This window comes from Rattus norvegicus, chromosome 14, assembly GCF_021556685.1.
Source record: "Rattus norvegicus strain SHRSP/BbbUtx chromosome 14, alternate assembly SHRSP_T2T, whole genome shotgun sequence".
Taxonomy (NCBI): domain Eukaryota; kingdom Metazoa; phylum Chordata; class Mammalia; order Rodentia; family Muridae; genus Rattus; species Rattus norvegicus.
The window spans coordinates 42,955,966-43,100,144 of NC_141547.1; the positions used below are offsets into that span (position 1 = coordinate 42,955,966).

A 144,179-nucleotide genomic window follows, 5' to 3' on the forward strand; every position below is an offset into this window, starting at 1 on the left:
TGAGCTGCTATATGACTTCTGGGAATTGAACCTTGGTCCTCTCTGGAAGAGTAGCCAGTGCTCTCAACCTCTAAGCCATCTGTCCTGCCCTGAGCTGGACTTGTTTTACGGCAGTTGCTTTACAGTACACTGGCTCATTTGGTACTGTTAAAGCTACTGTCTCCTAGAGACACATGCTGTTGATGTGTTTTTAGGGTTTATCAGTATGTTTTGACATATTACAGACATGCTCTTTATCTTCTTTAAAAATAATTGTGTGACGGGTGTTGAAAAAAGAAAAGAACACTACTAACTTGTTAATAGTAATTAAAATTTCTGAGGTTTGTTTTGTTTTTGTCTCAGTTTAAATTCTTATATATTGTTGAGTTCGAATTACTAAATCTATGCTTCCCTTTTAACTCGATATTACTTATTAGGGGAATGGATGGTTTGAGAAAACACTGTGCTTATTAATATACCTCTCACAGTTTCAGAAAAGTGGTGAATATATTTTTTTGCCTGCATGACCTGGTCATATCATTTATTATATATTTTTAGTTCAGCATTTTGATCTGTTTGCTTAGTTTTTGCATCTGTTTTATCCATTTTCTATTCTGGAAGATAGAGGAACAACAGGGTTCAATCTTAACCTTTATTGTTCACATTTTTGAGTTTCATTCTACTTACTGAGTAGGCTAAAAAATGATTCCAAAACCTTTAAGTACTGACTTACATCAATTAGAATGCTTTTATTCTCTCCCACTTTTCAAGACAAACATTTCTCCTCTATTTTTGTTTTTTGTTTTTCTTTTTTTGTTGTTGTTGTTGTTTTTGTTTTGTTTTTTTGAGACATGGTCTTACTCAAAGCCCTGACTGGCCTGGAGCTTTCTGTAGACTAGACTGGCTTCAATCCTACAGACATCAGTCAGTCTCTGTCCCCTGAATATTGGAATTAGATGTATTAACTAACTTGTACCCCTTGTACCCCTCTGTGCTTTTTTTTTTTTTAAGACAGAGTCCTGGGGCTGGAGAGATGGTTCAGTGATTAAAAGCATTGGTTGCTCTTACAGAGAGCCTGAGTTCAGTTTTCAGCACTTACATGGCAGCGCCCGAACTATCTATAACTGTAGTTCTCTGGGGTCCGATGCCTTTTCTCTGGTGTTCAGGTATATATGCAGATAAAACACCCATGTACGCACATAAATAAAGACAGTCTTCTATAGCCCAGGCCAGCTTCCAACTTACTGTCATAGATAAAGATGACCTAGAACTTCTGATTATCCTGTCTGTATTCCCTAGGTGTGCCATGCTGGGAATCAAATGCTAGGCAGGCTCTTCTATTCGAGCCATATTCCCAGGCCCTAAACAATATTTTTGTTGTAGAATTGTATTTATCATTATTGGTGTGTGTGAATGTGTTGAGTGTGCAGGTGAAGTCTGAGGGTTCCATGTAGGTCCTGGGATTGATTTGATGTGGGTTCTTTGGTTTTGGCAGCAAGTTCCTTTACTTGCTGAACCAACTCACCTGTCCCATTATTTGCACGTCTGCAAAGTAAGGAAGCTCACCTAAGATTCACAAAAGGGTTCTCACCAGCCTTGTTTTTCCAGAATTCTAGGTACTGAACTTTGTTATTATTCACAGTATAGTGAAGGGTATATAAATAACTAAGTCTCTGTAGCCTTTTCTATACAGAGCAAATTATATAATTTATAATTTTCATGTATACCTTTTATTCACATCAAAGAATTGAACTGAATGTAATCTGTAGTATGTTTTGTTTAAGGGGAACTAAAAGGTTAGTAGGACATTTAGCAGTACCACACTGGAAAGTGTATAAAGTGATCTGCTGCTGTCTCACCAAAAATAGGTGTGAAATGGTTAGTAAAGCAGTTTGGCAAAGCTGCTTACGGGAAGATACGATGTGCTGCCATCTGTACACACAGTAACACTGCATAGCCTAGTGCGCCATTTGCAGCTTGTAGATTTGAATAGAGTTTTGATGTCTTGCCCCTCTCATAAGTGCTATATTTTCTAGTGGCGAGTAAGAAAAGAAGCCATGATGGGTCTGGCTCAACTCTATAAGAAATACTGTCTTCATGGTGAAGCAGGAAAGGAAGCTGCAGAGAAAGTCAGTTGGATAAAGGACAAACTTCTACACATCTATTATCAGAATAGCATTGATGACAAGTGAGTTTAATATTTTGGTAAAACTGCTTTTCATTTTTAAGTACTTCTATTTAATTTTTACATAATTTATTTCTAAATATAGAAATAATTTCAGCATACATATAGTGGTTACATATGGTTTGTTGCAAGATTGTAAAGGCATAACACTGGTGAAATAAACATGGACTTGGGAGTCGGGCAGGACAGAGACAAGTCATTTTATCTCTTGTCATTTTTATTTATGTGTACTTCTGCTTCATAAAATGAAGAGGAGTAAAAATGGCTCACTCATACTCCCGGGGTCGTCAGGTCACATAGGTATTGAGTGTCTGCCCAGTGTCTGAGTAAAGCGCTGTTTGGTAACCTCTCATCTTTGGGCTTCTTTTGTTTGTCTTGACGACACTGTTGGAGCCAGTACAGAAATTGTTATTTTCTTAATGCTACTTATTATTCTGTTTTTTATTATGCCAATACTTGAGTTTTTTGTACAGTATTTTGCAATGTTTTGTTGAATTAGAGTAATTGACTTATGCATTGCTAAATATGTATTGAATTGGTTAATGGAACGTTCTTTTTTTTTATTCTGGCTTTTGTAAAATACTTTGTTGTTTTTGTTGAATTAGAGTGACTTCCGTATCACTGCATAGAAAGAAGTATTGGCTAATGAAGAGCTCTTGTGTGCTTTTTAGTCTAGTGATCCTGAATAATAGGGATTTAGACTGGGGAGAAGAAAAGTGAGATGTGCAGTTGTCCAGGAAGTAATAGTGGGAGAGCCTCCTGTTTCTCCTACGTGGCAGCATGGGAAAGGAGCTGAATTATAGTCAGAGGAAGTTACTAAGTTTCTTGAGAATTAGCTATTCTTGGTGTTAATAGCTTTCTGAGTAGTGCTACTTACCTTAATCTGTAGTTTCAGCCTGTAGAAGATTAGTGGGGGCAGTCAGTCCCATTTAAGAAACAGGGTGTGTTGGTAACACACATGTAACCTCAGCACTTCAGAGGCTCAAGCAGAGAGAGGTTCAAGGCAAGTCCATTGTATACATTAGCAAGTTTGAGGCCAGCTTTGGGTACATGAGACTTGGTCTGCATTAAAAAAAAAAAAAAAATTACCAATCTCTCCCTCTTCCAAAACTGACAGAATAAACAGGACCAGTGCCCACACCTATAATCCAGGCACTAAGATGGGCTGAGGCACTAGGAGCTCCATGCATTTAAGGCCAGCCTTGCTACAGTGTGAGAATAATATTCAGACATTCTAGAACGTTTGTTTTATAACATATAATGAAATAAACCACACCATTGGTGACATAATTATTGGTGTATAACCACTTTATACAAAATGGTTAAATTCAGTTCACTTCTTAAATAGCATAATTGTTTTTGTGTGTTTGTTCATAGACTGTTGGTAGAGAAAATCTTTGCTCAGTATCTTGTTCCCCATAACCTGGAAACAGAAGAGAGAATGAAATGCTTATATTATTTATATGCTAGCTTGGATCCAAATGCTGTAAAGTAAGTTACTTTTCAACGCTTCATTTATTTACTAGGTGGGCTTGTTTATTAACTTCTTATTAGATCTTTGTGAGTTTTACATCATGTACCCCAATCCCACTTATCTTCTCCACTCCTAGTACCTGTCCTCCACCCTTGCATCCTCCTTCCCAACAAAGAAAAAGAAATCTTGTGGAAGCTCTAATGTGTAACAGTGCGACCCACAGTATATATACCCTTTTGTGCATACTTGTTAATTTGTAGATAGATGTTCATTGCAATAATTTATTGGTCTGGTATGAGTCCTCTCTGGCTTCTGCTACACTATCAATACTCGATCCTCACTGGGACTCCTCTCTGATATCCGGATTTGTCCTGTGCCATGGAAATTCTGTAGTTTTGAATCTGTAGGATTGACCCCTTCATACACTCCACCAATTCCTCAATCGAGTAGATGCTGGGGTGGGCCAATTCAAAGCCCTGGATCTTGATCTGAAAGATACCTGAGTTGGCCAGTCAGATGGCTCTCCTACTCTTGTGTCCATGCCCTCACCAGCAACTCCAGCTACCAAGACCAGCTCTACCCTGCTTGACAGGTGAGGTGATGTCTCCATGTGTTTTCCATCACCTGTTCACACATACTTTTGGTAATGGTGTTAGTAAAAAGTTTTGGATATTCAACCAAACCGCCTTGGCTACCTAGTGAGTCTAATACTAATAGGTTAGCATTTGATAGATCTTGACTGAAAAGTCACATACAAGTGGACTAGGATGTCTGGCTTGATGGCACATTCCTTTAGTCCTAGCACTTGGGAAGCTAGGTGAATTTCTGAGCTCAAGGCTAGCATGAGATAGATAGATGGATGGATGGATGGATGGGTGGGTTGGTGGGTGGGCGGATGGATGGATGGATGGATGGATGGATGGATGGATGGATGGATGGATATTCCAGAAAAGCATAGTTCTGTAGAGAGACCATATTTCAAAAAACTAAACGAGGGCTGGAGAGATGGCTCAGCGGTTAAGAGCACTGTCTGCTCTTCCAGAGGTCCTGAGTTAAAATCCCAGCAACCACATGGTGGCTCACAACCATCTGTAATGAGATCTGGTGCCCTCTACTGATGTGTCTGAAGATAGCTACAGTGTACTTACATATAAATAAATAAATCTTTTTTAAAAAAACTAAACAAAAACAATTTTTTAATTATGATCACATGGTTTCTTTCCTTTTCCTCCCTCCAACCTGTCATGTATCACAGCTTCTTTGTTCCCTCTTGACTTCATGGCCTCTTTATTTAGTTCTTATTGGATGTGATATGTTCACATGCATACATGCGCTTAAGTAGACAAATACATCTGCGTCTCTTCAGTATTATTATATGGTTTTAGGGCTAACCACTTGGGAGTTAGATAATGACTGGGTTGCTCATCTGTAGGGAAGACTACTTCCTTCCCTCTTGGCATTTCCTTAGGTGGATATGGCTTTGTCTAGGTTTTGGACCCCATGAGGCTTTTCCCTTCCATGCTAACATGTCTATTGGTATTGACCTTGTTCAGGTCTTGGTTAGGCATCCATAATATTAAGGTATGGTTTCCCTGTATACCAGGTAAAATTTCCCTCCCCTTTCTAAGAGATAGAGTCTAACCAGATTTTCTGGTTCTTTGCTTCCTAAAATATTTCTGCTCTCTTGTCTGTGAGGTTCCCTAAGTCTTAGTTGCCTTCAGTGTGGATTAGGGGTAATTATGACAGTCACTTGTCTTCTGCATTCTGATTGTTGTTATTTTCATCTGTTGTAAAGAGAAGCTTCTTTTATGAAAAATAATTAGTAATTGTACTGGTTTAATAAATGGTGTTAGGTTCATCTCAAAGATTCATGATCTCCCTAGCCCTGGGTATTGGCTAGGTTTCTAATACTAGGCGTGATCGTCCCTTCTGATGCACGATAATGATAGAGATGTTGGTAACAGCCAAGATAAGAGTGAAATTGTTAGACCCCTGGGGTTATGGGGCCGTGCTAGTTGTGGTTCTAGGCATCACAGCCGGGTAGTGCTACTGCTTCCTTCCTTCACCTGGAAGTGTTGTGTAGCCTTCTGTACTGTGGAAGGTATCCTTTGGGAGGAAGCTTCCTGCCAACTTCATAAGCTCTCTTCATCCTTCCAGCTCTGTTTTTCTGGTATTCAGTAGTGCTTAGTTGTTATGATGTACTCCAATTTACATACTCCTCCACTCACATGCTCTACCAGGCTTTAGGACCTGCATTTTCCTGTGTCTTTGTATACTTGGACATTTTTATCCTCATTAGACCAGGACTTTCTAGCTCCCCCTGTTTAGGATTAAATACTCTTTTAGTCAATTTTTGACCTGGAAAGATCACAGTGATCCTTTGGGAACTTAAACATTCCTTTTCAGCGATAAAATGCCCTCCCAACGGGCTTAAAATTTCAGATTTTATTACTATCATTACAAAAAAAATTTCATTCCTATTATGATAATCCTTACTTAAATAATCTTTAAAATTTTCATGTAAGAAAGTTCATATAGCCAGTGTAGTGGCCTTTAATCCCAACACTTTGGAGGCAGAGGCAGGCTGATCTCTTGAGTTCTCAGCCAGCCTGGTATACAAAGTGAGTTCCAGAACAGCCAGGGCTACATAGAGGAACCCTGTTTCAAACAAACAAAACAAAAAAATTTCAAAAACTTTGTAATGTTCTTAAATAATGCATCTTTTCACATTTAATACCTTGTATGCAGAGCTCTCAATGAAATGTGGAAGTGTCAGAATATGCTTCGGAGTCACGTGCGGGAACTGTTGGACTTGCACAAGCAGCCTACAGTAAGTTTATGATTTGTATTTTAATTCATAGATTGCAAGTCAGTGTTTTTCTGTAGTATAATGTAATAAAAGTTTCTCAAGGTGTTTTGGTTTTCAAATGTCAAGTAAGCTGTTTCCAGAGATAAATTGCCTTGAACAATTTAGTTTCTTAAGCATTTCTTGTTTGCTTGATTGGTTGGGTTTTTTGTTTTTTAGCTCAAGCTGGTATAAGATCATTGTTACCCAGGTTAGACACAAACTCCCCTACAGCCTTCCTTTCTCAGCATTTGCTAGGTGGGATTTTAGTCCTCTGTTAGTTACTTTGCTTAGTATGGTGACAGAAACCTGTGGAAATCACAGGAACTTAAGGAAGGAGGGTGTGCTTTGACACACAATCTTAGGGCACAGTCCACCACAGCAGGAAGGCATGGTAGTAAGAGCTTGGTAGCATGCTGGTCATGTTACCTAGTCTGACTGTGAATACCTAGCCTACCTTAGTAGACGAGATGACAGGCACATGCTACCCCATGTGTTGACACCTCACTGTTAGCTTTTCAGTACTCTCCTGCTACCTTCTCTTCTTTCTTTATCTTAATATTTGTTCTTTGCTAGCCTCTGTCTCTCTCTCTCTCCTTCTTTCTCTCTCTCTCCTTCTTTCTCTCTCTCTCTCTCCTTTCTCTCTCTCTCTCCTTCTTTCTCTCTCTCTCTCTCTCTCTCTCTCTCTCACACACACACACACACACACACACGCAGAGGGGGAGTTTAGCCATTTTCTAGTGAGATTATGCTGAGTTTACTTAAAGCTAAGGGGCATATTGTACAGTGTGAATATTAGCTTCCCTTAGAGAAATTTATTAATACAAATAATGATAAGTTCTTTGCTTATGTTTTAAATTTCAGTCGGAGGCTAACTGTTCTGCCATGTTTGGGAAACTGATGACCATAGCAAGTGAGTATGTTTACCCACCAGCGAGCGTGTAATGAATGTCAGCAGGCCTGTCATAGTCCTCACTTTATGTACGTCAGTGTTTCGCCTGCATGTGCATGTGTTGATGTGCTTGCCTGTCTGGTGTCCTGGAACTAGAGTTACTTACAGACGCATGTCGGCCAACACAAGGTGCTAAGAAGTTAAACCATGGTTCTTTCCAAGAGCAACAAGTGCTCTTGCCTATTGAGCCACCTCTCCAGCATCCCATTCAAGACAGGTTATTAATTTAGCCAATAATTCTGCGTTATCAGAGTAGTAAAAGACAGTTTTAAGTTTGTTTATGTGTGCCATTTGTTGGATTTTCTCTTAATGGTTCATAGATATTTATTTACTTTTCAAATGTACTTTTTAGTTTTACTTTGTGTTTATTTTTAATTATGTGTAAGTATGTATGTCTGCATGTGGGTACATGTATCTGCAGGGCCCAGAGTTGTCTGGTCCCCCTGGAGCTGTTGTTTGTTACAGGCAGTTGTGGACTGCCCGACAGAGGTTCTGAGTCCTTTGCAGGAGCAGGAAGCATTCTTTACTACTCAGCCCTCTCTTAAGCCCCCTGTCAGTTCCCCCCCCCCCCCCCCCCGGGGGCTGGGGACCAAACTCAGGACCTTGCGCTTCCTAGGCAAGCACTCTACCACTGAGCCAAATCCCCAACCCCCTCCCTGTCAGTTTCTTAAAGGCAACTGTAATGTACTTATCTTTTTTGTCTAATATTTATTTTCTTCATTTTATAGAGAATTTGCCTGACCCTGGGAAAGCACAAGATTTTGTAAAGAAATTTAACCAGGTTCTTGGTGATGATGAAAAACTGAGGTCTCAGTTGGAATTATTAATCAGCCCAACCTGTTCATGCAAGCAAGCTGACATTTGTGTGGTTAGTGAATCGTAATTTATATTTTTTAAATAATGTTCAGAAATCCATATAAATATATGTATTATATATATTTTTGTAACTGTATGGTAGATGCTAAATTATTTAGGACCATATCCAAATGGAACTAATTTCTCATCTCCTAACAACTCTCCAGTCAAATCCCGGGGGCAGGGTGGCAGATCTGAGGGAGAGACCATCCCTAGGAAATGACAAGATAAAATACTTGTTATTAAGATGTTCTGTCTGCATGCATTTCCTCCTGTGGTCTGTGAGCATAGGAACAAAGCCTGACAATAATGTGGTTGCAGTTAAGTCGTCACACACACGAGTTTTCATTGGAAAGAAGGCGGTTCCTAGGTAGATTTCCTGTCTTCTTGCACCATTCATTCATTTATTTATTTAGGAAGCCAAGATCATTACAGAAACTCGGGGGAAAGCTCATTTTGCTCCTGTCTCCACCATTTATGTTATTATTACAGTTGTGACACATTATACTAAGACTAGGCTTAAACATGAATAAAAGATAAGCATTTTGGTTATTTACTTTTTACCCTTTTTCTGAAAAGGATTATAGGTGAAAATTTAAATATGCAATAAAGGATCAAAGATCACAATAGATGTTTTTACAAAATGGTCTGGGAACCTAAAACAGTTTTTATTCACTGTGGTGAATAAGTAAATAAATGTAAATCTTAAAGGTAAACCCAGGTGTTTGTAATTAAAATATCCTGCAATGAATCCAGCAGCGAGAAATGTATGCAGTTAATGAATGCTTCTGGCTTTACAAAGTTGGACCTATTTATACTGAAAAAGAGAATGATAGCTGGGCATGGTAGTTCTTGTCTACGGTCTTAGCCATCAGGAGGTAAGGGCAAGAAAATCACCTTGAGTTCTGACCAGTCTTTAATTAATACCTTGGAAGATAAAGGTGCTTCCTGTTGTAGCACCTGCAGAAGAGTTTGATCCTGTACCCACGTGGTGGAAGGAGACAACAGAATCCTTTAACTTACCCTCTGATTTCCACAAACCCTCCATGGCATGTCCTTGTAGACATACACAAAATAAATAGATAGATGTAGTTTTAAGAAGGTGCTATTAGTTCCTGCTTTTCTCACCTTCCTATTAATAAGCACAGTGTAACTTTGTATATTATTTAAATTACCTCTGCCCTTTTATGTAAAATTACAAGACCGTGTAAATTGGGGTGGGGTGGGGTGGTACATTGTGCTTATACAGGTCTGTTAAAAAGAAGAGGCAGCACCACCAAGTCAGGAACGGCTGCTGCATTTCTAGCTCGTGTGAATGAACATCTCTGTGTAAAGTAGAGGAGACCCAGGCTCAGTGCTGTTCTCAGTACGAAGCTCCCAAATGAGTTCAGATCTGAAACCTCCAGTAAGGAGAGGACTGGGTGCTGAAGGTCGTTCTTCCCATACCAGTCATGGAATGCATGACCCACAAAAGCACACACACACACACGCCAGTAGTAATAAATAAAATTTAAATTAACAATAGAAGGTAAGTACAAATCCCTCTTCTGTTCTCCACTGTTTTACGAGTGCTTACATGTATGTTTTCATCAGTGACTAACACAGACATTGTTTTCATTTTTTCTGGGTTCTGAATTTTTCAGTGATTGTTCTTTCTATAGTCATTCTAATTGTGAAAAATACGGAAGGCAAAAACTCAACAGTAAACCCTTTTCTTTCACAGAGGGAAATAGCTCGGAAACTTGCAAATCCTAAGCAGCCAACCAACCCCTTTCTAGAGATGGTCAAGTTTCTGCTGGAAAGAATCGCTCCTGTGCACATTGATTCAGAAGCCATAAGGTAAGACAGAAAGCACATGGACAGTACTTAGATGTCATTCAGAGTGCACGCATGGTTGTGCGCTTAAGTGCCAGAAGACATATGCTTAAAACTCTCTCTAAATGGCAGAAGGTACCTGCCACTCTAATAGAAGGTTGGGCATTGAGGTATTATTTAAGGTTTTTTTTTTTTTTTTTAAATATTTATTATATATAGGTACACTGTCGCTGTCTTCAGATACACCAGAAGAGGGCATCAGATCTCATTACAGATGGTTGTGAGCCACCATGTGGTTGCTGGGAATTGAACTCAGGACCTCTGGAAGAGCAGCCAGTGCTCTTAACCACTGAGCCATCTCTCCAGCAAGTTTTTTTAAGAGTACTTGCATTTAGGTTTATTCTGTATGTGCTAATTTCAAAAATCTGCAATACACATAACACACCAAAAAAAGAGAAAGTTTTAGTTTTGTGTGATTATTTACTAAGAGCTGAGCTTTCTTAAGCATTTAGTAGTCATGTGATAATCTTACCGCTTTTCAGTTGTGTGAGAACAGCATGGCATACTGAAAAAGAGGACTTGTCTTTTAGAAACAACCCTGACATTTTATTTCTAATGATTTGGTATTGTAAGTTTCTGGGGATGGCCTTGTCTTGCAGTGTCTGTGGAGTTGGACTCCTTTGTAGTACTCATTGATGCGGTGCAGATTTGGAGACCTAGTGCAGTACCTAGCACCATAGAAGCACTAGCTGACGGTGTCAGTCACTGTGGTGGTTACAGGAGCAGGCACACTAGGCTAGGGATCAAGTTTACCCTAACCGAATACCATTGGCCGGCAAGTTAGAAAATACAACTTTTTTCTTTTTAGCTTTAGAAACTGAAACTTTCAAGACCAAGATATTAACACCATTTTTTTTTCCTGAAGTCATTCTCCTTGTTTTCTAGACAGTCACCATCTTCAAACTGTCTTCAAATGATTTTTTCTCTGCATGCCCAGGATAAATCTGTGTTCTCCTCCTCTTAAGAAAATAGTGTTCATCCCAGATTAGGCTCATCCATTTATATGATTCCACCTTATGTAATTATTCCTTACTGCCTTATCTCCAGATATAGTCACAGTCTGAGGCATTGCTTTATATGTCAAAGAATCAATGAATTATTGAGCAACAAGTCAGCTTATAACTTGAGTTCCACTACTCTTAAGTTAAGATTTCCTGATCCGGGGTTGGGGATTTAGCTCAGTGGTAGAGCGCTTGCCTAGGAAGCGCAAGGCCCTGGGTTCGGTCCCCAGCTCCGGAAAAACAAAAAACAAAAAACAAAAAAGATTTCCTGATCCAGTTTTCTACTTTGCAAATTAAAACAAAAAGAAAACCAAAAAATTTTGGGTCACAATGTTTGTTTATAATTAGTTTCAAAAAACATAGGAATATTATTTCTTTTCAGTATCCTTTGGTTTGTACTGTTCAGTGTCCACTTCTCCTGCCTTTTGTTCAGCCGTGCATATGTGCAGTCATAAGCACACATGTGTGCTGGGCATTTAGTTCACGACCTTTAGAATGTACGTTCTTTTCAATCAGGTTGGTCCAGCATCTGTAGCATCACGTCGAAGGGGTTAGATTAAAGATGCAATGTAGTAGAAGCAGGAACTTGAGTGTGCATATTAACTCTGAAATGGATGTGCTGTGACATCAAGGAATCTCACAGGGGTCATCATGTCAGCACATTACTATTGCTTGCTTCCCAGTGTTCAGACTCTTCTGAAATCTCATCACGAGTTATTTGATCTCAAAGAAGAACATCTTAGTTAATATTTCTCCCAGGCTACAATTTTGTAAGAATGTGTGTTTATTAATTTTTATGAGAAAAGCATGTTGTATATCTTGGAGTAGTAGCCTTTAATCTTAGCACTTATACAGTAGAGACAAATGGATATTTTAGTTTATATCCAGGCCCACCTGGGATACATGGGGAAATCCTGTTTCACAAAACAGCCATATTCCTTATATTTCTCCAAATCTTCACAAAATGCTATATTATAAATAAAGGTTTATTTTTTTAACTTAATGGCTTTGTGTAAAGCACATTGAATACTTAGTGAAGAATAAGTTACATAATCGAACTCTGTTGTGTTGTTACTGAGCCTTCAAAAATAAGCTATGTATCTGACGAGTGTTAAAAGGAAGTAGAAATTACTGGGATTAGCTAAGTGAGGACTACTGGGTATAAAGTCCAGCTCACTAGCCTTGAGTCTGGGTTACTTAGGTACTCTGAGCTTCAGTTTACCAGTGTCTGAAATTATAGCGATCATAATTATCACATTAAAATTATTGAGATGTTTTATGCATATATATCCATATTAAACAATACATAAAACACAGTGTAATACAATTTAACATGTCATGCACATAATATGCTGATTAGTATTTACACTTGTTTTAGATAAAAATAGCAAACAAAGAAAATGGGACAAAGAAATTAAGAAATATTTAGATAGGCCAGAGCTATAACGGAGTAGTATAGTTTGTGTGTAAAGGGGGGGGTGTGCTTCAAAAATAAGGTCAAGGTTCTTCTTATTTACTAATTTTGTGGTTAAAGGTTAGTCTATAGCACTGCCACACCATGTTTTGAGCATGCATTGTCCTTGCAGGGGACCCATGTTCAGTTCCTAGCACCCATATTAGGCAGCTGATAATCACCTATTAACTCTTCCTCTAAGAAATTTAATGCCATCTTCTGCCCTCTGCAGGCACCATGTATACACACAAAAAATAAAAATCAGTCTTTAAAGAAAGAGAGAAAAGAGACTAAAAGGTGGAGGGCCTACAGATTACCTACAGGTTAGATAAATGCTAACAAGCAGATGGCTTAGAAAAGAAGGGGAAAGTGCCCATGGCAGTGCAGTTTCTCTGGGCTAGCGGAGGTGACTCTAGAGCTCTGCTGTTACAAAGACTCAGGCTTGCTCCCCATGAGCTGCACCATACTGCACAAGACAAATGATAGAATTAGAGCACAGAAGACTGCAGAGCCCTGGTCCCCCTGGTCTCAAACTGAAGTTTGAGAAATGACAGGTATGAATACTTTCATAATTCTGATTGCTATAGGAGATAAGTTGAAATGTGAAACAATAAATACAGGCACCTTTAAGTAAAAAAAAGTGAGGGGTTCTTGAGCAACCTTACATTGATGCTAGGAACCAAACCTTGATTTTCTACAGGTGTGGTAGTACGTGATACCACTCACTGAGCCGTGTCTCCACACCCTTACCTTGTGATTTTATTTTACTTTGTAGTTCAGTTCATGCTGGCTTTTTGAACTTGTATTTTTCTTTCTTCATTTTCCCAAGTGCTAATATTGCAATTATATATCACACAATTCAGGTTCATACTTTGTATTTTAAATCCTTTATGATAACATATGTCTGAGATCCAGCTCTTAGCATGCAGAGTCAAGATTATCCTCTGGTAAACCTTGAATTCAGGGCCAGCCGCGCTATGTAAGGCCCTGTCTCAGCAACAACAAAAGTTTTTGATTTTCACCAGAAGTGTGCGCTAAACTCAGTTCCTCAGATTGCTGATCAGTCGTTAAGGGAGAGGCTAGATAATAATCAAAGACCCTGTCCTCTAAACAAAAACAAAGGGGATCTCTCTCTCTCTCTCTCTCTCTCTCTCTCTCTCTCTCTCTCACACACACACACACACACACACACACACACACACACTTTCTTTTTTGAGACCACATTTTGCTGTATAACCCTAGCAGTCTTGTTCCGATATGTACCCCACACTGGCCTTGAATTCCTGACAGTAGTCCCACTCTAACCTCAGTTATTCCAGAATTACAGGTGTCCAGTTGTGTGGCATAGAGGATCAAACCCAGAGCTTGACAAGCTAGGCAGTGCTCGTACCTACAAACTGCATTCCCGATCTCATATTTGCTTTTGTTTTAAAGCTATCAATGTAGCCAGAGGATTTAATTTGATCCCTGTAAGTGTAGTCCTGTGCAATCCTACCAGTCAAGGACTGAGTCAAGCAGACCAAGCGAAGTCAGCCTGGAATATATCTGAGCCCTTGTCTCAGAAACAAGCAACGTCTGTTCTGTTAGGTAGCTTGATCTTAACGATCATGTACTGTTCTGTGGCAGTAAATATATTGAAAAGACAAGTAATTTCTTAAAGTCCACAGTTTCTAACTGCATGTTTGTAAATAAGCATGTTTTGGATTTATTGGTTCCATTATTAATTTCTTAGGACGGAATCACTGATTCTGTAAAGTAATTTCCTAGTGCAATTAATACTACTTTGTACATGTTCACTGCTAAGTCTTTGGAGTACATTACTGATTATGTGGCACATACTTGGAGGTCAATGTTACGGATCCTTGCCTTCCATCATGTGAGTTCCAGGAGTCAAACACGGTACATCAAGATTGGCAGCAAGCCCTTTACCCACTGAGCCATCTTAACCTGCCCCCTTACTATCTGAATTTTATTCTGAATGGCCATTTGCCCAATTTTCAACTATTTTTACATTGTTTTTATTAAAATATAGTCTTTATATATGAAAATTATTTGTATGTGTAAATATTGGAAGAGCTAATATTAATATGGATTAGATAGGATATTATTTAACTGGCTCATTTTTTCAGTCAAATTGTTACTAAAACACATTAAGTTTTGGGGGGAGGGTAATGTAAAAGTTCACTCATCTGTGGTGCAGTCAATGCTGATCCTCATGGTACAGAGATTTTTTTTGACCATGGTTCTTCTAGATTGTCTATCGTATTTTAGTTGGCATATTTTACTAAATTTAAGTAATCTCACTAACTTGCCTTACATTTCCTCATTTGATAGTGCACTAGTGAAACTGATGAACAAGTCGATAGAAGGGACAGCCGATGATGAAGAGGAGGGTGTCAGTCCAGACTCAGCCATTCGCTCAGGGCTTGAGCTTCTTAAGGTATTTCTTTTTGGTAATTTTGTCTTCATTAACTTCCAAAGAAAAATAAGTACATTCTTTTTAGGGTATGTACGAGGAGTCTTATTTTAAGTTAGGTTATTCAAAAGATTAAATTTTTCGGTAGGAATTACATCTTTTTATTTATTTTTTTTTTTAAAACAAGACTCTCTATAGCCCAGACTGGCATGAAATTCTCATCTATCCTTCTACCTCGTAGCCTGCCACACACTATGATTACTGATGTCTGGTAACATGCTTGGCTAGAAGTCAGATTTTATAAAAATAACTTTTGTATGGAAAAGTAATTATTTTACATCATGCAGTAGCATTTTAAATTTTTTTCATGATTATTTGGGATCCCTGTCATATTTGTGACTGTGTATGCTAAATAATCCAATCTTCTCTTTCAAAGAAACTGTACCTGAGGGGCTGGGGATTTAGCTCAGTGGTAGAGCGCTTACCTAGGAAGCGCAAGGCCCTGGGTTCGGTCCCCAGCTCCGAAAAAAAGAACCAAAAAAAAAAAAAAAAAGAAACTGTACCTGAGGCAGTTGGCTGACATTTTATGTGGTATCATCTTTACCCTAGTTAAATGCTTTCTTTGAAAGGGTTGTCTTGGTCATGGTATCTCCGCACAGCAATAGGATAGGAACTAAAATAGACATATGGCGTCAGTTGTAGGCTAGTGATCAAAAGAGAAGTCAACTATACAACTTTCAACCTATTGAATAATGAGAAATGTTCCAAAAAATAAAACTGATAAATTTAAAGGGAAAATAATAGGCCAGCTGGCATCAAAGTATAAATTAAAGTTATAAATGTAAACATACTTATACAGTAACTATTACTTAATTTAAAACATTTAAAAATAAATGGGGCATTTTAAAGCTATTCATGGTCTTAATAAATGCAAATGAATTCAGATTACCTATAAATATGAGCAAGATGTGACTTAAGACTTTGCCATATTATTGCAGGGAAAGGTTGCTTTCAGGAATAGGGAAAGCGTTCAGTGGTCCCAAGTTACTGAGTGGCCTGGGAGCCATTGTTCAACCGCACAGCTGGATGGGACACTAATTGAATTGAGTAAAACGAAGGAGAAATTGAGGCAAAAGTACATTGAAATCATAGTGAGACAAACTGAAGAAGAGATTAAGTAATGCTAGAGAGAACATTTGCAAGTGACAGGGATCAAACCCAGGGCACCAATCAAAAAAGAGAAGGCTTAGCAGTTCACACTATTCATTGATTGTTTTTCCAGAGGACCCAGGTTCAGTTTCTCCAGCATCTACATGGCAGCTCACCACTGTTTGTAACGCTAGCTCCAGAGGATCCAACACCCTTACACAGACATACATGCAGGCAGCACCAACGCACATAAGAGATTAGGAAGAAGATCGATGTCAACTATTTCAGGAAAGAGCCTGGACACACCACATAGGATTCTCCTTCAATCAAAGCAACTGCAGTGGTGGCTAAAATATGTCATGTATAGTCCAAGTGTTGTAGCTAGCATTTGTACATCAGAATGCTACATTTTATTTATTGGAAGAAATCTCCTTTTTAAATAGATTAGAGCTGTTGTCTGTACTCCTAAAGGTGTATCTGTTCCTCCAGGTTCTGTCTTTCACACATCCTACCTCGTTCCACTCTGCAGAGACGTATGAGTCCTTGTTACAGTGCCTAAGAATGGAGGACGACAAGGTAGCGGAAGCAGCAATACAGATTTTTAGAAACACAGGCCACAAAATAGAGACTGACCTTCCCCAGATACGGTCGTGAGTATTTTTTTTTTAACCTGGTAAACAAAGGTTTCTCTGTTTGGGAGTGATAGAATCATGATTTCTCTTTGATAGAAGAGATTGGCAACAGAAAGAAAACTACTCTCATGCTCTTTCCAGTTTTTCTTTCTTTTTTTTTTTTTTTTAAAGGTTTATTTATTATATGTAAGTACACTGTAGCTGTCTTCAGACACACCAGAAAAAGGCATCGGATCTCATTACAGATGATCGTGAGCCACCATGTGGTTGCTGGGATTTGAACTCAGGACCTCTGGAAGAGCAGTCAGTGCTCTTAACCACTGAGCCATCCCTCCAGCCCCTTTCCTGTTTTTCTTATGTTGTCTGTCTCCTGCCCCATCTTCACAATTAGGACAAACTGCACTGTCTGTATAGAAAGGACTTGGAAGTTTCAGTAATCAAAAGTTATCACAGAATTACATATTTATGTTTATGATTAATATATCTTTCTAATTTGTGTAGTTTTTTCTTTCAAGTTGACTATAAATTAGTGACCACCTTCCTGTCCTAAGCAAAGGAAAAAATGTATCAAATAGTAGTGTTCATCATAAAAATATTGAGTAGTTGCTTTGTAATTGATAATGGTAACAGCAGTCATAAGAATAAGTACACTTCTATATTTTCACTTGACATTTTGTGATGATGCTTGTGGTAAGGTGGGGAACATGAAAGAACACATTGATGTGTCCATTGCATCATATGTTCATTGGTAACATAAACATGAAAAATTCATGGTAAATCTAATAGGAACAATGCTTGTCTCATGATGTTAAAAATAGAACAAATGGGCTCCTGTAGATTTTATTAAATACAATTTACGTGGAACAAAAGGACTATCTAATCAGTCTTTGTCTTCAAAGAGCTCTGTGGTCTAAAATTTTAATTGTTTATATATCTATACATGCAAATCAAAAAGATCATTAGGGCCAGGCTTGGTGGACAGGTCACAAACCAGGCAAGAATGACCTTTAAATTGTTTTGCTGGGACTTGGGGGTGTTAAGTTCAGTTCGGCGGGAAGTACTTGCTTGGCACACGTGAGGCCTCTGTTCAAACCCCTGTGCATACAAAAGGAAAACCGATCATTAGCATGATAGGATGAAGTTTAACATTTTCTTCCAAGCTTGGAATATTTTACATTTTAAGGCAAGAGTCCTATTTTTAAAAGAGTGCTATATCGAATTAAGCATTGGAAAAAATAGGTATATGTGGAATAGTTAATTTTAGAATCAAAGATGGAAACCTATTCTTAAGAATAGTTGAGGGGCTGGGGATTTAGCTCAGTGGTAGAGCGCTTACCTAGGAAGCAGAAGGCCCTGGGTTCGGTCCCCAGCTCCGAAAAAAGAACCAAAAAAAAAAAAAAAAAAAAAAAAAAGAATAGTTGAGGATAAAAGAAAAAGACACAGAAAAGCAAAAACACTAAAGACCTCAACAGTAATCCTGATAATACCACTGAATTATAACACTTTGGAAAAAACAAAACAAAAAAGTTCATTTGTTTTTGTATTGTTTTAGGCTTGCTTAAAAAAATATTACATATACCTACTGCTTGATCTAAATTGTATCTTCTGGGGACAAGGGTGGCTCAGCAGCTAACAGTGCACAGGCTTTGTTCTTACAGAAGCCCCTGGCTTGGTACCTAGCACTCACAGTAACTTTAATCCAACTCCAGGGCAGCTGACGCCTGACCGTCACAGGCACCTGTTCCAGTGTACATGCTCACATACGGGCATAGAAACAGACTTACGAGTTTGTTTACCTCTAAAGTATCATCTAGGCCACTACTTTTCTTTTAAGTTGGTTCTAGTCAGTAGCTACCACTTTCCTGTGGCAACAAAGACAAATAGAACAATTAAATAATGTTCATCATAAAATATTTACTGATTGCTTGGTAATACATAATGACAATGATCTATTAAGTGTATATTTAAGTGTATTTTCTTTAGTTATTCACTGGTATCAATAATGGTGAGCTTATGAATAAAAGACCAAGTGGTGCTCAGGGCTACTGAGGCTGGTTAGACGTGAAAATCCCTGCTCCGCAGTTCAGATCTCCCAGGAGATGGGCTTTAGACATTTACGAAGAAGTTTGAATTAAACTAGTTAGCATATTTCAGGATTTTTTGGGTTTTGGTTGAGGCGTATGTCTTGTGGTCTTGAATATTGCTATTAAGGTCTGTTATTAGACTTTATTTTACTGTAGGCCTTTGCATTTGATGACATCAACTTTTTGGCTTATAAAATAAAGTAGAACCTTTTCTATTTGTATTGAAGGTATAATAAGTAATTGCCGTAGAGTTTCATTGCTGTTCAGATTTTGTCTGATTAGCAAGGCTGGGTATGTGGCTCCATGCTGGTGTTTACAGTGTATGCATAAGAAATTTTGTCCCCTAGCATTTGGAGGTGGAGTATATGTTTGAGCCTAGGAAAATAAAAGAGTTGTTACTATTGTTTTATGAATACTTTTCTTCTTGATATGTATACATATTTTCTGGGTTCATATGAGTGTATGCCCTTCATATACATCTTTTGCTGTATGGTCAGCATTTATTGCTTTGTTCTATTTATTTTCATTGTTCTATATAAGTACTTCTAGTTTATCCTTCATCTTAGTGATTAAATGCATTTTTTTTCTTTTTTCTTTTTTTCTTTTTTTTATTTATTTATTTTATATATATGAGTACACCGTCGATGTCTTCACACACACCAGAAGAGGGCATCAGATCCCATTACAGATGGCTGTGATCAGCCATCATGTGGTTGCTGGGATTTGAACTCAGGACCTCTGGAAGAGCAGTCAGTGCTCTAACCACTGAGCCATCTCTCCAGAACCTTTTTTTTTTAACTTTCAAAGTCCAGCTTTATCCTCTCGTGTTCGTGTAATCTTTGGCACTTTTAGTACATTCTTAGGTTTTTGCTTTCTTATCTTTGCTGTGCTATATATAATATTTATTTTCAAGTGCTAATATTTATTAATTGAATTAATCATGTTTTAAATAGCTAGAGTGGTAGCTGCACATGTCCTAGATGATTACCGAAACCTTTAGTTTGGGTTTACCAAGCGGTGTGGACCTGTCCCCATGCTCCCGTGCTCACGGGCTTCACTCCAGCTGTTTGGGAGCACTGGCCTCTTGCTACTTCCTCCTTGGCTACTTTGAAATAACAGAAGGGAATTCTGAAGGGGAACTGGAACATTAGGAATGTCTTCTTAGATGTAAATGTGAATATATGCCCTAGAGCAAGTCATGCATTACTAATTAAGGGTAGCTAGTTTTTTTTTTTTTTGGAGCTGGGAACCGAACCCAGGGCCTTGCACTTCCTAGGCAAGCGCTCTACCACTGAGCTAAATCCCCAACCCCTTGTTATTTTTTATATTCATGATTTAGTTTTAAAATGAAAATTGTTCACTATTGTATGTCTTGGTTTATGAAACAGAAGGAATTTTAAATCTTTCTGTCAATCAAATAATTTCTAAAACACCTTTGGTTACTAGCACACATCTAATAGGGTAAATGAAGATAAGAAGAACCTTAGAGATCTGTATGCTACAGAAAAACAATTGTATTATTGTTTTTGCAGAACCTTGATCCCCATTTTACATCAGAAAGCCAAGCGGGGCACTCCTCACCAAGCAAAGCAGGCTGTGCACTGCATCCATGCCATCTTCTCAAACAAGGAAGTCCAGTTGGCACAGATTTTTGAGGTAATCATAGCACATAAAGCATGTTTTCATTGTCCAGCTCTGTGCTCTGTAGAGCTGGAGTCTAGGTTTTAAGGCTGTTTATGTCTCCCCACACTGATGTGGACTTCCTGAGCACTTATCTGACCAGCACTGTGTGTTCACTGTTCGTCTTGTATTTCGTATGAGAGGACTCTCCTTAGCCTGCTTAGTAATCTTGCCTCCCTGTATACGAGTCTTCTTGTCAGTTCTCTGTGTATGAGCTTTGAACAGACCCTGCTTCTTGAAAGGCATTCCTACTGTTACAAATTGGATATATGATTCCACAAACTCCTATTTTTAAAATTCAAGGTTGTTTAAGCTGTCTTCCTTCTTAGCATAGGGGAAAAAAATCCACCAAAATTAGAAGAAGAGAGATGTAGAATAATTCACGTGTCCTTATTTCTACTTCTTTTCCTTGGGCTTTATCTATTTTCTATATTTTTTCAATTTTATTGTCCTAGTTACTCTTATTACTGTGATTAGGCATTATGACCAAAGGAACTTACAAAAGAAAGCATTTAATTGGGAGCTTGCTTATAGTGTCAAAGGTTATGGTGGGGAGTCTGGCTTCTGGCATACAGAAGTAGCTGAGAGCTCACATCTGTCCCACAAGTTATGAGCAGAAACCTAGACACTGGGTCTGATGTGGGCTTTTGAAATTTCAAAGGCCATTTCCAGTAACTTACCTTTTCCACTTAGGCCACATCTTCTAATCTTCCTAAACTGTTACTGTAACTTTGAAACATGGGAACCTATGGGGCCTTTCTCATTTGAATCAGAATTACATTTCAGTAGGTGAACTAACAATATTTAAGATGGTTAAAATTAATTAAATACAATGTCAGTATATGACTTGGGCATGGTAAAATTATGAGAACTGTGGAATATCTAAATATTTATAAACCAATGGATAATTTTTTCTTTCATTTTCATAGCCACTCAGTCGGAGTCTGAATGCTGATGTACCAGAGCAACTTATAACTCCATTAGTTTCACTGGGCCACATTTCCATGTTAGCACCAGATCAGTTTGCCTCCCCAATGAAATCTGTAGTGGCAAACTTCATTGTTAAGGATCTTCTAATGAATGACAGGGTAAGTTTCTAACTTAATTAAACCTTGAGTCTTGAGTTCAAAACTGTCTATATCTTTATCATGGAAACATCTCTTTTTCAGTATCTAAGAGGTGTGTGTGTGTGTGTGTGTGTGTGTGTGTGTGTGTGTGTGTGTGTGTGTGTGTGTGAGAGAGAGTGTGTGTGTGTGTGTGTGTGTGTGTGTGTGTGTGTGTGTGTGTGTGTAGAGCGTCACATGTTAGGTATGAAGTGACTGTTGTGCCCAAAAGCATCTAGCTCTTCTTCCCCTTGTATGAGTTTTGAAATACCGCACTACATCCTATTAATATTCAACTGTCACTTTATAGGTTTTTTAACGATTCTTTTTATGTTATGTGTATGAGTGTATTGTTTGCATGTTCTTCTATGCACCATGTGCGATATGCCTGTGGAAGTTTGAAAAAAGTCAGTGGATCACCTGGATATGGAATTATAGACATCTCCATGTGAGTGCCTAGAACATCAATTAGGTTATAGCAATTTTTCTTAAATACCGAATCATCTTTGTAGCCCCTACAGTGTACTTTTTTTTTTTTTTTTTACAGTGTACTTTTAAAAATGACCTAATGACCTGATAATCTAGAATTAGGGAGCGTGTAGACACAAGGCACATTTATGAATGTCTTTACTTTTAGTGTAACATCAAGCGCTCTAGACTCCTAGCTGAAGTTAGGGAAGGCAGGGATTGAGACCAAATCATTCACAGCCATCCACCATGTTAAGCATGGTTTGTGTTCTTGCTCAGGATAGGATCTAAGCTGTCACACCAGCTCACATCTGGCCATTTTTCCATTTTGTTTTTCAAGACAAGGTCTTGTGTAGTCCTGGTTGGCCTGAAACTGGGTATGTAGCCCAGGCTGGCCTTGAACACAGCAGTCATACCTACTTCTGCTCATAGTAAAATAAGTGTGCCACCATATCCTACCTGACTTCCTCTTTTCTTTCTTTCTTTTTTTTCCTTTCCCCTGTAAAGTGGGGTTTTACTATATATGTTTGACTGTTCTAGAACTCACTGTGTTGATTTATTTGGCCTAAAGCTCACAGAGACCTGCCTGCCACTTCCTCCTGATTACTAGATTAAAGATGTGCACTACTATGCGCTATCCTTTAAAAAGTTTTAATTGCATTTACTCATCTAGTGTAGGGGTGCATGACAGTTTGCTTGTGAATGTCAGAAGACATCCTTATAGAGTCAGCGCTCACCTCCCACGTGGATCCTGGTGAAATCAGGGTGGCAGGCTTGATAGGAAATGCTTTTTCTCTTGAGCTCCCTTCACTGGCACCCAAGATAGATACATTCCCAAATGGAAACACCCACTAGCAATGTACTCAAGTTCCTTTAATATATGCCCACAGAAACTCTGCATGGTTACTATGGATTGAGCTAGGTATCTTATTGTCTGATACTTGTTCTTTTACAATATAGCTTTTACTTGGCTTTTTTCCCAGATTCATTTTATTGTATTATTGATCAAAATTTCATTTATTTTCTTCCTTGCTGAGAAACACTCCTTTGTACACTCCATATGTTTGTTTTGTTTTGTTTGTTTTGTTTTGTTTTTTTCTGTTAATTAACAGTTTGGTTTTTGGCAATTGTAGTTAATGTTAATATGTACCAAAAGTAAAATTTCTGAGTCATATGGTTATTGAACATTTTTTAGACCACCAACTGTTTACCATAGTGTCTGTTCTTTTTTTACCCTTTCACCAAACAAGTCTGTAGGTTTCAGTTTCTCCACATCTTTTTGAGAGAATAAATATAAAATGATGTTTTATTATGAATGTGGTATTCTTTTTTCTTTCTTTTTAATTAGAATCATTTTCTAAGGCTTATTTGCCATCTGTGTATCTTTTGGGAGAGTGATTTATTCAGATCCTTTAGTACTTTTGTTTGTTACTGTTGAGATAATAGGTTTTGATGATTTCCAGGTAATGGTCTCATGTAGCCCAGTTTGATTTGAATTCAATGTATAACAAAAGCTGCTCTTTAGGTCCTATATCTCTGCCTCCTTCCTGAATTCTTGGATTAAAGTATTCATTGCTGTGCCAGCAACATTTATTTGTATATTTCGGATATTAAATGTATTTGTTAAGTGCACAGTATTGAAGATTTCCTGCTGTTATCTGTTGAGAGTTTAGTGTTTTCCTCTTTAGGTGATGTTCTGTAGTAGTATTACTATCTAACAACATTCTTAATTTTCGCCAAAACATGGTGTTAGTGTTCTTAACAAAATGAATTGGCTCATAGAATAAAAGGGTAGTTTTTGTTTTGTTTTTTAATAAAAAGGTTTTCCCCTCCTCTTCTATTCCATTGTTGTGCATTTCTGGTCTTGCTTTATAGTCTTGGTTACTATAGGTTTGTGTTGTATGTTTTGAGGTAAAAAAAACATGACTCCTCTAATTTCCTTCTCCGTTTCTAAGTCTTTTTACCTGCATATTTTCACACTTTGTAGTAATCAGTATGGAAAACTAAATTTCTTCTATTATCTATAGTCAACAGGTGAGAAGAATGGAAAATTATGGTCTCCGGATGAGGAAGTATCTCCTGAAGTGCTAGCAAAGGTACATTTGCTTAGGTGTTAGTGACCTGCAGGTGAAAAAGGGAACTGCTTATAGGTATCATGGGCTTTTTAAAGTTATAGCTAGTGAACATTTTCTAGTGGGCTGCTTTGTGTGTGTGTGTGTGTGTGTGTGTGTATGCATGCATGCATGCATGCATGCACATATGAGTGCAGATTCCCTCAGAGACTGGAGGTAGTCAGATCTAAAGCTAGAGTTACAGATGATTTTGAATTACTTTATGTGGGTTGGGACCCATGCGGGTCCTCTGGTTGAGCAACTAGTGCTCAAAACTGCTGGGCCCTGTCTTCAACCTCAATGCGCTTTATTGTAAAATTCATTGTAAATTAATACTGCTCTAAAGACTTGCAGTTGCTACTGTTATCTGTGGAGTTTTGTTCTGTTTTGTTTGGCATGACTTGGTACTGGAGATTTAACCACATCCTCAGTTCTGACACTGAGTACACTTAAATATATGAGCCTATATATTACTTTCTTAGTCATATATTTTCTCTGACTTTTGTCAGATTGTGTGTGTGTGTGTGTGTGTGTGTGTGTGTATGAAATAATACTTAGATGTTTAGCTCTTTGTATATATTGATAATAATCCTTCAGATAATTAAGGCCACAAATAATTATGTAAGTGCCAACGTTTTAGTCAAGATATTTAAGGCGAACCAGAATTGATTTATTCAATAGTTTTCTGATAATAATATATCATCTAAATAATTGTTTTTAATCAGCATTTTGGCTGTTTTTAAGTTTTCGAAGAGTTTTGAAGATACTGTACTTTTTATGGAGTTACATTAAAGTGTATGATGATTAGATTAGGAGAGTTAGCACATAGAATTTTCTTGTATTGAAAATGTCCATAGTTATCTTTACTTGCAACTTTTGAAATGTAATCATTGTTAAAATGCAATTATTTAATTGTTCCAAGAAAGCCAGGGCTTTGTAGAGAGTCATGGTCTTTACACAAACCCAAATAATAAGTAAACAAATGAATACATAAAAATTACTGTACCAGTTCAGCATCCATTCTCCTTCTTCCTACCTACTATCTAGAAATTAATGATTGAAATATATATATTTAAATTATATATTTTTAAGTAAGTACAAAAGTCTTATTGTATCAGAAATCTGTGGGGCAAGGCTTGAATGAGTTATCAATCACGGAATGTCTATCTTTCGCTCTCTCTGTTGGAAATAAGAGCATGGGCAGCTGTGGGGCAAGTGCATGGACAGGCGAACAGAGTGGTGATCTCTTCTGTCATTCTTCTTCCTCATTGCCGTGGGTAATACATTTCCATTGGTAGCATGAGTAGAGTTGCTAATAATCAAGTTAATCTAAATTAGGCTTCTCTAATTAGAATTTTAAGTGCCTTCTATTTTTAGCATGTTGATATTTTGTAGGTACAGGCAATTAAACTTCTGGTAAGGTGGCTGTTGGGTATGAAGAACAATCAGTCCAAATCTGCCAACTCAACTCTGCGGCTGTTATCAGCCATGCTGGTCAGTGAGGGGGACCTGACAGAGCAGAAGAGGATCAGGTGAGGACTCTTCCTTCCAGGCTCCTGGTACCCAAGTTGGCTGAGAGTTCACTAATACTGAGTGCTTTAATTGTGCTTTAAGCTATGGATTTATCTCTCTTAAATATATTGAAGAATAGTTTTCTCATTTCCAAAAACTATCCACATTTTCTGCATAAGCCATTTTTTGTTGAATTTCTATTCTGTATCACTATTAGAAGTGTAGTCAGATCACCCCATAATATGATTGGACAAATGGAATGACTCACAGTGGTTGTTCAAAAAAGGGAAGGGGTGGCAGGAAAAGCCTTCTGGCAGTTTCATGGAAAGTTTATACATGCTGAAAGAAAAAAGATCAATAAATTAATTCCCAGTTTTCAGTGTAGTCTAATCAAGGTCTCCTTTTTGTTCCTTACATGAAGAAATTGCCATTTTCCTTGTATCTTTTAAATGGTTTTCATCCGGAGCACCAGCTGTGGGAAATCATGATGTCTCTTTAAATTTATGTCAGAGCACACAAATTCTATTTTTTTTTCATGCATCAAGTATTTAGTACCCTTAGACACTAGGTGCTGTTGTGTTGTTTAAAGATAACATTAATTTCTTCCTCAAAAAAATCTGCTTTAAGAGATACATAGGGAATATATATATATATATATATATATATATATATATATATATATATATATAGTTCGTTATGCTTAGTGGTTTGATAAATTGAAGTGATAATGCAAAAATAAATAAAACCAAACATTTTTATGATAAGCCAACAGAAGTTTTATATCAACAAAATGATTAGAGTTGGGTTGCCAATAGTGAGACTCCTATTTGGCCTGTCTTAACTATGCTGAAGTGCTTCGCAATGTAAGTCACACAGCTCGGTGACCCTTAGTGCACAACCCACACAATGCAGTTGAAGACTAAATAGTATCATCACTTGACCTCTTTGTTGACCTATTTGTTTAACTATTTGTTCTTTTAAACTGAGTAATGTGTCCTAAACTTAAGTAATATCTTTTCCTTATCAAATTGAAAAAAATTTTGGGGAATTTTTGCTTACTCACTGGGAAATAAAATGAATTCCGCCCTTACTCTGCTTAGGAGTTGATCCCATCTTTGTGGAGTAGTTTATGTCTGCCCCGTTGACGCTGATACTCCACATTCATGAGACATGATGAAGTCACTCATCTCTACGACCTTTCCTCTACCTGCTCTTCCTTTGCAATTTGTTTACCACCATTCATACAATCTGTGCGATTGATGTGGTCTTAATTATTGGTATAAATGTATATGATGTACCATCTAGATTTAACATGATGATTGGCTTCTTTTGCTTTGGTTTGTTTAAATCAATTTTTCACAGTGACTATGTATTGACATAGGGATACAGATTGTGATGAAACTGGCCCTTCTTAGCACTGTCAGTAGTTGGATTGGTAGAGTAAGCAGGGTTCCTTGGTTGGTTTTGAGCACAGTGACTTAAACCTTTTCTGTAGGTTGAATTAATGAACTCAAAGTAACCGCCTTTATCTGCACATTAAGTTACCTCCTACCAATCTCACACTCAAAACGCAATCAGAATTTTATATGTAATAATGGTTATAGGAAATGTTTATTTCTTTTTGTTTATTTATAGTAAATCTGATATGTCTCGCTTGCGATTAGCTGCTGGTAGTGCCATAATGAAGCTTGCTCAGGAACCTTGCTACCATGAAATTATTACCCCAGAACAGTTTCAGCTCTGTGCACTGGTTATTAACGTAAGTGGAAAAGTTACTTCAAATCCCAGTCTTGAGTTTGATTGTATTCACTTTTCTCTGAGTAAATGCGTTTGATATATGAATATACAACAGAAGAGATTGTTTCCATTCCTTCAGTAAATCATCATTTAATTCTTTACCAAAGAAAGTCGGTGTGTGTGTGTGCGTGCGCGCGCGCGTGCGCTTGCCCATTTGTATGTGTAGAAGTATGTTTACCCATCTTGTGTATCCTTGTTTTTTGCTGATACAGGATGAGTGCTACCAAGTAAGGCAGATATTTGCCCAGAAGCTTCATAAAGCCCTTGTGAAGTTACTTCTCCCATTGGAGTATATGGCGATCTTTGCTTTGTGTGCCAAAGATCCTGTGAAGGAAAGAAGAGCACATGCTCGCCAGTGTTTATTAAAGAACATCAGCATACGCAGGGAGTACATTAAACAGAACCCCATGGCTACTGGTACGTACTTGGTAATTCAGTGTATGTCAGAGAGAAGCACTTGCCCTACTACTGTAGTTTATACAAAGATGGTTACCTGGATATCATGTTATCATAGTTGTAGTATGTGCAGAAGTAACTGAAGTCTTGTATTGGAGTCATTTATTTAGCGTGAACGTTTTGGGTAATTGTGTTTCCTTATATTGTCGTTAGTGTGCTTTAGTATGTGTACGTTACTCAGAGTATCTACACTTTTCTAACTTGTCCAGTCATCTGTGTAATTGCACAAGGAATAGTGAAGGGAAATAGAAGCAAATGGTTAGAACTCTAACAAGGACAGCATTTATAAAAGTTCTTGTTAACTGTGATGTTTTCATTTAGAGAAGTTATTATCATTGCTGCCTGAATATGTGGTTCCATATATGATTCACCTGCTAGCCCATGATCCTGATTTTACAAGATCACAAGATGTTGATCAACTTCGTGATATAAAAGAGTAAGTCTGTGTTTCAGGAATTCTACAAATTGTGTTTATTCCTAATTTTTTAAATTATTATTTTCATTGTAATTCTTATGATTCTGAAATTTCTTCTTTTAAAATGATTTTTTAACTATTTAGTGTGTGTGAGTACACTGTAGCTGACTTCAGATACACCAGATCAGATCCCATTACAGATGGTTGTGAGCCACCATGTGGTTGTTGGGAATTGAACTCAGGGCCTCTGGAAGAGCAGTCAGTGCTCTTAACCACTGAGCCATCTCTCCAGCCCAATTCTGAATTTTCTTTATTTACTGTTAAGTTTTAAAAAATTTTTTTTCAGAACTATTTCCATTTAACCATCCCTTTCGTAGCCTTGTTTGTTTTATATTTATACTTATCTAAGTATTGAAACAGATTAATAAGATATTTTGTGTTTTGTTTTGTTTTTTGCTTTTCATATTACAATGGACTTTAGTTTGGTTATTTATAAAACTATATGATGACAATTTCTCCCCATGGATTAGGAATTTTACTTATTCATTTGTATAACTTTTAGAACCACTCTTTTCCTTAGCAGAGATCCTTAGTACTGTGGATATCTCCTTTGGTCCTTTTCCCTAGTGTGCATGGGGCTCTGGGTTAGACCAAGGATGCTAGCATGTACCTTTGATCTTTCTACTTGTAAGTAGAAACAGAAAGGTCAGATTCAGGCCAGCCTGGATTACTTGAGACTATATCTCTTAAATACAAGGGGTTAAAGAAAAAAGTAATCGTTGCACAATAAAAAATAGCTTGAGGGGCTGGAGAGATGGCTCAGCGGTTAAGAGCACCCGACTGCTCTTCCAGAGGTCATGAGTTCAATTCCCAGCAACCACATGGTGGCTCACAACCATCTGTCATGGGATCCGATGCCCTCTTCTGGTGTGTCTGGAGATAGCTACAGTGTACTTATATAATAAATAAATAAATCTTTAAAAAAAATAGCTTGAACAAGGGGCCATAAATTTGAAAGACAGCAAGGAGTAGTAAGCATGTAGCAGTGGTTGAAGGGAAGTGGAGTGGAAAATAATGTGGTTACAATCTCAAAAATGTGTTAATTACCCAAATGTTTTCTTATCTCTAGGTGTTTCATATACACTGTAGGAAGAATGGATTAAAGGAGGCTGAGAATTGTGTCTAAAGAGCTTTAGGAAACTTTGTCACGTGATACTTTCCCTCTGTTGTACTCCATGGGAGAGTGTGTGTATTCTTAGTCCCAGGGAAGGCCGGAGAGGGTGTTGAGTTCTCTGGAACATGAGTTAGCGATAGTTGTCAGCTGTCATGTGGGATCTGGGAATGGAATGTGGGTCCTTAGGAAGGATAACCATTTTCCCTAAACATTGAGCCATCTCTCTGAACCACCATTGCTATATTTTGTCTTGCATTTGTAAATTAGTATCATTTGATGGAATTGAAGTATTATAATTTTCTATGTCAATCAGCAAATCTTAATCCTGTATTGGATTCAGCATTCATCTGTCTCTTTTTTTTTTTTTTTTTTTTTTTTTTTTGGTTCTTTTTTTCGGAGCTGGGGACCGAACCCAGGGCCTTGCGCTTCCTAGGTAAGCGCTCTACCACTGAGCTAAATCCCCAGCCCCCATTCATCTGTCTCTTAATCACTTTGGTCACTTAAATACAAGTAAGCCATGATGTGGTTGCTGGGATTTGAACTCAGGGCCTCTGGAAGAGCAGCCAGTGCTCTTAACCCCTGAGCCATCTCTCCAGCCCTGTTTTTTTTAAAGATTTGTTTATTTATTTTATGTATATGAACACACTATTGCTGACACACCAGAAGAGGGCTTTAGATCCAATTACAGATGGCTGTGAGCCACCATGTGACTGCTGGGAATTGAACTCAGGACCTGTGTGTTTGAAATCTTAAACCTTTTTTTTTTTTTTCTGTAAACTTTTAAAAGGAATAAGCCTCATACTCTTAAGGCAGTGAAACTACTTCCTGATTATCTCCTATCAGTAATTCAAATGCTGTTGGACCCTGTGAAAGGATTAAGAGTTTTACAAGTTAATAGGATAGAGGATTCTGAAGCTGTAGAGTAAATGGACTTAACAAAGTGTCTGCTTTATCATGCTGAGTGCCTCAGCTTCCTTATGCAGTGCAGCTCCAGTCATCGCCACCGTGGTGCAGTACAATTGTGCTTGCTCATGTAATGCTGCTTTCATACACAGTTGCTCAGAAGAAGCCTGCTGCATTTGTCATACGTGTTTTATAAAAGTATAAAGTCAGACCAGGTTTTTATCCTGATTCCATCTTTTTATCGTAACCTTGAGGTACTTGATCTCTCTTTTATAAAAAAGACAGAAGGTCTCTAGAAACTGTCTGTACCTATGAAATCCAGTGGAGGGGGTTTGTGTTTGTTACATTTTCTGCTTCAGTGCTTTGATGGCCTGCAGTCTGTTCTCATCTAAATAGAGCTCTGCCAGACTTAGCAAATGTAGGCACTTTTACTTTCCTTGTGCACTCTTAAACTAGCTTAACTCAGCTGTGGTGAGGAGGGCTTGAATCTGTACCTCAGGCGTGGGCCATCATGCCTGGTGGGCTCCATGCCTAGCCCTCACATAATGTTACAAATTCATTCTACCCTTTCAGTGGTGAAAAGCAGGGACTCTTACTTGTAAATTCTTCTGGAAATGGACAGAACCCAAGTCCGCCCCCAGACGTGTCAGTTTCCCCAAGTGCTGCTCGTGTTTAGTAAGGATTGTTGTTTGCTCTTCTCGGAAACTCACGTCTCATCCTCTGTGTATTCATGCCTATGCTGTGACAAGAACACATGGCAAGAGCAGTTTTATAAGAGACCACTTAGCTGCCTGGTTGGTTACCACCCCTAATAGTCTCATACTGCATGAGGCTTACCATATCTTATCAAAATTTACGTAGTAGTGTCAAGCCTGCATAGCTTGCTCTGTGCCAAAGGTAAGTAGTCTGCTTGCTGACCTGTTTATCTCTACTGTAGCTTAAAATACATTACCGTGTGAGAGTTTGTTGAGAGCCTCTATTGCTTTTATGCATGTTGTTAAACTGTAAGAAAGTTCTCACTGTAAGCAGTTCTATTTAAATATTTTGTGACTTTTTCCTCTTGAGCCAGCTAGATAGTGGATTGTACCTATGATCTTCACACTCAATGAAAGATGATTTCAAAGCTATACAGTGAGTTGGAGGCCACCTTGGGTTATAGGAGACCCTATCTTTTTTTAAAAAAAAAATCCACTTCAATTGATATCATTAATGAAATGATATGTTTTTATCTTGATAATTCTGTTATGTAGAGAGCCAAACTTTTCATTAAAGACAGTCTATTGAACAAAAAATCATCTTCCTTTACCCTCTCCCATGTCTTTTCTCCTTAGGTGCCTGTGGTTTATGCTTGAAGTTTTAATGACAAAGAATGAGAACAACAGCCATGCATTCATGAAGAAGATGGCAGAGAATATCAAGCTGACCAGAGACGCCCAGTCTCCAGATGAAGCCAAGACAAATGAAGTAAGAAATGGATTCATAGGAAAGTACACCAACCAGTCTAAGCTATAGTGTCTATTAAGATATAGTTATATAACTTCTTAATTTTTTTTCAGATTTTTTTCTTTTTTTAGTGTATATGAGTGGTTTGCACGTGTGAATGTGTACCAAATGTGTGCATGGTGCCCATGGAGGTCAGAAGAGGGGCCAGACCCTGGAAATGGAGTAGGGGGTTGCAAGTTTTCATGTGGGTGTTGGTGACCAACCTCAGAATATCTACTGGAGCAACAGGTGCTGCCAAGCCTTCTCTCCAGCCCCCTTGCTAATGTCTATACTCACAAAATTTGTTTTTCTTGAAACCTTTAACATTCTAGAAAGGCATTAGCACTTAAGACATATACAAACTGATAAAACATATAGCACTTTCTGGTACAAACTTCTTTCCAGGGAGAGAAAATGGATACTTTTGGTTTGCCTTTACTGGGAAGCTAAAGAATACTGAGCAGAAATCATCTGTAAAGAAACAAGTAATCACTTGTATTTTACAACTTGAATTTGTACGTGTGATGGAATTGGTACTTAGATCGTTATGTAATTCTTTTTTCTTACTCTCTAGAAACTTTATACAGTTTGTGATGTGGCTCTGTGTGTTATAAATAGTAAGAGTGCTTTGTGCAATGCAGACTCACCAAAGGACCCAGTCCTCCCAATGAAATTCTTTACACAACCTGAAAAGGTAATTTTCCTCACATAATTTCTCTGTCATAGTTAATAAAGTGATTTAAATTTCAATCAAAACTGATGATGAATATTGGATAGTTTTAAGGTCAGAGTAAAAGAAAAAGCCTTTTATCTTACTAAAGATTGGAAGACAGGTAAACTTTCTGTTACTGTATTCATTCTGCATATAGGAGAAGCTTTCAGATTATAAATTTATCCTTTTTTATTAAAATAAGTACTACTTGTGTTTGTTTTTACTGTGTTTATGTGTGTTCTGGAAATTACACCCAGGACCTTGCTGCATATGCTGGACCAGAAGCTCTAGAAGGAGCTCTGGCCCTAGCTGAAGAAAGCTTTGCATAGATTGGACCATGGTTTCAGGCTAGACGTGCTGCACACTTGGCATGAAGGTACTCACACTGAGGCAGGAGCATCATGAATTCCAGCCCAGAGGATGGATGGGTCAATAGATGGAGGGGAAGAAGAGACATTAGGATATTTATAGTTTTACATGACTCTATTAAATGAATGTTAGTTAATGAGCAACTCGAGTCAGTACTCTGTCCTTGCATCAGCTGGGTTTCACGGGTTGGAATTAAGATTGAAGGTCTCTAACAAACAACCCTACCCACTGAGTCAGTTTCCTTGCCCACTTTTTCTGATATCACATGCTGCTTTCTTTCTTTCTTTTTTAATATACGTTATTTTATTACAAATTTAGAAAAAAAAATGCAACCTCCTAAAAAAAATTCCTTTTATTGGTAATACAAATTCCTATGATTTTTTTTCTGCTACCATAAGAAATTAAAGAAACCATTAAATATTTGGAAACATTCAACATCAAAAGCTTTAAATCTAACTGTACGTTATATGTAGCCCCTGAAAAAGCTACAGACTCTTTTTAAAAGGTATTTTCTCTACAAAGAATCTCATCAGCTATACACAAATCCTGTACAGTTTCTGTCCTGAGGCTGATGTTGAGCTGCACTTGAATTTCACATTCTTAGCAAAATAATTGTCTGATCTTTTTTTTAACATTGCTTTTAATCTAGTAATGTCAAACACTAGTGTACCAGACTTGTACACATTTGTTTGTTTTTTTGTTTTGCTTTGTTCTGTGTGTCAGTTTTTTTTAAGCTTAAAGCTTTGTTTTATAAATGAAATTATATGCAGAGAGCAAAGCACAGAGAGGTAAACAAAATACAGCTTAACTCTTAGTAGATACCTTTAATTTAAGCCCCTCGTTCAACTCTGTCACAACTCTGGGCAGATAAATTTTCTTTCTTTCCTTTTTTTTTTTAAGGATTTTTTTTTCTTCTTTTTTTTCGGAGCTGGAGACCGAACCCAGGGCCTTGCGTACGTGTGCAGTGTACAATTAGTAAGCCTGCCCTCTGCACCCTACTGCCCCAACTGTTATTTTCCTAGGTTAGGTCTTGCTGTATTGCCAAAGGTTTATCTTGAACTCCTGATGGCAGCTTATCACACTGCTCCAGACTCTCAATTGAATGATGGTTTTGATATTGGTGTAGATGTTTGTGACACTATTGTATTTTATTTGTAACACCCAGAATATTTAGTAAGGAGAATGGAGAATCATCAGACATTTTGTATGGTGGTGTACAGCTTTAATGCCAACACTGGGGATCAGGTGGGCCTCTTGTGAATCCAAGACCAGTATAGTCTACATATCTAGGTCCTGGTCGACCAGAGTTCCTCCTTACCCCCATCCCCTAAAAGCTTAGATTTTTGACATAGTTCAGGAAAATATCAGTGTTCACAGTTGATTTAAATTGTTTATTAACTAACTGGTATCACTACTGTAAAGGGATTATTTGTTTATGTAGTTGTATTGTGGTGAGTTTTTGTCTTTTATATAAATATTAAAGTTCTAAAGAAATAAGTATCTCTTTTTTACTCAGGGTCATTATAGCTCAGGGTAGCCTCAACTTGATCTTCTTGCCTCTGCCTCCCAGTACTGGGAATATAAGCATCCATCACTCTACTCATCTTGAAAGACTTTTAGATAAGATGATAGGTACTCAGTTTCCCAGTACCAATAACTGCAGTGGATTATGGAGGTGTTTAATGAATATAAGTGCCTAGGATTAGCCTGGCAGAAGGATAAGCCTGGCAGAAGTTTCTGAAACCCTACAGTTGGTCTCTAGGAGACTGCCTCAAAACTACAAATTTAAGGCGTCAACGAATAAATACTGTCTATTTTATCAGCTGTAAAGTAGATTTTATAATATTAGAGGTGGTAATCATACTTTGAACAATATCAAAAACTAGGAATGAAGTTTATTTAAAACGCTACAAGTGATTTTCACAGGCACAGTAAACACATGGTGCATTCAACGCAGATGCAGGCAAAATGCTCATAAACATAAAAATAAAATATGTGTTGCTGGTTGTGGAACCCCATTCCTTTATTCCCAGCACGTTAAAGGCACCACATTAAATCTTAGGACTGCCATGTCTCAAGACCAGCAAACTAAAGAATTAAAATGTTGAAAGGTGGAGGATATTATGTCACTGGGTCACAGCAAATTTCTTGCCAAGTGTGTGCAGTTCTCTGGTGCAGTAGTGCTCACTATGGACTTGAAAATACACCTCCTGCCTTTGTCCAGGTCGTCGTACCATGTGTGAGCAGAGTGCGTTGCTGTTGCAAGGCAGGGCCTGACAACGCTGAGGTGATGACAGTGCTCAGTTTGCTTGGTTTTGTTCTTTCTTTCTTCTTTTTAATAGGACTTCTCTAATGACAAAAGCTATATTTCGGAAGAGACAAGAGTTCTTCTGTTGACAGGAAAGGTACTGTATGTTTTCTGCTTGGGGTTTTGTTTCGTGGGCTGTATTTCTTTTCTCTGCCCCCAGGCTTGTGGGCACGCAGTGTGCATTGCTACAGTCTGAATATTCTCAGACCTGTTTTGCAATTAACCACTGTTCAGAGCCATTGCATTGCCACTTACTCTTAAAAGTGGTGAAAAGCTCAAATTTACTTAAAATTCGTAGGACAGATTTCTATAAATAATAGAACAATAAGAAGATAAGAAAGGCGTTGTTGGCTCATGAGTTTACTCCCGGTACTCAGGATGTAGATTTGTCTGTCATTTCAACGCCAACAGATTTAGTTCTGGAACAGCCAGGGCTGCATGAAGAAACCCTGTCTTTAAAAAAATAAATAAGGGGTTGGGGATTTATTTAGCTCAGTGGTAGAGCGCTTGCCTAGGAAGCGCAAGGCCCTGGGTTCGGTCCCCAGCTCCGAAAAAAAGAACCAAAAAAAAATAAGTAAATAAGAAAAAGAAAATAAAGAGAGACTGATATGAAAGGCTAAGATGATAGGAAGATTGTATTTCATAAAAGTCAGGTGATGTAAAAGTGTATATTCACAAGTCTAAGTCTGCGTGCATCCTTACACAAGTTTTGGAGGCATGTGCATTGTTTCAATTAAGAAATAAGAGATAAAAAGGAAAGATATCAAATATTGCCTCATACTAAGTGAAGGTAGTGGATTTGCTTTTGCTTATATTAAAAGAGCCAAACTTTTTTTTTTTTCCAGAATTCTGATAACACTCCCAACAGAATTACTACTCTTACCTTAACACTAAAGCACATGTCTTAGGCGCTCTAAATTTTTACATATTCCTTTCCCTCGGGTGTGAAATGACATAGGTATGATTTTTCTTTCTTCTTTCTTTTTTTTCCAGCCAAAGCCTACTGGAGTACTAGGTACAGTAAACAAGCCCTTATCAGCAACGGGAAGGAAGCCTTATGTTAGGAGTGCCGGCACAGAGACTGGAAGCAATATTAACGCCAGTTCAGAGCTGAGTCCTTCGGCCGGAAATCGTTCAAGGCAATTTATTTTTCTCTGAATACATTTTCTTTTCTTGCTCCTGCTTGGCTTAACGTTTACGTTCAAGGCATTGGATCATATAATGGATTTATGTAAAATTATAATATTCATGTGTTTAGGGTTTTTTAATGAGACTCAAAAGTGTACTGTGTGTTTTCTGAGACAGGGTCTCATCATGTAACTCTGCTTAGCCTGAAACTCGATAATGTAAGCTGGGTTTTCCTCAGACTCAGCTGCCGCTGCATCTGCTTCCCAGGTGCTGGCGTTAAAGGTGCGTTTCCTCACACCTTGTTTAAAGAGCGCTTTCTGAGCCAGCGCCTTTTTACATGGTCAGGCTGTGTGCTGCAAACTTGTTGCAGACCTCTTGCTTCAGCCCCTGGAATACTGGAATTATAAACCTGAATACCACATTATATAGCACACCCCGAAAAATAAATTCTAGAACACCAATGAGGTCTCCCAGGCAAGTGGGTATAGTTAATATGACCAATCAATGAATAAAATTGATTATTTCATTTCTGAATTGAAAAGACTTTGGTTTTTTGTTTGTTTGTTTATTTGTCTGTTTTTCTAGTAGGGAACAGAGTTCAGAGGCATCAGAAACTGGAGTTAGTGAAAATGAGGAGAATCCTGTGAGAATAATTTCTGTCACACCTGTAAAGAGTATTGATACGGTAAAGAATAAGGTAAATGTTATTCCTTTGTTTATAGTGCTGAGGTTTCCACAAGGCAGGGCTGGAGAAATGGCTCGGCAACTGCGTACTGACTGGTATTTCAGAGAATCCACGTTCCTTTCCTCCATGGCAGCGGATAATGTTCAGGAGTCCTTGCTTGTGCTGCTCAGCTGGCCCTACGCCTACTCACCTGTCTCCACTTCCCCACTCAGGGCTACAGATGTTTGCCATTAGATGAGGTCTTTCCTGCTTATCATCTGATTCATCTTATTCCTTAGGCTTCCTGTGGGGAGAGGGAGCTTTGAACTTGTGGTCCTCCTGCCACACCTCCCAAATAACTGGGGTAACCATGACATGTTCTACCATGATATTCAAACTGGAGCACCCAGTTCACTCACTCACTCTACATCCATCCAGCTATTGTGTGCTACTTAGTATGTATGTACGAATGACTTGCAGTTTTTGTGGAAGCCAGGAGAACAATTTGGATCCCCGAGGGCTTGAATTTACAGTCGTGAGCTGCCATGTGGGTGCTAGGAATGAACTTGAGTCCTCTGCAAAAGCGTTAATCCTCACCTCCCTGTTCTACTTCTTCCTTTTTTAAAAGATTTGATCTTATTTTATGTGTATGATTGTTTTACTGCATATGTCACTGTAGCACGTGTGACAAGTGCCCACAGTGTTCAGGAAAGGGTATCAGATCCTCTGGAACTGGATTCTCACTCACATGGTTTGCAAGAGTAACAAATACTCGTAAACCCTAAGCTATCTCTTCGAGCCCCTCCCCCATTTCCTTAGCAGTGTTTGAAGAGGAGAGAAGTGAATCGGAACAGTAGCCAGGCAGTCAGACTTGTTTCGGGATGTGCTCTGCCACTGGAGGACTCGAGGCTGATTTAGATGGTCTGGCTTCACTAACTCCACAGTCACTTGTTTAATGAGAAGCAGCTCTTCTTCCACTCCCACTGCAAGCAGGAATGGCTCGAGACAACAGATCACTGGACAAAAGTCAGGGCTATCTCACTCCCATAATTCCCGCAGTACAGAGACCAGTAGCTCTCTGCTCACTGTGGGATCCCTGTGCAGAGAGTTACGTAGGCTGGGCACACAGAAGCTTAAGATGCACATACGGAGTCAGACGTGGTACCCTTCATGGGGCCGTGTGACTTCATATCCTCTACCTAAAGTTGAGTGAAGTTTTTACGCATTGGGCTCCCTCCCTCCCTCCCTCCTTCCCTCCCTCCCTCCATCTCCCTCCCTCCCTTTGTGGGAGTGGGAGGGTAGTCGTGGTGATGTTGTTTTGGTGATTTTTTTTTTTGGAGACAGTCTTAGTGCATAGTCCCAACTGCCTGGGTACTCATGATTTAAACTCTGAGTTCATGGCTATCTTCATGCCTCAATCGCTCAAATGCTAAGACTATACATACATACCACTACATCCGGCTTAGCTGTGCAGATTTACATGGTCATTGTGTTTGCTCTGTGTGGCACATAGTGAGGTAACCATGAATACCTGCTGGATTCAGGGGAGGGACATGGTCAGAACTTCCTCCTCCATGTTGACCTTGTTACTTGCTTTCCTTACACATGCGTGTGTACCTAGTGAGTGAGTGTGGCCTTGTGGGCCTATTTGCTTTATACCTCAGATGACTTCACACATGACATCTTTGTGCCTCAGCCTCCCAAGTGTTGGGATTACACACGTGTCACCATATTGCTTGGTTTGTGGCTTAGCTCTGCAGTGGAGGACTTAACCAGGTATAAGGCTCTAAGTCTCCAGTTAATAGAAACATTGGCTGTGTGATTGACACATTTTGTTTCACACAGGGATCTCCCTGTTTCTTCCAATTACTTGTGTTTAATCCTTTTCTGAGCCTTTAGGAGTTGTTGGGTTGCAGTTCATGTGGACTGCTTTAGGAAGCACCTTAAAGAGAGATTTTGGTAACACCACCACACACACCCCACCCCTCCACACCTCCAATTCTGGAAATGTTTTTCTGGGGAAAATGAAATTTTGAAAAGATGCAGGGTTTTTTGGTTTTTGGTTTTGGTTTTTTTTTTTTCTTTTTTCTTTTTTTTTTTCTTTTCTTTTTTCTTTTTTTTCACAGTGATCATTCTCTTCTATTTGTTTTGTTCGTTGGTTGTTGATTTTCCCTTTGTTGTCAATATGTTACCTGGGCCTATCTGACTCTTGCTTTATAACTGATGCTGGCTTCAGATTTATAGCCATTCCCCGCCTCATCCTTAGGACATACTGAGTTGTAGTGTGTGTCAAGCTTGCTTCTCTGTTTTTTTTGTTGTTGTTGTTGTTGTTGTTGTTGTTTTTAAGATTTATTTATTATATATAAGTACACTGTCACTCTCTTCAGGCACACCAGAAGACGGCATTAGATCCCATTAGAGATGGTTGTGAGCCACCATGTGGTTGCTGGGAATTGAACTCAGGACCTCTGGAAGAGCAGTCAGTGCTCTTAACCACTGAGCCATCTCTCCAGCCCCCATGTTCTTTTTTTTTTTTTTTTTTTTTTTCCTTTTCTTTTTTTCGGAGCTGGGGACCGAACCCAGGGCCTTGCGCTTGCTAGGCAAGCGCTCTACCACTGAGCTAAATCCCCAACCCATGTTCTTTTAATTAGAATTATAATAATTAAAATTATATTTTTTTTCCTAAAGTTCCTATGAGAAGGCCAATTTCATTCTGCCTGTTACTGGTTTTTCTAAAGTCCATTACACATGTTTGGATGAAATGGGATCTTGTTACTTGTAAAATTATACATGAGCTAATGTTGAATTTTAAAAAATAGCAAAAGTGGATAAATATTGATTTCATGTTTAAAAAAATCTTCAGTGATGGAGCAGAAGCCAATAAGGAAGTTAGAACAAAAAATGCCTGTCTAGAGGCTGTTGCATTATGAAAATGGCCCTTTCGTGATGAAGGATGCCTTTAGAAAATGTCCTTAGTAAACAAGGAACTATGGAGTATGATGGAAAATGGATTGTCTTTAAGGCTTACTGGTGTGGGGGGTGGGTGGGGGGTGTCTATACACATGCCCCCTAGAAAGACTGAGGAATCAGGGTGTTGGTTTTCCTGGAGTTGGAGCTTTTGCGGGTTTGTGACCTTTTCGGCACAGTTAGTTAGCTCATTTGCCTGCCCTCTTACTGTGTTTGCGCCATCTTGTTCAGTGAACTCATAGTGGCCGTGAGTGCTGGCTGAGAGTGCTTCTCCCTATCCTTTGGTCCATGCATTCTTTCTGCCCCCTCTTCTGTGATGTGTACCCACACACACCGAAGGTAAGCTGCAGGTACAGTCCTTTTCCTGGGGGAGCTTACTTTTTAGTGGGATATAAACAATCAGAAACCTGAGTATTCCAATTCCTTAGAAATACTGTCAAGGGTGGTGTTATCATGGCTCCGCTCACAAAGTTGATTGACACTTTGCTAGATGATCCGAGTTCAGTCCCCAGGTCCCACATGGTCAGGGAGAGAACCTACACAAGTGCTCTGGGATGCATTGTGCACACACAAAAGAGAAATGAAGTACAATGACATGTTTTAAGTCCTTCCTGAGAGCTAGAAATGTAAAGACAGAGCATTTGCTGCAAACCAGAACTCGGCCAGCATCCACAGGCTTCACGTGTACGTGTAGAGCCCTGCAGAGGCTAGGCAGCAGGGTCACTGGGATTTGTTGGCTGCAGTGTTCCGGTTCAGAAGAGACTTGGACCATGGTCGAGAATTCGGAAGGAGACCACGGTGTCCTTCTGACTCCACACATACGAATTAAATACATTCAAACATGCAAAATTCATCTATTTACTTTTTTTAATTCATAATCTTTTTTACAATAACATTTAAGGGATTTATGTTTACCAATTTGTTTTTGTGCTCTTTTAGGAAATTAATTCTGATCAGTCTACCCAAGGCAACATCAGCAGTGACCGAGGAAAGAAAAGAATTGTAACAGCAGCTGGTGCTGAGAATATCCAACAAAAACCAGATGAGAAAGCAGATGAGTCAGGACCCCCTGCCCCTTCCAAACCCAGGAGAGGACGTCGCCCCAAATCTGAATCTCAGGGCAATGCAACCAAAAACGATGATCTAAGTAAACCTGTTAGCAAGGGAAGGAAGAGAGCTGCAGGCAGCCAGGAGAGTCTGGAGGCAGGCAATGCCAAAGCGCCCAAGCTACAAGATGGAGCCAAAAAGGCAGTTCCCGCCGAGAGACAAATTGATTTACAAAGGTAATGTACCCCACTCCTCCTCATCTTGTCAAGGATGGAAAACGTTGGCAATAACAAAACATTCAAGTAGGATGGATTTTTGCTCTGTAAGAGCATGCTTCCCTCACGCTACTCACGTTAGAAGAAATAGCAAACACTTGATTATGTGTATTGATACGGTAAATGTATAGACATGGACTATGATGGCGCACACCTGTAATCCCACCTTGGAGGCAGAAGTGGGGTTATGAGTTTAAAACCACTCTGGGCTGTGTAGCCAAGACCTTGTCTTTAAAAAAGAGAGGGGCAGGGAGAAGGAAGGCTACAGGAAGAGAAGAATTAAACCTGTTTTTAATTACTTCTGAAAGGGAATGACATTTGGAATACTATGAAATGGATGAATCTCGAGGGCATTAGGCAAAATTAAATAAGCCAGTCTGGAAAGGACAAAGTTGAGGTTTCTGTTGTTGACAAGCCTTGACCTCAGGGCTGTCCTCCTGCCTCTTGAGTGTTGGGGTTGCAGCTGAGCCTGTGATTAGCAACCTCTGAGGTTTCTACAAGAGTGGCTCTTGGAGACTAAGGGAAAGACCTTAGGGAGTACTTAGAAAGTTTCAGTTGAAATGCTGGGAAGGTTCTAGAAGTAGGTGGTGATGGTTATTACACCCTGGCGTGAATGAATACACAAACCCATGGAACTGCATGCTGAAGGTAGTTTGTGCATAAAAACATACGGCGACTGTTCATTCTCTGATCCTGGGAAGCAGAGTCATTCAGATTTATGTCTTAAAAATTTATAGTTTTTGTTTATTTGTTCTATTTTATGGGTTGGTGATTTTTTGAGACAGGGTTTCGCTTTATAGCTGTGTTCTATAGTTAGAACTCACTTTCTAGACCGTGCTGACCTCAGAACTGTCTCTGCTTCCCAAGTACTGGGATTAGAGGCCTGTGCTGTGTGCCTGGCACTCACGGTTTGTTTTGGTTTTGTTTTTTATGTTGTTGGTTTTGTTTGTGTGTTTGGGGGAGGTGTTTTGTTGCTGTTTTTTTTTTGTTGTTGTTGTTGTTGTTGTTGAGAAACATAGTATCTCTCTAGACCACGATGTCCTCCTGGAGGTCACCTTTTAGTCAAAACTGATCTTAGCAGTCTTTTTGCTTTGGTCACACAAGTGCTGGGATTATAGATGTGAGCCGCCACACCTTACACTTTTATGTTTATATACAATCCTGAAAATAGGAGCTGAGAATGTATCTCAGTGATAAAGCGTTTGCCTATTATGCACTTTGTCCTGGGCTTTGTTCCCAGCACCTTCTAAACTGTAATACATGGATATTCATAGTCACCCTTGCCTGGTTTAGGGCCAGTCTAGGCTACATAATTAAGACTTTAAAAACGAGAGAGATACAGAGACAGAGAAGGGGTACAGAGAAGGGGTACAGAGAGGGGGTATTTCCTATGGTTTGTTTAACAGGTCTGTGTTCTGGACCACGTTTTCTCACTAGAGCTGATGTGTAATTTGCCACTTAGCTTCAGGGCAGCAATTCTCTTTAGCATTTCATAGTTTTGGTTTTCAAATTTAGGATCATGTAACCTGTTAAATGCTAACATAGCTCTTCTGTGAGGGAAACTTGGTATTGAGCTCCATGGATGCAGTAGTGCATTGAGGCTCAAGGCAGCTCTGCTGTCCTTTCCCCATGCTGGGAGAGCCTGTGTAGCCTTCCATCCCTTTGTCAGTGAGTGATGAAGCAGGACGGCTCCAGTGTTGTCATCCTAAAATACTGTCCTTTGAATATTTGACAACTGTTAGTAAACATCGAGGATTTAACATAATCACATTTTAAACTAGACTTTAAACATGTTGCCAGCTTCCTTCAGAGCGCACCTAGAGAAAAGCCCCCATTTTAAGGTTTAGTCAAAAGAACCAAAGGAAGATGGGATGTGGTAAACTTAGAATCGATAAGAAGCAAACGGTGGTAAACTTGATGAGTTACCTGTGAAGTAGGGGCTCTCAGCCAACGAGTCCTGGCCCCTTCTCTGAAATGGAAACATTATAATTCATTCCAGTTATGAAGTAGTAACAAAAATAGTCTTATGGGGCTGGAGAGATGGCTCAGTGGTTAAGAGCACTGACTGCTCTTCCCAGGTCCTGAGTTCAATTCCCAGCAACCACATGGTAGCTCATAACCATCCTTAATGGGATCCGATGCCTTCTGCTGTGTCTGAAGACACAACAATGTACTAATATGGGTGAAATAAATAAATTTAAAAAAAAATTATATTAGGTTTATAAGACAGGAACTATATTAAAGTGTTACAGCATTAGGGAAGTTGAAAACCACTGGTATAAAGGGTTCATGGCATAATGCCTGATAAAAATATATATATAACATATAATATATATTAGTAATAATATTAGTGACAGGAAAAGTTTTTGCAAGTCCAACCCTGCCTTAGGAGTAAGGAAGCATGGCCATTGTTTCAAATAAATCATGCTCACCTCAGCAGTCTGCTAACAGCGATAACTACAGATATTTCTTTCCTGAGTTAGTTATTTTGAAATATCTTTTACCCTGACAGTATTCAGTGCTCTGTTACTTCTGCCTGTGTTGTTGTTTCCAACCCCCTTATTGAGACAGGTCTCACTTTGTAGCATTCCCTAGCTTGGAAACTGCTGTGTAGACAAGCTATTTCTCTGCATCTCAAATGCTAGACTCTCAGATATGACTAACCATGTCTGACCTTTTTTAAATAAAAAATGGGGAAAAAGTTGCCCTCAAACTCATCATGTGACCTAGAATGAATCTGAATTCTCCTGTTTCAAACCTCTGACCCTAAGTCCTCAGTGCATGAACAGGTGTCAGCTTTCTTCCCTGAAAGAACTCTCCTTTGTGTTATTTCACGTATGTGAGCTCACTGTCACTCTCTTCAGACACAGCAGAGGAGGGCATCAGATCCCGTCACAGATGGCTGTGAGCCACCATGTGGTTGCTGGGAATTGAACTCAGGACCTCAGGAAGAGCAGTCAGTGCTCTTAACCACTGAGCCATCTCTCCAGCCCTATTTTATTTTTGTCCTGGCTTTGAACTTGAGGATGGGTATTCACCTTACTTTTACTTTATTTGTTATTATGTGCATTGGTATTTTGATTGCATGTATGTCTGTGAGAGTGTCACATCCCCTTGAACTTGAGTTACAGACAGTTGTGAGCTATCATTGTAGGTGCTGGGAATTGAACTGGGTCTTCTGGAAAAGCAGCCATGGCTTTTAACCATTGAGCCATCTCTCCAGCCCCAGCCTTGTGCTGCATTTTCTTTTTTTTTTTTTTTTTTTGGTTTGCATGTATCTATGCCATGCATGTAGGGGTACCTACAGATGTCTAATCCCTTGGAGCTAGAATTAAAGGCATTTGTTAGCTGTCTGCTGTGGGTGTGGGAACCTGAAGTTGGGTCCTCTGGAAGAGCAGGAAGGGCCCATACTCTACAAACTACCTCATCAGCCATTCTGCATCCCCAGCCATCCTGTGTGTGTGTGGGTGAGTTCGCTCTCTCGCATGCATGTGCATGAGTCAGAAGAGGGGTTTCCAGCAGCACTCAGTTATGAGGACCAGTGGGTGTGCTGTCCTTGTTTCAGTCTGCGTTTAGAGCAGTTTGCGTTTCGAAGAGGCTCTTACCAATCCCCTGGAACATTTCTAAGACTCAGCCGTTGTAGCAGCTGTCAGGTAAGGCAGCACTGTCTTAACAGCTGGATGTTTGTCTTTGTCTACGTTCACTTGCTTGAAGAATGATGCTTTACGTGAATTACCTTTCTATTGTATACTGGAACTACTAAGGCAAACTGTCCACTAAGTTCTCCTTGAAAGTAGTGAGTTCCAGGTCAGTCTGAGCTACACCACAAAACCTTCTATCTGAAAAGAACCAAGAACTAAAGTTGCTGGTATGTCTCATACCCTTAACCCTCACCTGAGATGCCGAGGTAGGCCGATCTCTGAGTTCAAGGCTGGCTAGTACTTAAGTTTTTTTTAAGTTCAGAAACAAGGTACTGGTGAGGATGACTCAGCCTATTAAAGCACTTCCTGCCAACTCTGACAGCTGAGTTCTGACTCCAGATCCCACAACGAGAACTAACTGTAATGTTTGATGCTGGCATTTAGGTGAGGGGAATCAAACCTGCGTCTACAGAAAAGTGGTTAGTGGTTAAAATATAAAAATAAAAGGCAAGCATAAGCCTAAAATACTAGCAAATGTCACTGATTCCTACAATGTTTTGCTTACACTCAAGTCCAGACTCTTCCATTCAGGAGGGAATTATTAATATCATTAGAGGTTGACTGATGGATGCTTGCCTGACATTCACAACGATCTGGAGTTGATCCTTAGCATCTAATCAAGTAGGCCTAGTGGCCATGCCTGTAGCCCTCCAAGGTGGGGGCAGAGTAGCACAAGTCCAACATGGGTAGGACAGCGGGTGAGCACTTCCTATTTAGTGTTTACAGAAGATTCGAACTTAAAGATGATGTCACCTTGTAATGAATAGCAGTTTTGTTTAGGTCCGTGTCTGCCTAGCATGCTTAGTGTAGGTCTTACGAGTCCAAGGATCTGGAATTTCTGTCTTTCTGAAGCAGAAGGATTTACTGATTTGCTTTGCAATGGGAGATGGCATAACTTCCTCTTAAGCAACTGTTTATTGGGGACAAGAGTTGCCAACACAATCCCAGGTTGTCTTTGAATTTATGTCAGATTATAGGCTCGTGGCACCATGCCAGACTTATTAGTTTGCTAGAAATATACATTCAGTAACAAGTAATTTTATCAAAATACAGTGATCATTTTCCATTTGGGACCCAGACTAGATGGAGTCTAGCAGTTCTTGCTGTGATTCATGTCCTAGGTCAGCGTGTGAGCACCCAGGAGCCCTGTAGGCTCTAGTGTAGCGGGCAGCGTACACGGGCTTGTGAACAGTATTTCATCTCTAAGCCGCTGGGAAGTCTTGTGGTGCCTTAGCCTTTTAGCATCCATTTTTGTAAAGTAAACAGGTTAGGACTGCAAAGGAATGCCTGTCCCAGAGTTAAACAGCATCAGCTCATCAGAAGGTGTCTGCTCCTCGAAGAGAACAAATTCCCATGCGGGCATGTTCATCATCACGTGCCTGCCACAGATCGTTGATCACATAGTTGGTTACAGAGACAGGAGATCACTGCCCCTTCCCCATGTGGTTAGGGATCTGACTCTGAGTGGGAAGTATTAGTCTACCAACCTACAGACGCAAACTGCTCTTTTCCTTCTGTTGTGTTTGAATTTCTTCATTTTCTCCCTCCTCCTCCTCTTCTTCCTCTTCCTCCTCCTTTTCCTCTTTTTCCTTCTCCTCCTCCTCCTTATCCTCATACCTTTCTTCCTCCTTTTGTCTCCTTTCCCCTGCCTCCCTTCCTCCCTCTTTCCTTTCTTGTGGGTTAGACTGTGGGTTATTTAATGTACTAAACTATATTTGTTTACATGTTCCAAAATCAAGACTTATTCTTGTTACTCATAAATTTACATTCTAATGTTTAATAGCTTTTATCCTGTAATTTGATTTTTGAAAGAATTGATTGAAAACCTGTAGTTATTTGAGATGGACACCTTTAGCATTTTTAACAGATCTGTCCTGACCACAGCTCTTGACTGAAGAACAGATACTTAGCCACGTTGGTCTTTTAGTTGTATGTAGCTTAATGGATAATCCCCTAAACTTAGTGACGGTCCAGGAGAGAAAAGGAAAGTTTCATTTCACAAACTTAGATGGTTCTAACTTTGTGTTCTTCTGTTCCCAAGGTAAAAGGAGAAAATGAAGGCCAAACAGAAGCAGATTCCAGGTTCTATAAAAACTTGGATCCAATGTCCCCAAACAGAAAACGAAGCTCACTTCAAATACACACTTTCTGCCTTGAAAACTGAACGAAGCTAGCCTTCCTTTTTACACAGCCACAGTCCTCTGGTGGAAATGTACAGCAGAGACTCTGGAGAGGCTAAGAGCATCTCTGTTCCCTTCCCCCAGACTTTTCCTGTGAGAAGTCAATAATTAAGCAAATTGCTTAACACTTGGTTCCAGGTCCTGCATACCTGGAACTTAAAGGCATAGTAACCATTTTTCCATGCTGCAGGTTTCATTGTAGAGAGAGAGGAACAAGGTGTCCTTACACTGACGCGAAGAACTGATCCATCCTAAAGCCTAGAGCCCCATGCCGCACCGGAGAGCAGGTGTCTACTGACCTGAGCTTTACAGAGTGAGAGCACATGGTATATGTCTTTCTTTCCTTTGGAAATTTGTGTATTATTCTTTCTGCCTGTCTACTTTTCTGCAAAAATGAGATGTACAGATTCCTGTCCCGCTGTGAAAAGTAATGTGGCAATTTTAAGTCGCTTTCTGATTTTTATCAGAATGAGAAAATAATTAAAATTATTATTGATCTCCAAGTAGTAAACACTTCATATTATGATTTCTCCCATTTTAATATAATTTGCAATAAATGTACATATTGTTTCATAAGGCATATCACTTTAAAATGGTTTTTACTCCTTTGATTATAATGGAATAATTGGGGGTTTCAGGGAGTAAAGACTGTCCAGGATTTGGTTTTATAATTTTTGTCACCAGATTTTTATTATTAATGTAAAGAGGTTGGTTTTGTTTTTTTAGGGTTTGTTTTGTTTTTTAGAAGTATAAGTAGATGGACACTGGCAGCTTCGTGAGGATCGGAGATGTGCAGAGAGGCTCTCAATCTAGCACCATGCTGTTGGGAAATAGGCATTTATTTTTGTCTGATAATTGGGGCTCAATTTTTATTTTTATTTTACAGACAACTGTTACATCAATATTGTATTCCTTGGCATTCATTGTTCAGCATAGATAGTGTGTACACTATTTCTGTGCACATAATCCTATTTAATTTTTTGCATATAATAAATGCTTTTAGATGTCTTACGGAAGGAAGTCTTATCTTTTTATCACACTTTACTTTCTTAGGAATGTTTATATGAAAGGGCTAAGTCCCAGGAGTGCACGACTGTAGCCGACTCTCCCTTACCTATGCAAAGTAGGGTGGGGCCTCAGGACCTCCATTCGTATTGACCACAGACATACGATTAACGAGGCATGTGCAGAATGAGGAGAAGTTTGAAATGAATTTTTCTCTAATCCTCAGACCTTTTGCCTGTTTCCACTGTTTCCACTTGGCTTGTACCTACAGTCCTAGTAGGATATGCTGCTCTGTTTGTATTCTGACTCGGTCAGTCTTCATGGGTATGCAAAGTCTTTGAGAATCAGAATCCTCCGGAATGAAATTCACTGACAGCAATGTCAGTTGGGTTCTCATAGATAATTGAGAGTTGACTGTCACTTGACTCTGGGTGAAAGGTGGGCTTCTTTTAAGTACTATACTGTGCATGTGTAGGTGTCAGAAGATGGCTAGAGAACAGTGAATACCAATGAGAGAAACAATATTTCTTGAAAGGGCACAAAGCCCTGCTCTTCCTGTTGCCTCCAGTCTGCTGACAGCATCTATGCATACCGTCAGTCAGGTCCCTCATTCAGTCAGTGTGCTATATTCCATTTACAAGACTTAGGGCCACCAGTTTGTCACCACCAAAACTTCATTGCTGGAATCCAGTGAACTCTGTGTTGAGCACTTAGTCACAAAGTATAAGGAAGAAGGTTCCTGAGTGTTAAGGGCACTCCTCAAAATAGAGCAGAACCATTCTCATCTGTCGCCACTCTGTGGAGTTTTGCATTGAAGCAGTCACTGTCGGGGTCTGTTCCTCATGGGCATGGTCTCTGGCACTAAGAGTGAATTGGTTGGGGACTGAGCAAAATAGAGAGGGACTTGTTTACTGGAAATGTGTCAAGTTTTCTTTGAAAAAGAAAATGTAAAGTCTCTTAGGAATTTGGTATTACATCTCAGAGAAATACAACACAAAAGTGCAGACTTATATTTGAGAATTAATGTTAACCCTTTGTGTCTAGTTTGAAGCTTCTTGTATTTGTCTAAAACTACAAGCCAGAATTTTGTATCTCCTTTGATAAAAAGTGTGTATAATGTAAAGTAGTTTTGCATATTCTTGTGCTGCACATGGGCTGGATTTTTAGAATTTTTTTAAAGACTTTAAGCCGAACCTTGTAATTTGTGTAAATGACAAGTGTAAAATCCTTCCATAAAATGCTTAAAAATATGCACTGTTTGAAATAAAACCGAGAAATGCAGCACTATGCAGAAGTGTGGAGACCTGAATGTTCCTGTACCCCATGTCCAAGGCCGCTCAGCACTGCTGTGTACTTTACAGTTTCAAGCCTCTGGTGTAGCTCATAGTGACTGAAGCAGACAATACCCGGGAATCAGTTTGGATGGATGTTTGGGAAAGTTTCAAATCTGTTCCTAAACTTAAGAACTTAAAGGATAAAGGTCACAATGGCGGGCATCATATACTAGTTTAATAACGAGTGAGCCGGTCACAGAATGAAGTGTGAGACAGAAGAAGAGGTTGAGAGGCCATCAGCCTAGCTTCCCAGTTGGCTTTAACAGGTTTGTCATTCTATGCTGCTGCTCCCCACTGTTGGCCTCTTGTTAGTCATGATAGACTAATGGCAAAAAATATTGGGGGGAGTGGGGGTGTATTTATCCTGAATCTTTAACCATTAGTCTGCAGACAACACACTGTATGTTACTTAGCACTTCTATATTATATCTATATATAACAAACTGTATGGTCAGCACTCAGAGTGAAGGATGAGGTGGGACAGAGCTCAGTGTGTGGTCAGTGTGCTCTTCCACATGGACCTACAACATTTACAAAGGTGGGATACCTCCCATAGGCCTCAACCAACATCCATACTGAGGACTGGTGTATTGACAGACTTCTCTGTCTTCATTCCGACAAGTCTCTACCAGCTCTGACAACTGAACTTGCTGGCTGCTCAGATATTTGTAGCCCTCCTGGTGCCAAGCGTTCTGTCACTTGTCATGTTATTCCTTTCCTGCTTTGGTGTGGTTTGTTTTATTAAGATTTGTTTGAATTTACGAGTGCTTTGGTTGCATGTGTGTCTGTATACCACATGTGTGCCTGATGCCCTTAAAGGTTAGAAAAGTGTTGAATACCCTGGAATTAGAGTTGATTGTGAGCACCCATGTGGGTGCCAGGAATTGATCCGAGGGCCTCCTCAAAAATAAGTGCTCTTAATCTCTAAACTCTCACACCCCATACCCATGGAGTTAGCATTTTTTTCATGCAAGGTCTCTTGCCCAAGTTGTCCTTGAAGGCACTGTGTACTTGAGGATGGACTTCAATACCTAATCCTCCAGCCTCTATCCCTAAAGAGCTGGAATTGTTTAAAAAAAAAAAAAAGCTTTAAAATTGTGCGTGTGCAGTCACTCACTTCCATAATAATAATAATAGTAATAATATAACCTGGTTGCTTGTCTAATGTCTTGCCTCAGATTCTAGCACAGGCATATGATGTCTCATTTCTTAGGTTGCTGTTCCCAGGTCAGGATTTCAGGTGGGGCTATTCCCAGATCACATCCCTTACCTGTTGCTAACAGTTGCCTACCTCCCCTTGGCACCTGGCATTGCCCTATGGCTCCTGACATTCTCTAGCAAAGATGATCGCACCAAACAGTCATTGTCTGTAAACAGCATTGCATTCCTTGTTTCTCGGGGAGCTTGAAAGAGAACTGGAGGTGATATGTACCTGGAAGGGTAGCCTGGGACAGAGTGATTCATCCCATTAATCCCAGCAAGCCGAGACTGGATGATCTCTGAGTTCAGGATCACCCTGGTCTATGAAAAGAGTTCAAAGCCACCCAGGGCTACACAGTTGAGTCCCTATCACAAAAAAGGGGAGAAAGGTAGCTGAGAGCCAATGGGAACGTAGAATCTTTTACAACATCATAGTTAAGAATATAGAGCTTATCCTCCATTTCTTTAAAAGCTGTTCTGTGTAGACATCCTTGTCTTGACTGCTGTTAGGAAGGTAAGTAGTAGAAGCTGAATGGATGGGCACACTTCTGAGTGTGTGGGGCAGCAGTGTGTGGGTGAGGAGTAAGTCACACTTAATACAGAATCTCAGGGGGTTGGGGATTTAGCTCAGTGGTAGAGCACTTGCCTAGCAAGCGCAAGGCCCTGGGTTCAGTCCCCAGCTCCGAAAAAAAGAAAGAGAAAAAAAAAAAAAATACAGACTCTCAGGTATCTAGTTGATAATGAACTAGCTACATAGCTAAGCATGACCTTACACAACTCATCCTCTTGCCTACACCCCTAATGCTGGGACTAGAGGTCTGAGCCACCAAACCCTTACTGAAAAACACTGGAGTGGAGTCCTATTTCTAGGCTACAGGAGAACTTGTCATGATAATAATATGACTCCTGAGGGCCATATTTTCTATAATGAACAATGGAAATCTTTCTAAAATTGTGATAGATGTGGAAACCTGTATATTATAGAATTGTATGCTTAAATTTTTTTCTCCAATTTTATTGGGAAGTTGTATAATTAGCATTTTTGATGTATGTACTGAATTGCTACAAATGGAATGTATAATATGTAGGTTAGATCTCAGTAAATCTTTTTTCCTTTTTCTTTTTCTTTTCTTTTTTTTTTTTTTCCGGAGCTGGGGACCGAACCCAGGGCCTTGCATTTGCTAGGCAAGCGCTCTACCACTGAGCTAAATCCCCAACCCCCTCAGTAAATCTTAAAAGCTCATATATACAGGTAACACATTTTTGGCAGTCCTGGTTGTTGGACCCTGGCCGTCATACACATCAAGCATACTCTGCCCTGAGCTACACCCTCACTTTCTCACAGTGGATGTCAGCACACAAACCTATTGTGTTTCTTCTTTAGATGCGAAATGGGGACCATGGGCTTCTGTTGTGTCTGGATGCATTCACTACTTTCCAGCACTGCTTCTTACGTTTCTTTCACTGTTGGGTGATCAATTCCTGGTTTCCCTTTTGTCAATTCATGAGAAAGGGTAGTTTACGTAACTATATGGTATTGATTTTTTTTTCTTTTTTTTTTTTTTTCAGAGCTGGGGACCGAACCCAGGGCCTTGTGCTTGCTAGGCAAGCGCTCTACCACTGAGCTAAATCCCCAACCCCGGTATTGATTTTTTTAACACTTCAAATAACAATTTTTTTTCCGTTTTCCTATAATTGTCACTTTTTTTTGTTTTCTACTAGTTCCACTACAGCTCTGCTCTTTTCCTAAGTGCGCTCTGCTCCAGCCCCACACTGCAGGGCAGCAGCTGTCACAGACCTCTCCTCACTTCTCCCTGTTCTAACTCATCTTTGACATAGTCTCTCCATTTAGGTTCCGCCATCACTCATATTCTGAAAATCTAAATAGAAGACTAAATTTGAGAACTTGAACATTGTAAATATTCTACACTGGCACTTCAGCTACTAATGGAAATCATAGTTAGAAAAGCTTTGTAATCAAGCCAGTCATTCTGACGCAGATCATGAATCCCAGCAATATGGACAAAAGGCAAAAAGTGTTTCAACACAACAAAGAGGTGCTCTGTATTCGAAACTTGGAAGCTTCCATTGTCAAGAAATGGTGTTTCATTTTCAGATTTGTCCCCAAACTACAAGCTTCGCTGGTTGTTGCCAATATTGTGAAACAAATGCTTATGAACATGGAGCTGGTAAAATGACCATTTATTTGAGTCAGGATCTCACTGTGGGAGTTATGTGGCTCAGGCTGCCCATTGTTCTGTACCATAAATTTGCATGTGGTAATCTGAAGCCCAGAAGCCCAGTTGCCTCCAGTGTGCTGGGGTTACATGGGGATACAAGTGTCTACTACTATGCCTGACTTTGGATGCAGGTATATTTCAGGCAAGTTACAATTCAAATTTCCTTCTCATTGTATTGATCATGGTCATTGATAGTTGGTATAGTTTTTAAAACTCTGGTAAACATTTCTGTTTGCATAGATATTTTTCTTGGATTGAAGGACTGAGTCCCGAGTTTAACAAATGTTTGCCAATTTTCTACCACATCCTACCAGGGCCTTGTAACCCTAGGCAAGTGCTGTGGGAATGAGGAGGCTGGTAGTCTGGCAATTCCAGTGTCTTTAATAATGCCAGGCTCACAGGAACTTAGCTTTCTTACCAAATCCTGTTGAACAATTGCTTCTGTGAAAGACGATCTCCCAAAAGCTTAACTGCTAGCAGCATAGAAACTGTCTAGGGCCTGAGGATACAGCTCAGATGAACTTGCCTTACACATTCGAGGACATGAGTCCAATACCCACACCATATAAAAGGCTCGGTGTGGTAGGACGATTATAATTCCTGGGTTAGGGAGGCTGAAACAAGTGGGTTCCCATCTAGCCCCGCCTGAATGCCCCAGGTCCCACGGAGAGACCCTCCCAAGTCTCCTCCACACCCCTCATCCCAGCCCTGCATCTTGCATCAGCTGACTGATCAAGTTCAAGTTCACTTGTTGTCTACAATGGTACTGTCTTTGCATCCATTCTATGGTGATGACGACATCTTACAGGATGTGTATTAGTTTTTTTCCTTCGAGACAAGGTCTCTATACATAGACTTTTGTGTAGACCATGCTAGCCTTGAACCTACTTCTGCTGGAATTAGGGTTATGTGCCACCACATCTAAAATATCAAATCCATGTTGCAATTTATAAAAGGCATCTCTAACCAGGTATGAAATATAACAGCTCTACTGTTTGTTGAGTTCCTCGTGGACTTTCTAATTGGGAATATGAACAGTAGTAGAGAGGCATGGTCACAGAAACTAGTAACCCCGGCATTGGGAGGAAAAGCACCCCAAGTTTGAAGCCAACCTGGTCGTTATATAAATTCCAGGCCAGTGACACCATGTGTGAACAAAAACCAAGGTTAGCAACTGTATGGTATAATCTCGAGATAAAGCCAAGCTGGCCAACTAGGCAGTGTTATTTAAATCTATCTGAGCAGTGTGGTGCTAGCTCCTGACAAGGACACCACTGGCTGCATCACATCTGGGCCCGGTGCAGGGTGTCACTTCACGCCTACACGCCACACTAGCGCTCCATCACTGCCCTCCATGACAAAGATTTCTTCAAAGGCCCAAATGGGACAATTATTGCCACACTGAGGACAGGTTCCAGCCTGCGAATCAGAAAGTATATCCAAGTACAAACGCCACCAGCAGAAACCAGATTCCTCATGGGTCAGAAGAGGTGCTTTGTGAAGGAATGCACTGCAAACTTTGGTTGCAGGGGTTGGTTGGGATGCACAGTACTGGCAATGGAACCCATGATACAGGTACTCATGAACAGGAATGGAGACAAAAGGTAAGATTCTCAAATATAGAATTAAACTAAAGAGCCAGGAAGCTTCCTTGTGCTCCCCAGGTCATCCTGCTACTCTGTGGCCTATCTATCTTACTCTTCCCTGCATGGCCTTCCCTTTGCAGTGTCTCCTTGCCTGAGGTGACTCATTTTCACCTTGTTCCAGATGCCTTTGTCATCCTTTTTCTTCACAACAGTCCTCAATAACTTCATAATAGCCCTCTTTTGAACGTGAAGACCAAGCTATGGAGAAACTGGGGACGGTTCACAGAGTACATGCTCTCTCATGAGGATCTGAGCTTGAATCCGAATCTCACAGCAGGCATGGACACACGTAGCTGTCATGCCAGCACTAGGGGTGAAACCAGGTAGCATAAAGTCCATCAAGGACCTTTCTCAGGCATATAAGGCAAAGACCAAATGTGAGAAACACTCAGCATCCTCTGATTTTCATCTGTGGACTTACAGGCAATCACAAGCTTCGTTTCCAGTAGTACCATGAAAAAGGAGATAGCAAGATTTTCTCAGATGTTTTGTTGGTCAAAAAAAAAAAAAAAATCATGCTTGAGGCTAATGAGTACTGAGTTCTGTAACACAGGCACCCCATTACTAATTCTCAATTACAGGCATAGACAGTTTGCTTCCTTTTCAAAGTCAGTACTATATACTCAGTGTTTCACCACTGGGCACAGCACTCCCACACAAGTATAGCCCTGCCTTCATCCTATGCAGTGGAGAACTATTTCTAAGATTCAAAACAAACACCAAGTGGCTCCTACCCTTAATTTTGACCGCCTTACTCTTTAAGTTTGCTTTGTCAGCCTTGATGTATGAAAAAGCACTTCAGACTCCTCACTCCAGTCCAAGCAGCAAAAACAGCCCTACAACATACTACTTACAAAACCCTGTTTGGCATTGTTTTGTTGCTGGTTATACATGTGTATGTAGTCCTATGTGATTGAAACTTAGTTCAGGCAAGTGCTCTGCCCCAACCCCAGTCAGCTCTACCATGTCTGCTAATTGAGTCAACTTACTTTACTAAGCCACCACCCACCAGCAAAACACACACACACACACACACACACACACACACACACACACACACACACACACCCACACCACTTTGTTGCTGCTTTGGGTTTGAACACAAAGGAATCTATTTGGCCAAGAATTGGTATTCAAATTAAGGTCTGTATGATGCTTATAGAGGAACAGGTCTGGAACTCCTAATCCTGCTGCCACAGCTTCGGTGCTGAGATTGAAGCAATGTGCCAATGCACCTGGATATCCCTCTGCATTCCATCTGACTTTTACAAATACGGTAAAACACTAAATACTTACCTAGGTGAAAACAGGATCAGAAAAAAACTGGCTTTTTGTTGATGATGGGGTCTAACTATGGAGCTCAGTAAAGACAAGGCTAGCCTCAGACAGAGCTTCCGGTCTCTGCCTCTTGAGTATTGAAATCATGTCCAACACCACTAGCTCAATCATCTTAACTTAAACCGAGCATTCAAAGTTTTCATAGTACAATGACCTTTCCATAACTGGTAAGGAGTATGAAACCTGAATAGTGTTGCCTCAAACACAATGCAGAGTGGAGAACTTGAACACCGGCTCAGGATGCAGTTCAGTAGTGTTCTAGTACAAATGAGCAGGGTGCCTAGAAACCTACACCCCTGGAAATTCAAAGACTTGACACAATTCACAGAACCTACCTATTAGCACACAAACCATCACTCTGAAGCTGTTGAGGGCATCTACCTGCTTCTTGTTTAAGGTGATGAACTACTTCCTGTCTAGAAATAAGACCCAGAAATAAGATAGCAAACATGGACGGGGGGCGGGGGGGAATGTGCATGCATTTATTTTTAAGAATTCCCAATAAGGGGGAAAGTTCAACATCTTTAAAAATGTGTTTATTTTTTTTTAAAAATTTGTATACAAAAGTGTTTCGTAGTTTTTAATTCTCAAGACAGACGCCCGACCCTCCACCCACAGCCGCCCTGCTTCAGCAGTGTTTCTGGTAACCAGCCCGTTTTCCCCTTACAAGAAGTTAATGGCTCAGAATAGACCCTCCTACAGAATTTACCATCACTAACAAACTGTTCAGAGACCTAAAGAAGCTAACAAGCAAGGCTCTTCCAAAGTGAGGTTAATGGAAATCCCTATAACGTCAGTAGCTTCCAGCAAAGCACGACAAAGCACCATCAAAGGCTGAAAGCTAAAAATAGATATTTAATAATATTCCATTTTTTATTGGAAAACTCTTTAAATTACATTAAATAAGTCTCTTTTCCCCCAAAGAAATTGTCTAGCTTTTATGATGCCTGTATAAGTAGGTGACGGTAAGCAGACACGATCAGTGAAAGCACAGTGCAGTGACTTGATCCACTTGCCTAGAACCAAAGAGACCTGTGCCACACCTGAGGACAAACAGCAGCGTGGTGGGAGTAACCATGCCACAGACAACACAATCGGGACACCTTCCAGTGACGCCTGCAGGCAGGGGTTCTGGCAGTCTGAGAAAGCAGTAGCAAGATAGGTAAGGGAAACGCCAACAACCCCCACCCTCACCCGCACCAATGTAAGCTGCAGTTTGTTCTCTGCATTGCAACACTGCAAACAGTGTATCTGTGCATCAGAACCGTAGACACTGTTCGAGAAAAGGCTGTTCCTCAGTGACACCAACAGGCGGATGGGCACACGCTGACTTAAACCAGATTCTGAAAGATGAAAATGTGACTTGAAAGATCAACTCCTTGGAACTAGAAAAAGTAATTAATACAGAACAGTTTTATCAGTCATGAAATAAAGCTCAGTATGAACAGATACCTTCCTTTTCCCATCTACACATGGAATCCATCTATGTACAGTATACCTGACTCCACTGCTGATTCCCAAATTCGCATTAAGCCCGTACCCTACCGAAACTTCACTTCTGTGCTGCTACACTAGACTGCAAAACCGTAACTCTCCTGCAGTTTTAAAAGCTGTGTGAGGCCTACGCTCACAACCCGGCTTCCACATTTGTCAACTTGGTCAACAGCCTCACCAGTGATATATAACATGCTGTGTTCTACAGTGGGAGCGAAGCCCGCTGTCAACTGTTTTCTGCAGATACTTGAGTTTTTGCATAGTGTTAAATGCCATCAACAATCAGAAATATAAAAAAATTTCAAAAAATGTTTTAATCTCATTTGATAGGTAAGTTACACTTCTCAAAGGCAAAATATTTGATTCCAAACACTTACATGTTTTTTGAATTCAAAGTTCCCAACATGCTCAAAGTTTTATACTAAAAGTCAGGCATAGGCTCAGGAAAAAAAGGCTGGATTATGTAAAAGCATGTCAGAGGACCAGCGAGTACCAAGGAATCCTAACTGGGATTTCACTAAGACTGTGGAGTAGGGGTTAAGACTGGACACACACCTCCCACGAGGTGTCTCACAGAAGCTGCCTGCCTTTCCCTTTCCAGAGCATGGGAGTAAAGGCGCCACCACGCCTAGACCAAGACAGAACCTTTTCAGGACTCACTAAGATGATAAACTCTCAAATGAAATTTACAAAAATAATTTCCATCGGGGCAAGTTTTACTAGATCTAGATTTTGAGTAGTTTTCCTAAATGTATGTAAAACCAGGATAGAAGCCTAAGCCTCTGCTTTAAGATGAACTAAACCTACAAGATGGGAAATAAAAGAATAAAAAGACCACCAGGAGAACAGTGAGGAAGTCCCACAGAAGGTCTATGATCATATTAAATGAAGAAAACCCCCAAGCAGCCTGGTGTATGAAACCTGGACAGCCTTGAGTTCATGGTTCTCACACCCAAGTTCTAGGGTCACAGAGATGATAGCATAATCATGTAAAATCTATGACACCATGTTATATGCACACATGGAAGCTGTCTGAAACCAATATGCAAAAAATATAAAATAAAAAACAAAGGGTCTGGGGATTTAGCTCAGTGGTAGAGCGCTTACCTAGGAAGCGCAAGGCCCTGGGTTCAGTCCCCAGCTCCGAAAAAAAAGAACCAAAAAAAAAAAAAAAAGACAATAAGTAGAAACAGCTGCCTCCAAGACAAAGTGGTGCTGCTTGACGTCTACCCAGACACTACGCCCTGACAATGCAGGCAGAGAGGAATGCAAGGAAGATGTATGCATTTCCATACCTAAATATCAATGTTACCACCCTCCATTAAACAGTCCTAACTGACAACGGAGGTCAACGGTCCAGAATTTCTGACATTTCCAGCTTATCTGAGAAGATAAAGAAAAAGACAAAGTCCCAGCTATTGAAAATAAAGAAAACCTTGTCTCCTTTGGCATCTTTATAAAATGACCTACAGCAATAAGGATGTAGCTGCCGCGGGCGGGAATGTGTGCATCACAGACATGGGGAGCAGCAGCCTGAGCTTAGTGCAGGGCAGCGAGCCCAAGTCACTGTTGACTGGGAAAGCCTTATGAGCTGCTGGAAGAACCTTCACATCTGTAATGTAATGTATTGATGGCTCATTTATTGCTTGTAGTATCGAGATTATTAAAAGTCAAATGAAGTTATGCTGAGTTAATAGGTTCAGAAAGTATTTTTGAAATACTTCATGACTATAAGATCAATCAACTCTTCGAGAAACAAACCTTTTAGAATATGACTTTCAATATACATACAGCCTTACTTTAACTCAGTCTGATTCCATTACATTTCTGTAATTTATGCATTGGTTCTCAAAATCTTTAATTATATCTCCTATGTAACAACTGCCTACATAAATTCACTTGAACCTTAATAAAGGTGGTTAAATTAAGTATCTGAGTTTGCAAAACCAATTTGCAAAACTATTAATTTTCAAGCTTTGGAACTTAGAATGAGATACGACAGTTACTAAGGACAGGAAGTCTATGTACAAGAAAAGGTAAAGTTTCAATTCTCACATTATCAGAAACATCATAAAAAGCTAGATTTAGAGCACACCCCTGTTCCTATGTGCATCTGGTATGTACAGCGAGACACCACAGCTTTCGTGTGTCAACATGGGGAGTGCAGTAACTCAAGTGTCTGACAAAGAAAACTGTCACGCCCAACTCAGGCTGAGCACGAGGGGACAGGTGCTGCACCCTTCAAGTTTCCAAAGACTTTATCATTTTAAAACTTAATGTCAAAATCACTGAAAAACTAAGCAGTGTCCTTTTATTAAATCTGGAAATACTGCAACATCAAGTATTTTCTCCTTTTATAAGAGAAATGAAATTGGCAGCTCCTTTGTTACATTCCTACTTACAAAGTGAAGAGCTTGGACAAAACATTCCAAACCTATGAGCTAAAAGTGGAACACGGGACACTGTTCCTCAGCACGTTTCCCACCAAACACAAAAGAAACTGACCATGAGACTCTCCGCTCTGGATGGTGACAAGGAAAAAAGACAGTCCCCACCAGTCCACAGGGACGAAAAAGCTCTGATTAGGTCACCATCTTTAAATCAGGATAAATCTCATAATTCAAAAATGTCCTAACGCTTAAAAGGGTGGTCTTTCAGCTACCCGTTCTAAGAGGTCAAGCATGCAAGTAAGTCACAGGCACAGAGGATCCATGTTCAGGCTTGAGGGACTGTGATGCTACTCCACAAGGTAGGGCCAACACTCGAGTGTTATCCTAGTTACTCAACAGAACCCTGAAGCAAACTCACTAGTCTGTCACACTGCTAAACACTAAAGTAGCATGTTTTCCCATGGTTTTAGCTTAGCTCAAAGGATTTTTACACTACCAAGAAAAAAATTAAAGTATTTTCCCTTTTTAAATTTACACAGACGTTTAATTAGCTTTATTTACAGAGCAGGTAATTTTTTTTTTTTTTTTTGCAGTCTCCAATGGTGCCTAGGTAACATCATTAGGCAAGAATGCCAGTTTAAAAGAAATTTATGCAGAATCCTAAAAATGACAGGTGTGGACGCTCCTCAGGAAGGGGCGAGCGTGGCTGGCAGCTCCTGTGCCTCAGTTACTCAGAAGCAGTTCTGTTGCAGTCTCTACATCCCATGATTTTGAAGACAAGGCCACTATTACTGCGTTCTGTAAAGAAGAGGACAAGAGCAATCACATCCCATGAACACTAAATCCTCTCCTCACTGAGAGTCATGTATTCTCCCTCTTCCAATGCCTGGAAGCAACCATCACTGATGCCAGTAACAAAACACTATTAGCCAAAACCAAGTTTTTAAAATCGCTAGCCCCCTTCTGTAAGCAGAAGTTTGAAAGTTTGAAATGAGTAGTAAAGTCAATTCCTCTGGTACTTACCCTATCAAAACCCATAGCACAGAGGTTTTCTATTTTTTTGGTGTATTCTGGACTAGACACTGGTGCTCCAGCATACACGTGTGCCCAAAGTCGAGCTGTCTGCTTGAACATTTCAGGATTTTGTTTGTACTATGTGGATAGAAAATGCAGTTAACAAGACAGTACAATGAGAGTTACCACAGCTGCTCAATTATGCCATGCTTGTTCCAAAGAAAGTACATTTATGTTTGAGATGTAACTCATTTGGTCTGGGCTGTAGAGATCAATGGGAGTATTAGCTTAGTAAGCCCACGTCCAGAAATCCAGTTACCAGTACCCCATGTGCCAAAACACAAAAGGTGTCGCTTTCCATTGCAGAAATGCCATTCAAGGAATGAAGCTTTGTGAAAATAAAAGACAAAGTTAATACTCTTTGAACAAACATCTAATATTAAATGAACTTTATCAAAATGTTCTAATCATTGTACAGCAAAATACATCTTAACTCAACAAACATCAGTAGCATGTAAAGTTCCATAAACATTAGCTGATAAATATAACATTGATAAATATAAATAGCATCAGATATGCTTCTAGGCAGAACTCAAGTTCTGACAGACAGCTAGATGCATAGAGCTGTACTGTACAGAATTCAAAGTAAACAGAACACTCAAAGGTCTAACTTACATTACTTTTGAAGACAATTTAAAAACTCACAAAAGAGCCCTTCGAGAAAAGATTTCACACATGAAACTGAAAAAGGTAAGGTAAATTCATTTTAATATTTCTTATCAAAGTACCATTTTTAAATTTGTTTTACATTGTTTGTGTAGATGAACACATGTTGAAATGCCAGGAAGGCCAAGAAGAGGACAGTAATAGCTACCCGCTGTGGGGGCTGAGACCTGAGCCATCCAGCTCTCTAGCACGAGCAGAGGCTGAGTAAATCCACTGTACCTCTCCCCTGACATTGCTTTCTCTCTATACAACAGTTCACAATTTGTAGCACTGTCTAGCCTAGAACATGCTATCTCTACTTAGTCCAGACTTGCCTCAAATTTAGAGATCTGCCAACTTCTAACTATAGAGTGCTAAGATTGAGGGCTTCTGACTCATAGCCAGCTCTTAGCAAACCAAAAGGCTAATCTATCTTAAAGTAAGACAATGTACCTAATGTATTTCAAGCAATACTTTTTAACAAACAACACAAGCATTATTTTAGGTATTAAAAGTCAGCTATGGAAGACAAGAGATGGCTCAGTGGTTGAAGGAACTGGCTGGACTCGAGAGGACCAGGGTTCAATTCCCAGCACCACATGGAAGTCCACATCTGCCTGTGCCTCTAGGATCCAATACCCCCAGACACATACATTCAGGCAATGCGCATAACATAAATAATTTTTTCAAAAGTGATCTTTTATTTTATATCTCAATTTAATCTCAATATGCAGGAAAATCAGAGCTAAACTTCAGGAAAGATTGCTACCAAATATTAAGGAATAGAGGCGGTAGTTGCAAGCAGTTTAGTCTAGCAGTGGAACTGAGGGAGCATGATCAAAAAGAATAAGCAGATAGATACTTAAAGCCATAAGGAAGGCCTGGACAGACGGCTCAGAACACTTGCTGTTATTCAGAAGACCAGAAATCAATTCCCAACACCAACATTTGTGGTCTAGTTTCAACTCAAGGGTATCCAGAACCTTCCTGATACATCTACAGGTACTCCCAGCACTTAAACATACCCGGAGACACAGGAACAGAATTTTAAAAATAAGTCTTTTTTTTCACCCCCTTAAACAGCCATGAGGACAAAGAAATTTGAGCTGAAACAACAGCTCAGCAGCCAAGGACACGAGTACAGGACGGAACAGTTGTCCTTTGACCTGTAGCCACGTGCTGTGAGCACACATTAACAAAGCACGTTTTTAAAAAATTATTCTTATTTCATGTGCATTCATGTTTTGCCTGCATATATGTCTATGTGAAGGTGCCGTGTCCCCTGAAACTAGCGATACAGGCTGTTATGAGCTGCCACGTGGGTGCTGTGACTTGAACCTGGGTCCTTTGGAAGAGCAGTCGGTGCTCTTAAGTGCTGAGCTATTTCTCCAGCCAAACTAAAAAACATTTTAAAGAGACATTTTTACAATGTCAAAGGCTGGCTGATGTTTCCTTAAAGAGGAAGCGAGGAAAGCAACACAATGACATAAGAACAATCGCAAAGACTCATGAACGCCAAGAACAGCACGAAGAGTCAAGTGTTCACGAAGAGCTTGAATCATGAAAAACTTCTGCAATGCAGAGATCTGGACATCAGTGAAAAGTGGGGTTCCTAACCGGTATTTGTTTATTCTTTGTTTATTGTTATTTGTTTATTATATGACATGATTTTATTATACGTGACAAAATTATTCCATTAAAAGAATCTACTTCCAAATTTAGTCCCAACAGAGAATTCTCACATGCTGACATCAAACGTCAGCGCTGCACACAGAGCTCTAAGAGCCTTTCAGCTGCTCTTACCTGATTTGCTACTACTGCATCTTGGGGGTCATCTGGTTCTGCAGCGGCCAGCAGTGCTTGCAATGACAATAATACTGTGCGCAGAGTCATTGCTGCTGCCCTAAATTTCAAATTTGAAAAATATTCCAGTTAAAAAGACTTTGAATGACATAAATGGCATCTGTTTTCTGAACTGAAACAAAATATACTAGAACTAAAAATTGTAGTTTGTATAACTGCCAAATTTTTATTTTTACAAGCCAATTTCTAAGAATTCAAGTCACCTCATCCTGACCTGACCTTGCTTTTTCTCTGCTTGTTTTATTTACCTACCCTGTAAGCTTTATCTACTGATGTCAGTCTTCATTTTTTTCTTAGATTTTGTCTGCAGGTATGTATGGACCCATATTTGGTGCTCACGGAGGTGAGAACTAGGTAGACATGTTTCTGAGTCACTCTATGGATGCTGAGACCCAAAGCCTGGTCCTCTGTGAGAACCACTAAGTGAGCCCTCTCAATCCCTTACCCATATTTCACAGTGAAGTGACATAAATCTAAGTTACTAATACTGAACATGGACTTTCTATACTTTTAATTATGTCTGTGTATGTGACTATGAGTAACAGGTGCATAGAGGACAGAGGCTGATCTTCTCCTGATGGAGTTACACAGTTGTAAGCCACCCACCATGGGTACCAGGAATTCATCTTGGACCACTGAAGAACAAGCAGTGCATGCCCTTAACCAGTTTTATGCTAAATAATGATAATGATAAATAATGATAAATTGCCTTCCAAGAATTCTGTTCAATCCATAATATTCCAAACTAGAACAAATCTTTATTTAAAACATTATACTTGAGGTTGGAGAGATGGCTCAGAATTAATCTGTGTGTATAGTTCTTGCAAAGGTCCCAGCACCATGCTGGCAGCTAGCAAATAACCTGAAACTGCAGCTCCAGGGGACCTGATGCTCTCTGGCCTCTGTAGGCTCCCACATGGACCTCATATACCCACAACAAAGCACAAACATCATGAGAAATAAAAATGAATCTTATAATTTTAGTCATGGTCCTGAATATATTTACAACAAAAACCTTGGTCTTTATGAAACAATTATTTATTTAAAATTTGCTTCACTAATACTGAAATATTTACAATGCTAACAGGGCAGTGATGGCATGAGACATTTGGGAGGCAGAGGAAAGTGGATCTCTGTGAATTCAAAGCCAGCCTGGTCTCCAGAGCTAGCTCCAGACAGCCAGGGCTACACAAAGAAACCCTACCTCAAAAAAGTAAAATAGGGCTGGAGAGATGGCTCAGAGGTTAAGAGCACCCGACTGCTCTTCCAGAGGTCATGAGTTCAATTCCCAGCAACCACATGGTGGCTCACAACCATCTGTAAAGAGGTCTGATGCCCTCTTCTGGTGTCTGAAGACAGCTACAGTGTACTCGTATATAATAAATGGATAAATCTTAAAAAAAAAAAAAAAAGTAAAATAAGGGTGAATAGCACGCTAACACACATTGAAGAATCCAGTAGCAACCTCTAGTTGAGGTGCTGGACCGTCACACAAAGGCTGTGGGAAAGCAAGCACACTACTTTTCAGCTCTAACTGTAGCCACATTAAGCTCAATTTTTAACTACACAAAGGTTTGTTCTAAACCAGCCTTTTGTGGTTGAGTTCCTAATTCCTTAAATCAAAGTAAACACAACCCCTAGTGACTATTTTCATTTTCCATGAATAATACACAACAGACAAGCCTAGATGTTTAGGCAAGAAAAGAAAGAAAGAAATAAAAAGGAAAGAAAGTAATAGAAAAACCCTCAACTGATTGGAAGCAGCATGTGTAAAGCAGTGAATTTCAGTAAATGTTCCTCTGAGTGGTGGCATGAGCAGGAACGGGGACATGGTTTTATGGATATAGTCTACTATGTCATCTTAAGACAGATGAAAAACAGGATCCTCCTGTCTCATCCTCCCAACTGGAGTAACTTCAGGGCTGTATTACTCATGCTCAATAGACGACTTAGGGATTAAAGAAATGAGCATTTTCCTCACCCAAGGCCTGAATAACTAGAAGATAGGATTGTCTGAGCAAATAGTCCCATGAAAATGACGAAAGACAGTTACTTGTAGAACACTGTTCCTCATGTGCTAATCAGCAGCAGCTGTTCTTCACCAATAAAGTACGTTTCACACAATTTAGGTCTATATTTCATATATTAATATTTCAAATATTAATTATTTCATATATTAAAATATCCACTATCCATCAGTCTCTCAAATAATCTTAGGAAAGCAAGACATGGTAGCATAGATCTATAATCCAAGCAATGTGGGTGATGAAGGAATAAGGTCACCCTAATATAAAGAGTCTGTCTAATATAAGGGCAGAGGGGAAAATAATTAGAATGAAAATTTCTAACTGATTAATTTATTCTTCTAGGGAAGCTAGAACAATTGGGGAGACCTGGCTTGATGCTTACAAAGTAGCTGACACTTCCTGGCACAGTGCTATAAACGTTTATACCTAGCACTTGGTAGATACAGAAGACCAAGACTTACAGTTAATGCTCAACTATATAAAAAGTTCTAGGCTACCTTGGCCCAAGACCTGTCCCAAAAAAACAAAAAAGCAGAGTGGAGTAAATAAAATAGATTCACACACTGAATCAGTATTTAAAACACAGTATGTGATCTTTAAGCAGTTTAGTGTCCAAGAGCATGGGAGGCAGAGGCTAGCCTGGTTTACCATTTACGCAAACAGCTGCACTGCTTTAGATCCTAGCTGACAAGAGAGTCAGATTTTGTCTGGACCTAGATGTTCAATTTCCTAAGAGCTTCAACGTTAATTTTCAACCTAGAGTTGTGATATATTTTTAGCACATTCTGAGGACGATGAGACAGCTAAATAGACAAAAAATCACTTCCGATGAACCTGGAGACCCAAGTTCATCCTCAGGACTGAGATAAAATTTCAAAGAAAGAGCAGATTACACATTGCTGTCCTATGACCTTCACACAGACCCACACCCACATCATATGCACAGACAATAAATAAGCTCTTAAATAAATAAAGGTTGAAATGTATATAGGCAAACTTAACCCTAAGTATTTGTATCTTTCTTCCCACTATTACAAAGATGAAAACTCATTCCTGAAGAGGTGTCTATTACTCTAGTTCTAATATTTTACCAATCTCGGACAGACAGATGCTTCAGTGAGTAAACTCACTCAGAACCGGGTGCGGTGCCCGCGCCTTTAATCCCAGTGCCTGGGAGCCAGAGGCAGGTCCAGGAGAGCCAGGGCTCCATAGTGAGACACTGTCTCAGTCCCCAGCACACATGAATGGCAGCTTATATCTGTACAGTACAGGTTTCAACACTCTCTATGACTTCCACAGGAGTCAAGCATGCACATGGTACACACATACATAAACAAAATGAAATAATTTTTAAAAAATTAAAAGGTTGCATTTAAAGGCACATGCACATTTAAAAGTAAGCTAGATTTATCAGCAAAAAGATAACTTATACTAGCAAAACAATTACAAAAATAAGACACAAGTATAACATCATTAAATTGCAATGTGCGACACAAACTGGTTCCCTAGTAAGTGAGTGGACTCTGCTTTGTTTTATGGTGTTAACTGAACCAGGTCAAGAACTCTAACACGGCGTGGTCTGAGATTAAGGCCAAGTCTACCAAATTTTGCCCAATCTTAATTTTTTGGTTCAGCACTGAAAAAGATTTTCATTCTGTGCCCTCACAAGGCCCCAAATTCACGCTGAAATTACAGACGTTGGGTGACCATGCTTAACTCGTATATTTAAATAAGAAAATAATTTATGTGCTTTCAAAGGTTTTTTTTTTTTTTAATTTTTGGAGACAATGTCTGTTAAAATATAGTGATAAAGTATCACATAGTAACCTCTGGAGAAACACTATAAAGAAAATAGTTTATACATACATATATACATATTATGTATGTTTGTGTGTGTATGCATGTATGTATGTGTGTGTGTATATATGCATAACTTGGCTAAAGTACTTATACTTTTTAAATTTTATTTTATATATATGAGTATTTTAGATGCATGTATGCCTGTGTATCAAGGGCAGGCCTGGTGCATGCAGAGGCCAGAAGAGGGTATGTGATCCCCTGAGACTGGAGTTATAAAAAGGTATGAGCTGCCATGTAGGCGCTGGGAATTGAACCTGGGTCCTCTGTAAGAGCAAACAATGTTCTCAACAACTGAGACATCTTTTCAGACACTAAATTACTTCTTTTAAGAAAATCTAAGGGCTGGAGAGATGGCTCAGGGGTTAAGACCTCTGTTTCCCAGAGGTCAAGAGTTCAATTCCGAGCAACCACATGGTGACTTACAACCATCTGTAATGGATTCTATGCCTACTTCTGTTGTATCTGAAGACAGCGACAGTGTACTCATATACATAAAAATAGTTTTTAAATTTTATTTTTTAAAAAAGTAAGTTTAAATAGTAAAAGAAGTTCGAAATATAAGAACCTCACATCAGCCAGGCAGTGGTGGTGCTCGTGATTAATCACAGGACTCGGGAGGCAGACGCAAGTGGATATTTATGAGTTCAAGTTAAGCATGGTCTACAGAGTGAGTTCCAGGACAGCCGGGTCTACACAGAGAAACCCCATCTCAAAAAAGATACAAAAAGAGAATCTCTTATCCAAACAATTACGCTCATAGCAACAATCGTAACTGCAATACAAATATAAAAAAAACATGTGGGGTTGGGGATTTAGCTCAGTGGTAGCTCAGTGGGTTCGGTCCCCAGCACCAAAAAAAAAAAAAAAAAAAAAAAGTAAAATCTTATACATTAATAGAAAAAAAGACCTAAACAAAAAACTAAGAACAAAACACAAGAAGATTGCTTCATGATAATTGTATTTGGGGCTGGAGAGATGGTTCAGCGGTTAAGAGCACTCACTGGCTGCTCTTCCAGAGGTTCTGAGTTCAATTCCCAGCAACCACATGGTGGCTCACAACCATCTGTCATGGGATCCAATTCCCTCTTCTAGTGTGTCTGAAGACAGCTACAGTGTACTCATATACATAAAATAAATGAAATAAATCTTTTTAAAAAAGTGAAATGACATTAGTGATAATTTAAAAAAAAAAAAGTTAATCCAACTTAATCTACTTCTGCAAAGAGAGCCAAAGAGAGGGAAGCAGAGACTTCAACACAATCACACACTCACGCTCACAGCCTCAGACACAAGTGCTCAAAGGTGAAGCACTTTCCACTGATAAATGAATAGAAAAGTATTTTAGTTTAAACTATTTCACTTTAAAATATAATCTTGTGACATGTGCAATGCTACCATAAAGCTAAACCTTAAAACTATATGAATTTAGATAAATCAGACATATACAGTCAAATTACTTTATGATTCTAATGAAAGGCAGCTAGTATATTCAAATTTATAGTTTTATCTTTTAGGTTAGAAAAGATTCTGGAAATTATCTGTATAAGGTATATATAACTTAACATCATTTAACCACAGACTTAAAAATGGACAGGATGAAACAATGTGTCCCTTTCCCACAATCCCTCAGGATACTCTATATATTTGGGAATGGTTGCCCCATGCTGGTGACAAGGGCTATCTGCCATTAAGAAGCTAGTGGCTCAAAAACACACAACCAAGATGGAAAAAAATCCTCATGGAGTGAGCCTCAAAAATTACTCTGTGTACATGGAGATCTGAAAATTGTCAAGAAAGGAGACAGGAACTCAAGAAATGACAGCATTATCTGGGCTGAATATGCAATATGCCTGGCATGTACTCAAGGGGAGGACTCAAAACAAGCCTGAGAGTTTTCGCATTTGTTACGTTGGTTTGAGTGTATTTCAAATTGGATGGACTCATGTATTTGAACACTTGGTCCCCAAGTAATAGCACTGAGGGAAGTTTATGAAAATTTTGGAATCTAAAGCCTTCCTGGACAATGTAGTCACTAGAAGCAGACTTTATAGCTTCCTTATTCCCAGTCCATTCTCTGGCTGTTACGCCAAGGATATGTGAAAGGCAGCTGTTTTGGCTACCTGCTGCCATTTGGTCCCTAATATTATGGACTCTTACCTTCTGGACCCATAAGACAAAATAAATAGTTTCATTTCTGAGGTGCGCACGATCATGGTATTTTATCACATCAGCAGAAAAGTAACATACATTCTATTTTCCTACCACCTTTTAAAATCTAGAATAGTCAACATGTACACTTGCCTGTCACCTGCCAAAGTTATAAAACCAAATACGTAGTTAAAATGACTTATCTCCTCATCTTCAAAGAGACCCTGTTTCAGAAGGAACTGACAGTGGTGGTATGATATACAAAACCTATTTCTGGCTTCCTGTCTCAAAAGTAAAGGGGGGGGGGGGGCCGGGAGTGGCCAAAAACAAATAACTAAATGGGTGAATAAATAAATGAAGACCAATGAAAACAAAGTCGGGAGAACATGGCGTGGAGGTATTCAGGGAGTTGAAGGGATAAAATAAGAAGGAACAGAATCATATTTTAATGTATATATATGTGAAATTCTCAAAAAAAATTGCTTTTTTTTTTTTTAAATAATACTAATGAGGCATGGTGGTACAGTCTTAAATCTCAACACTAAGGGAGCAGAGGCAGGTAGACCAGAGACTACTATATAGACCAGACTAGCCTGGTCTATATAGTAAGATTCTGTCTGGTTAGACAGACAAATGGACAGACAGACAGAAGGCAGATAAGCAAATAAATCCATACTTAAACAGTACAATTCTACCAATGATATTCTCACTGACACTTTGAAATAACTACTGCAAATATCAACAAACCTACTTGGCCAACACTAAAGAACAGAGAAATTTCATCTCTGAATAGAATTAATGCCTATTTTTATTGTTTTAGATTAATCTTTAAAATTTAAATTTGTTAATGTGAAAATTTAAATTTACGAAAAAACTCTTACATTCTATTCATTCTTGTCTCAAATGCTGATTGCATCAGCAGTTCACTGAGGTTTCTAGGATTTCATGAGGATAATTAATTCTATTTTATGAAGTACTAAACTTCAAATGGAAATATGCAGTTTCAAGATATATTGGTTTGGAGACAACGAATCAGCTCAGTAGATAAAGAACTTATGGAGCAAGCCGGGCAAGTAAATTCTATGCCCAGATTGCTTTCATGTGAAATGGCCTGCTTAAGGCAGTGAAAGACTGGGAGGGGACAGACAGTTCCTGTAATCATCCAGACAAGTGTCAAGCAACATTGAATGTGGGTCAAAGCAATAGTAAGGAAGTTGTTTGTGAGATGTAAGTCTTATTTATAGACAGGAGTACACAACAACAGAAGAAAAAATAAGACAAACCAAGCAAGAGATGATGGTGCATGCCTTTAGCCCCAGTACTTGGAAGGCAGAGATGACCAGGCTGGTCTATAAAGGAAACCCCGGGATAGTGAAGGCTATACAGTGAGATCCTCTATCAGTTAAAAAAGAAAGAGAGAAAAAGAATCCAAAAGAGGAAGACTATGGAAAGAGAAAAAGGATCTTGTTATTTACTTTTGTGTATAGTGTTCGTTCTGCCTGCAGCTTATTTGGGAACCATTAGTGATTCGAGCACTCCCTCAGCCAGAGGAGGACATCCAAGCCACGGCACTATACCATGTGGGTACTGGGACACCAACCCAAGATGTTGGCCACTGTTTTTATCTGCTGAGCATCTCTCCTCTGCCTCCTGAATGCTGAGATTTTTTTAAAAAAACTATGCACCCTAACCACAAGAAGAGCAGGTTTTAGGTGGTCATTTTTAACACACTTAAAATGTTTATTATTAATTCAAATACAGATAAGTAGACGTCAGCACGAGCTTGGAATGTAACAAAGATACTTATGTGTTCTCAAGATGGTTCCACGGATAGAAGTACTAGCCACCAAGTCTTGCCAGGTTTGATGTACTAAGGGGGTCCCAACTACAGAAATTGTCCTCTGCTCTCTCCATGCTCTTACATATGCACAAATCCACCAATGTTTAAAAATGTAAAAATAAATAGCAATAAATAGGAAGAATATTGGTAACTTTCCAGTTTGTAATTGGGAAAATATGAAATTAGAGTTCATCAAGTAGCAAAGATGGAAAAGAAGATTCTGGATTCTCTGCAGATCCTCATGTGCAAAGAACCAGGAGACACAGAAAAAACTAGCAGGTTATGAAAAAACAAGGAAACCCGCAATGGACATCCAGGAAGCAAACAGAACATGCAAATGTGCACCGATGTCAAATAGTCATGAAGGTATAGAGGCTGAAACTATTTCCCTTTGTTTGATGATGTCACTTCTCTTTTTCCCCTTTCAAAGCAGTGTTTCCCCAGTGAGGACTATCTGCTAACTTACAATCACCACACCTCAGCCTCCCAAGCACTGGAGTCACAAGTGTGAAATACTTTACTTGAATTCATTTTGTACTTCTGGACAGTTTTTCTACTAATAAGATTCTATACTAATTATGAATGCAAATTTATGTCTATACCTAACACCATCAGATTAATTAGTGCTAAAATTAGTACCAGCTTCATTCTAAAATCCATACATGATCCAAAACCAAGTTCTCAAAGGCCAATGTGTACCTCATTAGCCTCGTCTCAAAAATGAGAAAGCTAAAAGACACAAATCTGCTTATAGCCACACAGCCGTGCAAGTAGAAGGGAGATTGAAATTTGATGGCTACAAAAACAGGAACTCTTAAATACTCAATAGCCACAGGAAGGATGAATATACTCTTAAGGGTAGGGCAGGAGAGGCTCAGTTCAAACCCTAGCTTGGGCTCCACAGCAAAACCTTCTTTTAAAAGGAAAAAAAAAAAAAAAACCAGTGTGCGAAAGCACATGCATGCAAACATGGGAGTGCACTCCAGGGAAAGCGTTCAGCCAGCGAAGGTGCTTGCTGCTTCCCACTGCTACCTTGAGATCGGCCCTGAGAACAAAGTGCAGAGTATAGATGCCTGCAGGTTGCAATCTGGTTTCCATAACATACTGTAGCATGTTCATACATGTGAGCATGTATTCATGTGCACCCATGCACACACAAACATATACACGCGCATGTCAAAAGCCAAAATATGCAAAATAAAATAACTAGACAAGTCTTAGGTAAAGAAAATATCTTTACCTAAGTACCTTGCAAAAGTACCTTAACACCTACGAACCTTAACCATATTCCATCAATACAACTTTGGACAACTTTTGCCTGTATTTTATCTTAAAGATAACTGCTTCAACTTACATTTCTAATCCATTATAAATACCTTTCTAAGATAACAGAGAAGGAAATTTACCAAAATAAAAAGATGAAACAAGATTTTTTAAATATAAAATTAGCACTTGATATTACTTAAAAATGTATCCATTTAAAGAGCTATCGTGATCTCAATTAAAATATGATGTTCGGTGTACTTAAGAGAACTTATAAATTAGTGCCTAAGGTATAACCTATGTTTTGGAATGTAACACTTAACATTTATAGTCTTGGTTCTCCTATGAGACAGAGAAGAGAAAGCAAATTCAGAGATCTCTTACCATTGATCTTTCAGGATATCCAAACAAATAGCCCCTGTGACGGAACTAATATTAGGGTGCCATATTTTAGTGATAAACCGGACCTAGAATATAAAGCACACTTGAGTTTTTAAGTAATAAGGGGGACAAAAACAAAAACAAAAAAAAAAAAGAGGAAACAAACAAACAACCCAATAAGGTAGAATATACCTTGAAGAAATGATGTCCCAAGATATATGACATGACATACTTTTATGACATTATTCCAAGAAGGCATATAGTAAAAACTCTTCAGTAGGCCAAATGTTTTTAATGTACATTCTACATCCAAACAAACAAATTATCAGATATTTACTCTGTATCTAGTATTACCCTAGATATGAGAAATTATAGACTATAAAATCCATTATATTACAATATCATGTAAAATCAAATAGATAATGATACCTACACAAGTATAAGGTAAGGTCCAAACCAGGCTTAAAGAAAAGCGGGTGTGTATGCACAAAAGGTTTATAATGGTCTAATTTTTCTATACGAATTATTCTGAAACATTTCTAGATGATTCAACAAATATTTGAAGACCTACTCCAATGTGTCAAACACCACTAAAAAAGGGGAGTGTAGTAGCCTACATCTTTAATCCTAACACTGGGGATGCAAAAGCAGAGAGATTTCTGTGAGAATTGGAGGCCAGCCTGGTTTGCAAGGAAGTCCATACCAGCCAGGACTTTAAGAATAAAGTAATAAACATTTTCAATGTATTCAATGATTTCTACCTTCTGCACATTGTTTATAATCCTCTAAAGAATGCTCATTCCAGTTCTGACTATTTGTGCTAGGCCTGGCTCACTCACTCAATGGGAGGACGTACTACTAGCATGGCTGCAGAGCACAGCCAGGGTCCATACGCCTTCTATCGTCCTTGTGGTCTCAGCGTCCTATCCAAGTCTTCTTACTTCTCCTGACTTTTGCGTGCTGTGACTCACTAACACTGCCTCTTCCCTATACTAGCTCATCCTTTAGCTTCCGTCACCTACCAGTTCTCCCTAGGCTCTTCACAGCACCCTTTCCTTCTCCCTGTATACCTGTGACTTCACAACTACATTTTTTTCTGCCCTACTGGTCTTTGATTGATAACAAGTTCTGCCTGCACTCACTGGCTATGGCAGCTCCAACACTAAACGTCTCACACTTGAAAACACACAGTTATGGCAAACTTGTCAACACAGAGAACAAGAGCTCTGTCAAATGCAGCAACGTGAAGTGAAGCTATGCACACTAACCATTTTCTTATTTGTTTGTTTTCTCATTTTTTTTTATTTTGTTTCCAGATGGGCTTTTCTGTTTAGCCCCAGCTGCCCCAGACCTCACTAAGTATAGCAGGTTGGCCTTGAACTCAGAGATCTGATTTCCTCCCAAGTGCTAGAAGCAAAGACATGTGCAACCACCACCTACCATCTCTTTAAAAAAAAAAAAAAACTAACTTATTTGTGTGTGTGTGTGTGTGTGTGTGTGTGTGTGTGTGCGCGCGCGCGCGTGCGCGCAGGAATTGTAAGCTGCCTAACTTGAGTCCCAAGAACTGAACTCAGGTCCTCTGGAAAAATAAGAGCTTTTAACTAATAAGCCATCTCTCCACCCTACAGCCAACTATTTCTTTGTTAGATAGATATAAGCACTAAATCTGCAACAACTTTCCAGTCAATAAGTTAAACTTATAAAGACATCAAATAATCGCTAACATTAATGGTAATAACTCAAGGAAAGCACAGCATTCTGTAATTTTTACTTATTTATTTCTTGACAAAGTCTAATTATGTATCCCTGATATGCCTGGAACTCACTATGTAGATTAGGCTGGCCTCAAGCTTAAACTAAGAGATTTGCCTGCCACGTCTCCCTGATGCTCGGATTAAAGGTGAGTTCTAGCATACCCAGCTGCTTTGTATTCACGAAGTGTTTCATCCTTTTCAATGAGAATAAAATAATATTTTTATAATAATAATAGTATTTTTATTTTGTTTTAATAAGATAATGAACGTAAACTCAGGATCCTCCTGACTCAGATTCCTGGGTGGAGAGATCTTAAATTGCATTAACATGACTAACTTCTGTAAAAAAGGATTTTAAATTGTTACAAAGGTGTTGGAGTACAGTTTAGGCAAGTTAACTCATCTTGTTCTTGTAGGCAGTGCAGAGCCATGGTGTTGGGTCTCAAACTTAGGACCCAGGGAACACTAGTGGCAAGACCTCTAATCACTAAGCTATGCTGCACAGCACTGTATCTTTGTTTTTTAAAGAGGAAAGTCATTTATATATTACTTCCTGAAGTAATACATGTACAGAATGAAGGAGTGAATAGGACCAAGAAAATTGTTAAATGAATTCTTATACTGACATTCTAAATTCCTGGGACAGATAATTTTGAACTGAGTTGACCCAAAAACACTTGATTATCATCTACCATACACCCACCAGTGGCACACTGATGAGACACCGTTGAACACACTAGCATTCTGCATTCTGTCCCCGTGCTTTCCATGCCACCATTTCTCCCCTTTCTATAAGTCCTAAACTAAGGTATCAAAAATTAAAAAAAAAAAAAAAGGTTGGCAGGATGAAGCAAAACCTAGAGCCAGGTGGATGACACACCCTAGGAGCAGAAGGGTTACAAGCTGAAGGGCAGCTATGGAGAGTTCTAGGCATGCCTGGGCTACCTTAGACTCTCTGGACAAAAACAAAAACAAGTGTCAGATATGGCACATGCTTTAATCCCAATCTGTTAAAAAAAAAAAAAAAGCCAGATGTTATGGATCATGCTTTAATCCAACCCTTGGGAGGCAGAAACAGCTGGTTTGCTCAGAGGTTCAGGCAAGCATGGCTTACATGCCAAGCCAGATGTACATAGTGAGAAATTGTGTCAACACAAGCAAGCAAAAAAAAAGGAGAGAGAGAAAGAGAGAGAGAGAGATGATGAGCTGGCTGAGCCAGATGTGGGGGTATCCAACCTTCCATCCCAGTAACTGGGAGGCAGAGAAAGGCATGTCCCTAAAGTCAACAGGGTCAACACAGACAAACATCACCCCTTTGGGGGGTTTTTTGGTCCCACTATGCAGCTTTTGCTGCCCTGGAACACAGGGCTCCATCTGCTGTGGACCTGAAATGCTGGACTGCATCAGGACAGCCCATGAGAATCTTGATAGTGATGATGATGACAACGACGATGACAACAACAACAAGCCTTGTGCTTTGAGGCCGGAAAGCATGTCCAAATCCCCATAACTCATGGAAAAGTTGTTCTCTGATCTCCACATATACACATCATAAACACACAATTTTAGCAAACAGTACAGTAAAAATGCTTCTTAGTTGCATCATACTCTGAAGAAACACTTAAGTGATTGATACTACTCTAGTGCTACAATATACTAATGAAAAAATTCAAGTCTTCTTATCCTTATATGAAAACAAGGCATTAGCACCAGGCACGAAATTCTAAACTCAGTAGCTATAGGAAGTGTTCATCTGCTACAAGAAAATCTGAATACTGTATATACAAAGAAAAAACCAGCATCAGCATTCTTATCTCTTCCTATAATCAGTCTTCATTTCCCTTAGTATTTCACTCAACAAATACCATGGCTTCTATTCATGTTAGATGCAAGTTCCCCATTCCCCCGTTAAGTTTAATGAAAAACCTTAAGTAATATCACATTTACTCCAAAACGGAAAATACTTCATACAAAAGAAAATATTCGGGGGCTGGAGAGATGGCTCAGTGGTTAAGAGCACTGACTGCTCTTCCAGAGGTCCTGAGTTCAAATCCCAGCAACCACATGGTGGCTCACAACTATCTGTAATGGGATCTGATGCCCTCTTCTGGTGTGTCTGAAGACAGCGACAGTGTACTCACATACATAAAAAGAAAAGAAAAGAAAAGAAAAGAAAAGAAAAGAAAAGAAAAGGAAAGGAAAGGAAAGGAAAGGAATATTCCATTAATTAAAACAAGTAGGCCCACTCATTAAAGATTAGTATTGGTATTTAATACTCAATTTCACAGCTGGAGAAAGGGCATAGTAGTGGACACACTCTCCCAGAGGACCTAGGTTCAATTCTGAACATGCAGATGGTTCTTTTTTTAATGAACTTCGTTTAAAGAAAGTCACCAAAGGTGTGGATCTTTATTTAGTTTTATTTTAATGTATCAGGATGTTTTGTATGCATGGATTTCTGTACACTGTATATCACCGGTGTCCAGGAAGACCAAAAGAAGGCACTGGAACCCATGAAAGTGGAGCTGCAGATGTCTGTGAGCCACCCTGTGGGTGCTAGGACTCAGAGCCAGGTTCTTTAGAAGAGTGGCCAGTGTTTAAAACACACACTCCCCCAGACTCCTGACAACTTTGTCTAAGTCCAGCTCCAGGGGATAAAAAGACCGTCTTCTACTTCCAAAGGCACACACACACATGCAAATAGAACACCCAGACACATAAAATGATTGTAAAGCAGTCACTGCCTGCCTCATAGATTAAAAGTTTGTCTTTGGCAGGTGATGGTGGTGCATGCCTTTAATTTCAGAACTCTGTAGGCAGAAGCAGGTAGATCTCTGTGAGTTCAAAGCCAGATTGGTCTACAGAGATAGTTCCAGAACAAATAAGAGAACAACACAGAGAAACCCCATCTGAAAAAAAACAAAAAACAAAAAGGTATGTCTTAATACCACCAAAAAAAAAAACCTCAAAAAAAACAAACAAACAAAAAAAAAAACCCTAAATTTCAATCTGTAACAAAAGAAATCACTGAGGTAGTTTGATTAGGTTACTCCCCTTGTTAATATAACTGTAATTGACTCTCAGAAGGGCACTGGAGACCTCAATCCCTTCTATTAATTTTTGACCAAACAATTATTTTCTACTCTTCTAGTCAATGATATAATAATAATAATAACAAAAATAATAATAATTTAAAAATCTTATATCCATTTTAAGATAAACCAAAGGAATCAATGTTTTCTGAAACTTTTGCTCATAGTATAGGCCTCTGCTTACTCCTGCAGCCCTATAAGGACATGCAAAGATCTCACAGCCCTCATCACTAATTTTTCCTTTAGGGGGGGTGAGGAATGGATGAGCAGACTCAGGAGACAGAGGCAGAGGCAGGTGAATCTCCAAGGCCAGCTCGTCTACAGAGCAAAAGCTGATCCTCTACAAGAACAAGAGTTCTTAACCACTGAGCCATCTTTTTAGCTACTTTATACTATACTTTCTGTTTATTACATACTACTATTAAGTTAAATATGTAAATTAAGCACAGTAAGCATTAATAACAAAATAAAATAGTTATAATAATGTATTATAAGAAGTTATTTTTAAATTAGAAAATTTCTAAAAATTTCCATTTGACACTCATAATTTGTGATTGGACACAGGATAAATTACAGGTAGGAGTGCTCATCTGTGATTAAAAACGTATGGCTGTGCAATTCCTGTGTAACATTTACTGACAACGCAGGCAAAACATCTTGGTATAATTCACAGTATTAATGTATACAACTGGATTCAATGATACCTTGTTTGCTTGTCATTTGTAAGACCCTAAGTTACACGTCAAAGATTGCCCAAAAATGGAGACAGGAGCAAGCTTTAAAATACTTAGTATAATTATACCAAGTACTTGTTTGGTAGTATCAGTAGTAGTCAAACCCAGAACCTTATACACGTTTAGCAAGTGCCAGAACAGCTATACTGGCTAGTCTGGTACTGAGTTGCTCAAACTAACTGGGGTTTCAAATAGCTATATCCCCAGCCAACAAGTATCTAATTCCTAAATTATTTTTATATATCAAGAAGAAATCCTGGGGAACAGTACAAGGCCCCCTGTTCAGCCTGAACATAACAAAAATATAAAAGGAAAATGAAAGCAAAGGGCTGAGGACATGGGCCAGTGGTAAGAAGCAACTGCTGCAAAAGTATCAAGCTCCAAGTCTGAACAGCAGGCACACACAGACACACAGACACACAGACACACAGTCTCTGTCTCTGTCTCTCTCTCTCTCAGACACAGGTGGGGTGGTGATGCTTTGTTCTTACTCCTTCTGCACTAAGATCATTTAGAAGGATAGTCTGTCCCTATCAAACATACAGACTACCAAATCCTTAGACTCTGGATACTAGTTAACCTCTTAACTAATTAATTTGTCTTACCTAGGAGAACTAAAATTGTGATAGGAAATGGGGAAAAAAATTCTTGACACAAACTAATATCAGTTATGAGCATCATTATATTAGTACTGAAAAATGCAATGTGTATAATACTCATTTCTTCCTTTTCTGTTTGGGGAAAAAAAAAAAAACCTTATGAACTATCCCAGAGGCTTATTACTTTAGTCTAGGATTTCAGTATCAGAACAGGTAACATAGGGAGAGCCCTTCCCCCAAAACAAAACCCGTGGGGCTCACACCTTCATTCCAAGCATTCAGTTGACAGACGCAGGCAGATCTTTATGATTTCCAGGTCAGTCAAGGCTACACAGTATGACACTGTCTCAAAAAAAAACACACAAAAAACAAAAACAAAAACAAAAAAAAACCCACAAGTAACTTTTATTTTCCTGAAGTAATTGTCTTATCCTATGTTTATTGCCTCTGTCTGCTAATGTAGCCCTATTCTGGAAGCTGCTAGTCTTCTTACAATCTTACCAAGACCTAGAATGTTCTCAGCCCCTGACTCACTGCTGAATTAAGCTCACCCTTTCCTGTGATTTCTGATCTCTGGATGGCTGCTTCAACTCAGCTGTTCTGGCCCAGACTCCTCTCCAAATTGATAGACTCAATCTGACTCCTCTGTCACCCTGACTTTGTTTGCTCTGCTTAGCCTCAAACTATGTCAATCTGTCCTGATCTTCTGGTTCCTTCTCATTCTCTGGTTTGTTTTGTCTTCGCCTGTGTCTAGTTTGTTCACTCTTAAATCTGTCTCTGAAAAACTCTTCCAGTAAAACTGCCTCCTCTCCTTTTCTGTTTCTGCACTGTTCTCTTAAGTAGCTCCTTGCTCCTCTTTCATGAGAGTTGGGCATATCCTATCTGTCAAATCTTTCTGACTTGTCACTTGGTCTGCCTCTCAACTAGACATCATCGCTTCCTTCAACAAACTAACTTTATCTTCATGGTTTGGGAATAAAGGTGTAAACTAAGGACATGTGGGTCTTGAAGCCAGAGGAATTAAAGGTGTGTGCTAAGGCTAAGCCACACTGCCATTACAAACAGGTTTTTCAAGTAAACAACACGACCTCAGGGTTCACAATGTGATCAAATATACTGCAACACGCATTGACTGACCAGATGGTCAGAGGACAAACCAAACGTATTACCAAACCAAGTCCTACAACTTGATTTTGATCCCTGGGCCCTGAATAGCAGAAATAGAAACAACTCTCTGTTTGTCCTTTAACAAACACCAATGAGTGTATCCAGACAACTTGCATATACAGAGTGTTTTTATATACACAGAAAATAGCAAAAAAAAAAAAAAAAAAAGTTTTAAAACTCCGCTCACATGAAAAGATAAACAAGGCAGAGTATGTACATAAATGAATGAAACAATGCACACACTCTAAACCTCGGAAAGGAAGCAAATTCTGACATGTTACAACATGGATGAACAGAAGCAGCAAAATACTATGGGAAGACACCAAGGAGGAAAATGTGTGTGATCTGCCTTATTATACAAGGTATCCAGAACAGTCAAATTCATAGACACTGAAAAAATACAAATAGTTTTGCTGTGCTTTCTTAGGGCGTGGTGGTGAGGAATTGTTTTATTTCAATAGGAACTCCTCTATTAATCTAATTCTAGTTGTTGCAGAGTAGGCTGGCCTGGAACTCAGAGTCACCTCCTTCTGCCTCCCCTGGGTTGAGGTTAAAGGTATGTGCCACCATGACCAGCTAAATGGTGATTTTTCAAAAGCTGAAAGTAATTATAGAATTATTGTTTAATGAACATATATTTCACTTTTGGAAAAACTGGGGGTAGATGGCATGGATACACAAAATGTCAATTATTTAATAGTGCTGAATAACCCATCTAAAGAAGGCTAACGGGACAGGGATGTAGCTCTTGATCACTTGCCTAGAGTGCAGGAGGCCCTGCATTCAACTCCCAGCATCACACACACACACACACACACACACACACACACACACACACACACACACAACCTTTAAGAACAAAAAATATGGGGCTGGGGATTTAGCTCAGTGGTAGAGCGCTTACCTAGGAAGCGCAAGGCCCTGGGTTCGGTCCCCAGCTCCGAAAAAAAGAACCAAAAAAAAAAAGAACAAAAAATATAGGCAAGGTATACTAATGTATACCTTTATACCAAGCATTTGGGAGGCACAGACAGATGGATCTTCTGGGATTTGAGGTACTTGATATACATAGGAATTTCCAAGCAAGTCACAACTGTTAAGACCCTGTCTCAAAAAAAAAAAAAACAGGAGGGGGCGAGCGAGGGGGCAAGTACAGAGTCGGCTCAGAGATTAAAAACATTTAATGGCGCTGGAGAGATGGCTCAGTGGTTAAGAGCACTGACTGATCTTCCTGAGGTCCTGAGTTCAAATCCCAGCAACCACATGGTAGCTCACAACCATCTGAAGTGAGGTCTGATGCCCTCTTCTGGTGTGTCTGAAGACAGCTACAGTGTACTCACATACATGAAATAAATAAATCTTAAAAAAAAAAAAAAAAAACAACATTTAATGGAGGGCAGTCAAGATATCTGGAGATTAAAAGCATTGGGTATTCTTCCTGTGAACGGTTGTTCAATTCCCAGCAACCATATGGCAGCTTATAACTCCAATTCCAGGAGATGACCTCTTCTGGACTCTGTGGTCATTGAATGCACACGGTGCACAGACAAACGTGCAAGCAAAACACACATTTTTTAAAAAAACTCATAACCAGCTAGAACTCACGCTCTGGCAGACCCAACTCCTCTTCAGGTATACACAGTGATACACAACTAAAAATAGAAATTAAAAATAACTAAATAATTAGAAATGAATTGAAATCTTAACTAGACATGATGACATGTAGTGAGTTGGACTGGTGCTATTTATATTCTGATTTTAATACTGGCTCCTCAAGTAGTGATGGCACACTCAGGTAATGCCATGTCAACTCTCCCCCTCCCCCCACTTTAACTGGTCAATAAAGGGCTAGAGCTTGTGATTGGGCAGTGGAAGGGAAAGGTGTGCCTGAAGGCTTGGGGATTTGGGGGGGTGGGGGGGAGATGAACACAGGTAGAGAGGAGGAGAGGATGGAGAAGAGCAAGCCCAGATGGACCTGAAAATTATGTAGGGAGAAACACAAGTAGCAAGGGTCTTTTGCTGGAGAGTAAGTCAGTATAGTACTAGACTGCCCAATCTAGACATATGGCTGATAATTAATACATCTGCAGTGTGTGTTTTTTATATGGGCTTAGATGCCTTTAAAGTGAGAAGGCAAAGGCAAGTAGATCCCTGTGAATTTGAGTTCAGTTTGGTCTACATAGTGAGATCCTGGATGGATGGATGGATGGATGGATGGATGGATGGATGGATGGATGGAAGGAAAGAATGAACTAAAAAAATCTACTCATTTTTAAGTGAAAGCTGAAAAAGGTGTACTGCTGCTCAAAAGAAAACTGGAATTCTAAATAATAAAGACAAAGATTCAAGTGAAAAGCAACACAACGTATACAAAAGTAGGCATCTATCTACAAATAGCAAATAATCTCAGCTGGAAATGAGACCCATGTATGATGAAGAGGATAAAAAAGACAGAGGTAGACAAGAAACTGAGATCCAGCTGTAAGAAGCTGTGGTGCCGGGATAAGGAGTTCTGACACTATTAGCAAAGAAAGAAGACCAGCATTTTAAGAACACTTATCAAACAGCATAAGGATTGAGTAGGAGTGACAAAGATGGACAGCTAATCATATGACAGGCAAAGCAAGGAAGTAATCAACTTGAATGACTAAATGCTTATAGATGTAAAGGTTTAAAAAAACTGATCCAGTCAATTAAGTTACATACAATTCTAGAATAACATCTGCTTTCTCAATATTTATCACAGTTGAAGTAATGGCTTCCCCCTTCTACAATGTGGGCTTCCTAAAAGTTGAATGCAGAGAGGCTGGAGAGACGGCTCGTGGTTAAGAACACTGGAGCTCCCGCATGTGCGGCTCACAGACATCAGTGATGAATATAGTCCCCTCCTCTGGTGGTCATGAAGGCATAGAGCTCACAGGAATAAATGAAACTTTTTAAAAACAGAACGTAAGTCTTGCTATTTCTCAGCACATGTCCTTAACATCTTTGTTTTTATCATAGTTTTTTCTCATTTTTCCCCCCTTCCCATTCTGGTAGTCATGCAAATAAAACCTGAGGCCTGGCACGTACATGAAAAGTACTCTACCAATGAACTAGCCAATTCCTGGTCCTCAAGTACTCTCTAAATAAATTTAATGTTTATTTAAATAGTATTTATTTAAAGCAAGTGAGAACCTTTCTCTAAATCTGACTACACATCTAATTTCCTGAAGATAATATTTGGACCATTAAGAGATACAAATTACACTCCAATACATAGCCATCAATGGTTACCTTTAGCAAACTGTTTTTCATTCTAACTTCAGAAGCAAATCTTTGAACCGTGCCTGAAATTTTGTCCATTAAGTTTATTCACATTATTTATTCAGAAAGTTGTAACTTTAATAAGTACTAAAGCACACTAATATTCATATATTATATACATATCCGTATATTAGATGTGTTAAGAAATACAAAATATTTTAAAATTCCATGCACAAAAACAGGTTTACAATACCTTAGGGGGGTTAAATGGATATGTTTCTGGTATTTTTATCTCTAGTTGATATCTTCCACCTAAAAAAAAAAGGGGGTGGGGGGACAAATTTAAGAATGCTACTCAACTCAATATCTAATATCAAACACACTGAAAAACTGTTTCAAAATATGTATTATTTTGCATTGAGTACTGAGAAAATTGAAATCCCAAAATAATCAGTCATGATTTTTTATAAGAAAATTTAAAACGTCACAAAACTTCCATTGTATATTAGTTTAATAGTAACAGAGCTAAAGACACACAATACATTAACTCTACAGACAACTCATTGTTAAATATTTCATTACTAACTAGTAGCGTAAGGCTCAATGGTCTTGTTTTCTCTAGTTCACTTGGTAAGAGATGCTGACAGAAAACAGAAGGTTAAAAGAGGAAAAGAAAAGGCAAAGAATTACAGGAAAGACAGTACAGAGACATGGGATACGGATACATCAATAACAGAAGGAAAACTCTTAGTCAGTTCTCTCCAACAAGGTCTCTATCTTCCCATTTATCCCCTAAGTGAGGCACTGTGTCACACAACTGTGATCCCAGTACTTGGACAGTATAGACGAGAGAGAACCAGGAACCCAAGGCCTGCCTTGGCTTCATACAAAATTCAAGACTGGTTTATGCTACATGAGAAGCCAGATTCAAAAGGAAAAGAACATCAACTTGTATTTCTAAACTAGATGTCAATACTTCATTTAAATTTTCAAAATAACGTCAAAAAACAAAAGAAACAGAACAAGACACAACACTATCCTCTTTCAAGACTTTACAAAGTACTAACTAACAATAATTTGTATTAACAGAAGGTATTATTCTGTTTGGTTCTGAATGTAAGTTTTAAGTATTATCTGGGGTCCTTTCAAATCTACCTTTCTCCACTGTTTCAAATGTATGCACTTGAATCTCAGAAAATAATAAAAGAACCAGAAGTTAATCAGGCATTTGGGGAGGGAGGCTCTGTTAGGGTTTCACAACGTAAAGTATTTAAAATAAACTATAACTCCACGTTTCTACTGTAAAGGAGAGAGTCTTGCAAAAGCACATTCCTACAAAGCTAGCACATGGTATGGGGAGGCTAGAAGATCTCCTGATTGAAAACCCTGTTGAGCTAGAGGGGTCAAAGCCAGCCAGTTTCAAACACTTCTCTCCACTTTCCATCCCCAAATTCTACCTCTAATAAACCTCCCAGTTCTAGATTTCAAAAACCATTAACATGAAAGAAAGAGATAGGAAATAAATTGTGCTACTGAAAATCTTACACATGAAACTAAGAGCCTTTTCTATAAATCAAAAAATAAACTAGATGAAAATAAAAAGCCTGTCACATTACTGAATGAGTTACTTAAGCTAGGTTTCATTTCAACCATGACAGGTTTCATTATGGTAACGTTCCTTCATATGCATGTGCAGAGACATAGTAAGAAATGTGCTATTGGCATTACTATCATCAATATTTAGCTCTGAAAATTGTAAGTAGTGAACTATTATCAGTGTATCAGGGGTCCTTCCAAATTTACCATACCCCACTGTTATGAATGTATGAATTTAGATCTAAATAAATAAATAAATAAACGAACATTTCATCTAGGTTCTTCAAGCAACAACTACCTCCCCTCCCTTACACACCCCAAAGTCTCACTATCTAGCCCAGGATGGCCTTAAAATTGCAAATCCCCTGCCTCAACTTTCCAAGTGCTAGGATTACAGGAATGCAGTATCATACTCATCCCTCAACAGCTTTCTCCAGAATTATTTATTTTATGTATATGAATATACTATGTAACTATCTTCAGACACACCAGAAGAGGGCCTCATCCCATTACAGATGGTTGTGAGGCACCATGTGGTTGCTGGGAACTGAACTCAGGACCTCTGGAAGAGCAGCCAGTGCTCTTAACCACTGAGCCATCTCCAGCCCCCTCAACAGCTTTCTGATTACAATTCTTTTTTGGTAAAATCCCTGGTCAAATGATATATGGCTTGAACAAGATATCTGAATCACATGGCAATACTGAAGTGTAAAGAAAAGCAGTCAGAACAGAAGGAAGACAGGTCAGAGTACTTAAGAGAATCTCTAATTATAGAGATGACCATTTATACTAAGAATTATGAATAACAGCTCCAAATACAGACATTTTGTTTATAATGTGTGGAATCATCTTTATTTTTCAGCAGTAACAATGAAGATTTACTAAAAGTGAGAGTAAAACCAGACTACCCTTCACACACGGTAGTGACCCCTGCACACATGTGGGGTAGCCTACACGGCCTTCTTTTCCTCTAAGATTCTTTTCATTTTTCTAAGCAAACTTTAGAGTGGCATCTTTATTATGTCACAAAGCTCTTCCTTCTTAAATGCTTTAAAAAAATTTAGGAGCAATTTGAGAGTTCAAAGATATTATTTAAGGGGTTGGGGATTTAGCTCAGTGGTAGAGCGCTTGCCTAGCAAACGCAAGGCCCTGAGTTCGGTCCCCAGCTCCGAAAAAAAAGAGAAAAAAAAAAAAGATATTATTTAAACAACTAGACTGTAGAATCCTCAAAATCTGATTTCCACTCCATGCCACATTGGTTTGTCAATTTTCAACAACTTTCAAAAAAAAAAAAAAAAGATCACTGTAGGATCAGTCATGACACACAATGATTTCTAGCTTGGCAATGGATATGAGAAATGCACCACTAACTGATCTCATCTTGCAAACAGAACAGAGCACTGAAGGCAGCTGTCGTTGGGCAATGTCATCCCAAGAGCCCATGGCCAAACAAGTAGCCCTCATCAATGAACAGCTAAGAGACTTTTTTTTTTAATTTATTTATTATATATAAGTACACTGTAGCTGTCTTCAGACACACCAGAAGAGGGCATTGGATCCCATTACAGATGGTTGTGAGCCACCATGTGGTTGCTGGGAATTGAACTCATGACCTCTGGAAGAGCAGTCGGTGCTCTTAACCACTGAGCCATCTCTCTCTCCAGCCCCAGCTAAGAGACTTTTATAAGCATTATTTATACACAACAACCTTCAATATAAAATACTGACCTCTTCAAGAATATGTGTTTTTGGGGTTGGGGATTTAGCCCAGTGGTAGAGCGCTTGCCTAGCAAGCGCAAGGCCCTGGGTTCGGTCCCCAGCTCCGGAAAAAAGAAAAGGAAAAAAAAAAAAAAAAAAAAGAATACGTGTTTTTAATTCTATTTGTATTTTCTATTGTTCTGTTTTAGACCAGGTCTTGCTATGTTACCTAGGCTAGCCTTGAACTCATGTAGTCCTTCCATCCCATTCTCCTAAACAGCTAACTTACAGATGTACCACTCCACACAACTTTAAGAATAGCCTCCCATTAACTAAACATTTTACCAACTTTTTTCTCTTATCTTGTTGGGATTGGTAGGGTATTTCAAATACGACCCTCTGTAGCTTAAGACATATCTGAGAGTCATGTACCCTCGGATGGCCCGGAATTCATAGCAGTCCTCAGCTTCTTGCTAGGGTTACAAGCAAGAGCCACTATGTCCAGAGAAACAATTGTGAACTTTAACTTCCTCCAAAGAGAATAAAGGAAGTAGACAAGAATTACTGTACTGCCCATTTGAATCTAACAAATTTGAAAGAACTTTTAGGCAAAAAGGAATAAATTAATTCTTTACCCACTGGGTTATTTAGAAGAAGGAAGTTGAGAAAACTCCATTTCTCACGTTTATTCTCCTTGAAAATCTAGTCATTTTTTTTCTTTTTTCTTTTTTTTTTTTTCTTCCCGGAGCTGGGGATCGAACCCAGGGCCTTGCGCTCTAGCAAGCGCTCTACCACTGAGCCAAATCCCCAACCCCAAATCTAGTCATTTTTAATACAACATAAAATTGCTTTTAAATGATAATATGGATGAATATTTTACAGGTAAGCTTTCTCTATACTTTTAAATTTATACCAAAACCAAAAGCAGGGTGGGGAGATACTGCTCAGTGTGAGAGCTTGCCCAGCATGCTCCTACTCCTGTGTTCTACATTCAACAGACCTAACTCACCTCCCAATATCAGCAAGAAATGAAAGGGTAAATAAATACACAAGCACCAACAACAGCAACATAACCCAGCGAGCCCTCATTCACCTGTGTTTATTAGGACGGATATGTAAGTTTATGACATAAATAATACTTTTCTTCAGTATAGCTTTAACAGTTTAACGATTAAAAACAGGTGTTAATAATCTACTCTTCAAGCACATGCCTCAAATCTTATAAAAACAAATAAGCCTTATTTTTAAATGTTGCATAAATAAGCACATACATAACTTGTTTCTAGCAAAAATGAAATGTTTTATCTTAACTACTCTAAGAAAAATTATCCAATGTTTAGAAGTTCATACAGCACTGCGAAAAAGGTAACAAACATTCTACCCAGTGAGCTTAAGAGGGTCCCTATATATTATAAGTTTGCTGAAAAAGCTCTAGAATAATAATAATTCTTGCAATTTAAAAATGTCTGAACAAGGGCTGGAGAGATGGCTCAGTGGTTAAGAACAATGACTGGTCTTCCAGAAGTCCTGAGTTCAATTCCCAGCAACCACATGGTGGCTCACAACCACCAGTAATGAGATCTAATGCCCTCTTCTGCTGTATCTGAAGACAGCTACAGTGTATATAATAAATAAATAAATTTAAAAAAAAAAGTCTGAACAATCTGAAAAAGCAACTCAGGAACAATTATAGGATTGGGGTGTGGCTCAGTTTATAACTGCTTGGAAATGTACACAAGACCTTGACCTTGAATTGGATCCTCTGCACTACAAAGGAAGGAAGGAAGGAAGGAAGGAAGGAAGGAAGGAAGGAAGGAAGGAAAGAAGGAAGGAAGGGAGGGAGGGAGGGAGGGAGGGAAAGAAAGGAAGAAAGGAAAGATAGAAAGGAAGAAAGAAAGAAGATAGAGACAGACAGATAGATAGAAAGATACAATTACAATACCTGCCATTAAAGAAGCTAGGAGATCAAAACACTATTTGCTACTAACACACTTAATTTTTATAAGATAATAAAGACCTTCTCCACTAAAAGATGTCAAAAGAACTAAATGAGCCAGGTATGGTGGTACATGCCTTTAATCTCAGTACCTGGAACAGACAGATCTGTCTGAATTAAAGGACAGCCTTGTCTACTTAGTGAGTTCTGGGATATCCAGGGCTACACAGTGAAATTCTGCCTATTAAAAAAACAAAACCATGAGCTGAAGAGATGGCTCAGCTGTTAAAGAGTATTGGCTGCTCTTCCAGAGGTCCTAAGTTCAATTCCCAGCATTCACATGGTGGCTCACAACCATCTGTAATGTGATTTAGTACCCTCTTCTGGTGTGTCTGAATCTGGTGTGCTACAGTGTACTCATATGCATAAAATAAATAAATATTAAAATATATATTAAAAAAACAAAAATTCACATAAGAACATGTACAACAATGAAATACTTAGCAATATAAGTTGGTGCCCTGAGGTTATGGGCTGTGGCTGTGAGTCCACCCAATGAAAAATGCAAGCAGGAGGAGCAGGAGCTCAGGACAAGCCTTAGCCACAGCAGCCAGTCAGAGGACAGCGTAGGCCTCAAACATTCAGAGCAGAGGGGAACGAGTAGAGGTAATCAGAGTGATGAAAGCCAGGTAAAAGTGCCTCCCACCTGTAATCCCAACACTGCAAACTGAAGTAGGGGGATTGCTGAGAGTATGAGGTCAGCTCAAGCTACAAAGAAAAACCCTGTTTCAAAAACCAACAAAATAGAATTTTTGATGATAGTCTAATGATACTCTAGGATCTTTTAAGGTTTTGAATGAAAACAAAAATTGACAAGAATATTGAGTTTTCTGAACTTCACTACAGATTAGAGAGAGCACTCAACTTAAAATAGCCATAAGCACCATTTTTACCATTTCATGAATCCTCATTTAAACAAAAGTTATTTTAAAAAAGTTATTAAAAGCATAGGCTTTGAAGTATGTCACAGGTAGTCCAAACCCCATGTTCAACTTACGTGTTTGACCTTAGTTAAATTCTCTAAGTTCAAGCGTGTCGATTAAACAGGGGTTATTATACTTACCTTGTAAGATTAGGTAAAACCTGAATGAGAAAATACATGTAGTGCTCTTACAAGGAAGTGCTACTACATACGGCCATATGCTCTCTATTAAACCAATAGTAATAGTCATTATGTAATATGCAAAAGCTATGGTTGCCCTTCATGACCCAAGTCTGCAATATATTCTCTAATGAAGATTTGTCTAAGAAATACAAATACTAGCTTCTTCCTTTAGCCAAACACTTAAATTCCAAGTTCTAAAGTAAAGAGCTAAAATTATAAATATAGAAAAATCAACAAAGCTATTTCCTTTTTTGTATGTTTTAAAATAATCACTCAAAATGGTTTTAAATAAGGAAAATTGAGTATTTAGGCAACAAACTATATAAATATGTGACTAAATGAAATAGGAAATAGTAGGGAGGGGAAACTTTAAAAGCAAAACCAACACCTTATTAATCAAATGCTAAGACAAGGTTTATTAACCATATCAAGAGTATCTGAGTATATCAAGGCTTAACATTCTATATTGTTATGCTATAAAATGTGGTTATTGTAAACAACAGAATTGGTAACAAGATAAAAAAGCTTTACAATATAGTAGAATAAGACATATGTAATGTTAAATTCTAGCCTATAAAACCTGTAACTTAGCTGTGGTAAATGTATTTGAGAAAATATTTTTAAATTGGCTGAAACACAGTAAGAAAAACCAGTCCAGTTAAGTGTCAAAATTTATCATTTTAAAAACTTCAGTAGGCCCTAAACCAGTAAAATTACCTTCCATGAATTTTATTGACAGATGCTCAGGATTACTCTGGCTCAGTGTCTCAGACAAGTTCTAATAAGCACAATATTTTGATACAGAAAAAAGTACTTGCCTTCATACGGTGTGTCTGGAGGTCCTGCTATTTCTCCTCTTAATTCTGTAAAATTCTCATCTACAAGATCTACTTTAATTTGATTTTTGCTCGTCTTAAAAATAAACAGAAAATAAATGTTAGTTATACCAACAAGAAGAAAGCCTATTTTAAAATATTACCTATTAAAAATTAAAAACCCATTTCTCATGTTTGATTATCTACTTTAGGAAAACAAGTCTATGTTTTTCTAAAGCCTAAAAAACTTTTAAATAAAATATTAATTTCATATTTATAATAAAATAGTACCAATTTGAACAAGAGTGCAATTGTGTGTTGAACTCAGAAGAATTTTATTAGAGACAAATTATTTTCTGTTGGTCAATTCAATGCATGCTTATTAACTGCTAAGATGCTATTTCTACACTGTCTCTGCCCAGTCGCCAGAAAATTTATGGTTAGTAAAGCCATTTAGACCATAAACTCCCATTTGAGTTAATCATAACAACTCTGGATATTTAACTGATTTACTGTAGCACCCACTGCAATGATAAACAGTCTAGGCATAGCATTCCTTTCCACGGTTAAATCCCCAGAGAATCTTCTGATGCCGTCTATTTACTTTTCAGATTTATTTACTTCAGTGACAACTACCTTCTAACTAACACAAACCGAATTTAAATTTACCTGTATCTACTTATTTTGCACTTAATGCTTCTCAAAGCATTTATCATAACCGTGTGAAAGGCTATCCTCAAGAGTCATGGTGATCTTAAATAACTCAGAAAACCATCCAGTGTGACTCACATTAGCATTCTCTTCTACAGGATCTTCCTGCTGACAGACATGCCTCTCTTGTTATCTTATTGGTCATACTGAGCACTCTGAACACTCCTAATTTCCAGGGTTTCTCGATTTAAAACTAAACCCCTAATGTTCAAATTTTTATATATGAATTCATTATTTTTATGTCAGTAACATGCCTACATTTATGAAAGGAAGGTCACAAAGACGTATACTGTTGGCTTTTAGAAGCACCTTGTGAATGGACAGGACAATGATGACTATAATTTAAGGTCTTTAGCATCTTCTTTTCACCTCTAATAAAAACAACCAATCAGTTTTACCTTCTTATATAATAATTTTAGTATAGAAACAGAATGTAACTCAAAATCCAAGTTTATGTTATCATCATTCATAATATTTTAATAAAAGCACAAGATAAAGACATGACTTTTATGTATTCTAAAAATATTCCAGTGGGTACTGGTTTCTTTAATAATCTTTATTCTGAGATGTCAGCATCTCATTTTTTCCAAAACATTCAAAAGATGATTATTAATGGTAAATATGCACAAGAAGCTTCCCATGCCCTAGGAAACTAGCACTCTTTTGTATTTGTGGTGGAGAAAGAAATGTATATATTAGTAAAAGTAAAAATATCTTATCCATTGTGTACAAGAGTGAATGTTAGGAAAACTGGAAGCAAAAATTAGAGGTGAAACTGAATTTTAGCAACCAATTTAAGCAGTCACAAGTATCATCTTCATACCTCATTTCTTCCACTAAAATGTCTAAGCAAAATAATATCTTGTAAATTATCAATGCTTTCAAAGATTACTACGTAGCATCCCACAATCAATTTTCTCCGGTGTACAATGAAGTAAATAACTCTAAAATGCTTCAACACTAAAGGATCTAATTAGAGTTGTTTTTGAAAGAAAAGATAATAAATTAGAAAACTGCTTTCTTGCAACTGCCCCAAGTATCTGATTAGTAAAACACTAAGTAAATAGTTGTCAATTTTTACACCTGTCCTTATATCTGTCCATATCTCACCCAAATTATAATTCAGAGGTGAAAAAAATGAATTTTTCGGGGCTGGGGATTTAGCTCAGTGGTAGAGCGCTTACCTAGGAAGCGCAAGGCCCTGGGTTCGGTCCCCAGCTCCAAAAAAAAAAAAAAAAGAATTTTTTCACTCTAGAAAAATACTAGTAGTATATGAAGGATTTACTAAATCTGCTCAAGAAAATACCATCACCAGGATGAATCCCATTATAAAGCATTTTACATTCTAGGTCTTTATCTGCAGATAACTAAAGATAAAAAGAAAACGAAGTTAAAAACGAGAATTTTTCACAACTCAACTTTTTATCAAGTTAATAATTACTCTTTATATCTTCACAGTTTGATTTAAACATCCAATTACTTCATAATCTAAACCTCCCACTACCCACACAAATTGATTTAAAATGTCATTGGAAACGTGGACAAGAGCAAGAGAATAGACTACTAGAAGGCATGGCCCCTGGAGTCAAATGTATGCTGAATCCTGCTTCTGCCATTGACTTGTCTTATTAGTTCAGGGTATGTCACTGAAACTGTAACTAACTCTCAATTTTATTAGTATAAAATGAGAATGCCTGTCACACAATCATTTTAATAACATATGTCTGTAAATTATTTGCTTGTTTGTTGCTGTTGTTTTAAAAAGGTAGTAGTAGAGGTGCTGGGATCAATCCCAAGACCCTTGAGTGCACAATACAGATGTCACCAGCACTTTTCAGAATAAACAGGTTTCGTAAGCAAACATTATCTTTGATTAATAACAAACAAAAAGTCTTTCATTAGAAAATATTTTATGGGGTTCGGGATTTAGCTCAGTGGTAGAGCGCTTGCCTAGCAAGTGCAAGGCCCTGGGTTCGGTTCCCAGCTCCGAAAAAAAAAAAGAAAAAAAAAAAAAAAAGAAAAAGAAAATATTTTATAATTCACTTCGGTTTTAAGAATGGAAACATTAGGGGCTGGGGATTTAGCTCAGTGGCAGAGCGCTTACCTAGGAAGCGCAAGGCCCTGGGTTCGGTCCCCAGCTCCGAAAAAAAGAACCAAAAAAAAAAAAAAAAAAAAAAAAAAAGAATGGAAACATTAATTTCTAAAAAACAGAAACAAAACAATGTGTAGCTTCTGCACGAAACCTTCAGTGTGTTATTTTTGGCACCACATCTTTAGTAAGGACAACTGCAAAGCTGTTCTTCTATAATTTTCTTCTAACACAGGTCAGCACAAGGCAGGAAGGACTTCTAGTAGTCTGGGTCTTTCTGACATTCCTTTGGATCTACAAAGTATTACTAAGGCCCAAACACAAAATGATGGCCAGGCATGGTGGTGCACACCTTTAATCCCAGCAACTCAGGAACCAGAGGTAGCAGGCACTCTCGTGTTTGAAGCTAATAACAAGTCCCAGGACAGCCAGAGAAGCTCTGTCTAAGGCAAAGGGGGTATTGGGGGGGGGGGGGAGGGCAGGGGGTGCAGATGAAAAAAAGATACAGCTCCTAGTAAGCAATGTAACTATTAAGAGAGAGCAAAACAGCATAAAACATACTGCTGGTGAGAAAGTGCAGAATGCTGGGCCCAGCCCTTAGCTCAGTAAGAGTGCCTAGAAGGCATGAAGTCCTGGCTCAGTATGATCCCCAATCTAGGGAGGTGGAAGGGGTAGGATCAGAAATTGAAGATCATCCTCAGCTACACAGCAAATCTGAGGTCAGCCTAGACTACATAACTACATAGACCTTATCTAAAAGAAGAAAATGGGGGGGGGGGGGGGTTTGCCAGGAAAAGGCCAGCCATATCATATGGTTCAATAGATAAAAGGAGTTGCCACCAAATGTGGCAATTTCTAGACCTTCCATGGTAAAAGAACCAACAACCCCTACACTAGGACAGGTTGTTTCCTATCTCCCTACACCCACATGTGCATATAAACACACGTACACATACATACAGACACACACAAATGTAAAAATAAAGGAGGAAAAGGGAGTCTGAGAATAGGTATAGAGCATGTATAGGCACAAGCTCAAATCCCAACACTACCCTTCTACAACTCCCCAAAAAAGATTGACAGATTTCTAATACATTTCCAGAGAAGAAAGAAAAACAAAGTACAGAAAGCAATCCTTGACATAGCAATGCTGAGTGCAAAGTAGCAGATATGCTATTACTGTTCTTTCATAGTCTCTCCACGTATTGCTAGTCATCCTCAAACCTGTGGAGATCTTTCTGCCTCAGCCGAGTGTATGCTGGGGTTTTAGGTGTGTGCCTTCATACATACAAATATAAACATATTTATATTTGCTATTGAAGATCAAAGCAAGACTTTGCACTTGCTAGGGTAAGCATTCACTACCCAGCTGAGATACATTACCAGCTCATAAATACAGTATTTGTTGTTGTGAATATGGGTGTTTTGCATGCACATATGTCTGTGTACCACTTGCTTGTCTGGTGCTTGTGGAGGTCAGAAGAGGACAAATAAAAAAATTTTCATACACTTTACTTGTGTCTATTCTAAAATGAAACTTTAATCCAAATATCAACATGAGCTAGGTAATACATATCTATAGTCCGGGCACTAGAGATGCAGAAGTATAAGGATCACCTCAAGAGTCTTGTGAGCTGAGGTTGGGGATTTGGCTCAGTGGTAGAGCGTTTGCCTAGGAACCGCAAGGTCCTGGGTTCGGTCCCTAGCCCCGAAAAGAAGAAAAAAAAAAAGAGTCTTGTGAGCTGTTCCTCCAATACATGGGCTGTTTTGGAATGTGCTTCTGTGCTCCTCCCGGGTATGGTAAATAGGAGTGGGTTTACTTCAGATTACCCATCATGTTTCCATTATCATGACAAGGGCTGTCCTCATAACTGCATACAGCTTGAACTCACCTGAACTTTGTTCATATGATCTTGCTTAACCCTCAAAATATAAATTTTCTGGTGCCCTAAAGAAAAGTTAGTGATTGCATGAGACTTTAGTCCTCCTCATTTTAAGCTACATTTTCCCATGTTCATGCTATCAAGTAGAGTGGTAACTCTACCACTGATTTACATCCGTTCAGCTCCAGGAGAAACAACTATTAATTTAGGATGGACATGGTAGTTCAAAGGTACAATAGCAGCCAGCACTTGAAGCTCACACAAGAGGGTGACCAGATTGGGTCTGACAGTGAATTCTATGCCAGCCTCCACTATATAATGAGAACTTGTCTAAGAGGAAGAGAAAGTAGACCAGCAAATTGATGGAAGAGAAAAATTCTATTCGCCATGGCTTGTTTGAAATAAAGATTTTTAGAGCTGGAAAGATAGCTCAGAGGTTAAAAGCACTGATTGCTTTTCCAGACATCCTGACTGAGTTCAATTCCCAGCAACCACATGGTGTACCACAGTCATCTGTAATGGAATCTGATGCCCTCTTCTGGTGTCTGAAGACAGTTAGTGCACTCCTGTACATTAAATACATTTTTAAAAAATTGTTAAAGCTTAGCAGCTACATTTGATAAGTCTCAAAGAAATCTCGGGTTAAGTCTTACCCAGCACTTGTGGCTCTTCCTAGCACCCAGCACTTCTCATGTGACCTCCTACCCTAAGTCTCTCCCTCCAAGGCGCTGAGCTTCCACCTACCTATATAACTCAGCCATTTTGCCTCCATACCTGGATCTCCTGATCTTTTTCTGATTGCCTGTCTTCATCCCCCACACCACCATCCTTTTCCTCTTTCTCATTCCCTACCCACCTCCTTTCATGGCCATGTTCGGTCCAGACCCTCCCTTCAACCACACCTTATAGCTAGCAGACAAGGTCCTTTATTTTTCATTCGCCATTATTTTCCCAATGCTTAATATACATTAACCTATTATCCAATGACTCAATAAGCCAAGATTTTTATCTGAACATTGGGGAATGGGGGGGGGGGGGGGGTTGAAGACCAAGCCCAAGCATCTTGAGCATGATAAGTAGGAGTTCTACCAGAGTTACACTGTCAGTCCCCTCAACAGATTTTTTTTTCTTTTTTTTTCGGAGCTGGGGACCAAACCCAGGGCCTTGCATTTGCTAGGCAAGCGCTCTACCACTGAGCTAAATCCCCAACACCCCCTCAACAGATTTTAAAAAAAAAAAAAAAAAATCTGGAACATGGGGCATTTAATGTTCCCCAAGAACAGTTGATGTGAAAACTAAGAGATGAGACAGAATAGGAAAGTGAGAGCAAGCAAACAAGCAAACATTTACAGTCATTATTAAGAACAAATCGTAACCCTGGTATGGGTCACAAAACCTTTAATCCTAGCACTACAGAGGCAAAGGCAGCCTGGTCAGTATACAAAGCATATTCAGGCCAGCCAGCTCCACAGTGAGATCTCAAAACAAACAAAAAGGGTAAACTGTAAATCAGTGCTACTCAACAGACAAAAGTGAATGGCAAGGATCTAGGGACCCACATGACAGAGGAATTCAGGAAATACCTCTTGGAAGGTACTGCTCTCTGACAGCCTGTGAGCCACAGCACGTGAGACACAGCCAAAGTCAAAGACATACTTTGAAAACATGACAGAGAAAGTCAAATGCGGCTAATGGCTAGTGTATTATATTGGACAGACAATGCTATTCTAGCTAGAGAACCAGAAAAGAATAGCCTCCCCAGGTACAGTAACAATGTGTGAGGTTAAAATTATTAACCTTCATTTCAGTCATAATTCAAAAACTAAAGTGCAAAATGAAATTACAAATTTTCTTTTATGTGTCCTAAGGCTAGGTTCAAAGTAGATATGCAGTCAAGAATGATTCTGAATTTTTAATCCTCCTCTCCAATCCCTAACCACCCTCCCACCAGAGTGCTGGGATTAGAGGCCTTTGCCACAACCAATTTATGTGGTGCTTTAGATTAAACCCTCATCTTCCTGCATGCTAGGCAAGCCCCCTAAGCTAAATGATATTGTGAATATTTACTAAAAATTACTTCCAAGGCATTATTACCAGTACTGCTAGACACAGAACGAAATATACCACTAAATATATAACTGTGTAAGAAACCATGAGAATAGGCAGGCAGCGGTGATGCACACCTTCAATCCCAGCACTCAAGAACTAGAGGCAGGCAATTTCTGCAAGTTCTTAGCCAACCTGGTCTACAGAGTAAATTCCAGGACAGCAAGGACCATACAAAGAAACCTGTCACAAACAAACAAACAAACAAACAAACAAACAAGAACACAAGAACCAGTATCTTTAATCCCAATACTCAGGCGGCAAAGGCAGGTGAGTCTGAGTTCCAGCCAAGCCTAGTCTTTGGAGTGATCCAGGACTACACAGAGAAACTGTCTCAAAACAAAAGCAAAACAAAACAAAAAGAAAGAAACAAGGAGAGATGGCTCAGTGGTTAATAGCACTCACTGCTCTTCCAGAGGTCCTGAGTTCAATTCCCACCAACCACATGGTGGCTTCACAACCATCTGAAATGGGAAGTAATGCATTCTTCTGGTGTGTCTGAACAGTGACAGTGTACTCATATACATAAAAGAAAGCAAGCATCAGAATAGTTAATAGAGGAAAAAAATCTAAAAAGAGACTTCCTTGAGAAAGCTACTTTTTAAAGAACGAACTATAAATTTTTTTTTTTTTGGTTCTTTTTTTCGGAGCTGGGGACCGAACCCAGGGCCTTGCGCTTCCTAGGTAAGCGCTCTACCACTGAGCTAAATCCCCAGCCCCTATAAATTTTGTTTTTTTTTTTTTTTTTTTTTTTTTTTGGTTCTTTTTTTTTCGGAGCTGGGGACCGAACCCAGGGCCTTGCGCTTCCTAGGCAAGCGCTCTACCATCCTAGGCAAGCGCTCTACCACTGAGCTAAATCCCCAACCCCCCCTATAAATTTTTTTAATTCCCATACTCAGGAGATTGTTGTGACCTATATCCCAGGTCCAGGGCAGCCAGGATTACAGAGACCCTGTCTCAAAAAATAATAAGGGGTTGGGGATTTAGCTCAGTGGTAGAGCGCTTGCCTAGAAAGCACAAGGCCCTGAGTTCGGTCCCCAGCTCTGGGAAGAAAGAAAAAGAAAGAAAAAAAAAAGTATGTACAACATAAAAGAGTAAGAATGAGGGAGTAAGGGCTGCAGAGATGGCTCAGCCATTAAGAGCACTGACTGCTCTTCCAGAGGTCCTGAGTTCAAATCCCAGTAACCACATGGTGGCTCACAACCACCTATAATGAATGGGACCTCTTTAGACTGGTGTGTCTGAAGATAGTTACAGTGTACTCACATACATAAAATAAATCATAAATCTTAAAAAAAAATGAGGGAGTAAGAAGTACATAGGAGCTAGATAACGGAAGATTGTCATAGAGACTGAGATTAAAGGGCTGTATCACCAAGCCACATTCTATTACTCTGAATTCGTGTGTCTTTCTCTTGAACTTCCAAACATCTCTAAGTCATCTCACACTGCAGTTTTTTCACATAATCCTGAGAATCTAAATTCAGATTTCCAGAAACCCACATGAATGCTGGGGGTGTGGGGGCAGATGGCTCACCTGTAATTCCAAACACAAAAACACTTGTAAGCTCAGCACTATAGAAGTGGACCGTCCCAGGCAGATTGGCCTTATAAGTGATCCTCAGATCCCAGAGAGAAACCCAGACTTAAAAATACAGAGTAGACAGACTGTTCCTGAAAACAACAGAGATTGGCCTCTAGTCTCCAAATCCATACTCAAACATGCACAAGGGCACACTGGAGTGTACACACACACACACACACACACACACACACACACACACACACACACAAATAAGCAGAAGTTCTAGCTGATCAACAAAGATCTGCATAAATGTACAGATGTTCTATGTTCAAGGAGAGCAGGGCTCAAATGTGTCAAAACACAATTTCTCCCAATTTAATCCATAGATTCAATGCAAATGCCAATTAACTCCCCCAATAAGCTGATAGGCAATGTTAATTATATCTAAAAAAACAAAAATAACCAATGCAATATTTAAAAACAAAAACCACCTGAGAATGATGGTGCACACTTTTAGTCATCAGTAACTGAGAGGCAGGTGATCTCTTCGTTCAAGGCCAATCTGGTCTACATAAAGTTTCTAACCAAACAGGGGGTACATAGACACTGTCTCAAAGAAACAAAAAAGAAAAATAGTAAATGCATAGCCACAAAACTCACATAGACAGCATAGTAATAAAGACACACACCAGCAGTAAAATCAGAGCCACAGTAACATAGTCATTATCTTTAATAAAGAACAATATGACTGATAAAACATGGTATTTTCAACAAATAGTAGAATCTTCGATGTACTTAATTATTTTAAACAGGATTTCAATAAAAGTCTTGGCATAGTGGCACATCCCTACAATCTTAGCACATAAGGAAGTTGAAGAAGATAATCTTAAGACCCTATCTCAAAGCAATACCAATAGGCTCGCAAAGATTAAAAGTAACTAAAAGTAATTAAAAGTATTAAAAGTAATATGGTAAGATCTGGAGTAACCACCTCCTCTACAGGACCTGGGTTCAACTCCTACCACCCACAAGGCAGCTCCTATCTGTCTGTAACTCTAGTCCCAAGGCCCTCTCTGGCATCTATGTACAGCAGGCACCCACATGGTATACAGGCACACATGCAGGTAAAACACCTACACACATACAATTTTTAAAAAATAAATTTAAGGGGTTGGGGATTTAGCTCAGTGGTAGAACACTTGCCTAGAAAGCACAAGGCCCTGGGTTCGGTCCCCAGCTCCGAAAAAAAAGAAAAAGAAAAAAAAAATGTAAAAGCTATTAAAAAGACTAAAGTAGTATAGGATAGGGGTAGAATAGACCTTTAATCCCAGCATGTGGGAGGCAGACACAGGCAGAACTCTATGATTTCAAGGCCAAACAGGGCTACATAATGAGACCCTGTCTCAAAAATAAAAACAAAAAAGGAGGAGGGGCCAGCAAGATGGCTCAGAGGTTTAAGACACCACTCTTGCAAGGGAGGGACCCCAGGTTGAGTTCCTATCACAACCATCTGTAACTCCAGTTCCAGAGGATTGGGTGTACACCCTTACATGACATGCAGGCAAAGACTCCTACACTCATTCACAATCGCAGCACTGGGGAGGCAGATATCAGTAGATCCCTAAAGTTCACAGGCCAGCCTAGGCCACTTGCTAAATTCCTAGCTAATGACAGACTTTATCTCAAAAAGTAAAATGAAATAAAAGCCTGAAGAATGATACCTAAAATTCTTCTCTGGGTTTCATTTGCATGCACGCACATTGAATCTTCTCGCTTCTGTTTTATATAAAAGGTTTGAAAGTCATCACTCATACGAGAAGACATAAACAGAGGAATGAGGGTGTAGGATCTATATAATATGTACAAAAAACCCTCTGTTCACTCAACAGCACCTCGAAGAGGTGGAGGTGCAGGAGGAGAAAAAGCAACCACAGCTGGTGAGCAAACTGAAGTCAAAGAACAAACTGCTGGAGGGGCAGTCAAGTGGGATCACAGAGCGTCACAGAGCAGACTCTCACGATGTAGAAACTCAGACCAATGTTCAACTCTAGAGAGATGGATGCATGACTGGAGGCAAGCACAAAGAGGAGCAATTAAGAATTCCTTGGAAGTTCCCCAATTTTCTGAAACTGGTCCTCAAAATGATGTAAGAGAAGGAACTCCAGCAGGGGAAGAGAAAAGTAGGCTATTGAAATAAACCCACAGTATTCTGCCCTAGACAAGACCCATTCAAGAGAAATATTGTATCACAGTTTGCCCTTGGGTGATAAGAGGTCATAAGTAGAAAAGTTGAAAACTTGAATATGATAATCCAATAGGAGAATGACACCTTATATAGCAATTTTTTAAAGTTTTATGTATATGAGTATTTTGTCGACATGTATATCTATCTATGCGCCTTATGCATGCCTCATGCCCAAAGAGGTCAGATGAGGGCTTTGGATCCCCAGCAACCAGAGTTACTAATGTTTGTGAGCAACCATGTAGATGCCAGGGCTACACTTAGGTCTTCAACAAGAGCAACAAGTACTCTTAACCACTTTGCTGTCTCTCCAGTCCCATAGCTATTTCTTAAATTAGCTGTGTCCACTAATTTACAATATCCCTGTAGTTATGTGAATAGAAATGATCCCCACAGGCTCATATATTTGGTCATTAGGAAGTGGCAATACTTGACAGGGATTAGAAGGTATAGCCTTGTTGGAGTAGGAGAGGCCTTGTTGGAGGAAATTCGTCTCTATAGGTGGGCTTTGGGGTTTCAAAGGCTGAAGCCAAGCCCAGTGTCACTCTCTTCCTGCTGTCTGACAATCCTGATATACAACTCTCAGCTCACCCCAGAGTCATGTCTAGTTGCATGCCACTCTGATGATAAAGAACTAAACTAAACCTCTGAACTGTTAGCCAGTCCCAGTTAAAGGCTTTCCTTTATAAATGTTGCTGTGATCCTAGTGTCTCTTCATACCAATAAAACACTAAGACAATCCTTAAAGGTAAACTGTTAACTTAAAAAAAGAAAAAAAAAAGGCAAGTATAGAACAATCAGCACACAATTCAATTTTTGCTTTTGGCACTACTAGGGATTAGATTACCTTTATAAGAGAAACCAAGAGCTTCCTCCCCACTTCTCCAAATGACGACATATCTACAGGTCAAAGGGGCCCTGACTGTTCTGGCATCTTGTTCTCAGACTTCTAAGAAATAGAGTCCCCAATATAGTGTAGTTTGATTATGACAGTACAGACTGACCATGAGTAATAAAAAAGGGAAGGGGGCCATTTGTTAGTACTAGAGAAACTATCCTGGTTGATGATAGAAAGAAAGCCCTCCCCACATCCTAGAAATTGAAGGTGTAATAACATGTGATTGGACAAAATGAGCTACTCCCCCAGAACCATTGTGAGAGAGTTAGTCTTTAACTTGGGATCCTCATGCTTCTGTATCCCAGTAAACAAGATTTGACCTATATACCAACATACCTGATGCAATTTTCATCATGCTACAATTCTAGCTCAATAAATTTGAATTACAATTGAGAAAATCACCAAACTAATAAATAAGAGTGATACTGGCATAAGAATAACCTAGTATAAAGCAGGACTCAACTTGTGGGTCAACCAGTTGGGGTTAGGGTCACTTTGACAGGGGCTGCATATCAGATAACTTGTATATCAATATTTACATAACAATTCACAACAGTACAAGATTAGTTATGAAATAGCTATGAAACAGTTTTATGGCTGGAGTCACCGTAACATGAGGAATTGTATTAAAAGTTACAGCTTTAGGAAAGTTGAGAACTGCTGCTCTAATAGATGAAAAACTGTATATACCTTGCTTTTATCAACTTTTTGTACATAAGCTTTTTAAAATCAATTTTATGTATATGAGTGTTCTGCTTACACAGATGCATGTGCACTATGCGCACACCTTGGGCCTGCAGTGATCATAGGTGGACATCAGATCCCTTGAAACTAGACTTATGGATGGTTGTGAAACACCACATAGGTGCTAGGAATCAAACCCAGGTCCTCTGCAAGACTAACAAATGCTCCTAACCACTGAGTCATGTCTCAAGCATGGTATTTGCACATTTTTTTAAATTCTCACAAAAAACAAGGAGATAGAACTGTGTTCCTAACAAATATTAACAAAATACAAGCCTCATTCTTATGATAATCTTCCTTAATCTGTCGACAAAAATTATCCCTTTCCCCAAACAATGTTCCCAGATTCCCATCTGGCTTGAATTCAGTTCACTTCCTTCAGCAAGCAAACAAACCGGCTGGCCCCATCTTACATGATCACTTCCAACAGCCTCAGCTCTCCTTGCTTCAGATTCCAGCAACACTTCTTATTTTATTAACACTCTTACAAAATACGCTTCACAACTATGATGCTTTCTTTTCCTTTTTCTTCCCCTGTGCCCCGATGTTTTCTTTTTCATAATACTCTCTGATAGACCCCCCCCCGCAAGCTAGTTAAACTCATCTTCCAATTAAGTTAAAAAAAAAAACTCGTCCTCTTGCCCCAAGCTACCAAGCCACCACTACTTGAGAAAATACAACTATTGTTAATTGGTCTATAAAGTGCAGACCACAAATCCCAACAGGAACTTAACATTGTCCTATGTGTCTGTTTCTATTAAAGATCAATCTTCCCACTCTGTTATGAACACCACCCTACCCCTGTTCTTTTTCAAGGACTTTGCAACTTCCCTAAGCAATCTTGTTGAAAAAAAGATTTTACTCTCTAGCATAATCAGATTCTCCTACCCACCAACATACAATTGCCTCTGTCATCTGCCAGAGTTCTTTTCAAAGGTCCCTGGAGGGTGACTTCCCCAGCCTCTCCACTCTCCTGCTAAGCAAAACTCCTCACGCCACTTTGTCAGTCCATCTTTCAGTAACCCACTCCAATCGGACTGCTATTTTCACCATTCCCATAAAAACCTTAGCAAGGGACACCAATGGTCATCAAGTTGAAAAGTCAATGATCCTTTTCCTTTCAGCTGCCAGCCTAACATTCTTTTCTTGGCTTTAAGTATTAGTTCACTCTGTCATCTGTTTTCCTATTTCAATTTCAGTATGTGCAAAGGGCTGAAACAAAACCAGGACTTCATCTTTTTTTTTTTAAAGATTTATTTATTTATTATATATAAGTACACCGTAGCTGTCTTCAGATACACCAGAGGAGGGCATCGGATCTCCTTACAAATGGTTGTGAGCCACCATGTGGATGCTGGGAATTGAACTCATGACCTCTGGAAGAGCAGTCGGGTGCTCTTAACCGCTGAGCCATCTCTCCAGCCCAGGACTTCATCTTAAAATCTTTACTTTAGGCAATTTCCCCCTAAATTACCCAGTTGAGGCTTTACCTATATCACCTGCTTGTCAAATCTCTCTCCAGATCTCACCTCCAAACTCATAATTCAACACTCAACTGCTTGCTTGCTATTTCCATCAATATCAACATAAACCTAAAAAAGACACAGCAAAATTCTTCCTCTTCTCCATTCTCCCATCTCAGAAACAAGCATCACCAGTAATTACTAGAAAAAGACATAGGTGTTTTCTAATCCATTAACTATGTTGTTTCTAGCTTTTCAACATATCCCAAGACTGCCACTACTCTTCAGCTCCCCACTCAATTCTAACCCATCTTACTATCAGCTCTTCTCCAAGTAACCTAGACAGTTTCCCAAATGATCTATCTGGGGTTCTTTCCCTACCCTTTTCCCATAGCAAGCTAACAAATTTCCTTTCTCAACTGACACCATAAACCTATGGTGTCAATACCTGAGATAGGCAAAAAGTTCTAAAATTCAAGGCCAACCTAACCTACACAAAAAGAACTGATTCAAGAAACAATTTCCTCTTTTCTTTTTCACCAATGGAAACAATGGTTTTAAATGAGAAGCAATGTGTTTTGTCAAAATACATTTTTGAACACACTCATCTGTGCATGGAGTGGTGGGCATGTGGAGACAAGAAGACAATTTGTAGTAGGTGTTCCCTTCCACAGTGTGAGTTCCAGGGATCAAACACAGGTCATTAGGCTTGGCAGCAAGAACCTTTCTTTGCATGATGAAACATCTCATCAGTCCCTAAATTACATTTCTTAATCTTCCTTAATTTAGTAATATAATTTTAAAAAGTAGAATCAGAAGTTACTGAAAAGGACTCTGAGAAAGCTGATTAAAGGAAGCGAGCTCAGCTATCCCATGTCCTTCCCTGCTACAGCTCAGACATGTTGTCTGGACAACCATTTTGAGAATTTAAAAACAAAAAGTCCATCCTTAAGGACTATAAATTGAACATGAGAAGTAGTCATCAGCTGAACATGGCACTTTCTGTAATCCCAGCACTAGGGAGACTGAGATAGAAAGGTCCAGCCTAAGGCCAATTTGGAGCAAGCAGTTTGAGACCACAGACAGAGCTGGATCCTATCTCCAAACTTAAACATTTGTAATCTATTACACTAACGCCACCTGAACACCTCCTTCAAACTTCCCCTACTTGTCTACACTACAGATTACTATCCTGGGAAGGGGTTGAATATTAGATACTTACTTTACAATTCATAATAGCAAAATTATAGCTATGAAATAGTAATAAAATAAAGTAGGGGTGTCAGAACCAAAAGAGGAAAACCAAAAGAGGTTTTCTTTTAAACCCTCCAATGGTTTCCACAGTCACTTAAAACCCAATTTCTCTTTTAAAACCCTTTGTCATCTGGATCCTGCACCCTTTCCAAGTTCTTGCTATAATGTTTTAGTCTTTTAAACAGAACCCACTCTTTGAGTACTGACCTTAACAGTTTCAAGTCCAAGGGTCACGTAGTGAGACTACCAATGTCTACTACTACTAATGTATCAAAACATTGAAAAAGAAAAACAGGACAGATGTAGTGACACACACCTCTATCTCAGAACTAAAGAGACAAGAGGCAGGTTGATCTCTGACTTCCAGGAGAGCCACTGCTATATACAGAAACCGTCTTTAAATTTAAAAAAAAAAAAAAAAGGCACAGTGGTGCACAGCACTTGGAAAGTGGATGGAGAAATTCAAAGCCACCCTCAGCTACACAGTGAAGTCAAGGCTGGCCTGAGATATAAGACCTTGTACTAAAACACAAGATGGATGAGAGATAGAAGTACCTCTGGGGGTGAATTTCAGATAGACTCTACTACTGTCTATATAAAGCAACCCTGTAATTTTTATATTTACAAAAACTGATTTTAAGAAACATAATTAAGCTGGGCAAGGTGAGCTGACACTTTAACCTCAGCACTGGACGTAGAGGCAGGGAGTTCTCTGTATACATAACAAGTTCCAGACCAGTCAGGGATTCAATAGACCCCATCCCAAAAGAGGATTCTGAAGAGAAAAGGGGAAACAGAAATAATTTTTCCATCTTTAGTTAAGATTATCAGCTTTCTATACATACACAGGTGATCTTCTCTACATATAACTAAGTTTATTCAAATTCACCCTTAAAGTATATGGTTTACTCTGGAGGAACTCTTTCCCTGAGGGTAAATTAAATTACTCAACCTTACAGCTTACCCTTATGACACGCACTGACACACACACACGCACACACACATGCACACTCACTCTCTCTCTCTCTCTCTCTCTCTCTAAAAATTAGCTGTTTGGCAGGTCAAGTTTACTCAGTAAAGCAGTGACTACGTCTAATTTATTAACCACCTAAGCAGCTGAATAAATGAAAAAAATATGAAGATTAAACAAACAAAAGAACCCCACAGGGACACAGATGATGTCATCCATACTATTTAGGTGCCCCTTGAGATCTTCAAAGGTAAAAACAACAAAATAAAGCCAAAATAATTCCCTTTTGACTATCTTGCTTCCTAGTTTTTGATGTGGGTATTTAGTTTTCTAAATACAGGACCCAACTAAATTAGTATCCTACAGATGTGCAACCTGACCTGGAGATCATCTTCAACAATGTATACTTTTACTAGTCTCAGAGGCAGAGCAAAATGAATTATTTTCATAATGGCTGGGATAAGCTCCCCAAAATTCTTAAATTTTTTCAGGAAAACAAGTGCCTCCTACTTACCCACAATGGAGAAAGAACTACCAAGAAATTGGGTCTCCACCCTCAAGAATATACTTCCAGTTTTGGGGGGCAGGGGTGCCTGTTTTGCTTTCAAGACAGGATTTCTCTGGGTAACCCTGGCTGTCCTGGAACTCTTTCTGTAAACCAGGGATCTACTCAGCAGTCCGTTGCCTGCTTCTGCCTCTAGAGTACTGGTACTAAAGTCTTAACACCATCACACCTGCCACATCCCCAGTTCATAAGAAGGCACACAAAGGATAATGCAGTAACTCACAAAGTAAACATCTTAGGACAAAAAGTATGATCAAATCCACAGACATTAAGGGGGGAAAAAAGGGCCTGACAGCTGAACTTGGTGGTGCACACCTTTGATCCAACACTTCAGTTCAGACCTGTCCTACACAGTGAGTTCTAGGCCAGTCAGGGCTACACAGTATCCTGCATGGGGAGGAGGTCTGACAGTCTGACATATATAACCACCTAAGTCTGTGGATGTAACTGAGTATGAAATAACAAGTCAAGAATACATAAAGGCACTTGGTTTGCATAGAAGCAGATGTCTTAGGGGAGCACTTAGGTTAATTTAGAAACCAGACATGGCATAAACCTGTAATTCCAGCATTCAAGAGGCTAAGGCTAATTTTTAAGCACTTTCCCATTTTGAAAGAAAAAAGGAATAAGTAAAATTTTATTTATAAGACAGCTATTTATAAAAACAAACTGCATCCAAAACCTAAACAAGAAATCAGTATATACCACTCACGTATACACTCAAAATTCTTGCCCATGTACATCAGTACATCAGTTTATTACATCAGTAATAAACTGGAAATAACTAAATAATTAACAGATGTAGAAACTGTTCTACTCTTTTTAGTCCTAGGGACTAAAGATGGCTCAGTGGTTAACAGCACTGATCATTTTTGCAAAGGTCCTAGGTTCTATTCTCAGCAACCACATGGTGGTTCACAAATCCTTAACTCCAGCTCCAGAGGACCTGCTATGATCTTCTGGCCTGTTCAGGCATACACATGCATGCACACATATATTTTCCTTGAAAGGTCTACTTTAGGTGATATACCCCACTCGGCACTCAGGAGGCAGAGGCAAGCAGATCTGAGATTGAGGCTACCTTGCTCTATATAGTGCAGTCCAGGACAGTCAGGGCTACAAAGAGAAACCCTGTCTCAAAAAGCCAAAACACAAAAACAAAAAAAATATACTTTACAAAAAAACCCAGTAGGGTTGGAATGTAGTTCAGTTGATGGAACACTTGCCTAGTATGACAAAATCCTACAGGTACCTATCTGTACCCCATAAACAGAATGTGGTATTGTATAACTGTACTCTGTACAACTCTGTACAACAGTAGAACACTTGAAACAAAGGAGGGAAGACCAAAAGTTCAAGGTCACTCTGCCTCAGCCATAAAGGGATTGGGGGGGCACAAAAGCAAACTGTACCTATCAAAGATTTAAAGTGGTAACACTTTAAAAATATTAAGCTATTTCATTCCATTAAGCTATTACATTCCACGAACCCTGCAAGATGCTTAAGAAAAAATTCTAAGAATGTTTAAGGAGTTTTCTAGAAGTCTATCAAAAACAGACAGACATAAGTACAATTAATAATATAGAGTACACTAATGAAGTATGACAATAACACTACAGAACAGGGGAAACTAAGGGTTCAAGAAAAACTTAACTGGCATTTTAGCCATACATGGTGACACACATGCTTCAAAAATAGAGGCTAGATATTTTGAAATTCAATACCAGCCTTGGCTATTCATTAAGTTCAAAGTCATTATAGTCTACTTGAGACCCTATGTTTAAAAAAAAAAAAAGATAATATTTTAGGGTGTTTCATTTCTTTTATTCAAAATAGAATTTCATTTCCCTGTCCTAGCAGATCTTAATCTCCTAGTTCTGACGATTTTTTTCTTGCTTATCCCAACTTCTTGGGTGCTGAGATAATATGCATGTGCTCCCAAATTTGGACTAAAGAGGTAAAAAAGGAAAGGACTGGAAGGATTGAGGTGGCACAGATCTTTAATCCCAGCTCTCAGGAGGGAGAGACGGGGGATCTCTATGACTTCGAAGCCTGCCTGGTCTACATAGATTTCCAGACCAGCCAGAGCTATGTCTCCACAAAAACAAACAAAAGGAAAGAAAGGGTTGAGAGCAGTAAGATGAATCTGTAGGTAAAGCAATGTCTAGCAATCTGAACGAACTCAATCCTGTGGGAACAGAGAGCCAACTCCTGCAAACTGTCCCTTGATCATCAACCCTCACCTCCCAAGACTAAATTCATTTTTAAATAAGGGAAAGGGCTACTCAGGGTAAGCCACATGGTGAAAATAGAGAACTGACTCACACAAGTTGTCCCCCAATCACAATCTGTTTTCACTGCCTTGGCATTGGAACACACTAACAAAGAATGGGCGTAAGGGCGTGGTCCGGGTCTTACAGCTCAACTAAAGGGCAAGCAGTTCAGTACTACTCAACCTTCCAAATACAAGGTCTTGGTCTTAAGTTTATACAGGAATAAAAGTATAAATCTGAGCCTTGACAATAAATAAGACAGGAAAGAGGCTAGAACAGTATAAATGTTATGACTATGAAGTAGGAAGCAGAGAAATTAAAGGGAAATGACAGTCTATTTTTATATTTCAAGTATTTATTTTTGAGACAAGAACCCAGCTGGCCTGGAACTTGCTCTGTAGACCAGGCTAGACTTGAACTGACAGAAATCTGCAAAGCTGTCTCTCAAAAGCTGAAGTAAAGGCATCCCCCACCATACCTGGCCTTTTTTCAAATTGTTACTCACATATACAGGTGTGTGTCCAAGTAGCCCACTCGAGTGAGGAGACCAGTGTGGCCAGAAGAGGATAGTGAATACCCTAGAGCTGCAGTTACAGGTGGTTAGGACGAGCTCAAAGTGAGCACTAGAACCAATCCTGAGTCCTCTGCAAAAGCTGTACCTAGTCTTAACAGCAGAAATGTAAATGCAACTAGCAGTCAATATCAGGTGTATTCCTCTACAGAGTTCCACTTATCCATTTACTTATTTACTTATTTGCTAGAGGACGGATGCATATATGACATGGCACAAGCGTGTAGGGATCAGAAAACAATTTGCAGGAGTGAGTTCTCTTCCTAATATGTGGATCCTGGGCATTAGTGGTCAGGATTGGTAGTAAGTGCCTTTTCTGCTGAGCCTTCCTGCCAGCTCCCCACTCCACCTTGTTTTTTGAGCCAGGGTCTCTCGGTGAACCTGGAGCTTGCAATTTCAACTGGACTAGCTAATCGGCAAGCCCTAGGTATTCTACCTGTCTATACCTCTGTCCCCAGTGCTGGGGTTACAGAGGCATTCCACTGTACCTGGCTTTTACATGAGTGCTTGAGATCAGAACTCAACTCCCCACACTTGAGCAGCCAGCACTGTAGCCACTGAGCCACCTCCTCAGCCCGAGATCTATAATGCAAAGATGGGATACAGCTAAGTGAAATAAAGTCAGTTACAATAGCACCAGTTACATATAGTAAAAGTAGTCGGGGTTGGGGATTTAGCTCAGTGGTAGAGCACTTGCCTAGGAAGCGCAAGGCCCTGAGTTCGGTCCCCAGCTCCGAAAAAAAGAACCAAAAAAAAAAAAAGTAGTCAAACGCAAAACAGAAAACGGTGACTGTCTGGGATGGGGTAAGAGATGGTAGAATATTACTGAGCACAGATTTTTCTTCAGTTTTACAGAAGAAAAGTTCTGGAGAAAATAGTAGAAATGGTTGTACAACAATGTAACACCACTTAAGAATACAGATAAAAGTGATTAAGCCAGCAAGCTTTTATTTAGTGCTTTATCAGGGCTGGAGGGTAGTACTGGATCAAACTCAGAGCTTTCTACATGCCCCAGATGATAAACTTTGCTATGTGCATTTTACCATAGTTTTTAAAGAGTAAATCCACATAGTAGTAACTATCAAATGTATATAAAGAAGTCTTAGTCAGAAGTTATCTCCAAAAACAAAACAAAAGGCAGGCAAGAAGGAGGGGAGGGAATGGAGACCATTTTCACACAGTTTTTCTGAAACTAAAAACTCTCCTAAAAGAGCTCAACACTGCCAGGCAACAGAGGAAGCTGCCTTTAATACCAGACATTGGAGGCCTCTGCAGGCAAATCTCTCATCTACAGAGTGAGCACCAGGTTAGCCAGAGCTACACAGAGAAAAGCCAAAAAACAAATAAATAAAAATTTAAAAAAAGATTAACACCTTGAGGCCTGTATATCCCTGCGCATTATTCTGTTTGGCCATCTGCCCTAGATGTTCCCACATGACCACAAAGCTCTTAACTTAAAAGAATAGGTAAACTCAACATATGCAGTCATGAAGGAGCTAAGGAAATAAGCTCTGAGTAGAACACAAACATTAGCACCTGAGTTCAAATCTCCAAAGCCCATGTAAAATGCAGTAACCCTCGAGTCCCTATGGTGAGATGAAAAGCAGAGACAGGAAAATCCCCCAGAAACTTCTGAGCCAACTAGCTTCCAATACAATGAGAACAAAAAAGACATCCTGTTTCAAACAAGATGGAATGGCGGAGACCAACACCTGAGTCTGTCTGTCATCACTGTGTATGTCTCCTCCTATGTGAGACCCTGGCTCACAAAATAAAAAAATGCAGCTAGAATCGATGTTAAAAACCTCAGAGAAGCCAGGATTTAAAATCTAATTATAAAGCCTACATTCTTAATTACTAAACTTACTATGTCACATTTCAAGAATCAAGAATCTATGCTTCCTGGCAAGTTTAAATTCTTACATAAAGAGGTAGTAAGTACCTAATATTAATATGTTACTCTTCACACTGTTTTTAATATTGGGCCTTTATAGTATTATTATAAAAAGAATATTCTTGTGGAATGTTTACATATTGTGTTTGAAATTGACAAAATGTTTAAGTTCACCATTAACTAGCTCTGAGTCAAAGACCAACAACCAAACTCCTTGGGTCTCAAATTTCAGTCTTACAGGTAAGGAATTAATTATGGTAGCTTTGGACTCCTAAAAAAGAAAAAAAAATAAATAAATTTTCACTATTTCTAAGACTGCCTGCACTGTACTCAGTCCTGACCTAGCATTGCTGCCTTGTTATCTACCCTTTATTTACTACTCTACCATTCTAGTAATGTTAAATCTTTGAGGAGTTGAGAGCAGGATGCTCAATATGTTCACAGAAAATAAAAACATACTTTACAAAGGAAATATTTGCCAGAGATCAAAGCCTCTCTTTTGCAGTGCTGAGGATAGAATCTAGAGCCCACAAGCTAAACAAGCTTTCAAGCCTGAACACATGTCCAACCTCACAAAGTCCTCTTCAGAGTAAAGTTAAAACCTGTGGTAGTGGAGCATGTGTTTAGTTCTGGCACTTGGGGGGAGAATCAGGCAGATTTCTTTTAATTCTGGGCCAGCCTGCTCTACATAGTGAATTTCAGAACAGCCAGGGATATGAGAGACCCTGACTCAAAAAAAAAAGGGGGGAGGGGGATGTTGGGGATTTAGCTCAGTGGGCTTGCCTAGAAATCGCAAGGCCCTGGGTTCGGTCCTCAGCTACGAAAAAAAGAAAGAAAGGGAAAAAAAAAGGTAAAGTAGAAATGCAATCCAGGAACTGAGAACGGGACCCCCGTTGAAGGACTCAGAGAAAGGTCTGAAAGATCTTGAAGGGGCTTGAGACCCCATATGAACAACAATGCCAACCAACCACAGCTTCCAGGGACTAAGCCACTACCCAAAGACTATACATGGACTGACCCTGGACTCCAACTGCATAGGTAGCAATGAATAGCCTAGTAAGGGCACCAGTGGAAGGGGAAGCCCTTAGTCTTGCCAAGACTGAACCCCCAGTGAACGGGATTGTTGTGGGGAGGGCGGTAATGGAAGGAGGATGGGGATGGGAACACCCATATAGAAGGGGAGGAGGAAGGGTTAGGGGGATGTTGACCTGGAAACTGAGAAAGGGAATTACAATTGAAATGTAAATAAGAAATACTTAATTTAGTAAGGAGAGTAGAAAATTTAGTAATTTAGTAGAAAAAAAGAAATTCAATCCAACAATCACTTGTACACACGTTTGTTTTTAAACCAGTATGTAAGTCTGCTATATCTAATCCACTTCAGAACCCCATAAGCACACTAAGTAATCCTCACAAAACAGAAGCTTACATAACTGGAAAAAAATTCTATTAGAGAATATTACAAGTTCTCAGAAAACTATAAGAAATCATTGTAAAATCAAAATAGGTATCCTGAGCATAAATATAAATCATATGATATACACTGATTTAATTTATATCACTGAACTTCAAATATAAAAATACTTTATGTTGAAGTTCAAGTAAATATTTATAAGTGCCATGCAATGAGATTATACTAACATTAACTTGTGCTTAAATGCTTTAACAAGTAGTACAAAATATTACAAGTAATAAAAATGTAGGCTCAATTTTAATAATTAAAAGTATGCCTAGCCGGGCTAGAGAGATGGCTCAATGGTTAAGAGCACTGACTGTTCTTCCAGAGGTCCTGAGTTCAATGTCCAACAACCACATGGTGGTTCACAACCATCTGTAATGAGATCTAGTGTCCTCTTCTGGTGTGTCTGAAGACAGCTACAGTGTACCTATATATAATAAATAAATCTTTAAAAAAAAACAAAAACCTCTTTCGCTTTCAGACAGGGTTTGTGTTAACAACCCCAGTCATCCTGAAACTCCCCCTGTGTACCAGAGGAACCCTGACTCTTCCTCCTAAAGGGGTGCACCCACCACCCATCTATTTCTGGCTTTTGAGGCATGATCTATGTATCCCTGGCCACACTAAATGGAACTCAGAGATCTGCCTGCCTCTGCTTCTCCCGTGCTGGGATCAAAGTGTGCTCTGACAGGTCGGTTATCTTTACAAAGGCACTTAAAACAGGCAAAAAGGAAATCAAGTTGTAAGACCCACCAAAACACTACCAAATGAATTAAACCTGTATGACACGGTGAATTAATGACTTGACCAACTACTCAAAAGCTTATATTTAGGGTTGGGGATTTAGCTCAGCGGTAGAGCGCTTGCCTAGCGAGCGCAAGGCCCTGGGTTCGGTCCCCAGCTCCGAAAAAAAAAAAAAAAAGCTCATATTTACGCACTTAAAAGGGAAATATGTAGACTGCACTATGGGTTCTTCACTCAGGTGAAATCAACACAACCTATCTAGGGAAATGAAATAAAATACTGGTGAGGATAAAGCTAACTGTTGGCTGTGGTTTTTTACAATATTAAATTTTATCTGATCTTTTCCAAAATATTCTTTGCAACTTACTTCCTTGAACTGAATTCCCTGCTAGGTTTTTAAGGCACCATTCTTGAACTCATATTTCCTATTTCCTTCCTGAGAACCATTGACAATGTTTTTAACCAGAGGAGGAGCTTTTATCCGATTTGCACACTTGGGTGTAGAGGTCAAAGAGAAACCTTCTAGCATGTGGGTCTGAATCTGAACTCGGTCATCAGGCTCCTCAGCCATCAATTAAATAGTAGAACAGTAAATGGAGCTGGCCACTCAGCCCATCAGTTAAATAGTAGAATAGTAATAATATGTACTACTAGAGTCATACAAATGCCGATAATCTTCAACTTAAACACCAAATGCCATGGTGAAAAGTCAGACCACACAAAGCAAAGAGGGTATATCAATTTTCAGGGCAGTAACTTGACACTTTTAGATAAAAGAAAGCATGAGAGGTCTAAAGACCCATACAACCTTACTATAGAATACATGTTGTAGGTTGTTAACAACATAAGAATATACAACGACCCCAAACTAAGTTTGCTTATTAAAGAAAAAGTTTAAATAAATCACCATTAAAAATGTGAATACTGTCATTCATATTGTTTCTGCATTGTTTCACAAAAATACAAAGTCATCCTTCCATTCAGAGTTTTGGCAAATGAATACAGAGGTCAGAGTTCATGCTACGTAAGACAGATCCCTACGTATTTCTTAGTATGCTCACTAACGCTGCTAACATTGTCACTTCAATTTTAAGTGACTTTCTTCATGTCTACTTGGAACGATGGATAATTGTCTGCAAGCTTGGGGGCACAATAAAGCTGGAGAGCTACAAGATTTCTAACAATTTCTCATATGCTTAAAATGACGAATTTTAAAAATCATTAATGACATTATCAGAGTACCAAGCAAGCATAATAGGAAAACTGTGAACCTTGAAAAAAATAATTACTTTCAGAATTGTTAAGTTCAATCATAGAAAAACTGGCATTTTTGTCGATTTAGCACTTTTATAGCAGAGTAAAATTATTACTTTCAATATTTCACATAAATAAATCTGGTAAGCATTAATATGCTTAAAATTTGCAGGACTTACAGGCAGTCAGAGTTTTATTTTTTAAATATGCTATTTCCTGATATATTTTGTGACAGAAAAATAAACCTAACTCAATAATGAGCTACAACAATGTGTATCTGATGAAATCCCTTGCTTTTAATAGGCCTCTTTTTAAAAGTAAGACTCAAGTTAACTATGAGGGACATCATAATGAAGTTTCACAGTACAACACTAGTCACAGAGGCATTACCCTAGGAGAGCCTCTCTGATACGGGTGAACAGTATTTTGAAATAAGCTACTCACACACTCCCATTATTCTTCCTATTTCAAATCATTTAATTAACAAACAACTTGCCTTTGACTAGACAAAAAGCTTTAAATATCAGTGAGGAGGCCTAGTTACTTACTGGCTGGGTACGTAGAAAAGAGATGACTATCTAATTTGGAATTATTTTTTTATCTATAGTGAAAATTGTTTCAACACCCCTTCCCAATTCAAGAATGCCCATTATGTCTCCATAGATCCCCCAGCACTGTACCGTAAGGGAGCAACTGAAAGTCTTCTCGTCTATACCTAAAGACTGTGAAGGCTCCTTCCCCAAGGAAAAGACAGCAAAGGCCTGGCAGGCAATATCCCCAGTACCCCTGAAAGCGTGGGCCTGTGAGGTGCGCTGCTGCCGGGGATCTAGTTACTACCTTTCCCCTTCCCCCAACCCACTTCCCGGGTTTTCTCGGCCTGTTCCTTCCCCACCATACAGTCACACTTCCAGATGTTGTTGCCGCCGCCTCGGGGCTCTCTCTAGAGCTCACGTGCCCGGGACGAGTGCTTCGGCATCTGCCCCCCAAACCCTGTTCCTCCCCAGGCCGGCCGGCCGCCCGCGAGACCGCCTATCCCAGGGCCCGGGGAGGGGAGGGAAAGGCGGCGGGAGGAGGAGGGGAGACCGCCGCTTCCCCATAGGCAGAAAGGCGGCCGCAGCGAGGCCGGCTGGGACCGCCGGGGTCGCGGAAGGAAGGGCCCTGCCGCCCTGGGCTGAGATGGGGGTGTCCGGTAGCTCATTCCTGACCTCCTCGCTCTTCAGCACCTCCTTGAACTCCCGCTTGATTCGCTGCACCGCGATGTTGGCCATGTCTCTGCCCGCAGCTGATTCGTACCCGCCTCCTCCGCCACCGCTACGACCACCGCCACCGCTGCCACCTCTTCCTCCACCGCCTCCTCCCTCAGTGATTCAGACCCGAGCACACGAACGCTGCCACTGCCACCCTTGCCGTCGCGTTCCCCCTCAGTGTAGAATCACCTCCGCGCCCGGCCACCAAAATGGCGCCGGGTCCGCGCATGCGCACCACGCTGACCCGGGCGGGCGGCGCAGCCGCTCCAGTGGTAGCCCCATACGTCTCAGCAGCGAGCCCGCGCCGCGCGTCTCAGCCGGGGCTTCGGCCGCGTGGCTCCGCCCTGCCGGCGGCTGGGGCCAGTAGGGTGCGGTTTCTGTGCCGGTCCGCGGGGTTTGGGCCTGCGGGGTCCTCCCCTGCCCCTCGGCCCCCTTTACGGTGAGGCCTCCAGTCCCCAGCCACGGACCCGAGGTGGGAGCCCCGCCTGGCGGGTTCCCGGGGCCCCAGCCGGGCTGAGCCTCGCTCTAACTCGGCCAGACCCAGAACCCACGGGCTAGAGGTGCCTCCCTGTGTCTAGCGGAGGAAAAAACTATGCAGGAACTGGGTCCTGCCCAGCGTCCGTTGGTAAACCCCCGGGATATCCACTGCCGTAGCTTTTGTTCTGGAACCATGATAACGCAACTATTATTCGGTCATCTCAGGTATTACAGATTTTTAAGGTTGTGTAATGGTTGCGTCCCACGGGTTGTAATTGATACAGGTGTTGCCGGGGACAGGCCTGTGATGAGTTTAAAAGCCAGAAGTTAAATCTTTGACCTGTTTAGATAGTCAATGCTGAGCTGTAGAACTAACATGTTTTTCAAACTTGAACGCACCTCGGAATCCCTGGAGAGCTGGTTAGATTACTAGGACCTATCCCTAGAGTCTGGATGGGGCTAAGAATTTGCATTGCGAGCAAACTCCCTGCTGCCTGTTTTTCAGCGACCACGCTGTGAGAATGGCTGAATTAAGCATGTGAAAGTCTGTATAATTTATAGTGACAGTTGGAGAAATAGAAGGCCGAAAGAACTTTAGACCTACAAAGGTTTTTGGCGCTCGTAGATGTCAATAAGCAGTGAGTGAATATAATTGAGTGGAGAAAAGATGACCGAGTAAAATGTTTTAATTGAGCAACAACGTTGAGAGGCTATTTGAAAGTGGTTAGTAGAGTTTAAAACAAATAACGGAATGTAGATGCTGAGGAATACTTTTGAAAATAACATTGTGAAATAATGAAGGTATTATTTTAGGAGTATGTTTCATGTATTCACCTAATCAATCAGTTCAGTATTCCATCATAAGACTAATACGAGCTGAATGTAGTGGTATAGGCTTGTAATCCTAGATTGGGAGACAGAAGCAGGAGGATCATGAGTTCGAGAGAAACCAGTCTAAGAGTGCTCCCACTTCTCTCCTATATCCGTTGCCAGCTGCGGTTCCCTCGTCTGTGAAATGAGGAGGTTGTTTAAACTTAAGAGTTCAAAATTCTGAAACATCTCAAAGCCTTTCCCTGAGTAGACAGACATAAATTATAAAAGATCTTATAGCAGAGCCCTCTAGTGGTTATAAGGACCGTCAACTATATACTGAACAACTGAACACTACAAAGGATTTTTGCTATGATATAAATCTAGAAATGTTGTAGGTATCTATGCCAATACAACCTAAAACACTTTCTATCCCACTCTGTCCAACCTCAAGAAACAACGACACTCAGACAGGGGCTACTAGTTATAAAGGTCCGGTGATTTCTTTGAAAGAAAGGATTCTTTTCTGTGCTGAAGCTTGAACCCAGGGCCTGTGCGAGCCAAGTATGTGAACTATGACTGCCCTATAGTTCAGCCAAGTTGAATGGGTGTGTGTGTTTATGTGTACATACAACCTAGGCTGACCACAAACTGAAACCTTGTCTGACTCAGCTTCCCCAGTGCTCAGTCTACAGACAGACTCCTCCACACCAGACCAAAGTTTGTGAATTTTTTTAATGCAAGTAATTATTTAACTACAATGCCACTTTTCAAATTCATTCTATTAACATTCTAGGGAACCAGAGAATGTAACTAGTGATGTCTGAATAGTTTCCTGAGTAGTGCTGTAACAATGTTAATGTCTTGGTCTTGGCAAAGCCCCATAATTTTCAACCTTCACATTAAAGAAGGTGAGTAAAGAGTGTATTTAAATCTCTGCTATCTTTGCAGCTTATCTGTAAATCATAATTCTAAACTGACTTACTCCCTTAACCCCAGCTTCTTGGCAAGTTTGAGGTAGCCTAGAGAAAAACTTCTGGTCAAGAGAATGGAATCTGTAGTCTGGGTTGGAGACCTGACATTCCAGCTGGGCTGGTTCAGTAACTGGCAAAGGGACCACCTTAAGCCATACTAGAGAGATAGGTGGAATAATTAGTTCTTTAATGAGATACTGTACTTTTCCATCCCAGAATCTCCACCCCTTGTGCAGTATCTTAGGAGCTGAGTGGCAGCTCTGCTTGTAAGTCTGCCGACTGTCCAAATATGACTTTTCTTCTTTCCATTTGCTTAATGCATTGCTTTTCCTTGATACACGTTCTCTTTCTCCCAATACTTTGGGCCTCCTCACTCTTTCTGTAAGGCTTGCCACAGATGGCTGCTTGTTCTCCATGTGTCTGACCTCCATGTCACCTTAAATGGCTCCCTGCCCCCTTATCTCCTGATAGGTGCTGAAATCTAGAGCTTGCCTGCCCTGGGGTTTTTCTTTTCTTTTTGTTTTTGAGACAGGGTCTCAATGTAGCTTTGGCAGGCCCAGAGCTCATGGTAGGCCAGGCTGGCCTCAGAAAAGATTCACCTGCCTCTGCCTCCTGAATACTGGCGACATTAAACACACACCTCTTGTTTGTTTGGTTGGTTGGTTTTAGTTTGGGTTTGGGGGTGGTTTTTGTTTTGTTTTGTTTCTTTTTTTCTTTTTTTCTTTTTTTGCTTTTTGAGACAGGGTTTTTCTGTGTAGCCTTGGCTGCCCTGAAACTCACTCTGTAGACCAGGCTGAACTCAAGAGATTCACCTGTCTCTGCCTTTCAGGTTCTAGGAGTAAAGGCAGACCCCAGAAGGTGACCCCAATAATAGCAAGTTCTTCACTCAAAAGATTTTTTTTAATTATTCCAAAAGAAAGAATTAGGGAGTCAATTCTCTACTTTTTACCATATGAGTCAAAGGATCAAATTCAGGTCATCAGGCTTGGCAGTGTTAGAAATAAATTCAGGGTTGAAAGAAAAAAAAGAGCCCTCTATTTAAACTGAGGAGTCTGAAAAAGGCAAACCTTCCCCTTGATCAACAAGATATACTCAGAAGCATGAACACAGTGAGATAGGAAGTGCATTTGGTAGTGCCTGTGTCTTTTCCTCATTGGCTGGCTGGGGTCACCTCACAGTATTAATTAGTATGAAAGGAATTGGTGCAAAGGAAGTGAAGGAAAGGGGTCACTACCCTAGGCCATCAAGTGTGCAAGTACCTTTGTGCAAACAGAGGAAGGATTGCAACATTTGCATAAAAACTTACAAGGTTGGAGAGGGGAAAAAACACTCAAATTCCTTGTTGTAAACTTAGATTTTTATAGTATTGAATAGGAAAAAGACTCATATTTACTACAGCCACAAGCAACTTTACCCACTGTACCATCTCACCAGCCCCTAGATCTGGTAAACTACTTCCTCTAGCAGCACCTTCAAAAGTTTCTATCAACTCATCCATAATGCCATGAAATTATGAACCCATCATTGGGTCAATATATTGATTAAATCAGAGCCCTCATGATCCAACTACCACTCAATGATTAGATCCCCTAGTTGAGTCTTCAAAACATGAATGTTTTCAGGGAGGAACTTCATATCCAAGCTATAATAAAAACTATGTAATACAGGCATGAACTTTTTGCAACCTACTTTTAATAAGGGTACAACCTCTCTAACCCACTATCCAGAAGAGCTAGTGGAAGAAAAAAGTTATTAGGATATGGGGAAGTGACCTGTTTAACAACAGTTCTTTGGGGAGTGAGCTCTATCTTCTTCGGCAGCAGTGCAGTCCCATAGCAAATACCTAATGAGACTCGGTAGCTACAGACCAGCCTCTGGGCAGGCACCAGGCTCAAACCAGCATCTATAGTTCATGAAGAAAATGCAAGACTCACCAACCGGCCTGAGGTGAGACTGCTGGAGCAGCAAGCTGCCACAGGAATCTCACAGTTTCTCTTAATGGCTGCCTTAGCACAAGTTGAGCTCAACGCCATGTAAGGAAAACCAATACATGAGTGTTGTTAGCAAAGAATAATGAGGCAGAGCAAACCAAAGCAATGCTCAGTGCTTGTCCCCCACTGTCAGGGGATGGGGGAGTCATATACTTCTTCCTTCATCATGGGTCCTTTCACCTGTCCATTATAGTAAAACATCTTTTCACCTGTGTGCCTTTCACCTGTGTGCCCCAGCAAACCATCATTTGACATAACTGACTTTCCATACCAGAAGCTTCCACTTCAATGTAATACAATCCATACTTTATTAATATATTACTATTTACTTGGTAGGAAAGATTGAGTTTGTATATAGATAATGCTTGTGAATAGTACTGGAAAAACATGGAAGAAAGTAAACAATGGGAGCTGGAGAGATGGCTCAGAGGTTAAGAGCACTGGCTGCTCTTCCAGAGGTCCTGAGTTCAATTCCCAGCAACTACAAAGTGACTCACAACCATCTGTAATGGGGTCTGGAGTCTTCTACAGGCCTGCAGGTGCACATGCAGGCAGAATGCTGTATGCATATTAAATAAATCTTTTTAAAAAAGAAGAAAGTAAACAATGGTAGCCGTCTTTGAGAAAGAAACAAGTATTTGGGGAAAGAAAAGTAGGTTGGGGCCTATCAGTGAGTGCTGAGCCTGATAATTGAGTTCTATCCCCAGAACTCACATGGTAGGGAAGAACTGACTCTTGCTATTTATCTGACTTCTACACGTGCCATTGGCATGCACACATGTGCACATAAACACACAAATGGAAAAGTCAATGAATGCTCACCATATGTCCTATTGTATTAGCATTTATTTTTGCTTATTTGAGGCAGGTCTCAATGTGCACTGCAAGCTGACCTCCAACTTGAGCTTCCTGCGTCAGCTTCCCAAGTACAGGGATTTAGGATCTGTAACTCCACTGGAGATTTGCCTGTTCTCCCGAGTACATGAGAAAGTGGCACTTCAACAAAATGGTAAAGCATTTGTGTGATTGAGCTGTGAAACTAAAATCCACTTTATTCTCAGGGCACAATTTTTGCTGTAAATAATGTATAGCATGCTATATTCATGCAGACTGGGTTAATTAGTAGATATTTAATCTAAAGGACACACATGATTGAAATATAGCTCCATGGTTTGGAACTTTCCTGGCATGTGCAGTTCCCTGGGTTTGATAACTAACATCACAAACAATTATTTGTTGAATTTATTCGACTTATAACTGAAAATTGTGATTTTTTTTTAGAGAATATTAGACACAGTGGTACACAGAACTGTAGTCTCAGCACCTGAGAGATTTTTAAAAAGCAGGAAACCCATCCTGGATTATTTGAGGGCCTATTTAAAAAAAAAAAAAAAAAAAAGAAGGAAGGAAGAAAATGTATCTACCTACCCAGTGCTTCTGATGAAATTTAGTAAAAATTATGAATGTTTGATAGGCTGTAAAGAAATATACTAGCACTTGGAAGACCTCTGTAAATCAGGGAACCAATATTGAGAAACTGCCTTTGCTTTAGGAAAGCACCCGTTTAAGAATCACAACAGGAAAAAAAAAAAAAGAATCACAACAGGGCTAATGGGCTGGGCATAATAGCACACACCTTTAGTCCTAACACCCAGGAGGCAGAGGCCAAGTCTGAGGCCAGCCTGTTCTACAAAGTGAGTTCAGAATAGCCTAGGCTGTTACACAAAGAAACTCTGTCTCAAAAAGCCAAAAATGAAAGGGAGAAAGGGAGGGAGGGAGGGAGGGAGGGAGGGAGGGAGGGAGGGAGGGAGGGAGGGAGGGAGGGAGGAAAAAAGGAAGGAAGGAAAAAGTAAAGCATGATGGTGCCCACCTTAAATCCCAGTGCTCTGGAAGCAGAGACAGGTGGATCTCTGTGTTGGAGGCCACCCTGATCTACCTAGCTCAATAGTGATGATGATATTTCAGAACCTTTGTTTGTGTAACTAATGAGGCCTTCACATTTCTCACTGGATCACCCTGCTGAGCATCCCGTTTGCCATTGCTGAGCTGGTTAATTCCTTTCACATCTCTAAAGCACAGAGCTTTGTTCTAGAGCCTCCAATCACTGAGAAGCCTCTAGGCTCACCTCACCCCAACATCCAGCACGAGAGAGAACTTACTGTTAATAAAGTTTACAACTACCAATTACCATCAGTCATTTAGAACACAAGTACTTCCTAAATACATAACTTTACTAAGTTAATCATGTTTGCTCTCACAGATTAACTCCCCAGCCCCACTTAGTCTGCTCTGTGCTCTAAGATGCTGGGAGTATATTCTACAATGTACTCTCTACGTCAGTGGGCTCCATTAAAATCTGTGTCCCATTTAAGTGTAGCTAATGGGAAGGTCTGACAGAAGATGCAGCTGAGGATTGATAATGTTGTGTGTATCTGTCAAAGCCCACACTTCCTGTCCAGCTTCTCACAGTAGCTCTTTCATCATCCCACCCATGTACCTTATTCAAGCATGTGGGTACCAAGGCTTCCTGCAACTGTTAGCCTTAGTCATCTTTAATGCCTATAGATGACCTCTGTCAAATTCTGCTCCCTAGCTACCTTCAGATAAAGTTATGCCTAAGTTACAGGACTGCACAGAACAGTAGCTTTCGGGCTTACATTGCCCTGGGTGGCTCCACTTATAAAAGCTCATTATTCTCCATTTTAAGTTCAAATGATAAGACCTAATGGCTCCACAACTTGTTTGTGGAAGTAAACAACCACTATCTATCCAATATAAACCACGAGGTTCAGACTGATAACTTATTTACATAATTACAACTTAACGAACTTATCAAATTAGGACACTTAGGCATGTGAGGTTTTCTGATATTGCTCTTCATGGTCTGGAAACACCAAAACATGTTCCCATGGTTTATGTAAATGAAAGACATCTCACATTAGAATAGGGTGACACTTGGCATCTTAACACCAGACCCTGTGCTTATGTGGCACAGGTATGTGTGTCAGATGACAAGAATCTGTCTGTCCTGAGCCTTCAGCATGCCTCACCTACTTGACTGCCCACTCAAACTAGGATTCCTACAGGCCCTGCTGTGTGTCTGAGCTCAGCTAAGATTTTTTTTTTTTTTTCCGGAGCTGGGGACCAAACTCAGGGCCTTGCGCTTGCTAGGCAAGCGCTCTACCACTGAGCTAAATCCCCAACCCTCAGCTAAGATTTATTGTGAGAGATTTCTAGAGAAAAGAAAGCTATGCCTTCTCACCCCGGATAAGATACTGACAGACCAAAGAAAGGGTTCTATCCAAGTCCATCTTGGTGACCTCATCCATTTACTGAGGTTACTTACAGCAACATAGGTGACTCCAGAGTGACTGCATTACCAAAAATATCCCATTCCTCCTATTCTCTGTCACACACACACACACACACACACACACACACACACACACACAAGACCCCAGCTACCCCAAATTGCCCTCTTCTCCAAAAGAATGTTACCCCTCCACCCATTACTGTCAACACGGACTTAACTATTGAGCTTTTCCCCCCTGACATTTTGGTGGAGGGACTGCAGGCCAAGGTTTTCTGTAGTCACCACAGCTGCTGCTTCATCAGGTTGGAGGTCATATCACAACAGGAGGAAATGGCTTAACTACAAAAATATCTACTCACCTGCGGTGCCTCTCTCTGCATCCTTATCTGCTCTGCTCTTGTCTTTAGTCAGACTTTGAACCCTGTAACCTCTTTAACCCTTTCAGAGCCATTTCAAAACCTATGTAGGGAATGATGACTTAGCAAGTTATAAGTACTTCCTGCCCTTACCTCTGTATTCGATTACAACTGCTTCCAGCTCCAGGGGAATCTGATACCTCAAGGGCACCTATATTCATCTGCACATATGTGTGGAGTTTAAAACTCAGCACTTTTAGGGACTGGGGAAATGGCTCAATGATTAAGAGCACTTACTACTCTTTTTTTTTTTTTTTTTTTTTTTTTTTTTTTTTTGGAGCTGGGGACCGAACCCAGGGCCTTGCGCTTGCTAGGCAAGTGCTCTACCACTGAGCACTTACTACTCTTGCAGAGGACCAAGGTTAGGTTCCAACACTCACATGGTGACTCACACCAACCATAACAGCAGTTGCCAAGGATCGGATTCTTCCACTGAAACCCATGGGCTTCTACATACATGTGGTTTACACACATGCTCTCAGGCATACACACACACACTCACACATACACACACATACACACACACACACACACACACACACCCCACATAAATAGGTCCTAAAATAAATCTTTTTCTTTTTTCTTTTTTTTCTTTTTTTGGCAGGGAGCTGGGGACCGAACCCAGGGCCTTGCACTTGCTAGGCAAGTGCTCTACCACTGAGCTAAATCCCCAACCCCCTAAAATAAATCTTTAAAAACCTGTACAAACCTAACTGTGTAGTCTATACCTTTAATCCCAGCATTCAGAATGCAAAGGCAGGTGGTACTCCATGAGTTCAAAGCCAGCCAGGGCTGCATGGTAAGATCCTGCCTCAAGTAAATCTTTGATGCTTAATCTTCATTGCCAACTTGGCTGGATTTAGAGTCACCATGGAAACACCACAGATTTCTTTTTTCAAGATGTATTTACTTTATGTATGAGTACACTGTAGCTGTCTTCAGACACACCAGATGAGGGCATCAGATCCCATTACAAATGGTTGTGAGCCACCATGTGGTTGCTGAAATTTGAACTCAGGGCCTCCAGAAGAGCAGTCAGAGCTCTTAACCCCTGAGCCTTCTCTCCAGCCCACCATGAATGTTTCTATGCAGTTATTTCCAGAAACGTTTAACTGAAGTGGAATGACCCACCCTGAGTGTGAATGCCCTGAGTGTGAGTGGAACCATTCTGTGGGCAGGAATCCAAGAGAGAGAGAGAGAGAGAGAGAGAGAGAGAGAGAGAGAGAGCACTAGCAGCATTCCACCTCTCTCTGGTCCCTGACTGTAGATGTAATGTGACCAACTCACATCCCCACTGCTCTGCCTTTCCTGAGATGATGGGCTGAGCCAAAATAAACAATCTTTAAGTTTCTTTGATCAGATATTTTATCAGGACAATGAGAAAAATTAGCAAGTATCGTTATATATAGCACAATGTTGGGCCTGAAAGTTAATATTAGTAATTAAGGTTGGAATAAAAGAAGCCTAATTGCAAGCCTTACTTCTTTGGGATATTGATAAGGGAATTTTGGGGTGCCCATGAGAGCAGAGCCTTTCTTGGCTCTGTTGTGCTTATCTTTTTTTTTTTTTTTTTTTTTTTTCCGGAGCTGGGGACCGAACCCAGGGCCTTGTGCTTCCTAGGCAAGCGCTCTACCACTGAGCTAAATCCCCAACCCCTGTTGTGCTTATCTTAAGACTAGCAACCAGAAAACTCAATGGCCACCAGAGCCAACCTAAGCCAGGAACTTCCAGGTATTTGTCTTGTGAATTCAAAGAATGAAATCTTCAGACCACAGAAGGTGAGTTTTAGAAAAGGAGCTTATTACACGGGGCTTAAGGGAGAGAAAGAAGGCAGAGATCCAGTAGAGCAGGCCAGGGGGTCTCTGGCAGAAGAATGCCTTTTAGCCTCACTGCCTTAGAGTTAATAAGACCTCAGAGGTGGGGACAGGGAAGGAGGGATGAGCAGTCTAGACTTCATTCTTCATGGGTTTGGTCACGTCCTCATTGTGGTTTTCAGTGAAGAGTATTCTTTTAGCGAAAAGAGATAAGGGAAAACCAAACCTATTCCAGGCATCCCTAGCCTCTGTGGTGAAACTAGAGAGACTTTTGGCTTAGGCACTTAAAGCATCTCTGGTGTCTGGTGAAGAAAAGGCTATGGGCATGTCAGTTTTTAGCCAAGAAACAAACTAGTCACCTAACTTTAGGAATCTTTTACACAGAACTGCCTTGCCAATAATCAGTGTGTCTCTTCTGTTCTCATTCAATATCAAAATAACATTCTGAATGTCCCAAATACACTTGTTCTGAAGCTTACCAAATAAATACTGTATTTCAGCCTAATTCTTATCTGTATGAAGTTAGAGAAGCTGTGGGCGATGTCATTTGTATCAAGCCCAGATCTATGTGTAAAACTGTTACAAAAAACGGCTTACTGTTTCCTTGTATTGGTTTGTAATATGAGGATTTTGACCGAAGCTTCATAGCTCAAACACAATAATCATGGTCCTGGTTGGGGGGCGGGGACAGAGAGAAATCAATAAGTAGTGAAAAATGCAAAGGAGGTTATAACAATATTTTCTCTTGTTGCTTGGAGACAGGGTCTCACTGTAACTCTGGCTGGCCTGGAACATGCTATGTAGACCAGGCTGTCCAAAACGCGCAGAGATCTGCTTGCTTCTGCCTTCCATGCTGAGTTTGAGATTGCGCACCACCACATCTGATTACTTTTGGTGAAGACAACTAAAAAGAATTTTTATATGAAAAAAATTTGTGTAGTAGGATAGGATTTTGTCCTAAAGTGAGTAATACTGTGTAACACTGCTGCTGTCAAGTGGGGCATCAGGGCTCCTGCTTGTAACCCAGCATTTGAAAGGCTAGAGCAAGCAGCTTGTTATCTCAGATCCTGAACTATATCGTTCCAGACCCTGCCTGAAAAGCAACCACACACTGGGTGTGATCAGTGCACACCTTTCCTCCCAGCAGAGGGGAACCGAGGCGGTGGATCTCCGGTGAGTCTGAGGCCAGACTAACTAATCTACATAGAAACGACCAGCCAAGGTTGCAGGGAGGTTGTCTCAATGGCCCTGCCCTTAGGGAAGCTGCCCCTTAGAGAAGCTCAAGCATGTGGCCATTTGAAATGCCATGTGGAAGGTCCTTTCAGAAAGGAACTAGCTCTAAAACATCCTGGTGTAGAAATTAAACTGGCAGTAAGACATCACGTTGGGCATTTGATAGTGACCTAAACCGGCACACAAAGTAAAGCCTCCTTCAGAGACCAGTTCAGTGGGGGATTAGATGGGAAATAATCTGTCTGTTGTGAGGGAGAATTCCTGAAAAGAAGTTGTGTCTACAAAGTCTGATTGACTTAAAACTCAATGCCTGGAGAGTTTGGAATGTTGCAGGTCTAGCTCTCATTAGAATTTAACTTGGGCTGTCTTTAGCACCCCCTAAGGAGCCTTTCATTGCCCACCACCTGTGTCACACCTAACATTCCCCCTAAGCTGATAAAAACCTCTGAACAGAACTTGACAGAGCCCTATTCCAACCAAGGGACTAAACAAGACATCAGAGACCTATAGCTTTCCCACATTTCCACCAATGCATTTTTAAAATGCCTTGATTTATTACTTTCTTTGTTCTGTTATAAAAATTTCATGAAACTGCTTCCACGGTGGACCATGCTATTTGGGGAAATCCAAATCTATGTTCCTGGGCCATGATCATTCATTTTTGGCTCCAGAATAAACTCTTAGATGAAAACTGGGTTTTGTGTCAACACTACTTGTCCCTTTTTTTTTTTTTTTTTTTTTTTTTTGGTTCTTTTTTTCGGAGCTGGGGACCGAACCCAGGGCCTTGCGCTTCCTAGGTAAGCGCTCTACCACTGAGCTAAATCCCCAGCCCTACTTGTCCCTTTTTATACCTTACCTGAAACTTAAAAAACAGATCAAGTGCCACCTTTTTTTTTTTTCCCCTTCGGAGCTGGGGACCGAACCCAGGGCCTTGCGCTTGCTAGGCAAGCCCTCTACCACTGAGCTAAATCCCCAACACCCAAGTGCCACCCTTAGGATCTAAACTAAGCAAGTTCTGACACATTCAGGACCACTCTTTTAACATTTTGAATTCCTTCTCTGTGACCTTGAGCATATTCAAAAACATGTCTCCCATCTTCCCTTCTTGAACTGAACTAAGTATCCCAGGAATATGCCCTCTGTATATGAATATGTGTGGGTTGGCCCAATAAAGTCTCCAGGATTTCTTTGTTCAAGGAATGATTGTTTTGGAATAAACACTGTATGCTATTTTATCTCGGTGTGCTTTGCTTGTATATGCCTGTGTTTCTTGGGACCAAATCCACGGCTTTATGCAAGTGTATTAATTACTATTCTCAGTGACATAATGCCTGACAGAGACAACCTACAGAGGTGTATTTTGTCTCATGACTCAGGGGATACAGAGCATCATGGCAGGGAAGGTGTGGTACCTGGTGACTCAACCATGCTATTTGTAGCTTGTGGTACAACTCATTACATGCTGGCAGATCAGGAAACAGCTTTCTTTTTTTTTTTTTTTTTGGTTCTTTTTTTTTTTTTTTTTCCGGAGCTGGGGACCGAACCCAGGGCCTTGCGCTTCCTAGGCAAGCACTCTACCACTGAGCTAAATCCCCAACCCCTAGGAAACAGCTTTCTAATGGACCTGCAACTGGACCATAATCCTCAGACCTTCCCACCAGTAACCCATCCGGGAACTAAGCATTACTACCCAAAGGTCCACAGCTAATGCTGATAGCTGGGACCAAGTGTTCATATCCACGAGCCTGTGGGGACATTTCACAGTCAACACAACCACTGAGCTAAGTTCCCCTGCCCCTCTCACAGGGGCGTGTGAGGACCATAGCTGGCCCTGCATCAATTACATCTGCATAGTTGGTGCATAGTCATTGCTAGGCAGCTCTTACACAAGAGTAAGCAAGTGCTTACAGTAGTGATAATAAGTAAATGGTAAGTGATAATCTTGAGCATGTATTTAAGAAGTTCTAATTTTATTTACTTGAAATACAGGTCAATCCGGTCCTCCTCATTGGGTAACTGCACAGCAGGCTTCGTTGTTGTACTATTACACTGAATCACTTCTCTGATCAGCCTTTCTACACCATATGCACTTCTCTTTGTTCTCGGCTCATCATTTGTTGTCTACAAGTTGGTTTTATTTTGAGACAGGGTCTCACTATGAAGCCCTAGTCAGCCGGGAACTCTGTGTTCACCGGTCTACTGCTAATTGTTATCTGCAAGTTTAATACAATTAATAGAATTTCTTTGCTTTCTCATAGTAAAGCATTTAAGAAAATGTTTGGTTAATAAAGCTGTAGGGGTTTTTACAAAGGGCTGAAGAGTTATATTTCAAAGCAAGTGATCACCCACCCTCCTTACCAGTTAATGTCTGTCCGACCCCTCTGAAGAGTAAGGAGGTAGAGCCATGTTATTTTCCTGACCTGTTTCTATAGTGATGAATAACAAGTACATAGCCAGGCTAATCTGTCTGTCTGTCTGTCTGTCTGTCTGTCTGTTTGTTTGTTTGTTTGTTTGTTTGTTTGTTTGTTTGTTTTGAGACAGACCTTCTCTGTGTAGCCCTGGCTGTCCTGGAACTCATGCTGTAGACCAGGCCGGCCCCAACTCAGAGATCTGCCTGCTTCTCAAGTGCTGGGATTAAGGCACATGCTACCACTGCCCAGTGAGGCTAAGCTTTTTAAATATATTAAGTAATTGGTAGTGCTGGAAATTAAACTAGGTTCTGATACACGCTATGTACACATTCCACCGTGAGCTATGCACCTAGTCCCTCCAAAACTGTCTGAGGGAATGGATGGGAACATGGCTTAAGCTTACTACATACCCGTATGACATGTACAAAAATTAAAAAGCCAACTGTCTATAGTAGGAGCTTATTAAATAATTTATTTTTATTTTATCTGCATTGGTGTTTTGCCTGCACGTATGAATATGTGAAGGTGTCAGACCCCCCTGGAACTGGAGTTACAGGCAGTTGTGAGCTACCATGTGGTTGCTGGGACTTGAACCCATGTCCCCTAGAAAAGCAGTCATGCTCTTAACCATTGAGCCATCTCTCCAGCCCTGGTATTATTTTAAGCCTCCTTATAGCATTCTTAGGAACATATTTATTCGTTTATCACAATATTGAGGGTTAAGCATGCCCAGAGTCTTAGACATGCTAGGCAAATGCTCTACTTCTAAACCTATACCCACATAACATCCCTATTGTTACTTCTCATTTTGAGACAGAGTCTTGATAAGTTGTCCTTTTGTTTCTCTGTTGTTCTGATTAAACATTGACCAAAGGGGACTGAGGAGATGATACAGTGGTTAAGAGCACTGGCTGGTCTTCAAGAGGACCCAGGTTCAGTTCTTAGCACCCATGTGGCTGTCCATAACTCCAGTTCCAGATCTCGTGCCCTCTTCTGGCTTCCTTGGACACTGCACACACATTGTAAATTCACATCCATGTAGGGAGAACAAGCAGATATGTAAAATAAAGATAAGATCAAAATCTTCAAAATAAGTTTTTAAAAAACTTATCAAAATCAGTTTGGGGAAGGAAAAGTTTATTTCATATTACCGCTTAAAGTCCATCATGAGGGGAATTTGAAGCAGGAACTGAAACAGAATCAGAGAAACACTGCTTCTCCTGATTTCTGTGGCTTGTCTAATCTTTTTTTTTTTTCCAATGCTGTCCAGGGTGGCACTGCTCACAATGGTTGGGCCCTCCCACATCAATAAAATGCCCCACAGAATATTATCTACAAACTAGTTCTGAATCAAGGTTCCCTTTTCTCCAGATGACTCTGGTTTGGATGAAATTGACAAACCAAACAAACAAAAAATAAGCAGTCCAGTTACCTAAGCTGACTTGGAGCTTGTCATCCTCCTGCCTCAGCTGCCTAAACTGTTGGCAATACAGAGAGGATTGTGTCACAGTCCTAGCTGCCCGCTCATTTTTCTCAGTATTATTACCGACCGTTTTATCGACAGGTAGAGGAAGTACAAGTGAGTCTAGAGAAGTTTTAGAGCTTGCTTGTTTGTTTTCTATCTGGTTGTTTTGGGTTTTTCCAGGCAGGGTTTCTCTGTGTAGTCCATGCTGACCTGGAACTCACAGAGACACCTTCCTGCTTCTGGCTCTCAAGTGTAGGGGGTCAAAGGTGTGCACCACCACCACCAGTGTTTTTCATGTCTGTTTGGAACAGGGCTTCAGGGAGCCCATTCTAGCTTTGAGCTCACCGTGTAGCTAAGGATGACTGAGCTCCTCATTCTCCTACCTACACAGTCCAAGTGTGTGTCACCAGGTCCAATTTGTTCTTCTCTCTTTCTTAGAATGATGTGAAGAAGATGGTGTAAACCCTCCTGGGGAACAGTTTTCTTTTTGTTGTTGTTTTGTTTGTTTGGTTCATTATTGTTGTTCTAGACAGGATCTCGATATGTAGCTCTGGCTGTCCTCGAACTCACTATGTAGAACAAGCTGGCCTTGAACTCACAGAGATTTTCCTGCCTCTCCCTCCTAAGTGCTGGGATCAAAGGCATGGGCCACTATGCCCAACTTCTATGGGAGAAGTTTTAGGGAGTCAAGTAATAAATGAGACATTTTATTGAAAAAAAATTTTTTTGTACAGTGCATCTGTATAATAAGATTGGCTAGGAAGCATGAAGGGATCAACTGAAAAACTTAGAAAATGTAAAGGAATATAAGAGAAAAACAACTAGGAATTTACAGTCTATAAATATACCATATCTAGATAGCAAATCAATAGCTGTCAAACTGGATTCATAGTAACAGAAACACAGCTGCAGTGAGGACACCGTATCTGCCTTTCTTAGCTGCCCCCTGACTCAGTTACAAAGAAATGAAGAAGTGCCCATAAAGCCACCCTAGTAAAAGTGAATCTCTGACCTCTACCACATACTCCAGAGTTAGTATGTAACCTACTTCTCTCCCTTTAAATAGGTATTTTTAATTATTCTGTGTGTGTGTGTGTGTGTGTGTGTGTGTGTGTGTGTGTGTGTGTGTGTGTAAAACTATGAAGTGACACATAAATGAAGTCAGAAGACAGCTTGGAAAAATTGGTTCTTGTTTTCTATCCTGTATGTCCTGGGGATTGAACTCAGATTATCAGGTTGGTGGCAAGTGCCTTTAACCAGAGCCATCTTTCCAGCCCTTAACTCTCTTTTTCTTTTTAAAATTGGTTATTTTATTCTATGAGCACAAGTGTTCTGCCTGAGTGTATGTCTGTGCACCGAATGCATGCTTGGTGTCCATCAAGGCCAAAAAGGACATTGGGTCCTCTGGAATTGGAGTTAGAGACTGATGTGAGCCACCTGGTGGAGATCAGATCCAAGTCCTCTGAAGAGCAGCCAGTGCTTTCAACCACAGATGCATCTCTCCAGTCACGGACTTTCTCTTAGGAAGCCTTCATTCCGGCTGAAGAGAGCCCAGCAATTAAAGCACTTGTTGCTCTTGGAAGGGCCAGCGTTTGAGTCCCGGCATCTACCCGGCTAGGTAAGCGCAAGGCCCTGGGTTCGGTCCCCAGCTCCGAAAAAAAGAACCAAAAAAAAAAAAAAAGGTTTCAGCCTCTTCCAAGCATGTGCTGAGCCAACAAAACTCCCATAAAATGGTGAAATAAGTCGCAGTTTGGCTTGTGTGTGTTTTTGTTTCATTTTGTTTTTGTTTGTTTGTCTTTTGAGACAGAGCCTTACAATGAAGTTCTAGTATTCCTGGAACTCACTGTGAAGAACAGGCTTGACTCTTTTTTTTTTTTTTTTTATCCCCAGAGCTGGGGACCGAACCCAGGGCCTTTTGGTTGCTAGGCAAGCGCTCTACCACTGAGCCAAATCCCCAACCCCCAGGGTTGACTCTTAACTCATAGAGATCTGCCTACCTCTGCCTTCCAAGTGCTGGGATCAAAGGTGTGTGCCATTACACCTGGATATAAATAAATAAATTTAAAAAGAAGTCTGTGTCCACTGGGCATAGCGGTTCATGCCTTTAATCACAGCACTCAGGAGGCAGGCAGATCTCTGAATTTGAAACCAGCCTCACCCAAGGGCCACATAGTAAGATGTTGTCTCAATAAAAGAAACAAACTGATTCCATAGCTATCCTTTCATTCTCTTTCTGGGGGCGGGGGCATATACTTTGTTTAGCGATAAGTTTCATAGAACATGTTTATACAAGTATAACATATGTTCTGACTTCTCACTCCCCATCCTCTCCTGTCCATTCTCCTACTTTATTCCTGTCCACCCCGGTCAGCCTTGTTTCTTTCATATTGCACACACTCAAGCACACACGTAAACATGCACATATGCACGCATGTCCACTTATATCATAGGTATCATATTTCTACATGGTTTCATATGAAATCTAGAACCGACAGACGAGACAAAACTCCCTTTCTGTCTTATTTTGTTTCCTATGAAGATTTCCAGTTGCATCTGTTTTCCAGCAAAAGGCATAGTTTTGTCCTTTTTAATAACTGAGTAAGATTCCATTGTACAATATGCGCCACACTTTCCTCTTCTTCCCTTCTCAGATACCTGTTGGTATCTACACTGATCCCATAACCTGGCTATTGTGAATGGTACTACAATTAACATCGATACCATATGTAGGATGTGGTACGTGAGATCTTTCAGGCGCATGCCCAGGTGAGCTACAGCAATGCCATATTCTTAGCTTTTGAGAAACTTGTGTACCGATTTCCAAGGTGGCTGAACTAATTTATACTGCTCATCAGCACATAAGAGGGCATCCCCATCTCACCTGTACTTACTTTCCTAATCATAGCCATCCTGACTGGTTGAGATGGAATTTCAATGCTACTTTAATTAGTTTAATATTGTTTCCTTGACGGTTAACGATATTGAAATTTAAAAAAACAATATTTACTTAAGACATGATTTTGCTGTGTAACCTTGGCTGGCCTGACACTTGCTATATAACCCTGGCTGGCCTGAAACTTTCTAGGTAGGACAGCCTAGTCTGTCACTTGCCATGTAGAACAGCCTGGTCTGGATTTTCAGTGGTCCTTGTGCCTCTTCTATGTGACTATGTGCAGTTTGTCTGATGTTTATTGGCCATTTGTATTTCGTCTTTTGAGATGTTCATTAGATTTACCTATTTATCAAATAGTTTCATTTCTTGATGGACTTTCAAATCTTTACATTTAATTTTAGATATTAATCTGTCAGACTTTTAGCTAGCAATTTATTTATTTATTTATTTATTTTTTGTTCTTTTTTTCGGAGCTGGGGACTGAACCCAGGGCCTTGCGCTTCCTAGGCAAGCGCTCTACCACTGAGCTAAATCCCCAACCCCAGCTAGCAATTTATTAATAAGATTTATTTTCTTATTATTATGTATACAGTGTTCTGCTGTATGGCTACACACCAGAAGAGGGCACCAGATCCCATTACAGATGGTTGTGAGCCACCATGTAGTTGCTGGAAATTGAACTCAGGACCTCTGGAAAAGCACCCAGCATTTTCACCCTCTCAAGCCCAGCAATTTTTTCTACCATTCTGTCGACTTTATTCATTTGATTGTTTGTTTTGCTCTACAGAGTCTTTAAATTTTTATTCAACTCCGTTTGGTTTTAATTATTTTTGTTTTATTTGGTGTTTTTTGTTTAGTTTTTGTTTTTATTTTGTTGAGACAGTCTCAACTTACTATGTAGACAAGGCTGTCCACAAGCTCACAGAGACCTGCGTGCCTAAGAGTGCTGGCATTAAAACCATACAGCACTGTACAAGGCTAAAACCCTTATTGCTGTATTGACGTAGAATATCTTTAGTTTATTCTTTAACAATTTTGTATATGTATACAATGTATCATAAAGACCTACTCCCAGCTCTCCCCTACCACTACATGCCTTCTTTTTATTATTATTATTTTGTTTGTTTGGGTTTTTGCTTTGTTTGTTTGTTTGTATGTCTGTTTTTGTTACCTACTGTGTTTATTTAGTGCTGGCTGCTGGATTGTTGACTGTTCTTGGTTTGACTTTCTGCAGATCTTGTTCTGGTACCTGGAGTTCATGAGGGAGACAGTCTGACTCAAAACTCTCTCTCCTCCAAGCCGACTGATTCAAACTCTTCCCTCTGTTTCTTGGCCTCTCCTGAACTTCTCTGCTTTGGCCTCAAACTAACTTTAGCAATCTGTTCTAATCTGGTTCCTCATTCTCTGGCTTGTTCTGTCTTTACCTGTGTCTAGCTTCTCTCTCTACAACCTGTCTCTGTACAACTCTTCCAGTAAACTGTCTCCTCTCCCCTTCTCTCTTTTTGTGAAAGTTGGGCATTCTGTCAAATCCCTCTCTGATTTGTCTGTCTGCCATTGAATTCAATTAGACATCACTTTGGAACATAGTGCTTCCCTCTCCAAACTGACTTTACCTTCGTTGTTTGGGAGTAAGGTGTGTCTGTTCCAGCCAGACGGCTAAAGGGGTGTGCTAAGGGCTGAGCCACATCATAACACAATCTCAGGGTTCACAGTGTGATCAATTATCCTGTAATATGGGGGATGGGGTGCTGATATACAAGGCCACTTAGGGCTGAGCACTCAAACGTCACATGTTCTCAGCATTGACTAGCTAGCTACGAGTCTCTATATTAAAAGTTTTCCTGCCAAGACAGAGAGCAGCGCTAACCTGTGGATATAAATACATATTCAGAAGGCAGTTTAACAACATGTAAGGTCCCCACCCCACAGGACCTATGGTCGACTTAGCCATGATTCCCCCACCCACTCCCCTCTAGGTTTACAGTAGCAGCAGGCATGATGGTCCTGCTGTGGAGCCTCAGATCCAGTTAAAGCCGGTTGCTCGCCTGCCACCACATAAAACCTGCCTCCCCTATTACCTGCCTCCCCTATTATGCCTGGTAAGACTATTGTTTTGGGGGGTGGGGTTTGTTTTTTGGTTGTCTTGTTTTGTTTTCTGAGTAGCCTACATAGCACCTTCAGACACTATGAAAACTAACCCAACAGAGAGGAAGTTTTCAGGTCAATTCCAGCTTTTAAGTCCTGCAGCCAAAATGTGTTGTATCTATAGCCATAGTGTCCTACCAGCTAGTTACAGCAGGCAACCATGTTAACTACTTGTATGTTGACTTGATACAAACTAGAGTCAATAAGAAAGAGGGAAATCCAATTCAGCCTTTGGGGCATTTCCTTGATTGATGATTGGTGTGGGAGCGCCCAGCTGTGGGTGACACCTGTGGGTGGTGTCACCTCTGGGCTTGTGGTTCTGGGACTGTCTGTAGACTGACAGGAGTTTACAGGCCTTTAATCACAGCACTCAGGAGGCAGGAGATCTCTGAATTTGAAGCCAGCCTTAAACAAGGGCCACATAGTGAGATGTCCCAAACAAAAGAAACGAACTGACTCCAAAGCCTCCAAAGCCTTACTTTCATTCACTTTCTGGCGGTGGGGGCACATATTTGGTTTAGTGATAAGATAAAGAGAAGTAAAATAAACCTTTTCTTCCCCAAATTGCTTATGGTCCTAGTGTTTTATCACAACAAAAGAAACCCTGTGATAGCAGCCAAGAGCAATGGCAATAGCCAAGTTATTCTGGGGTCTCTGAGGCCTTCCTAGCTAGATACTTAAAGGGGAGATAGCCCATCGTAACACCAAGATTTTCATTTAATAATCCATATTTTCTAGGGGAAGCATGGGTGGATACCCATGCAGGATACCTGTATTCAAAGTCTTTTTTTTTTTTTAATTGTATATTTTTGAGCCAGTGGTGGTGGCACCGGCCTTTAATCCCAGCACAGGAGGACAACTTGGTCTACAGAGCTAGTTCCAGGACAGCAAAGGCTGTCTCTGTCTATTCTCTGTGTACAAAGAAACCCTATCTCAAAAAACAAAACAAACAAACAAAAAACAAAAAAATGCATATTTTTAAGTATCTTACAAAAGCAGGGGCTGGTGGTGAAATGACTTACTGGGTAAAGTCATTTCCGACAACCCATGTGCATTTTATGAAAGAAAAAAAAAGAGGGCCAGGATATGTTTTTTTGTTTTTTTTGTTTTTTTTTTTCTTTTCTTTTTTCGGAGCTGGGGACCGAACCCAGGGCCTTGCGCTTGCTAGGCAAGCGCTCTACCACTGAGCTAAATCCCTAACCCCAAGGTAGAAGTTTTAAGGTTGCCCCCTAGACAAAAAGTTTAGAGCAGAAGAAAGAAACTGGTCGGGCCCTGAAACTGCAATTACACCAGCCAGTATGGCAACTCTCTCCCAGGAACTAACTGACCATAAAGTTAGATTAAAATCTTAAAGAACAATCTTGAGAAACTGGAAGCTTCTCCCAGGAACTGGCTGACCATAAAGTTAAACAATCTTGAGAAAGAGAGAGTTTCCCCTTGTGATTTTTCACTGGTATTCTTTTTTTTTTTTTTTTTTTTTTTTGTTCTTTTTTTTCCGGAGCTGGGGACTGAACCCAGGGCCTTGCGCTTCCTAGGTAAGCGCTCTACCACTGAGCTAAATCCCCAGCCCCTTCACTGGTATTCTTGACACTTTCCAATGATGTCCTTCCTACCCCCTTGAGTTGTGGTTTCTTCATTTAAATACTCCTTCTCCCAGCTACTCATCGTCGAACTCCTCTACCCCTGTGTGGGATATGAGTCTCGACCCCAGTGCACTGGTTCCTATCAATAAACCTCATGTAATTACAGCAAGGACGGTCTTATGTGAGTTCTTGGGGGGATCTCGTCATCCCGAGACTTGAATGAGGGTCTCCCCGCTCCGGGGGTCTTTCACCACATACGAATCCTGTCCTGAGATCTTTTTCTGTTTTTTTGTTTTGTTTTGTTTTGTTGACAGGATTTCTCTGTATAGCTCTGGCTCTCCTGGAATTCACTTTGTAGACCAGGTTGGCTTCAAATTCAGAGACCTGCCTGCCTCTGTCTCTGCCTCTCAAGTACTGAGGCTAAAGGTATGTGCCACCATCACTGGCAGGGGTTCATAAAGACTTTTCATACATTCTTGGATTTGAATAATCCATCCTTAGCCTAACCCCTCTCCAGTTCACCTGTCCCACCCATTTAAACCTTTAGTCTCCAGTATTGTTCCTCGATGACTTTTATATCATGTGTCCTGTCCTACTATCTTCAAAACCCTTAGAGTTTCTCTGGTTATTGCTATTGGTGTGTGTGTGTGTGTGTGTGTGTGTGTGTGTGTGTGTGTGTGTGCGCGCGCGCGCGCGCACACACACACACACACACACACACACGTAAAGAATAAATGAATGTAAGTAGAAAAATAAATCTAGAGGGAGCTGGAGAGATGGCTCAGCGGCTAAGAGCACTGACTGCTCTTCCAGAGGTCCTGAATTCAATCCCCACCAACCACATGGTGGCTCACAGCCTTCTATAATGGGATCTGATGCCTTCTTCTGGTGTGTCTGAAGACAGTGTACTCAGTGGTAAGGTATTTGCCTCGCACCCAGGGTCCAATCCTCTGTATGCCAGACACATGCCTTTAATCCCAGCACCTGGAAGTCAGAGGCAGGTGGATCTCTGTGAGTTTGAGGCCAGCCTGGTCTACTTGCTTTGTAGCAAGTTCCAGGTCAGCCAAGGCTACATGGTAAGAGCCAGTCTTAAAACAGACACACGCACGTGCGCGCGCGCGCACACACACACACACACACACACACACACACACACACACACACACACACACACATACACACACGAATGTTCTGATCCGAGAACAACCTGCAGGAGCAATTTCCTCCCACCAAATAGGTATTGAACAGGAATTGAACTCAGGTCATCAAGCTGGGCAACAAGCACCTTTATCTACTGAAGCACCTTGCCAGTCCAAATTTTTAGCTTCATGGAGTTTTGCTTGATGAGTCATTCTAGCCTAAAGTCTTTGTTTGCTTGTGAATTACTTAACGATAGTGAGTTTTTGTTCTCATTCCTTAGTTTCCTACACCTCTGTCTGCCACTGTGGAAACAAAGCCTGGGTCAGCAGGGAGTACTTGGAATGCAGAGCCTGCCTTTGCTTCCGCTGTGTTTTGAAAAAAACACATGTTTTCATTTAGGGTTCTGAAAGAAGCCTATTTATATTTATATTCCTTTCAAATTGCTTTCTCATTGCAAGAAGGGATTGTACACCATCGTCTCTGACATCTTGTAGCATCTTCTGAACAGGGTTCAGAAGGTTCTGAGGAGGGGCTGCCGTCCTCACTGAAGTCTAGTTCAGGATTGTCTCCTGGGGTGATTTCATCCAGGCTCTAGAAGACGTCAAATATAAGATCCAGATCCACCCTGGGCCACTTAGCCACTCTCTCCATGGCCTTCCTATTTTTGAGTGTCATGTTTACAGCATTCCTGGGCCAGGCAGGACTCCTGAATACATATTAGGTGACCCTACATCACCATGATCCTCTAAGAACCTGCTTCCCCTGGGTTGTAGGTCACATCTTTCCTGCTGTCCTTGTTACTATGGCTTGGTTGTCTGTTTTGAGTAGCATGCAGCAATGCCTCTAACACTGTCTTTGTCTTTTCTGAAGGGTTTTGCTCAGGATTGTTTTGTCAAGTTGGGGTATGTATGTTGTACTTCAATATGAATTTTAAGGTTTTGTTTTTCTATTTCTGTGAAGAATGTAACTGGAATTTCTAAAATGATTTTTTTTTTGATAATTGTATATATGCAGTGTATTTGATCATAACTGTTGGTATCAGGAATTGCCTTTACCTCCAATAGTAACACCATTTGGTCACTGTTGCCATGACAATGGCCATACATTCCCAGAAAACCTTTTGGCTCAATTTGCAACTCCACCTGGGAGCAGTTATGTCATATTCCAAATAAAAGGCAAACAGCTTCTGCTCTCTCTCTCTCTCTCTCTCTCTCTCTCTCTCTCTCTCTCTCCTCTTCTCTCTTTTCTCTTCTTTCTCTCGTTCTCCAATTAAGTCTCTCCATGTTGGTGTTGGTTCAGTGTGTTTATCCGGACGGGCACGGGCTGATATTTAACAACAATAATATCTACCCCTCATTCCCCGACCTTTAACAACCCTGGATCTTCCCCAACAGGTTCTTGCTCAACTTCAGGTTCTCTTATCTTTATTTACTGAGGGAGTATGGGGAGCATATAAAGTTGGATGGGTAGGGTAGTGGGAAGAATCTGGGAAGAGTTGGGGGAGAGAAAAAAATAAAATATTTTAAAGTAAAATAATAAAATGATTTTAAATTAAGTTTTATTTAATGTAAAATAAAAAAATGAAGTCCAATGTGTACTGCCCATATTCACATAGGTGTAGACCCATCTACTGGAGTATAAGCAACATACCAGTGGCCACACCCTGAAAGGAAAAAGATTATCCCTTCACCAGCAGCCATCAACTGCCAATGACTCTTAAGCTAGAGGTGAAACCTCATGCTGTCCTCTCACCCATGCTGAGATTTCATCAGGCTCCTCATGTGCAGATGTGATGCAGGTAACCACAGCTGCTGTAATGCATGAATGAATGGCCACACTGTATCTGCAAGCATCTACACTGTGTCTACTCACGGCAGTCCTCCCCATCCTCTGGCTTTTCCATTTCTTTCTGGCCACTTTTCATTGCCGTCCCCTGAGCCTGATGAGGGAGTTAGTCAGATGTCCTGTTTGGGCTGAGCACTCAGTAGTGACGGATTCTCAACTGACAATCTGCACTGACTACTGCCCACTACCAAAGAGAACATGGACAGCAGCAGTAGTTTACGCAGTGAATTTCTGCCAAACCAATACTCAGTTGAAAGGTAAAGTTGTTAGGTCCTCCTGGTTCTAGCAGGTACCACATGGGGCCATGTGGCAGAGAGGAGAGTGGATGTCATTTGTCTCAGCAGCCTCACTGTGGATAGTGGCACATGGGACAGGGCAACGTTGTAGGATATGTCCTGCGTCCCAGAACTCCTGCAGTCCACTGTGGAATGCATGCCAGTGTGTATGTCACTTTCGTGTGTTTTGATTGAAGCACAGTTTCACTGTTTAACCCTGGCTGGCCTGGAGCTCTCTGTGTAGACAAGGGTGACCTTGAACTCACAGCCCTCTTTATTTTATTCTTGAATGTACGTGTGTGTGGGGGGGTATGCATGTTCACACCCATGGTAAGGCCAGAGGTCAACATTGAATGTCTTCCTCAGTTACTCTGTACTGTTGATCTGCTAGCCCAGCTGTCCCAGGAGTCTCCTGTGGCTCACAGCCCTGAGAATGCAGGGATACACTAAAGTATCTCGCTTTACATGCATGATGGGTATGTGAACATACGTCGGCCTTGCACGGCATCACATCACTGACTGGGTCATCAGTACAGCCCCTAAGTTACTCCTTTAAGCTTTTGTGAATAGAACTGTTTTTGAGATTCTTTCTCAGCATGTTTGTATAGGAATCCGGAGAGCTTCCAATTCTCGTGTGTTGATTTTGTATCCTGATTGTTTGCTGGAAATGTTTTCAATTCTAAGAATTTTCTGGTAAAATCTGTGGGGTCTCTCTCTCTCTCTCTCTCTCTCTCTCTCTCTTTTTTTTTTTTTCTCCCGGAGCTGGGGACCGAACCCACGGCCTTGCGCTTGCTAGGCAAGCGCTCTACTACTGAGCTAAATCCCCAACCCCCTGGGTCTCTTGAATGTAGCCTGGGGATTGTTTGACTTGTTCCTTTCCTATTTGTATCCCTTTTATTTTTTTCTGTCTTACTGCGGTAATCAAGACCTCAAGCACCATATTAAGAGAAGAGGAAGTGAATACTTACTTTGTTTCTGATTTTAGCACAAATGCTTTGAGTTTTCCCCCCAAATGTTGGCTATAGGTTTGTTTTATATATTTTTGCTTTTTTAAACTTTTCTAACTATACTTTTCAAATATATTGTGTGCTTGTGTCCATGGACACACTACAGATAACACAAGACAGCTGGCTCTCTCCTTCCTCCTGCCCACTGGGTCCTCAGAAGGCAGCCCAGATCAGGTTCAGCAGGCAGCTTCTCCCACTGAGCCATCCCTGGCCCTCTGTTTCACTGTTATTGTCATTTTACCCTTTTCTGTGGTGTTTAGGGTCCTGTGTGCTCTCTCCCACTAAGTACCATCTCCAGTCAAGAGCATTTAACTCAGTCCCACCGACCCAGATCAGGTTACCCACCCCCTTTTTATCCGACCTCAAAAACCATCCATCAGATGGATCTGAATTTTGCCAAGAAAAAGTGGCCACAGGTTGATTGTTTTTTCTTTTTAGAATATGAAGGCGTTTGTCCCTTTCAGTCATTTGGTCTCCTCCTCCTCTTACCAACTGCTCCTTTGTTTGTTTGTTTGTTTTGTTTTTGTTTTGAGACAGTTTCCTCTGTGTAGCCCTGGTTGTTCTGGCAGACCAACCAGACTTTGTAGGCCAGACTGGTCTTGAACTCAGACATCTGCCTGCCTCTGCCTCCCTAGTGCTGCTACCACCGAGCCAGTTCAAGTTCTTTTTTTTTTTTTTTTTTTTAATTTATTTATTATACATAAGTACACTGTAGCTGTCCTCAGACACACCAGAAGAGGGCATCGGATCCCATTACAGATGGCTGTGAGCCACCATGTGGTTGCTGAGGACTGAACTCTGGAAGAACAGTCAGTGCTCTTAACCACTGAGCCATCTCTCCAGTCCCCCATTTCAAGTTCTTTAAGCAAACCAAAATTTTGCCAGAGCTCTAGATGCTCTCTCACCCTTAGCTATTTGGACTTAATTTCCCTCCTCACGGCAAGGCCTTACCTTTGAGGAAGACTATTTGTGATGGAAGAGGGAAGCCAGGTAGGAGTTGATTAACTTTGCTTTTTCTCTGTCATCTGTCATCATTGTGCCTTCAGATTCTTGTCAGTCTTGCTTGCAACATCAGTTTTCCTGACATCTACATATACTGCTAAAAATGCTCTAACTATGAGCTTGGACTTCTGCACTAGCCTACTCAAATGCATCACAGTCAGTTTGATGAGAGACCTTACTTTCTTTTCTTTCTTTTTTTTTTTTTTTTTTTTTTTTACATAAAAAGGCTTTATTGGCAGGGGAACTTAATTAAACAGGTCAAATCCCATGTTGTCATCCGACTCCTCAGACTCCTCTTTCTTCTCATCTTTCTTCTCCTCTGCTGCAGCGGGGGCAGAACCAGCAGCAGGAGCTGCAGAGCCAGGGGCAGCAGAAACAGCCACAGCCCCACCAGCAGGCACACTGGCCAGCTTGCCAACACCCTGAGCGATGACATCCTCAATATTCTTTCCATTCAGCTCACTGATGACCTTGTTGAGTCGTTCATCTTCCGCCTCGATGCCCACGCTGTCTAGTATTTTCTTGATGTCTTTGGCGCTGGGATTGGAGTTGCCCCCGAGGGCGGCCAGCAGATAAGAGGCAACGTAGCGC

General features: G+C 40.0%; 2 protein-coding genes and 1 pseudogene across 10 annotated transcripts in view; 1 reads left to right on the forward strand and 2 right to left on the reverse strand.

Annotated features, from left to right (window-relative positions):
• The window catches only part of Pds5a (PDS5 cohesin associated factor A), a 98,177-nt gene extending 48,533 nt beyond the window's left edge, over positions 1-49,644 (forward strand). Inside the window, exons 11-32 of one of the 4 annotated variants that reach the window (NM_001083624.1) lie at positions 2,016-2,167; positions 3,542-3,655; positions 6,387-6,468; positions 7,348-7,396; positions 8,164-8,303; positions 10,014-10,129; positions 14,954-15,059; positions 16,674-16,834; positions 20,433-20,556; positions 21,510-21,668; positions 24,179-24,247; positions 25,658-25,794; positions 27,410-27,533; positions 27,784-27,988; positions 28,349-28,463; positions 31,851-31,983; positions 32,576-32,695; positions 35,425-35,487; positions 36,384-36,529; positions 37,107-37,215; positions 41,089-41,432; positions 47,214-47,239. In NM_001083624.1, coding sequence (NP_001077093.1) covers positions 2,016-2,167; positions 3,542-3,655; positions 6,387-6,468; positions 7,348-7,396; positions 8,164-8,303; positions 10,014-10,129; positions 14,954-15,059; positions 16,674-16,834; positions 20,433-20,556; positions 21,510-21,668; positions 24,179-24,247; positions 25,658-25,794; positions 27,410-27,533; positions 27,784-27,988; positions 28,349-28,463; positions 31,851-31,983; positions 32,576-32,695; positions 35,425-35,487; positions 36,384-36,529; positions 37,107-37,215; positions 41,089-41,432; positions 47,214-47,217 — 2,772 coding nt within the window. In that variant the 3' untranslated portion in view covers positions 47,218-47,239. Of the gene's footprint in view, positions 1-2,015; positions 2,168-3,541; positions 3,656-3,898; positions 4,231-6,386; positions 6,469-7,347; positions 7,397-8,163; positions 8,304-10,013; positions 10,130-14,953; positions 15,060-16,673; positions 16,835-20,432; positions 20,557-21,509; positions 21,669-24,178; positions 24,248-25,657; positions 25,795-27,409; positions 27,534-27,783; positions 27,989-28,348; positions 28,464-31,850; positions 31,984-32,575; positions 32,696-35,424; positions 35,488-36,383; positions 36,530-37,103; positions 37,216-41,088; positions 41,433-47,213 lie in introns of those variants that run through there. The other 3 variants (XM_087583078.1, XM_087583080.1, XM_087583079.1) reach the window with 3 other exon arrangements.
• A 6,924-nt stretch (positions 49,645-56,568) lies between these two features.
• On the reverse strand, positions 56,569-117,027 carry Ube2k (ubiquitin-conjugating enzyme E2K). 5 transcript variants are annotated; one of them, NM_001106006.1, is given in 7 exon segments: positions 56,569-60,797; positions 61,023-61,151; positions 63,522-63,621; positions 73,104-73,186; positions 83,946-84,004; positions 90,906-90,999; positions 116,753-117,027. In NM_001106006.1, coding segments are annotated over 7 exon segments (603 nt in total). In that variant the 5' UTR covers positions 116,816-117,027; the 3' UTR covers positions 56,569-60,722.
• A 26,740-nt stretch (positions 117,028-143,767) lies between these two features.
• Positions 143,768-144,179, reverse strand: part of Rplp2l3 (ribosomal protein lateral stalk subunit P2 like 3) — a 472-nt pseudogene continuing 60 nt past the window's right edge. The window contains exon 1 of the transcript XR_015637434.1: positions 143,768-144,179. This exon is cut by the window's right edge and continues 60 nt beyond it. The product of XR_015637434.1 is annotated as a ribosomal protein lateral stalk subunit P2 like 3 (transcript).

What these genes read in the sequence shown, in the direction of transcription:
- Ube2k (XM_087582516.1), bottom strand. Translation starts at nt 116,815, where the DNA reads ATGGCCAACATCGCGGTGCAGCGAATCAAGCGGGAGTTCAAGGAGGTG. An exon ending in AGGTGCTGAAGAGCGAGGAG is followed by an intron (nt 73,187 to 116,752) that starts GTCAGGAATGAG and finishes TTTATATTCTAG; the next exon opens with GTCCGGTTTATCACTAAAAT. An exon ending in GATATCCTGAAAGATCAATG is followed by an intron (nt 63,622 to 73,103) that starts GTAAGAGATCTC and finishes TTTGAAATTTAG; the next exon opens with GGCAGCAGCAATGACTCTGC.